We start from the raw sequence: 144179 nt of genomic DNA on the forward strand, positions 1-144179 counted from the left end.
CTACTTCAAAGGGCACTCACCACATCGTGGGAGCTCCACCCACACGATCCCATCACCTCCCTAAGACTCCCACCTCCAAGTACCATCACACTGGGGTTAGGCTTTCAACGTGAATTTGGGGATATGCAGTCTATAGCGTCCATGCTCATTTTTCTAGACCCTGCCATGCCTTTCTCCGACATGCAGTGGTCCTCGGCCAGCCTGCCTCTCCCTGAGCTTTCCAGGTTGAACCCCACAGGCCACGGCATGGCCCCTCTCCCCCTTCCTGGCATTCTTGTCTTTTTCCTTTGCACATGGACCAGTGTCTCTCTCTACAGCCTTCTTTTCCACATCACACATCTCCTCTCCAGTTGTACGTACTCTGGCTTCTTACACCGGAACAGCCATCTGGATCCGTGAGAGGCACTTGAACTACAGAAAACATGCCACACAACTTCATGAAGAGTTGATCTGACTTTAATTTGGGGGACGTACAATGACATTATTTGAAGTTAAGATACATACACACACACACATGTACTCATATAACCACATATAGAATATATTAGGCAAAATTTTAAAATAAAAGAATGCTTGAGGGCACGTCGTGTGCGCTGTGGTCCCAGAATCTTGTGGCTGGATGTATATTCTGCTGAGTCATTGGACATACTTTGTGGGGAAAGGTCCCAAAGAATGAGGTACAGAGCACTTCGTCTTGAAAATTCATCTCAGAAACCAAAGAAAGGATTTTCCTGCCTGAGAGAGTTCCTCCCTGCCATGGGCCCCCTGTGCCCCCACTTTGGCCCTGGCACACTCTTCCTCTTTTCTGCTCCCAGCCTGTGACAAACACAGTCCCGCTGCTTCTGTCCTCTCCAGGGTCCGCCCGGGTACTGTGCACTCTTGAGCGGGTGCCTGGGTTCAGACGTTCAGAATATCCCCCAGGGATTATTTCTACTTCATAGTTGCCAGTCGCTCTGCCCCTTCACCGTTCATTGTGACATTTTCCTTTTGCTTTGTTTTAGATGGAGACAGACATACGAAGATCTGAAATATGTACTTTTTGATCTCCTGTGGAAAGGGCGGATGTGACATGTTTGGTTCTCAAAGTTATAAAGTCCTACAGGTCAAGCTCAGTTTTTAATAAAAAAGGATGGGAAACTCTGGAAAAGGTTTATTACATTATGGTCTGCCAGTGCCACGGCCTCAGCGGCACAGCCGCCGCAGGGCAGGCTGCGGCCCCAGGGTCTGCCACCGGTCGAGGAAGCAGGGTGGCCGGGCTATGTCCTGTGTTCTGTCTGTGATTGTGACAAGCGGTGCTCCCCGAGAGCTGTTGCTACTGTGTCCAGAACAGTCGAGTCACGAGGCTCAGGCCACGCAGACGGTTACCCTACCTTGGAAACTGTACCCTCCGTTGTGTCTGGCGAGGAGAGTCGTCTCAGCACCCAGCACAGTGCCGATCCCCTGGGGGTAATTTAATTAACATAGAGTCTTACATGCATATGGAAATGCATATTGACATATTTCCGTTTGAAAATTTCTTCTTAACAGAATTAGAAAATATGTGAGTTCAGAACTAGAGTCACTCAAGAAGACCAGCTGTTTTTATTTTTTTATTAATAATGGAAAGTGTTTGAAAATAACAATAAGAACACATTTCCTATATGGAACCACTTATGTTATTCTTGGTTTTGACACTTGCTAAAAACTTAAAAAAATCTGGGATTATGTGTATGGACCATTCCATCCCTATCAATATCTGCTCATCACTTAGGGGATGGAAAATAAAATACAGCCAAAGGAAAGATTCCTGAATAGTTTTTGATAAATCGCTTGTGACTGTCAGAAACACTGATTCCAACAGATCTCAGGCAAGAATCTGAGAATGTTTTTATCTTTGGCAGGTACTGCAAGCGGTTTAAATTATTTTGCTGGGTCACTTACACCCTGTCATTCCACACTTCTATTGGAGTCAAAGTATTTCTAGTTTAGCTGGAGATATTCAGGTTTCCAAAAGTTTGAAAAGTAGAATTATTGCTACAAAAGCTATTTCACTGAATCTGCCATTTTGGAGCTCTTTGGGAGATGAGAAGGTCCTCATGAGGCAATGCCTCACCTGTCCTGACCCACTGATTTCCTAAGGACTCCAGGGGTCTTCCAGTGGGGGTGTGGGGTGAGCGGCTGGAGGCGGCCTGGGTCACACCTGTTTCTAATACTGAGTCCTCTGCTAGACTTGAAACTGGTTCCCACACTTGAAAATCACAGGCAAATTTAGAAGAAATGCAGAAATGTTCCAGCACTAAGGGGAAAAAAAAAGAAAAAAAAAACTTTATCTACTGCAGGTTTCATGGTGCTTGTGTGACTCAGGCACCTCCGTATTCGTTTTTTGCAGAGTGGTGAACTAATAAGGTTGGACTGGTTTTGCTTTAGGCAGTCCTGGTGTCAGGGCCAGGGATTCTGTCCTGAGTCTTTCCAGGGACCCGTGATCTCCAGGAGCACACTTCCGTGTCCCCGGGCCTTGTCTCCTCGTGTCCCCCCCAGCAGAGTCCCAGACTTCTGCTGAGTCCCCGGCATAGTGCCTGAGCCCACTTGCTTGAATTGCGGTGGTTTCTGTACGTGCATTGGAATTCCTCCAAACCGTCTCTGCTGATCTCCCCCATCCCCACCTCTTCTCTCGATCTCTTACCTCACATCTTTACCTTTGCTCTTGTTCCTGGCGGCTGCCTTGTGGAGCACTACTGACCCGGCGAGGAGAACCCCCCACCTGACCCTTCTGGCTGTGTCCCCACCCACAGCAGCCGGAGTGCCACAGGAGCCCGGGCCTGCGTGTTCCCCCGTCTTCCCCCCCACACACCCTGACGGAATAACAAGCCGGGCCCAGCTCCAAAAGGGCAGCAGAAAAATTAAGCTTTTGTGACTCCACGGTCTTCCTTGGGACAGGGAGTTCCCTTTGGGGTCCACGCCAGACTGATTTAAGACTCCTAATCTTAAACACTTTAGTGGGAGAAGTGTCCTTATGACCCCAATTTGCCATTATTACCCCGAACACTGTTTATCACTGAGGAATGTGTACGTACTTTGAGAGAGGGCTCCTTGTTGAGTGTTGACATGATTACACCCCACCAGCAGCCCCCATCACAGCTCTTCCCCCGGGCCCTCTCCTCCCATTTACCACGCGGACCGAACACCGCAGAGCTCTGGAGGGCCCCTGGGGGAGACGTCTCAGAAGGTGGCTGGGCAGGTGAGGGCCGGAGGGGCTCAGACCCTCCTGCCTGGGATAGTACACTGGGGTCTCGGCAGAGGTGGTGAGCGTGCTGGGGACACTCACGCGCATTGTCACACTCACACTGCCCAAGACTCAGGGGACAGTGTCAGTTCTGCCCTCTTGACACTCGAGGCACGGAGGCCGGCAGGTTCACGTGCTTCTCTAGAGCCTCGCTGGGGGAACAGGGGGGATTTGAACTCTGCTTTCCCGGGCCATGTCCCTGTTCTTCCCACTACTTCCAGCATCTTCATACGACATTGTCTTTCTGAGATGCTCCACATCCCAAGAGTCAGGCACTCGGCTCTTTTCTCAGGTCCTTCTGTGGGTCACGCAGGACACTGGGTTGGGTTGTCCCACTTACAGGACAGGAGGTCTGTGGTACGGAGAGGCAGAGCACAGTGATCCAGGGATGGTGCCCACTGTGCCCCCTGTCTCTCCCCACACAATGTTTTGACAAAATGATCACTGATTCTGAGGTTAGAAATACTGATCTTCATTTGGACTTATTCAGCCTATTTGTAGAAACCCAGATTTTGTGGCCTAAAGTGGCAGCGAAATCAAGTTTAACCAAACTTTTACTTGGTTCAATTTATTATGAACCAGAATAGAACCTTGACGTGTCCATAAAGAGTCACGGGTAAGATGTCAATCTTCTCTGTCTGCGTTCTGGATCTTACAGGCCCCCCAGGAGCAAGCACGCTCCATGGATCATCTGACCATGTTTTTAGGAGACAGTGAATGTGTGGCTGTGCCATATCCCCATGGTGAATGCTGTTTGCGTGGCACACTTTTGGGTTACCCAAATGGAACATAATTGCACATCCGCGCTCCCTCCGATGCAGGCTCCACCCGCCCCCAAGACACCCATTCTAAATTGTGTTCCCAGAGCTGTAATCACGTTGTGGGTATCAGGACACATGACGGCTGCCCTGGACTTCCATTTGGTATTTCTCGGAGGGTGGCCATTGTGTGTGAGGAGCCATCGGGGACGCGGTTCCTCTCCCCGACCACGCTGCTCCCAAACCCGGAGGTTTGAACAGCAGGCCTTTAGCCAGCTTTTTGTCCTGCCAGGGAGAGCTTTGCTTTTTCTCCTGTGGCTCTTGTGCGTTCAATAGAGCAGAAGCTCAAATTCCTATCTCTCCACTTTTCAGTTGCCAACTCCCAAGCCAACTCTTACCTCACTGGAGTAATAGAGCCCTCGCAACCTCTACTTACTCTTCAGTCTCCAGCACCCCCTTCCTCGAGCGGCGTCTCAATTGCAGGGCGGCGCTCTGGCCACAGACTCCCGCCTCCTCCGGGTGTGAGCACAAGCTGCACGGATGTCAAAGCATGAGCTCTTACATTGGCTGCGGATTTTCTCCACAATCTAAAGAAACCCTTCCATTTCAACACGTGGTGCAGCTGGGCTCCAGAGGCGACAGGCGGCTCCGAGTTAGCGCTGCATGGTTGGTCCCTGCGTCCAGACGAGCAGAGGTGCCTGGCGTCTCAGCCCGTGGTCCTTCCCGGGCCCTTCCAGGCTCGTTTCTTTCACTGGTGGTTGTTTTTTTATTTTCAAGTCCTGCCAGCCTTCATGGCTGTATTTGTTCCCAAAATTATTTGGTGAGGCTTACAACACTATAATACAATAAAATAGCAACACGTAGACAGATTTTTAAAACTCAGTGCGAAGAGAAAAGAAAGATAAAATGGTACAGTGAAACCGGAGGGAAAGCTCGTCGTGGGCCTTTGTAGTAAAAGTCCTGCTGACTAGTGAAGTCGGACTGCAACTTAAAACATGGGCTCGCCCCGGCAACCACAGCAAAAAAGAGAAAGTGTGCGGTTGGAAGTTCACACTGTCCGTAAAAATATATCAGTTACTCGGAAGTAATCTTTTCCTGGCCATGTTTTGTCCTATATTCTGGATTTGGTTTTTTGTTTGTTTTTGTTTTTGTTTTCGTCTGAGGACGCAAATACCATGCCCTTCATGAACTGTAAGCTTTCTTTCCTATCACACGTTCCCTCCAGCTTGTGCCATTCCCCGGCTTCCTTCCTTCCAGCTAAAGGCTGATCTCCTTATGTGGTCCCTGGCTGGTAACTCTTCTTTGGTAACCAGGCTCCTGGGCGGTCTTCACTGTGCCCTCCTCGCCTCTGCCCAGGGCTGTCACCGTTCCTCAGCGCAGCTGCTGCTTGATGTTTGCTGTGGTTCGTCTGCGTTTGCCCGGTGCCTGAGCAGAGCAGCTGGACACGCGGGCATGGAGCCCCCATCGTCTGTGTGGTTGTGCTGTTCTCCTGCTTGCTGGCAGCAGAAGGGGAAGGCGGGCAGGGAGCTGGGGGCTCGCGTCACACCTGCCTCCTGCCACTGGGACACCTTGTCCCCGGGCCTGTCACCAGGACCCAAGGAATGCTCTAGGGCCCAGGTGGCAGGGGCTGTTCAGGAACCACCAGGCAGAACACATACTGTGCCCGGCAGAAACCAGTGGAGTGCCATTTCTCTAAAATTTTGATATGCCATCTCTTTGTATTGCCTTTCTGTCTCTCTGCTTACTTGTTATCCACGTGTATATCCCTTGCCTGTTTCCATAAATTATGCGAAGGGACGTCGCATTTCAGATAATACAGTAGGATGAAGGGACTATCCAAGGGAGCTGGGCCAAGTGTACTTGCCTGGCAGCAGGGTCCTGGCTGCTGGATGAACGGAGCCCTTGGGGTCGTTGAGTCCCGTCACTCTCTAATGATGACTTGCCGCTGTTCCTCCTCTAGCGACTTCAACTGTGAACTTCTTTTCTCTCGGGCATCTTGCAGAGTGACAGGCAGTCTCTGGACTGTGAGTGTTCCCATTAACATGCTCAGCCGGCGCATGCCAGACGATCACCCACTAATAACACGGCATTTGTGTAATGCTTTACAACATTGACTAATTGATTCTCAGGGGAAAGGATCACTTGCGTGTGCGGGGATTTGTACATTCTGTTTGGTTTCAGACCTCTGCTGCAGTCACTGAAGTCACCGGGCAGAGCCAGAGGAGTTCACATCGTGAACGTCACTGTCATACGCCTCTGCCTTCTTTCCGGTGTTCTCCAGTTTGACCAAGGGTGGCAGAGGGGAAGGTGGTGTTCGGTAAAGAAAGCTGGAGCTGGGGAGACACTTGGTCCCTGCTCAGCTGCTAGCGTGCTGGGGGATCTCCAGCCGGTCCCTTGGCCTCTGTTTCATCGGCTACAAAAGGATGACCTTGAATTCAGGGACCTCTGTGTACCTGTAAGGCTAAGCATTCGGGAGCCCGTGTACTTCCGACCAACACCTTTCCTGCAGGAACATCGTACTTCGGCTGCCTCGCAGATCTCAGGATTCTGCCCCCTGTTTGGTTCTCGGCTCTTCGGCCTCACACTCCTTTACAGCCGGTTACGAAAGCTGAAAGGGCAGAAACAAAGATAATGAAACACAATGCAAAGTGGAGCAGTCACTAAATCCCTCACTCCATACACAGAAAATTATCGCCAGCTGTTGCCCAATTAAACGCAGCCATCTAGCAGAGCCCCAGCAGTTCAAAGGAGAACGCGCACACTGCGGACCCAGCCACACCACTTCCACGGGAAGCCAGGGGATCTGCACACAAAAACACATTGTTTCCACAGGCTACGTTTGTGTTTTCGTTAGAAGCATTCCAGCTCAGAGATGTGGTGAGTAAGCACTGAGCCCCGTTCGCAGGATCTGGGCCGAGCTCGTGCCCACGCTGTGTCTTCAGCATCTCCAAGAAGGGCGTCCAAAAGGGGCCTTTCGTGGCAAGTGCTTGCGGACTCCCTGAGCTCTTACTAGTGCTCCGCACTGTGGGCCGGTGAATGCCGCGTGATCGGTAGCTGTGCTCCTCTGTTCACACTCATTGGCCACACTTTCCCTGTCCATCTTCTGTGTGCGACACTTCGCTGCATTTCTGAGTATAGAAATCAGTAAGACAGGTGTCCTGCCACGAGCAAACCTAAAGTCTGGCTTAACTGGCAGATGTGGAAACCATACTACAACATTACACCATTATAAGGGCTTCTCTAGGAGTTTGGACCAAAATAGCAAGCATCAGGATGCTTGGAGGAGCCAGAGAAAGCCTCTAGAAGGAGCTGTGTTAGAGCTGGGACAAAGGCATCCATGGCTAGTTCTTGAAAAAAATCTGTTTTTTTCCTCCATGATTTGGGTTTTTTTAATTTGCTTGTTACTTGTCTAAGAAATCTTTTCGTACCCTAAAGCCATGAAGATATTTTCAAGGGATGAAGGTCCTGTTTTCTATTATCTTCTAAAACCTTTATAATTTTGCCTTCCTCATTTAGATTTATAATACACATAGACTTGATTTTTGCACAGGGCGTAAAGTAGAGATCCAATGCAATTTTTTTTTCCCCCATATGGATACTCTGCTTCTAAGAAGCGCAGGTGCTATGTTGAAAGCAGATCGTGAGAATGGGAATTTCGTTCATTCCATCCTGTTGACAACTTCAAAGGAAAAACTTTTCATTGTTTTACTACAGGTATTAGGATTTTTATAGTGTTTTGGCTGATGCCTTATTATTAGATTAAGGTGTTCCTTTCAAATTCCCCTTTGTTTAGAGTGATTTTTTTTATCATGAATTACTGTTGAGTTTCATGAAATTGTTTTTATCCGTTCATTAAGATCATATGGAGTTTCTCCATTAATCTGTTGAAGTGGTGAATTTAATGGAATTTCTAACGTTAGGCCAGTCTTGAATTCCAGGTATTAAGCCATATACTTCTCATAATGTAAGAATTCCTTTATATACCACTAGACTTGGAATGTCAACATTTTCTTTTTTTCAGGATGATTGCAGTTTTGTTTAAATGTCAATTGTTCTATAATTTCCCATTGTTTTTTGGACCTAGTCAAGTTTTGCTATTAAGGTGCTTCTAGCTTCTCATTTGTGGAGAATACTTCCCCCCCCCCCGCCCCCCCCCGCCCCCCGCCCATTCTCTGGAAGACTTTGGGAGAGTTTGATTGAATTTGTTATTGAAGCCATCTGGGCCTAGAATACTCTTTATGAGGAAAAAGTTTTGTTATTGATTCATTTACATTAATTGAGTTACTTCTAGTAAGTTACGTTTTTCCTAGGAGTTCACTCATTTTGTTTAAATTTTTTATAGTGGCATAAAGTGGTAAAATCACCCAGATTTTCACTTTGGATCGTGCTTTCTTTTCCTCTCTTTTCTCCTTCTTTCTTGAGCAATGTTGCCACAAGTTTATCAATTCTCTTCATTTCTTCCAAGAATTAAGTTTGCTTCTTGATCTTCTTTATTGTGTGTCTTAAAAGAAAAAAAAAAGACTTCGTTGATTCTTACATTTACAAAAAGTCTTTACTTTCAGTTTTGTATGGATATCGTTCTAGATTATTGACATGGATGCTTAGCTCATTAGTCTTCAGGTTTTTCTGTATTTCTTTTCTAATATATATAAAACCATTTCCTGCATTTTGATATGAAGTATTTCTGCATTACTTTATTTAAACATATTTTCTGATTTTCCCTTAGGTTCTTGATTATCTAGACTTGTAATTCTTAATTTCCATACATGTATGTATTGTCATATTATCTTTTGTCTATTTTTACTTCTAGTATAATTGCATGGCCATCAGAGGATATACTCTCCATAAATTCATTTCTTTAAAAAGTGAGTCATTGGGGTGCCTGAGTGGCTCAGTCATTAAGCGTCTGCCTTTGGTTCAGGTAATGATCCTGGGGTCCTGGGATGGAGCCCTGCATTGGGCCTCCTGCTTAGTGAGAAGCCTGCTTCTCCCTCTCGCACTTCCCCTGCTTGTGTTCCCTCTCTTTTTCTCTATCAAATAAATAAATAAATAAAATCTTAAAAAAAAAAAAGTGAGTCATTGTTTTGTGACCCAATATGTGGTTTATTTTTGTAGCTGTCTCTGGTATGCTTTAAAGGATAATGAACTGTGTAGTTTGGGGGATAACAGTCTATGTCTTTACCAGTCAGGTGTGTTATCAAGTTGTGCGCATCTCTGTATCTCCACTGTTTCTTGTTTTCGTTTTTTCTCTTTGAACCACTAATTAGTGAGAGTTGTGTCAAAATTTCTGAAACAGTGGTAGGTTTTTCTGTGTATCCTTATAGTTCTAGCAATTTTCATTTTATGTATTTTGAGTCTATTATTAATTGCATACAGATTTATAACTTTTTGTCTCCCAGATGGTTAGAATATTATGTTATTATGAATTGATACTCTATTAATGAGTTTTGCCTTAAAATGTATTATGTATAATGTAGTTACATCAGATTTCTTTTGGTTAGTGTTTAAGTAGTATATGGTGTTCTTTCTTTTTACTTTTGACCATTTTCCTTTATATACTTTTTAAGAAGGCTCTGCACCCAATGTGGGGCTTGAACTCGCGACCCTGAGATTAAGAGTCACATGTTCTACTAACTGAGCTGGACAGGTGCCCTAACTTTTGACAGTTTTATCTGTTTGTTTTAGATACTTTTTATATAAACTGAGTATATTTGGATTTTGTTTTCCTACTCAGACTGTGGCTGAGTAGCTCGTCCACTTTTAGCTCGTCCACTTAGTTCATTTAATTAAAGAAATTACTGATACATTTGAGGTTTAGTCCTTTATGTCGTTCTGTGATTTCTGTTTATCTATGTTTCTTTTCCCTTTTTTTGGCATTCTTTTAGTGGCAATGTAGTAATTATAACTGTATTTAATTTATCTGTGCTAACAAATGCTTTTGTCCTCCTTTTGGACAAGATAGTACCATGGATAACTAACTCTGTTTGTCCCCCTCCTGACTCATTGGCTGCCATCTCTCTTGCCCTTGGAGATGACATGTTCTCTTAGTCTTCTCTGTAGCTCTTGGCGGATCAGGGTCCCTGACTGCCATTCTGACTTTGCCATCCATTGCAATAATTATACTTACCTTTTTTTCCTAACGATTAAGCCTCGCCACCTAGCTTTTGGTATTCTGGGATCCTGTCATCATACTGATATCGGGGAATACCATTTTGCATGAGCATTTCTTAGCTTGTCATGACCTGTGGAATGCACAAAACCTGATGTCGTCCATTCACCAGGGCATACCTTCTTACTTTGGCAAACAGAGGGTCTCTAAGTCCTCCTGCTGTACTAACTGGGTGGTGTTCCACCATTCCCTGTTAAAACCAAGTGGCTTCTATAGTATATCAACTCTAGCAATCCCAGTTCTCTGAGAATTTGATCCCTTCTTCCATGCTGTTAGAGAAGTTCTGAGATTTCTAGTTTACTTAACACAGGCCATTGATTTCTCCAGCTCTCAAGTGCCGTCATCGTGTGTTATAATGTGTTAGCACCATCTTCCACGGTCCTTGCCACGGTGTTAAATCCTTGATCACGGGAGAATCCTCCCTCCTCGTCCTTTATGTTTCACCCTGACCTTGATCCCACACCTCCAGGATCGATTCCCATGCATGTTATCCTAACTCTTATAATTTTTTTAAAAGATTTTATTTATTTGTTTGACAGAGAGAGAGATCCTAAGTCGGCAGAGAGGCAGGCAGAGAGAGAGGAAGAGAGGAAGGGAAGCAGGCTCCCTGCTGAGCAGAGAGCCTGATGCGGGGCTCGATCCCAGGACCCTGAGACCATGACCTGAGCTGAAGGCAGAAGCTTAACCCACTGAGCCACCCAGGTGCCCTTTTTTTTTTTTATAATTTTTAAAAAAGATTTTATTTATCTATTTGACAGAGAGAGAGATCACAAGTCGGCAGAGAGGTAGGCAGAGAGAGAGGAGGAAGCAGGCTCCCCACTGAGCAGAGAGCCCGATATCCTAACTCTTGCTGATATATCTTGGTGAGATCTTGTAGCTCTTTTGGGGTGTAGTCCCTCTCCTATGTCTGTATGCCAGCACTTCCCTAGCCATGTGTGCCGGGACTTAACCCTAATTATTGATCTGGTGGCTAGGAGGGTTAGTGGGCTAGATCTTAAGCACTGGGCAGGGGTGGGATTGAAGTGGGATTAGACACCTATGGTCTTGTGTGTTAGAAGCCACTTGATTTTATCAGGAAGGAATGAGTCACTTCTGCGAAGGACTTGGAATTCTCAAGTGAATTTGTGTAGATGTCAGTACCCCACAGCTCAGGTTTTGCCTTCCCAAGTAGGGGTGTGGCCTCGGCATACTAGCCTTGCTGAAGTTGGGAATTCAACCTCCTTTTGAGCCTGCTACACCAAATACTAACTTCTGGACCCAGTTCTCCAATTTTCTACCCCAAATATCAGTAACATCCAACAATTGCCAGCAAAGTGCATTGTCCTTATAATTAATTACTGTAGCCATACTTGAATTTCTCAAGTGCATGTGATACTGCACTCTCAGAGCGTGCCCTTCAATATATCCCTTCCTGGGTCATAGCTGTGAACGTTTCACAGTTGTGCGTTAGCGTGCCCTGGGCTTTTCACACGTCTTCTCCTGGTCCTCAGTGATGGGGTCTTCACTGACAGTTGGCCAGGAGGTCATCCAGTTCCAGAATCCTCCTTAGAGTCAGCCTCCTCAGGTCAGTCCTGGCACCGGGTACCCTAAATCAGATTCCTGGGAAAGGAAATACATTTGAGGGCAGGAAGTTGATTGAGGGTGTATCCTTGCGATCAATATCTGTGGAGATTAAAACAAGTAAAATTGAACAACTGAACAGTCAACACAGAGGCCTCAGCTGATTCCACAGGGAGCTCTGGATGCTATTGTCCCACCTAAAGGCAAGGAGGCTGCGTTTTCCCACGCCTCCAGTCGCCAGCTGCACGTGTCCACAGGGGAGGGGAAAGCACCTTGTGGAGATGGCTGTCTTGAATTGCAGGCAGTTGGGGCATTTCCTAGAGGGCGACTTAGCTGTGAACTGTCAGCAGCTGGTGGAATGGCTCCAGGGAGGGTAGTGGGGCAATTGCCTGGAAAGGTGGTGTGACTGGCCTTTGTCTTTTGAGGAGCTTGGACCATTAACATCAGGTTCAGAAAATAAATGTGGACTAATTTGGGAGAAAGATTGGTTAGGCTGGCTTTTCTAACTGGGAGAAGCATTGGACCCACAGGGATTGGGAAGTTTTGTGTTTCAGAGATTCTGCTAGAGAGATATACACCAAATAGACTGAGACTTTAAATTAGAAAAGCGCCTGTGTTTTCTCCCTAAAGTCACTCTATCCCTGTGAATGATTACAAGAAAAGGAATGGGCATGGAGTTCTCGTGGGGAGAAACCAAGCTCAGACCCCAAAATATTGTCCAATTATAAGGTCCTAATGTGCAGTTTGAGAAATAGGAGAAGCTCCTCAAGGAAATTCTGAGTCTTGAGTTTTTAAAGAAATTGCCAAGAATGAGCAGTAGAGAATGGGTGAGTGTTCTAAGTAAGTAGAAATCACACAGTCTCCAGGGGAGTGATTACTGTCTGGTTTATGTTGTTTGTTTACACGTCAATAAGATTGTAGAGGGCAGAGATGATTGATCACCTGGCATTATGGACTGAATTGTGACCTCCCCCAAGTCCATGTGTTGAATCCCTAAATCCCGTGGGACAGCATTTGGAGATAGGTTCTTTAAGAAAGTAGTTATGATGAAATTGGGTCATAGGGGGACCCTAATTGTAGGACTAGAGTCCTTATAAGAACAGGAAGAGATATCAAGGATGTGTGCACCCACAAGAAAGACCATATGAGGACATAAGGAAGACCACTATTTGCAAACCAAGGAGAAAGGCCTTACCAGAGCTCAATCCTGTTGTCACCTTGATCTTGAACTTCTGGACTCCAGTACTACAAGAAAAAAACAAAAAATAAAACAACAAAACAAAACCTCTGTTGTTTAAGCCACCTACTTACGATGTTTTGTTATGGTGCCCTGAGCAGACTTAGACACTTGGTGATTTCTGAACCATTTTGTGCACATCAGTGTGCCCCAGGACAGTGGTTAGAAACCTCTCCAATGTGGAAATATTACTTAAGAATATACGTATTTGAAGGAAAAGTGAAGCAATGCAAAGCACTGAAATGATTAAAATTCAATTTAATATAATGGTTACCTCTGGGTGATTACCTCTGGAGAAGGTAGAAAGGGAGACAGGGGAAGAATTGATACAAGGTGGGCTTTATCTCGATTTGCAGTATTTTGTTCCTGCAGCTGATTAGTGGGGGCACTGTCATGGATAATTTCTTTCTTTCTTTCTTTTTTTTTTTAAAGATTTTATTTATTTATTTGACAGAGAGAGAGATCACAAGTAGGCAGAGAGGCAGGCAGAGAGGGGGTGGGGAGCAGGCTCCCTGCTGAACAGAGAGCCCGATGTGGGGCTTGATACCAGGACCCCAAGATCATGACCTGAACCGAAGGCAGAGGCTTTAACCCACTGAGTTACCCAGGTGCCCCTCATGGATAATTTCTTTTATGTCTTTATATCATTTTATATACATGGAATATTTCATAAAATATTTGGAAAAGGATAGTAAAATATTTTTTTTTTTTTTTTTTTTAAAGATTTATTTATTTATTTATTTGTCAGAGAGAGAGAGAGAGGAGCGAGAGTGAGCACAAGCAGACAGAGTGGCAGGCAGAGGGAGAAGCAGGCTCCCTGCCGAGCAAGGAGCCCGATGTGGGACTCGATCCCAGGACGCTGGGATCATGACCTGAGCCGAAGGCAGCTGCTTAACCAACTGAGCCACCCAGGCATCCCAAGGATAGTAAAATATTTTGAATAGTCACTGATTAAGTCAGTATTTATTGGATCCTTTTTTAAAAAAATAACAACATTTTATTTATTTATTTGAGAGAGGGAGCACAGAAGAGAATGAGAAGGAGAAGCAGACTCCTGCTGAGCAGGAAGCCCCACCGTGGGGCTCGATTTCAGGACGCTGAGATCATGACCTGAGCTGAAGGCAGACGCTTAGGTGACGGAGCCACCCAGGCTCCCCTGAATCCCTTTTTTGTAATATTAGTAGAATAGAAGGGAAGAAGTAATCAAGCATGTACTTGATTTTCTTTTTCTTTTCTTCTTTTCTTTCTAACTTTATTGGTATATTACTGACATGTAACATTTGTAAATTTAAGGAATACAGTGTGACAATTTGAAACACATATATATAGTGAAGCGATTCAACAGGAAGGCTAGTTAATACCTCCATCCCCTCACAAGATTGTCATTTTTTCTACTCTCATAATAGCTTTCCAGTATACAATATAGTATTGCTAATTATAGTCACCGTGCTGCACATTAAATCCCAGAACTTACTCATCTTACAGCTGGAAGTATGTACTCTTTGACCATCATCTCCCCATCCCTTCCACCCCAACCCCTAGAAACTACCATTCTACTCTCTGTTTCTATGAGTTTGGCATTTTTAGATTCCACATGTGAGTGAGAACATAAAGCATTTGTCTTTTTCTGTCTAATTTATTTCACGTAGTATGATGCCCTCAAGGTCCATCTATGTTGCCCAAAGGCAGGATTTCCCTAGATAATATTAGATATATATATATAATATTAAATATACATATGTATATGTATTATATAAATATTAAATATACATATACGTTAATTTTCTTCATCTGTGGATGGACATTTAGGTCGCCTCCATGTCTTGGCTATTATAAATAATGTTGCAGTGAAGATGAGTGTGCAGAGATCTCTTTTAATGATTTCATTTCCTTCAGATGTATCCTCAGAAATGTAATTACTGGATCATAGGGTAGTTCTAGTTTTATTATTTTGAGGAACATCTATACTGTTTTCCCCAGGGCCTGGGCCAATTTGCATTCCCACCAACAGTGCACAAGGGTTCTCTTTCTCACATCCTGCCCAACACTTGTCTTTTGTCTTTTTGATGACAGCCATTTTAACAGGTGTGAGATGGTATGTCATTGTGGTTTCAATTTGCATTTTCCTGCTGATTACTGATGTTGATCACCCTTTCATTACCTTTATACCTTTCACGGCCATTTGTATATCTTTGGAAAACTGTCTATTCCAATCCTTTGCCCATCTTTTGATCCATTTTTTTTATTCTTTTTTTTTTATTTTTGCTGTAGAGCTGAATGAGTTCCGTATATATTTTGCATAGTAAGCCCTTGTTAGGTAGATGGCTTGCAAATATTTTCTCCCCTTCTGTATGTTGCCTTTTCATCATGCTGATCATTTCTTTAGCTGTGCAGAAGCTTTTTAGTTTGATGTTGGCTTTGTTTTCAATGCAGTTGTGTTGCCATTAACCCAACTGTGCTCATGGCCTAGACCCTCTTACAGTTAGACTTTTGCTTTTTCAAGTCACTATTTTCAGGGCTATAGGGCTGGCTTAATTAAAGAACATACCTGCAAAGTCCAGTGTCTTTAGGCAAAAGATGCACATTTATTTTTTTTTTAAGATTTATTTATTTATTTGGGGCAGGAGAGAGAGAAAATGCACATATGTGGGGGTAGGAGAGGGCAGTGAGATAGAGAGGGAGAGAAGATCTCAACCAGATTCCCACTGAGTGGGGACCCTGATGTGGGTCATGATCTCTGAGATCATGACCTGAGCTGAAATCAAGAGTCAGATGCTTGACTGAGCCACCCAGGTGCCCCAGAAGATACACATTTATGGTAAATTAGGTTTTATTTCTGCCTCGAGGCAGAACCATCAAGATTTTCTGCTGATTCCATTCAGTTGTCCTTGTAAAAGTTTTCATGCACCATGATGCTTAAAATAATGCTAATTATACCTGACATTTATTAATGGCTTTATAATTATCAAAGTGCTTCCAGAGGCCTTGATAATTTATTAGATCCGACCATCCTAAGAAAGAGCGTATCTCACTTGAGCTGCCTGCTGTCTCAGTGAGGAGCCCCGGCTGAGGAATGGGAGACCCTCTGTGGGAGATTCTCTGGCAGAAAGGCTAGGAGGAACAGGGTACAGTTAACCAAATGGCAGAGTATGCAGTATGTGATACCTCCAGATGGCCCCCAGATCTTCCATAAATTGATAAACTAAATGGCCAGGGTGATTGGATTGAATGTGGAAGGCTAAGTAGAATGTCTGAGCACAGGGAACCGTGTGCAGAGGAACTGAGCTGTCAGCCCTTGCAGAAATCAGGGCTTTGAGCTCACTCCAGATCCAGAGTTTAGGCTGATTTTGACCAGATTTCAAATGCAGAAAAAGCCCCATCTAACACCTGGTTACATGAACAGCAGTGATAGGAGGCATGTACAATACAAATTGGACTGCCCCTAATGAAGGTGCATTAACAAAAGCCCTAGGAAGAAAGGGTACGAATCCCAGTCAGTAGTGATGACGCTAGAAGTCAGAGCTAAGGCTCCTGCCGCCATATCATTTCTTCCTTCTAAGCCCAGACTAGCACCGTGGAGCAGGCAGGGATCCTGAGAACTCATGTCCAGAATTCAACCCTAGTTCAGTCACCAGCGAGGAAGACTGATGGAGGAGGAGAGAGAAGCCCAGGTGGGGGTAGGGGTTTCAGTGGGATCACAGAGTATATGTGAATGGTGCTGCAAGGCAATTTTCCTCTCACATTCTCCAGGCCTCTGGTGACATTTCCCAAGGCTTTGTATTATCTCCAACAATCAGTCTTAATCACAGCCTTTCCTGTGGCCTGTGTCCTGACTCGGCTGGGTGGTGTGCTGAGTCAGCAGGAAGTGATCTCATCAGCTCGGCGGGAAGTTCCTGCATTGTAATGGAGAAAACAGAATCCAAATAAATTAGATTGAAAAGAAAGTCCTCATCAGCAAGAAAGGGAGTTTGAAATATCAGAAATAACTGTGCTGGGATGTTGGCATTTTAAGTGGGAAATGTGATTAACTTTTATTTTGGAGGACTTAAACTTAGTGTACAAACAAGATAGAAGCAGACAGGCAGATCAAAGTCCCTTTTTTTGTCATTACACCTGCAGTGTGTGTTACTCAGAACTTACAAAATTATGTAATTCTCTCTCAAGTAAGGCTTGGAACTCTTTTATTAAGGAAAGTAGGAACTTTCCTTAATAAAATTGGTAACGGCCAAGCCTGAATTTGATTTGTATGTTAAAACGAAAAAAAAAAAAAAAGTGATCCCCTTAGCTTCTTGTTTCCAAGGGAATTTTTTTTCCAGAAATATATTGCTTATTGGATGGTGAATCTCTAATTTTGGAGACCATATGTTCTAGGTATTCTGGGAAAGATCTGGGTTTCAAATACCATGGCCATTGTTCCCAGAAGCGCAGCATAACATACATGAGAATCCCAGGACTGATAGTTAAGGACTGATAGTTATCTCTCCGTGAGCACTTTCTGTGCCCTAGAGACTTACGTGCAGTAAGTCATTTCATTTTCGTGGCAGCTCTTGAAGTGGCTATCGCTGTTGTTTCAGTCTTATCTACTTGGAAACCAAGACTTGCTCAGGATCTCAGCAGACACAGGGAAGAGCTCTGTGGGTCCAGAGTCTGATACTGTGGCCAGCATCCTGTCTGGGGGAGTGATCGTGCTTTTCCACCTAGTTGTCAGTGGAGTTTCAGGATGACCCCAGGACCTCTGCATGTCCATACAATGCCTCCCCCTCCCCCCCACTGCTGTGTAGGTGATTACTAATCACTCCCATGATAGATTCCTGACCAGTAGACTTGGAGTTCAAAATGGAGCTTATCTATGTAGGCTGGCTTGATTAGGTCATCTCTTTAAAGGCCTTAATATGGTCCTCCCTGAAGTCAGAGAGGTGGGAAGACTGTGAGAGCCCATAGGTGGGGTCGCCTGGCAGGGCTGTCACTCAACCTTTGTGCCCAGGCTGATAGCTAGCAGGAAAGCAAGCTTTCCTTCATCAGCTTCCACATGAGGAGGTTAAAGCCGGCTGACCCCATGGCTTCAGTCCTGTGACACTCTGAGCAGGGGACCAGTTAAAGCGCACCAGACTCACAAGGAAACCATTGTGAATGAGTCTGTGCAGTTCGAGGTCACCGTGTCTCTGGGAATCTGTTATGCACAGTAGAAAGCAATACTCCTCCCTCCTCTTCCTCTCCTGCCTTTGAGCCTTCCTTCTACTAATATTTACCAGCATTTATTATGTGTTAGAATATGTTCTAGGAGTCATGGCTGCAATGGTCGACATAATCAACCTGCCTTGTGAAGTTTATGATATGGCCAGGGAGGCAGATAAGAATCAAATAACAAAAGGATACTAGTAAAACTGTGCCCAGGGTAGCTGAGAAGACCTTCTGTACAAAGGGAGAATATAACTGTAATCTTCCATCTAGCAGAAAGCACAAAAAAAATGTTCTCCAAGGCATGAACAGTTAGGCAGAAGTTGAAGTGTGAGTAGTAATTACCTTGGCAAAGGGCAGGGAAGGGCACTGCGGGTATAAGAAACAGCAATAACCAAGTCTCTGTGCAGGCAAAACCACACATACAAGGCAGCACAGAGGGCCTGAGGTTGTGCCTGGACATGGGGACAGGAGATCTAGGGGACTAGATATAGGAAAAAACCTGTTTATTCTAGGAGGTTTCCTTTGTAAGAACAGGGGAAAGCCCATTCTAGAAGCCTATGAAGTGAAGAGGATGTCGGGAGGCAGGGAAAGAGCAGGTTAGGTGGGAAGCAATTAGGGTAGCCCTCAGAAGAATAACCAGAGTGTGAGCCAGAGCCATGGCCTGGGGAGAAAAGGTGGAGACAGGCCGGTGACAGATGGGAAGCAGTGTGTGGGGTAGAAGAGTAGTAAGTCAGTGAGAGCTCCAGCATTTCAGGTCTTGGTGACCTAGAGGAGAGGCTGTGGCATCAAGCAGGGAGGAGGAGCAGAGACTTTAAGAAGGAAGGTCAGGGTCTAGCCGACCCTCTTCGGGTGGAGCGTCTGGGACACAGCCAGGAGGAGCTCTGCATTCCCGGAGCCAGAGGCACAATCACAGACGTTCGATCCATAGCTGAGGGGCCTAACTTCATGAGAGAGCACGGGACCACTAATGATGAGAAAGCAGAGAGAAAAAGGCCAGGGACAGAGCCACCCGGAGACCGCCTAATTCTTTCTCACCTGTCTGGGTGACTCGCATGTTTTCCTTTGCAAATAAAGAAGTGGGGAGCATGTGCTCCATTTCTGCAAGGATCCAAATAATGGGAAATTTAAACAATAATAAGTAATTCACTGTGAATTGTGGTATAATTTATATCTATGTAATATAAATTAATAAAATTTAAATAATTGACTTTGACTATAGTATGATATAATAGTAACCGAGGCTCTGTTTTAATGGCCCCAAGATAATATAAAGACTCAGACATATTATTAATACATATTTAAGATAGGTACTGTTACTAACTTTAAGCCATGATTTAACTGGCCATGATCAAAGGACGATCTACAACCATAGGACCATACTGAATCTACTAGATACTACTTGGTTCTCTTGTTTGTTGTTAGCTGAATCCTAGGTATTGCAGATTTTTTATTCAAGCAAATCTGGGAGGCAAATTTCAATTTTGATCTGAAAATGAATGAAGAGGAATACTTCACATTTAGTCATGAATTCACTGAATCATATGAGAGAGTTTATGTTTTAGAAATAAAACAATATGCCATTTTTGGCCAGGAGATGGACTGGTCAGCATCACTGGACCCTCCCCCCCCATTCCACTCTGGTCCTTTTCCCAGCATATATTCCATTTCCATCTGGAATCGGGTAGGATGGGTTCCAATCCCAGCTCTGTCACAGACCAACTCTGTGCGTCTATGCAAATTATTTATTCTATAAAATATTTCTTGGGGATGCCATGAAGATTATAGGGTATCTGGAACATAATAATTGATAACTGGAAATAAAGGGTCTGACTTAAACTCTGGTTTGCTCTTCCCACCCCAAATAAAATCCTATCCTCTTCTTGAGGAACAAAAAAGTGAGAGTGACGCTAACATTACCTGAATGCCTCCTGGGATACTGTGGATTGAGTGGGGGAGTTCATAAAAAACTCTAGCATTTCATTCACTTTCAGCTGCTGTGTCTGACATATGGGAAGGCTGTAATTTCACAAGGAAGTGAAACCTTACCTCCTACCAGGTGCCAGTATATTTTAAGCAAAGAGATATTACAACTCTGGAATTATTGAAAGCCTATGTTCTTTCTCTCCCAATTGCTCAAAGCAGACGTAAAAAGTCACATTTTTGAAATTAGCATATGACGTCATTGGGACTGGCTGTAATGGAGCTGACACGGTGGATGTGGGAGACAGAGGAACACTTGGGCTGAGCAAATCTGGAGGGCAGACCTATTTTTAGAGTTTTGTGATGCAGGGCTATTCTGATGCTCTAAAGAAACTGTGAAACTGCCATCTCTCAAAGTAAATGGATACTTCATTGCCCTGGATTCTAAAAACTTTTTTTTTTTAAAACTAGCTTTCTGTCTTTTTCTCTTCTCTCCATCTCTCCAAAGGTTAAAAACCAGAAGGTGAATTGTGTGTGTCCTTGCTATGCAGCCAATTTCAACTTATTTTAAGTGTCTAATTGACTTAAATAGTCCTCAGTTCATCATGGAACCATTTCCACATAGCAAGAAAGTATGAGGACGCATATGATCTACTGACATAATAGCATTCTGGAGAAGTGTGTGGAGACTGTGTGTGCGTGCATGATGTGTGCACGCATGCGAGTGTATGGGAGTATGTGAGCATACAAGTGAGTATGGACATGCATGTGAGTGTGTGGGGTTGTGTGTGCATGCATGTTTGTGTGTGTGCCTGCATGTGAGTGTGTGGGAGTGTGTGGACATACGAGTGAGTGTGTGTGTGCATGCATGCGAGTGTGTACGAGAATGGACATACAAGTGAGTGTGTGTGTGTGTGCATGCATGCAAGTGTGTGGGGCTACATGGGTGTGCATGTGAGTGTGTGTGTATGCGAGTATGTGGGAGTGCATGTGAATGCATGTGAGTGTGTATAGTCATGCATATATGTGTGGGAGTGTGTGTGTGTGTGTGTGTGTGTGTGTGTGCGCGCATGTAGGGGGGTGTGAGTATATCTGTGCTTGTGTGTGGGCATGCTTGTGGGTGTGCTTGTATGTGTTTACCTCCCCCAAGGAACAGCAGTGCCCAGTATTTACTCTGTTCCTATTTTTGTCCTTTGTCATCACTGCTGTAAAGGAGCCCGCTGTCATCTGGTAGGAATATTTACCCGCCCAATGGATCTGACTTGGCCTGGTAATCGTGAGTGCACATCTGGAGTCTAGACTTGGCGGCTCTGTGGGCAGGCTCGGATCCCAAGGCTCCCTGGGCCCCAGGGCTTTACCGGCCGGCGCCCTGCTCTGTTGACATAGGTGGTGGGCCGCCTCATCTGTTTCGGTGGCCTTGCCCCCTTGGCTCACCCCCAGCCTCCGCGGCCTTGCCGTGTCCCAGCTCTGCTGTGCACTTTGGAGGGCAGCCACTGGAGGACCTCTCCCTGGCCCCCTTCCGTGACCCCCCTCATGCTCAGGGCGCTTTGCCAAAGGGAGTGGGAAGGAGGGAAATTCTGACGATTTGTGGTTCTGCCTGTTGGAGGTGGTGGGCTGTGTTGAGCTGGAGAGAGGAGCTGTGAGAAGCGTACGAAGTGAAGGAGAGGAGAGGACCTGGCGTGGGGAAAGGGAGGCAGATGCTGGAGCATGTGCTTCAGGTTCCGATCTCTGCTTGGCCATCACAGCAGACGTGTGACCTTCAGGGTCTCTGAGAGTCATACTCATGATCTATAAATTTGGGGGAAGAGAGACCACCTTCCTTATATGGTTGTTGGGAGAGATACATAGTAGATCAATACAGTTAAAATGCCTTAAAGTGGGAAGTACAAACTGGTCCCCTTTTCTAGCTGGTGATTTTCAGATGAGAAAGTGATTTTTGACGCAAGGCAAGAAAAACAGCAACAGTTGCTGAAAATACAGGTAGTTGTTTGTCAGGGGCATAGGTCTGAGCAGGGGTGCTCAGGTCTTCACGGGCATTGAGACGTTTTTGAAGCAGGTCCAACAGAAATACCTACTTTTAGATACAAGGTAACCGAGAAAAAGGCAACCGCATTCTTGTGGCTGCAACATTTCCCACTTGGGATCTTTTTTCCCTCTTGTTTCTTTTTATAAACTGAAAGTGTTGTGAGGCTCTGATAATGGACTGGTGACTTCCAGAACTGGGGTGGAGTCCCTCCGGAGAGACTCTTAATTCATGGGCATTGCTCTATTTTTTTTTTTTTTTTTTCTGAAAGCAGTGGGTTATTTTTTGGTGTATCACCTGCACCAGCATGCTATGATAAACCGCAACAAAGACTTTATCCATATGTACTAATTAATCATATTTGTAATAAAGTGACATCTAAATAAATTTCCCATAAAGAATAATTATTTGGATGTCTACCCAGCAAACAAAAGCAAGTCTTTGAGAAATTATAGGTTTCTTTCAGAAAATTTACTCTATTATATTGAGGTCGGCAAACCGCAGCCTGCAGCCCGCAAGACAGTAACTGTCTATCTAGTAACTTGTCTGCCAAGCCTAAAATATTTACTCTGTGGCTCTTTACAGAAAACATGTATTGATGCCTACAATTACATAAATGAGTGGGATTAAGAAGTATGGTTTTCTGTTTTAAAATTAGGAGTATCTGTCAGTATGATCTTACCATGATACTACCTGCCTTGAAATCCATGAGAAGCTCTCACTGACTACTGTTTTCATCGGCTTGGGCTGCTATAGTAAAATACCACAGACCAGGGGCTTAGTCAGCAGACAGTTATCTCTCACACATCTGGAGGCTGGAAGTCCAGGATCCAGGTGTCACCAGATTTGGTTCTCGGTGAAAGCCCCCCTCCTGGCTTGTAGACAGTTGCCTCCTTGCTGGGTCCTCACATGGCAGAGAGAGAGAAACTCTAGTTTCTTTTTCTCATCTTATAAGGGCACTAATCCCATCATGAGGGCTCTAACCTCCTGACTTTATTTAGACACAATTACCTCCCAAGGGCCCCATCCCCAAATACTGTCATATCAGTATATGAATTTCAGGGGTGTACAACATTCGGTCCATAGCACCTACACAAGAATTTGCTTTCCGCGGTGTAGCAAGCCCTCTGTCCCTTGATGTTAGCATCGTATTCTGACTGCACTCCACGACACTCAATTCTGTCGGCCCTATGGGCCAAACGATCAAGTTCCTACAAGACTGCCTGGGAACAGAAATGAGGAGGCAGATCATCTTGCCTGAGGTCGTCGGAAACATCTGGGGAGGGTGTATCTGGTCTGGGCTTGGGAGGCTAGTGAGCAGAGGGCCGTGGTGCTGTGGTCCGTGAAAGCAGCACGGACCGCAAGCTGGCTGAAGGCATGCAGCTCTGCTGTGGGGCTCGCAGGCATCCAGGAGCAGGGCGTTCGGGGTGAGGGCAGCCTGGAGTCACGGTCTGCCCTGCTGTTTACACCTGTCTTTGGGAAAGTGCTTATGTTCATGTAGGCTTCAAGATTCTCATTCCAAATGGGAACGCCAACAATGCCTATTTTCTAAGCTGCTGGGACAATGAAATGAGAGGAATGGTGGGCTCACAGCCAGCGGTCACCACTGACCTTGCCATGACCTTGCCGTCCTCATGTCCCTATCCCCTTCCTCACACACCTGACCCAGCCCCACCCAGACTTGCCACTCTCTGCACGCTCTGCCTGGTGGCCAGGTGGCCAGGGCCCCTCTCACTCTCTTCCTGCTCTGAGAATCATGATTACTAGTGAGCATTTTCTCCTAAAAGAATCATTCAACCTGAGCCATCTAAAACCACAACCAGCAAGTTGTCTGTGTGCCATTTCAGTACAAATATAGGCTTGTGACCTTCAAGAGACAGTTGGAGCTGGTCACAGAGACCATTAGCCAAAGATTTTTGTTTGGTTGGGGTTTGGTTTATATACCCATCATTTTATAATTTATATTATATATATATGTGTGTGTGTGTGTGTGTGTGTGTGTGTGCATACACACACATATATTTTATAAATAGATTTTAAAAGTCAAGTGCTTTTCAATACAGGTCCATCAACGTTTAGGACTCTTGACTGATAGATATAGGATTTTTTAACTCGGGGATATTTTTTAGCAGTTACAGTGAAAATCCCTCATATCCAAGCTAACTGGTTTTTTTTTTTTTTTTTTTTTTTTTTTTTTTTTTTTTGTTTTTTTTTTTTGAATTACTTCAGGTTTATTCTGGGTTCTGGCAAAACGAAGTGGCTAAAGTCCATTAGATTTAGTGTAAGTTTCTCATACATTTGAGCAGAAGTGACATCTTTATTTACAGTGTATCATATTCCTTTATGTATTACTTTCTTCCCCATAGTGCCTTTGCTAGGAATTGTTTCCTTTTCAGTAAAAAAATATGCCAAACTTTTTGTTATCTTTTGGTTAACGGAGGAGGTACTCTTTTCAGGGAAAACACTTAAAAGTAATATAAAACTCTACAGTGTCAGAGTAAGATGATCTTTTTATGCAGATACTACCTTAAAGGTTTTAACCATCTGTTCTTTTTTTTTTTGTTTGTTTGTTGTTTTTTTTTTAAATTTTTTATTTATTTTCAGCGTAACAGTATTCATTGTTTTTTCACCACACCCAGTGCTCCATGCAATCTGTGCCCTCCCTAATACCCACCACCTGGTTCCCCCACCCTCCCACCCCCGCCCCTTCAAAACCCTCAGGTTGTTTTTCAGAGTCCATAGTCTCTCATGGTTCACCTCCCCTTCCAATTTCCCTCAACTCCCTTCTCCTCTCCATCTACCCTTGTCCTCTATATTATTTGTTATGCTCCACCAATAAGTGAAACCATATGATACTTGACTTTCTCTGTTTGACTTATTTCACTCAGCATAATCTCTTCCAGTCCTGTCCATGTTGCTACAAAAGTTGGGTATTCGTCCTTTCTGATGGAGGCATAATACTCCATAGTGTATATGGACCACATCTTCCTTATCCATTCATCCGTTGAAGGGCATCTTGGTTCTTTCCACAGTTTGGCGACCGTGGCCATTGCTGCTATAAACATTGGGGTACAGATGGCCCTTCTTTTCACTACATCTGTATCTTTGGGGTAAATACCCAGCAGTGCAATTGCAGGGTCATAGGGAAGATCTATTTTTAATTTCCTGAGGAATCTCCACACTGTTCTCCAAAGTGGCTGCACCAGTTTGCATTCCCACCAACAGTGTAAGAGGGTTCCCCTTTCTCCACATCCTCTCCAACACACGTTGTTTCCTGTCTTGCTAATTTTGGCCATTCTAACTGGTGTAAGGTGGTATCTCAATGTGGTTTTGATTTGAATCTCCCTGATGGCTAGTGATGATGAACATTTTTTCATGTGTCTGGTAGCCATTTGTATGTCTTCATTGGAGAAGTGTCTGTTCATATCTTCTGCCCATTTTTTAATATGATTATCTGTTTTGTGTGTGTTGAGTTTGAGGAGTTCTTTATAGATCCTGGATATCAACCTTTTATCTGTACTGTCATTTGCAAATATCTTCTCCCATTCCGTGGGTTGCCTCTTTGTTTTGATGACTGTTTCTTTTGCTGTGCAGAAGCTTTTGATCTTGATGAAGTCCCAGAAGTTCATCTTTGCCTTTGTTTCCTTCGCCTTTGGAGACATATCTTGAAAGAAGTTGCTGTGGCTGATATCAAAGAGGTTACTCCCTATGTTCTCCTCGAGGATTCTGATGGATTCCTGTCTCACGTTGAGGTCTTTTATCCATTTCGAGTTTATCTTTGTGTACGGTGTAAGAGAATGGTCAAGTTTCATTCTTCTACATATAGCTGTCCAGTTTTCCCAGCACCATTTATTGAAGAGACTGTCTTTTTTCCACTGGATATTTTTTCCTGTTTTGTCAAAGATTATTTGACCATAGAGTTGAGGGTCCATATCTGGGCTCTCTACTCTGTTCCACTGGTCCATGTGTCTGTTTTTATGCCAGTACCATGCTGTCTTGGTGATCACAGCTTTGTAGTAAAGCTTGAAATCAGGTAACGTGATGCCACCAGTTTTATTTTTGTTTTTCAACATTTCCTTAGCAATTCGGGGTCTCTTCTGATTCCATACAAATTTTAGTATTATTTGCTCCAGCTCTTTGAAAAATACTGGTGGAATTTTGATTGGAATGGCATTAAAAGTATAGATTGCTCTGGGCAGTATAGACATTTTAACGATGTTTATTCTTCCCATCCAAGAGCATGGAATGGTCTTCCATCTTTTTGTGTCTTCTTCAATTTCTTTTAGGAGTGTTCTGTAGTTCCTCGAGTACAGATCTTTAACCTCTTTGGTTAGGTTTATTCCGAGGTATCTTATGGTTTTTGGTGCTATAGTAAATGGAATCGATTCTCTAATTTGCCTTTCTGTATTTTCATTGTTAGTGTATAAGAAAGCCACTGATTTCTGGACATTGACTTTGTATCCTGCTACATTACTGAATTGCTGTATGAGTTCTAGTAGTTTGGAGGTGGAGTCTTTCGGGTTTTCCATATAAAGAATCATGTCATCTGCGAAGAGAGAGAGTTTGACTTCTTCCTTGCCAATTTGGATACCTTTTATTTCTCTTTGTTGTCTGATTGCTGTTGCTAGGACTTCTAATACTATGTTGAACAAGAGTGGTGAGAGTGGGCATCCTTGTCGTGTTCCTGATCTCAATGGGAAGGCTGCAAGCTTTTTCCCATTGAGGATGATATTTGCTGTGGGTTTTTCATAGATAGATTTGCAGAAAAAGCTTTTGACAAAATCCAGCATCCGTTCCTGATTAAAACGCTTCAAAGTATAGGGATAGAGGGAACATTCCTGAACTTCATCAAATCTATCTAACTGTTTGTTTTTATTTGTTTCTTTTGCCTGTAAGTGAAAAATTGAGCCCAAGGAAAGAGAGAGGTCTTTTTTTCTTAGTCACCAGAATTGTAGCAGCTGATGTTGTTCAATAATTAGGTTTGTGTGTGCACCTGTGTGAGTATGTTACGCCACGTGCATATGTGGGTGTGTGCATGCTTGAGTATGTGTGCATGCATGCGTTTGTGTGTGCGCAAGAGGATGTGTGCCTGCGTGCATGTGTGTGCATACATGAATCTGTGTGTGCGTGTGTGAGTGTGCGTGTGTGTGCCTGCGTGCACGCACGTGGCAGTGGGTCTGAGTGTGACACACGCTGATGCTTGCAGATGAGCAAACACTTAAATACTAGGCAGCATTGACTCCATGGAAGGTTTGCTGACTCAAGGGCTGGAAAGAAAGTGGAAATCTTGTCCCCATTGATTATGACAAGGCCCAGCATCCCCTGATTGCACTCTTGCCTTTGGATGGAGGCCTTGCCGGGTTAGCAGCAGGATCTGATTTTGAGTCATGAGTTGTTCTCCCCAGTCGCCGAGTTCCTTCTGAGCCTGATGGACAGGAGCCAGAAGTCTGCGGAGATGCTGGCTCACACTACGCGTATCTGTGACAAGCCTGTTTGGCACACGAAGTGGGAATATCTTCATTGTCACCAGCAGCAGCAGCAGCAGCTTCTGCTTTCCTGCGGCACACCCAGCCCCTGCAGTAGGATTGCTTTTGTGGAGCCCCAACCAGACCTCTTTTCAGGGGCTCATCCCAGAGAAGGTCAGTCTTGGGAGCGCAGAGAAGAGTTCAAGTGCCGTTATTTTAAAGATGCAGGCCTGGAGGCTCAGGGAAGGGCTTTGACTGCGAGAGGCCACACCGCTGTTGGCAGAGCCAGAAATAGAAACAGCACCTCCAGATTTTTGTCTAGAGCTCTTTCTACCATAACATGCTTCCTAATCTTCTGACGAGACTGGTAAGAAGGTCTCCCCTTTTAGCTTCCTCTTTAGCTTTGGGGGCATCGCACACGGTATCCGACACATAATACACCTTCGAAACTAGTTGTTTGAATGAAGTACTGAATGAATGACTATAATTCTCTTCCCATGGTCCAGGGAGATGTCAAGGGGCAGGGAACTGTCCATGTTGTCCCTTGTGAGAAGAAGTCATTCAGGTATTGCATGAGCCCAGTGCTGGCACATGGTTCTCCGGTAATTCTGGCTACGGTTAGCATCACGGTCGAGACTGGGCACATACAGTCTTTTTCTGTTGCATGCTTTCTTGCTTCTAGCTAACTTTGCTGTTGCTATTAGAATAAGACTCTACATGAAGTTGGTAGGATGATGCACTTGAAAGCGGGCCCTACATTTGTTCCCAAGGGAAACTTCCATGGAAGGGGCAGCAGGCCTTCCTAGATAGGCTTCTAGAGCACTTCCCAGATTCTACTACACCATCACTGATGTGGGCATGATGACGTCTGCTGTCCTGAGCCCCGTGCGCACTGAAGGCCCTAGTATCGGCCTTGACTTTTCTTTATCACCTCTGTCATGGGTGAAGGGCTGCCACCCAGAGCATTTGACTGTGTTTCAGTGCATTTCGATTAGTGAAATCCAACTAGCTGTCTGCTGATTGAGAACGTGCTTACCGTTTTCCAAAGCCTAGATCTGTGTGAGAATAAGATAAAGAAGAACAAAAGTGAATTTGTGACTTACTCTATAATTAAACAAGATGCTTGCACACAAATAATCTCATTTATTTGCAGTTCTTATAGGCTCTCTTCTTCTCATCTTATACCTCAGAAACAGGGCTTCAGAGAGGCTGTGATGAGCACAGAGCAGACCTGGTGCTGTCTTTAGTCAGTGTGTCGGGTTTGGGGCTTGGCTTTGCTGCTGCAGTGAGCGTGGGTCCTGTGTGCTGGCCCTTCGCAGGCCGGGCCTGAGCTCATGGCCCCAGGGGATCCCCAGCGTCTTCATCCCTGGGTACCCACTGTAGAAGATAGCCCTGCACCTGCTGTCATGCATGGTGTATCATCCACTCAGATCATAGCAGGGTTGCAGGGAGAATAGAAGCTTCAGGGCAGTCAGAGAAAGGGAAGTATATTAGTGAAATATATTTAGCTTAATTACTTAGTGGATGGAAACGTGGGTTCTCATCTTACCTTGGTCAGTTTATGGGTTGTGTGTAATTTACTTCTGTGTCTCGGAAAGTTTTCTGCTGTATACAACACGGGGTTTGTATGATCACTCAGCCAAGTCAGCTCTAAAAGCTCATCTTTCTGTTAATTGAAGTAGTCACTGGGGCCTTCTAAGGTACTTGCAATCTCAAATTCTGCCTTGGATCACCTCTGAGAAGCCACGCCGTAAGGAAGAACATTTTTTAGGAAAGCTCAGGGTGCAGAGGCCAGACACACAGCAGTCAGGGGCAGACTGTGCGAGCTCAGCAGCGGGACCTTAGGCCTGAGCTCTAACCTGTCCGTGCCTGCTTCCCAGTCCCTGAATTGGGGTTCACAATCTCAGGGAGTTGTTAAAAGAATTAAATGAATGGATGGATGCAAATGTTTATAATTCTAGCCCCCAAATGCCTGCTACATTTTTTTAAAGTTTTTTTTATTTATTTGACACAGAGAAATCACAAGTAGGCAGAGAGGCAGGCAGAGAGAGAGGAGAAAGCAGGCTCCCCGCTGAGCAGAAAGCCATGTGGGGCTCAATCCCAGGACCCTGAGATCATGACCTGAGCCGAAGTGCCTGCTACATTTTAATGATATGTATTCTCTCTCTTACCTTCTTATCCTGTAGGTAGGAGATTTCTCAGTCCAGGGGCTCAGTTGTGATTGGAATAACAGAGTCCTCTCTCCCTCTCTGTTTTTCAGTGATTCCCCTCATGTGTCCTAATTTTGGCCCATGGAACACAAGAAGCACTCTGTCTGTTGACTTTGGGGAAAGGCTCTGCCCCCTGGCAGCAGGGTGAGGTGACAAGGGGCAGGGTCTGTGGCCCCGGCGTCCTCCATCCCTCCCAGATGCTGCCTTGTGTGGCTGTAACGTGAGAAGCTACTGCAGCTATGACCTCAAGAGGGGACATCCTGGGCCCCATGAGGACTGAAGAGCAGGAAGGAGGAAGGACCTGGGTTCCAGGTAAATTCGGCGAGCCCAGAACCAAACCTGGTAGCAGCTCTGTCCAGTCTGCTTTCCCGTGAAATAATCAAGAGTCTTTGTTGGTCCGTTATTTTGTTATATGATCCCCAGAGCACTTACAATACTGTTTTGTTTTTTTTTTAAGATTTTATTTCTTTGTATTTGAGAGAGAGAGCATGAGCAGGGGTGAGGGTAGGGGAGGGTCAGAAGGAGAGGGAGAAGCAGGCTCCCTGTTGAGCAGGGAGCCCATCATGGGTCTTGATCCCAGGACCCTGAGATCATAACCTGAGCCAAACACATAAGCCTCTCTGACTAAGCCACCCACACGCCCCGTAATACTATTGCTGCAAGCAATAAACTTGTCCTTTCATCGAGTCAGACATAGCAAAGAGGAGAGGGGTACTGAGTGCTCAGTGCTGCTGGTATAGTTGCTCCAAAAAAGCTTTGGCATTAGTTCTGTACTTCTTCGTAGCCAGCTTAGAAAAAGAAAGCAGAACACCTAATTGCACATGGTATACAACACCAGAAGAAAGGAAACAGCCAATCTGAGTAGACAGAATTGTTTCACTGAGTAGGCAATAAATTCAAAAAGCCATTTTTCACTTTCAGCGTCATAGAGGTGACACTGAATGGCATAATGGGCTCCTGTCTGACAGTTTTTACCAATTAAGGTTGGTTTTTAAAATGACTGCTTGTTACAAGCAACCTTCGACTTAAGACAAAGCAGGGCCGTAATGTTAAAGTGAAACCATTTTGCTGTTTCCTATGTGTTTTCCTTCTTCTCTCATTTCTGATTTTTTACGTCCATTTTATTAACTTTATCCTCATTTGACCATGTCTTTTAGATAAATTTGCTTTATAACTTTTCAGGATCAGAGGGGAAAAAAAGTGATTTAGTGGCATAAAGGCATCCTGAGTAGAGCTGTGTGGATTCATGTCAGCAAGTGTAGACAAGAATGTGGTCTAGTATCTGGACCAAAGTAAAGTGATTACAGCTGTGAGCCCGGGGCCCTCTCTGTTGACCGCAGGTGTGGGGGCTGGGCTCCGGCAGCACCTGCAGGGTGGTCGGGGCAGAGGGAGCCGCGGAGGGCACCAAACTAGGCTGGGTTGGTTGTCAACATGGATGGTCATGTGTTCTAGGAATCACGTACTGTCCGGAGACTGGAGCATTAGCAAGAAACTCCAGTGGAGTTTGGAGTCATGCCCCAGTTGCTTGGGCCATGACTCCCTGGCATATTTATGCTTACACTTCCTTTTCAAGTCGTCATGCCCACTTCTAGTTCAGACCGGTGTTTGCTCTTGACCTACGGGATTTCAGGGTTTGTGACTTCTAGCTCTTTTAGGACATTCTAAAAAAAATTTCACTCTTATCCCAGAACTTCTGTCTTAACAGAACTTCGGAGACAGGGAGAAGCTCCTATTTATAGAACAGGTCCAGAACATGGTGTGAGAAGACAAACTGAGGAAAGGGGCCTTTGGTAACGTGGCCTCTGCCTGGTGGGGTTTGGGTCAGTGCAGGGCGGGAGTCCTGTCAGTGTTCAGGGAAGACATTTAGAAAGCGGTAAGAGGCCTCTGTTGCATTTTGAGTGAGGAAACGCTTCAGAAAACTCAACCAGATGAAAGAGCCGATGACTTGGATATTTGCAGGGCCTGGAGCAGACAGGTGGCCAGCAGCTCCAAAGGCTGCGCACGTTACAATATGCATTGACCAGAAAGCCCGAGGTCTTCTGCGACCAGAATCCAGTGCTCCACCAGAATCTGAGCCCTGGGGCTCAGCCCGCACATGGATCGCAGGAAGAGTTGGAGGCATCACACATCTGAGCAACTGTGCGTGTCTGCAGGAGGTCCGCCTGGCCCCGAATCACCTTGTGCCTGATGGGAAGGTAGGCAAAACCAGTTCTTGCTGTTATTTATTTGGTTGTGGTGGATGTAGAGTTTCGGGAGAACGTCTTAATGAGGACAGATTCTGGGAGAGCTGGTGAGAGATCACCTTTGACACAGTTTGCCTGGGAAGCAGTGTGAAGAGGGGTCCCGTTGGAAGATGCGTGACTGTTTCTCAAACGATACTTGCTGAAGTTGATGTTGTATTTCTAAATCGGAAGGTTTGTGAGCGAGTCGCAGGTATGGCGGTAACAGAAAATCTTTGCTGGCAAAGTTTGAACCTCGCTTACTCGCTGAGTGACTTTGATTGTGACCCCTCATGTCTTTGGACTTCTTTTCCTTCACCTCCTAAGTTGAGAGAGCTACAACCACGTGGCTGTATTGTTGAGAGGATTAGAAATGGTTCTTGCATAACAGGGTGGCTTCTGTACATAGGAGGTCCTCGGGGAGGAAGCGCAGGGTCTTTCCAATTATTGTTGAATCCAGCTCCTCATTTGGCACAGGAGGAAACAAGCCTGTGGAGGTAAATACTCTGCCCAACGTGGCTCAGCTCCCCCAGAGCAGAGCCAGAAATGTGCCCTTCCCCACCCTGCCACTCAGGGCACGGTTTTGGGGTTGGGGGACTGCCCCCTAAGAAAAATCACATATTTGGTCTAGAGTTCAAACTTGCAACTTACTCTCTTTTGTATATGAAGGAGATGATTCCTAGGTGGATGATGGAGAGCTAAGTAGCCTGAGAACAGGGGACTGGTCACCGAGATGAGACCTTTCAGCCCCATCCTGGATCTCCACAAGGGTCAGGGTTTGGAGGTTAATTTCCACCACCAATGGCCAATGAATTTAGTCAAATATGCCTCTGCAGCAAAGCCTCACAAAAATCCCTCAATGTTGGATTTGGGGAGTTTCTGGAATGGTGAATACATCCAGGTTCTGGGACGATTATGCACCCAGAGAGGACAGGGAGACCCTGCCTGCGCCCCATACCTTCTCCCATTTGGCTGCCCCAGAGTTGCATTTGTTACGACAGACTGGTTAACCTAAGTAACATGCTTTCCTGAGTTCTGCGACTTGTTCTAGCAAATTACTGAACTTGAGGAGGGGGTCCTGAGCACCACCAGATTTGTAGTTGGCCAGGCAGAAGTGTGAGTGGCCTGAGCCCCTCACTCTCGGCTGATGTCTGAAGTGGCCCCGTCTTGCGGGACAGAGTCCCTAACCTGTGAGGCCTGTGCTGACGCTGGGTTAGTGGCAAAATAGGATTGAAACATCAGACGTCCAGTTGGTGTCAAGACTAGGTTGGTATTGGGAGGAAAAAGCACACAGGTACCCACAATAGAATGGGTCCCACATTGTCCCAGGCAGGAGTCTTGGGAGTGAGATAGAGTCGGGGAAGGAGTGGGTCAAACCCGATGCCCGCCTGAAACGCTCTTGCGGCCCAGTCTTCATGGGGATGGGGTCAGAGTGTCGCCGAGCACTGACATTACATCGTTTAGAGCTTGGGACGACTACTTGCCCTTAAAGTTGGACAAGTTGATATGAAACATTTTAGTTTTAAAAAAATAAATCTAATTATTTATCTTAATAGCGAGGAAAAAAAAAACTCCAGATAATGTTGATTGAACAATTTCTTGCTGTCAAGCACAGTTCTAAGGCTTCCCATGAATGAATTCATGCTGGCCTCTGGCCACTGTGAGGCCAGAACTCTTAGGGGCTCATCTTACAGATGACGGTGCAGAAACTCAAAGAGATTACATGGTATGTGCAAACCACGAGGCCAGTGAAGGGGCAGTTGGCTTTGAGGGGGACAGACGGACTCCTATGCCTCTCTGCTCACCAGCAATGAAAGAACGTGCAAAATGGGGACAAAGGCAACTCTCACCTCTCGGTAAATGACACATGCCTGGACCAGCTGCTTTCACCTGGCTAGCAGGTGAAATGTGTGGTGTTGGAAAACAGACCGTATGCCCCCTGAGGACAATGTTGGCATATCCAGAGTAACCCAAGGGAGCAGTGCAGGGGTGCTAAGGGCCCACCATTGGTTAAGTGCAGTTAGAGGGCAAGGAGCCCGGGACCTAGTGATCTGATCTCAATAGTAATGTACATCGAAGCGCAGACAACTGGAAATGTAGCTGATTAGGTATCTGGGAGGAGCCGGACACAGAACTGTAGCGCCGTCCTCGTGGGAATCTTGTTTCAGGACACCAGATTGCCAGACTGACGGGACTCCAGTCATGGGTGCTTCTGCTGTGAGCTTTGCCCACCTGTACAGCCGGGCTGCTCCGCCTCATGGGAGGGAGGGAGGGAAGAAGGATCTGAGAGGACATAGCTGATGGCTTACGGTGGATGCCCTGGGCCTGCCCGTGAGAGCGGAGTGCATGCCCTGAGCAGAGGGCAACCTCCCTGGAAGGTGGAGTGGAGAGACGATGGGGTGGAAATGTGTGGGGTGACCACACATTTGGGCAGGCCTTCAGTACTGAAGCGGTGACTCTGGATAGGTTTGAATAAAGTAAGGATTTTGTGTGGCTGCAGTGAAGAGGGAGGAACAAAAGGCTGGTAGAACAAGATAGGAAGGAGCAGGGTGGGGGCGTGACATAGGGGAGGGTATAGAAGTCAGACTCTTTGAAATGCAATGGGAGGGGCGCCTGGGTGGCTCAGTGGGTTAAAGCCTTTGGCTCAGGTCATGATCCTAGGGTCCTGGGATTGAGCCCTACATCGGGCTCTCTGCTCAGCGGGGAACCTGCTTCTGCCTGCCTCTCTGCCTACTTGTGATCTCTGTCTGTCAAATAAATAAATAAAATCTTAAGGAAAAAAAAAAAAAGAAATGCAATGGGTGAGTTGAAGGCAAAGTGAGGGAAAACACTTTTGGGCTTTTAGAGGCGGTGGATGGAGAATCCGCTCATATTCAGTCCTGTAAAGACTTGAGATGGAAGGAATGGAGGACATGATCCCCATATCTGAGTGTCTGCACTAGGCTTCCCAAGTGCACGATGGGGGCCGTATCTCTTTCTGCACGTGAAGAAGATGCCGTATCCTTTTCTTTACGTCAGTGCAGTGGAGCGGGGCATGCAGGGGAGAATAAGACCACTGCAGGGCTGAAGTAACATGTCAATGAGAATAGCAGCCGAAGTCTAAAGAACCCCATTTCCACTGAGAAGTTACTAAGGTAAAGAGGAATTATTTTGATTTTGCAAATTCCTGCTCCTAACGATTATGTTACATGCTCTAAAAGACATAAGTTGGATACTTTATATATGTAATATGTTTTGTAAATGTAAGTTGTTATAAGAAATATAAGTTGGATGCAAAGGGACTTGAAGAACAGAGTGGGTCTCCTCCAGTTTTGCCATTAGACTTACAAGAAGATTAAACCAAATGTGCCGCGGAGGACCCATGCTCATGGGCATTTGGCGTGTTGCTGTACTAGCTGAAGGTTTTCCCAGGTTCAGGCTAGGAGAACTGTGTGTCATATGATTTTTACCTTCAGAGTTTTGGTTATTGGGCTGAAAGTTCATTTTGCAAGTAAATAGTATTATCTGTACCATGTCATTCCTGCTCAGGGCTTAAGACCAAATGAGGTTACAGTTACACAAATCGTCTTCGAGAGAGAACAAAAAAGATCTGTTTGCAATTACTTTATTCAGTTAAGGAGAATTTTCCTTAGCAACTAAATACAAAACATCCCAATTTTATGTAATCTGCAGATTTAACTACAGTCCACGAAAACTGCAATCAATTTTTAAAAACCCGATCATTGAGTAGATATGCAGAACAAGGCTGGTAACACAGGACATACGGTTTGGCGGTGTTGACGTCTGAACTCTTTGTAATTTTGCATTTGAAACCCTATCAGGTATTTTTGAGGCAGAAACTGAGTATAATTAACTTGCTATGGCTCTTCGTCGTTGCAATTAGAGTGGAATCAGATAAGCATGTCTGTTGGATGACAAAAAACGGGAGCGTTTACATATTAGAATCTCCTGGTTAAAGCCCCAGGAAGACAACTGTAGAGAAATGCACTGATCACTGAAGAGGCTTCTTTGGAAATAGTGGCCCCTTTTGGAGGATGAGAACACTAGAAATTACCCCGGAAGCTATGTTAGACATCATCAAAGTGACTTTTTTTTTTTTTTTAAGACTTTTTTTTTTCTGAGAGCAGTTTTAGGTTTATAACAAAATCGAGAGGAAGATGGAGATTTCGCATATACTCCCTGCCCCCCGATGCACATGATCTCTCCAGTACCAGCGTCGCCGAGCTGAGTGGGATGTTTATGGCAGTTGCTGATCCTGCACTGGGACATCGTAAGCACCCGGAGTCCATAGTTGACATTAGGGTTCACTCTTGGTGTTGTCTGTTCTGTGGGTTTGGACAAACGAATAATGACATGTATCCGCCATTGGGATGTCACGCGGGTGTTTTCACTGCCCTAAAAGTCCTCTGTGCTCTGTGCTTTGCCTTTACATTCCTTCCACTACCTAACCCCAGGTCACCACTGATCGTGACCTCTCTCTGCAGTTTGGTCTTTTCTAGAATGTCATGTAGTTAGAATCATTCAGGATGAAACCTCAGATTGGCTTCTTGCCCTTAGGACCATGCATTTAGGGTTCCTCCCTGTCTTCTCATGGCTTGTGGCCCGTCACATTTCAGTGCTGAAGACTATTCCATTGTCAATGTTCAAGGTGACTTTTTCATTTAACGTATGGGGAATTGTGCCCTCAAAGTTAGATGATTTCCCCAGATACACAGGAAGTTCGTGGGAGGGCCCGGCTGGGCCCAAGACCTTGCTCTCTCCAGCTTCTCTTTTTTCCTCAATCAAGAGAAAGCCTCTCACCGTTTGTTCTATAACACAGGTGTGTACACCTACAGGTTTTCCCTTTCTTTTCTTCTCAAGAGCTTCATAAGAAGCAAAGAAGTAGAAATGACAAATTTAGGTTCCCCCAGAAAAGCCTGTGTGGCCTGTCTGGGGGACAGGCCGGGCCCTTCTCTCTGGCTTCTCAGACAGCATTCCTGGAGCTTTGCAGACCCTCAAAGGAAGTCTGCGCCTTCCTGAGGAGGAACTGGCTGGTGCAGGCTCACATGCAGGGACACCCTCTCTCTGCGGCCCCTGGCCGAAGGCGGACCCTGCAGTGAGTGAGCTTGGGGTCTTCCCAGAGGTGGCCCCAATTTCAGAGGCAGAGGCTTAGAACTCTGGGAGGAAAAAACCATCTCAGCGCTGCCTGGGCTGGCAGGCTCCCCTGAGTCCTGGGCACCCCGTCAGGCCTGATTACTACAGCACCTGCCCCAGGAGGCTCCCAGTCTGGGGCCCTGCTGAGAGGCGAGACGCACCTGCTGTGCAGAACGTGCTCTGCAGAAACAGGGACTGCGCGCCCTGAGGCCCTCCGCAGTTTCCAGTCCTCCCTCCTCTTGGCTGATGCAGCCCCTGGAAAACAAGCCTTCTGTTCCCCAGCCTGAGACGGCATGTCTCCTGCAGACAGAGCCCAGGGAGGAAGAAGCTTGTCTGTAGGCTCCTGTTGCACGGCTTTTCCTTTCCTACCGCACGCACATCCCTCGTGCTCCCTGGAGCGGAGCTGGGGGGCTAGACAGCACTTGTGATAAAGGCTGGAGAACACATCTGAGCTGGAAGAGAACGGCAGCACGGTAGCTAGATCATCCTTTTTGTTCAAAGGTGATATCAGAGCAAAACAAGCTCCTGGTAAAATACTCAAGCAGCCCAAAGGGTTTAAGATGCAGGGCCCCAGATGCCCTCCAGCCCGTTCCGGGAGTCTGAGAGCACCGGGCTTCTGAGGCTGTGAGCCGTGAGTCGAGCTGAGGCTGGTTCCCAGATGTGCATGCCCAGGAGGAGCTTCCGTGTGCTGTGCTCGCCGGCATCTTGCCTGTTCCCTGAAAGTCTCCCTGCTCTCGGCTGTGTGCCGTTTTGCCTGTAACATGGGACTTAGGGACGTCATCATGGGGTAAGGTTTCCCCCTCAGACTCCCAGCCCAGAACCGTCCTGTTACCCTCATTGCAGTCTATTGAAACCTTACTAAAGGTGCTATCTTTGCTGTCTGCACTATGGGGCTAAGAAAACCAAGGCCTCAAGCGTAAATCGCCCCAGATCATATGGCCGTATTGCGAGGACGAAGTGAAGCTGTGTGTCTCCCCGGCCCCACCCCATGGCGGGTTCCTTTCGAGCGGGAATCATGGCTCCGTTCTTTTTCCCTCAGAGCACATAGTACCCGGCACATGGCAAGTGTTCCTAACCCCCAGGGACTGGAGGGATGCATTTCTAATGAGAAATGATCTATGTTATTCATGTACTTTGTTACACGTTGTTAGAAATGACTCCTTACTTAAATTATCTGAGTGTTCCCCTGCCCTGGTATTCGGCTGCTCCAGGAAGGAAAACAGGCCTTGTAGACTTGTGACCTCTGCATTGGTTCTGTTGTTTGCAGATGAATGGGGGTTGGGATGTGAGAAAGGGGCACCATTTCCCCCCTGGAGGAAATCACTAGGTAATGATTTTCCGAATCCTGTGCCAAAAAAACAGACAACAACAAACTATGGGACTTATAGTCCCAAAGGAGCAGAAGATTCCAGAAGGGGAAAAAATACTTTTCAAATTCTCTGGCATAGGAAAACTGGCTGCATGTTTTGAATTTATGTAGAGGTCAAAAATACCGAAATTCTCTACCTTCCATCCTCCAGCCCCTCAGAGTCCCTCGTCAACCTGTTCATTCCAAATGCACAGCCAGCATGTGCCAAGGCAAATATGAGCTCTGGATCAGCCCTGAACTGGCGGGCCCTCCTTCGGCCAGTGTTGATAAGGTTATACAGCTGTGCTCTCCCAGCGCAGTGGGCACTGTGGTGAGTGAAGCCCGGAGTTGGTATTTAGACAAATTGAGCCATGTTTTCTGCACTTTCTGTGCCATATGCCCCTGTGAGAGTGGGGTAATGAATGCATGTGCAGAGCAGAACTAGGATGGCCACAAAAATATTATTTCCAAACCAGCAAAACCGCAAACACACGAAAGGCAAACATTTCTACAGTAAATGTATGCCCCCCCCAGCTAAACTATAATAAGAATAGCCATCATTCTCAGTATCACAGGGATTCCTCATTTGTTCTGCATTACTAGAAACAAGGAGTTCTTGTGAAGTAATTTTTCACATAAATGTGACTTTCCATTCCAAATATCATGATGATCTTTTAAAGTAACGTATCGTCATCTCTGTCTCGCTCTCAGAAGGGATAAAGCTAATGGGGTTTACTGACTGTACTGAAGTGAGCAGTGCTCCCCTAAATTTGTGTCGGCCCAGAACCCGCAGTGTGAGTCTTTTAGTCCACTTGGGCTGCCATCACAAATTACCACAGACTGAGTGGAGTAAAGTAGAAATTTATTTTCTTTTGGTTCTGGAGGCTGAAGCCCAAGATCAAGGTGCCAGCCTGGTCGGGCTCTGTGGGCGCTCTGCTCCTGGCTTGTGGATATCCCCTTCCTCAATGTGTCTTCATGTGGTGCAAAGAGAGAGCGAGTTCTCGTATCCCATCCTCTTCTCTTAAGGACTTGGGTCCTGTCAGATTAGGACCCTATTCTTAAGACCGAATTTAACTTTAATTACTTTCTAAAGGCCTGATCTCCAAATATAGTCAGTCATGCAGGTGGTTTTGGCTTCAAAATTTGAATTTTGGGAGGACGTATTTTAGTTCATAGCAATGATCTTATTTGGAATTGGTGTCTTTGCACCAATTTTAACTTTTAACTAATTACATCTAGTCAAAATGAGGTCGTCCTGGATTAGAGTGGGCTTTATCTAATGACTGGTATCCTTATAAGAAGTGAAAACATAGAGAGAAGAGAATGTCACATGGAGATGGAGTCAAAGATAGAAAGGATGGCCCTATAAGCTAGGGGACACCAGGATTCTGGCAGCCATCAGATGGTAGAAGAGGCATGGAACACCCTCTCCCTTTGGGTTCCCAAGAAGGAACCAACTCTGCCTACACGCTGATTTCAGACTTCTGGCCACCAGGACTGTGAAAGGATAGATTTCCATTGTTCAAAGCCACCCATTTTGTGGTAACTTATTGTGGTGGCCCTGGGGAACTAGCACGGTGACTACATCACCACTGTGGTGCCCTACTGATCAACATGGCGGCCTGTTCAACATGGCGACCTAGTATAGGGTGTTTGCCGGGCACTTTCTATGCTGTCACATAGTAGACACCCACAAGTAGGTGTTACTGAAGAAGACAGGGTCTTACTCTCAGTTTCCATCGTCCACACTGCTCTACGCATAGAAGGCCACTCACCGAGCATGGAGTGGCTGGTAGAGTAAGTGGGCAGGACGCGGAGCAGCTCCTGCACACGGTACGGATTCGCTTTCATTTCATAGAGTCAAGTTGCTGGTATTCTTTCTCCTCATTCCCTCCCTTCCTTCCCAATGAGACACTGTTTATTTTTTTGAGCCCTTTAGGGATTTATAATGCATTTTTGCATTATCGCATTAGATCTCCATAATGTCCTTGCACAGGAAGACAGGTAGGGCTGTTACCCTCATTTTAGAGATGAGAAAACTGAGCTTCAAGAACGTCATTCTCTGATGAAGGTCACTTGGCTCATTATGACATTGCTGAGAGGGGCCTTAGACACCATGCTCATTTTTTAAAGCTGCCCTCACAGGAGTGTTCTGTGAGGAATCGGAGGAGATGGGCTCTGGTTGTGGCTGCACCAGACTTATCTGGGGAGGCTGGAGCTCCGACTTCATGTTGGATGGCATACCCCACTGGTATTAATGTGTCAGTATATTCAAAACTCATTCGTGCCTCTAAGAAACGGTGAGTGAGTCTACATTGTGTGCTAACTGCCGCCTTAGGCACTGGGACTCTAACTGGGAGAAGGACACAGAGTCTGCTCTCGCGGTGGCACTTCTGGATCATGAGGAGGACGAGCAGTTATTGAGACGTAAGAGGAAGGAACACCGCGCCCGTGGATGCTCCCAGCACAGACTTTGAACCAAGCCTGAAGAGGCGGAGGGAAGGCCTCCCAGAGAAGCCCCTAGTCCAGAGCCGGGAAGACGAAGAGCAGCTGGCTCGGCGGCAGCGGGATGCCGGTGCGGCCGGAGCGGCCGGAGGTGCGTGCTGCTCAAAACGAAGGAAGGAGGGAGAGAAGGAAGGAAGGCTGTGTGGCTAGAAGTTTGACTTTGAACCTGGGCTGGGAGTGTAGTGAGAGGGGACGCCTATTAGGAAGCAGGGGCCAAAGTCAGGAACAGCCTGGGGCCCTCTTCGTGGATCCTCAGGTGCCGTGGCAGGAGGGGAGGCCGTCGAAGGGTTTCCTGCAGGGGCGTCACGGTCAGATGCCTCTGAGAAGCCTCGTTCTAATCCCCGGTGGCATCTGGATTGTGCTGGAATAGAGGCAGAGCCCAGTCGGTTGGCTGCACAGGGATTCCAGCGGCCTGGCCGGGGTAAGACCTGTGCAGGAAGCAGGCAGCGCAGGGCTGCTGTTTGGATAAAGGCTGGGAGGAGGGAGGAGGGAGCGTCAAGGACGATTTCTTTTTCAGGCGGAGGAAGCAACACAGAGACACATTTTTCAATAAATTATGTTTTAGTAACCACAGGAGCAAAGTGAAGAGGAATTAGTGGCGAAGTGAGAATTCGATTCTGCTGGGTTTTCATGAAGCCGAGAGTTTATATTTGAATCCTGTTTCCCCTGTTCATTTCTTTACTTGTCTCGTCCACGCAGCCGCATTTCTGATGGTTCCATGGGGACGTTTCTTTGGGGGATTTTATTTGGAATTACCATTAAAGTAGCTCCCTTACATGTAGTAATTGTTTATATATTTCTATTAAGTGAATTTTCACAGGTGTGTGTGCGTGCCAGCGGCTGATTTGAACACCATCTGAACTGAGGAACGTATTGAAGACAGGCAGGATCGTGGGCAAGAATTTCCTGGGAAAAGGAGAGTCTTCCTGGGGAGGGATCTGAATGTCTTCTGGGACTTCCTGAAAATATTCACTAGAAAACACACTAGGGGGAAAAAAAACCCGACAACAAGAAAGACTTGAGCATCTGTGTGCAAGAGGGGCAGTGCGCTCAGGTCACGGGACAAAGACACGGGGCTTGCAGGGGAAAGGCTTTGGTTTGAGCTTCCTTCCATCATGGTCCCATCTTGTCCAAGCCATGAAATGTCTCTGAACTCTGTTCGTATGGCCGTAAAATAGAGATAATGACATTAGTATTACACTTTTTAAGTTGTGTATAATCTGGTGCCGAGCACATTCAGTGCCACAAAATACTAACTCCTAATATGATGACTTCCCTACATATCTAGATGCCGGTACCATCTTCTCTCTGCGACAGTGGGACCCCTTGTGTAATGACTTACTGCATGCCTCCTAGCATTCACAAAGTAAACAAAGCAGAGCTCTTCCGTAGGGGTGGAAACTTCCCCTACTTAACCCAAGCCAAAAAAATAGATTTATTTTGGAAAGTTCCTTTAAAAATTCATCAGGCTATTGTTTCTGGGGTTGGAGTTTGATTTGGTTTGAATTATGGCAGTACAAAATAAATACTGTAAATAAATAACAGAGATACCCTTTAATTTTGGAGCCGAGGAATCTAAGTACGCTCTGTGCTAGATTTATAAACAGGCAGCCAGTTTCCAGATAGAGTTACTGAAAACCAGGGCTCTTGTAATTGCCCCTGCGTGAAGCCCAGGCTGGGCAGGAGGAGACATGCAGTCAGAACCTGGCTGATCCGTGGTCAAAGCTCGAGCCATTCCAAGTCTTCAAGTCCAAGTGTCACGGCGCCTTTTCAGGAATCTTAAAAATCCCCCATCAACCTCATCGGTCAGGGCCTTAGCAATTGTCAGATATGGACCCCTTGGAGATACGGTTAAGCTTCCACTGTGAATTACTGGCAGAGCCTGGAGTGCTGACGTTTGCTCATATAGCACTCTGCATTTACGCACAGTTCTCATTTACAAGATCTCCCGTGAACTTCAGGGAGGTGGAATTACCTGCCCGTATGATTATAGGCTCTCACTGCAGAAGACATGTGGGAAGCACCCTCATATATTCCCTTGGTTCATCTGCTTGAAATTGTTCCCATTCTATGGACAAGAGAATAGAGGAACACAATGTGGAAGTGATTTGCCTGCATCGCATGCTGGGCTGTGACACCAGGATGAGATTTGAAAATGTCTCTCTAATTGCAAACCAGTCATTATTTCATTATAACATTATAGTAAATTGCAAATAGAATAAGTTGTCGTTTGTTTACTTATTTCCATTTTCCCTCGTCTTTGGGGAAAAAGAAAAGAAGAACGAAGGAGAAGAAAGAGGAGAACAAAACATGGAAACATGGAAAAACGTGGAAAATCTATGATAATTCATTGAGGAAGAAAATCGCCATATGGCCAAGAGGAGAGGGTAAATCTAACATCCCAGTGGTGGCTTTTTCTACTCTGTTTCTGGAAGACAATTTGCTTTCATTTCTGAACTGGCTACTTTGAGGATTTGCAACCCCCTCTCTTGGAATGACCCATTTACCCCCTCGGGAAGGGAAAGAGTAGGGACTAGAGGTAGTGCTGGGCGTCCGAGCTGGGATGAAGACCAGCATCCAGTGTCCTTTGATTTCTTCCACCAGCGTACAGGTAGGTGGTGGGGACAGTGGGTGATGAAGTGACTCCCGGCCCTGGGAGTGAGACACTTGAGATGATTGCTCAGTCCAAAGCTCCTGGGGCTGCCTGGCACCAGGCCCAGCTTAACAACACATGGCGTTGTGCAAAGCTGATGGGTCCCTTGCACGAGACTGAGGCTGAAGGTGGGAGGTCCCAGCTGTGCTTCAGGAGAGCCCAAGGGCAAGGCTGGCTCTGGGTAGCACAGAATCCAGCTGATAGGTGTCTGGACAAGATCCAGACCAAGGTAGCAAGGGAGGGTGATTTCCTTTGCCCGGAGGGTCTGCAATCACCAGACTCTTGTGTGTGAAGCTGGTTCTTTAAAGTGATGTGCACGTATGAAAGCACAGTGAGCTGTAGTATGGAAGGAAACATCTTGTTTACAAATGTCAGGCCGTAATTAGCATATTTTAAAGAGAGGGACCACAACTGCTGGCTTTTGTTAGTTGAAAACCTCAGCGCTTTCTTGTGGTTCTGCTTGAAGAGGCCGGGTAGACATGGAGGCTCGGAACCCAGTTCATAAATAGTTGATTTCATATTTTAAAATCTTGCACTAAAACTGTCACCCCCTCTCATGGATCACAGATGGTGAAGAACTAATTTGTTACTGTTTGATAACTGCTTTTATGTATCAAAGCTCTTATTTACTGCTCTGTGGGGGAAATGACAGACTAGGAGCGATTGTGTGTTTCTCTCCCGTTTCTCTTCAACCGCACAGCTTCTTGGTTTCTCCTTAGCGTGTTTCTTATTTGAAATACAAAATTGTGAATCTTTTGCATATGCTGGCTTGATCGAACCCACTTTTGGAGGGGATTTGAAGATGCCTTTCTGAGCACAGACCCGAGGCCTCCTTTCTTGATCATTTTTTGTGTCCCAGTGCTGCATAATAACGTGCAGACCGGCAGAGCGGTCTCCACTCCCCTCTCAAGTCACATAATGTTTCTAATTAGAGATGCAAATTGGGGCTTTGCTTTTGAAAACTGTCAGGGAAATGTATGAAAGTACAAGAACAGTTATGAGGTGGATCCTGATCAGATGCTCCTAGTACCCAAGCAAGCCCTTTTTTTCATAACTACTTGTTTCGTCCATTTGTTCGTTCAGTCATTCATTTCATATTTAATTCACTTTTTCATTCAGCCAGTTGAATTATTTCTGTTGTGGTCCGACCTTCTGGCTAGGGCCGAGTTCAGCTGTAGGTGGGCACAGCGGGGGCTGATGGTGTGTGCTCGGCACCACCCTAACCCCTGCCTGACCCAGGAGTGCCCTGAGCGTAACACAGATTGTCTAGAAGAAAAGTCCGCAATTGATTAGTTCAGGTTGGCAAACTGTAGCACATGAGCAAAGAATGATTCGTATATTTTCAAAATGTTGGCGAAAAAACAAAAGATTTTCTTGTGCAAATTGTATGAAATTCAGTTCTCAGTTTTGGTGGAAGTTTGTGACGTCTACTTGCTGACAGACCAGTCTGGGCCACTTTCTCACCACAGTGGCACAGCTGAGTTGTGATAGCCTCTGTGACCCACAAAGCTTGAAATGTGTATTACCTGGCTTTTTCAGAGGAAGTATACCAACGCCTGAGCTAGTTCATTCCCTGATTTCTTTGACCCCATAGGAAAGAGCTCAAATCACACCCATGGTTGTGATTCAGACACGTGTAAGCCGTTCTGATGAAATGTGTGTGTGTATGCGTGCATGTGTACACCTGGGTTGGGGGCAGGGGGTGTGGAATGCCAGAAGTAGTGTTGGTATGATAGGTTTTAATCAATAGTAGAGCCTTTGTAAGGGGAAAAAAATGAAAGAAGAGGGAAAAAGCAGAGATTTATGAGTCTGAGGTAATCCTTGAACTCAAATTAACCCATCCTCCCCACCCTACTTCTCCCAAATACGGGAAGAAGTGCAAGCATTAGAACTGAAGTAATCGTATCCTGGAATTTGCAGCTCTTCCACTATAAGACCCAGACGCTCAACCTCCATCCATTAAAAGAAGGTCTTTCCTAATGACAGATAGAGAGCCGAGTCTCTGGGCCCAGGGGGCATAGAGAGGAGGGGAACCGTGAGCCGCGTAGGAGCCTGGTGGGGGACAGGTGGCCGCAGCGTGGATAAAAGTGACCGCCAGCGTCTATTAATCAGAAAAGTTAGGGGCCACATCTTGAAGTTGCGTTACCTACACCAAGGACGGCAGGCTGATCGATTCAGGGCAGAGTCGAGCTTTATGTTCATTCTTCAGACAGTTGCTGTTTCCAAGGCTACAGGTGTCAGGGATAATAGGAGGTGGCTGTTCCAAGGAGGCACCCATGGCATATTCCTTACTCTAAATGCAAAAGAAAAAAAAAGAAGAAGAAAAATACAACCCAATAAATAAGCACAGAGAAAGGGCCCTGCGTGCCGTTTAGCCTCATCCTTTGTCGCTCTCCTTCCATTCACTGAGCACCATCGTCCTGCCCAAAGTTGCCTCCGGCCTCAGGACCTTTGCAGATTCTGCTCTCTTTTTGTACACAGATATTCTTTCTCTACACCAATTACATCTGTTCTTTTTCTTCTGATTTTATATTAAACGTAACTTCATCTGAGAAGACTTCACAACTCTTCAGACTAAAGTCTTTGTCTTTTGTGTTTTCATTAACTTCATTTTTTCTTCTTTTCTCTGATAATAGCACTTATTGAAGTTTGCAGTTATATTTGTATTAATGTTATGATTTATTTAATATTCTCATACTAGCTCTAAGCTCCCTGAAAGCAAAAACAATGACTGTTGTTTCTGTCATCATATCCCAGGTGCTCGGGAGAGGGCTCATGTGCAGTAGTGAATTCCATTTTCTGAATGAATGAAACCTGCCTACCCTCTGAGCCTTTCTGTGTTTTAGGCACCGTGCTAAATGCTGTCCACATCATACTACATGCAGTGCTCCCCTGTAAAGAATTAATCTCATTTTATAGATGGAGAAGACAAGGATGCTTTTGAGGATTTGGCAGAGTTCTGACAGATAGACCCCATTTCTATCTGACTCCAAATCTCCCACGACTATTTCACAGATAAGGGAATTGTGTGTAACGCATCATGATTCAAATCAATTCCCATGAGGAAGGAAAAGTGCCATGGAAAATATTTTATTCTATACACAAAAAAGGTTTCCTCAGCATGTTTTATCAACATAATCATTGTCACATTATCATCATTAAGACATGAAAGAGAGACAGACAATTGAGCAGCTCTCCTTCCCTTTTCCCATCGTGCAGGGAGCAGACAGGACAGGGAATTGTAAGCTGTGTTTTGCTCTACTTTTAATCATGTTTCCTTTCTCGAATAATCACAAGGTGCTAGAGTGTTAGGCAGAGTTAGGGAAGAGGCAGCGGCCCTGCTGATGTGTTCTACAGAAATGGGAGGGGACTTCTCAGGCCTCCAGCCCCCCGGTTGACTGAGAGGCACAGAATAAATGTCCTCCTACAGTGTTTGTTCCCAGGACCCTTCCCATCTCCCTTATTTTAGGAAAATCTTTGATTTTCTTCTTTGAGAATGAATTTCTCACTTTTAGCTTCATTGTGCTGTAGATTGAAGTTTGAGATTTTAAATACATTTTCATAGAAGTAATTTAAGCTCCACCCCCACTGCCCCCGCCCCCAGCACACACATGCTTATTACGTTGCCCAAGGTTAGATTTTGGAGCACTGAACATATGAAATCAAGAAAGTGGATTTTCCGTGCTGCTCTTTGGAAAACACTCATACCTCATAAATATTGGGATGTGGGCTTCTCGCACAGGCCGTGCATGCCTGGGGATCACATATCTCTTAGCCTGCATTTCTGCATTACTCTGGCATGGTGAAATTTTGGGGGGTGAAATAGCCATGTGAAAGTGTTGGCAAAAGATGCATGTGAAGAAGATTGAAACTTCAGATTGTTCTTAACCTTCCTTAGAAGAGAAAGTCAAGGAGCTGATGATGCCAGTGACGATGATTAACACAACAGGCCTTTAGGATGCATCTTAAATTTGGCAAAGACCCCTTCACAGTTACTTTTGTCCTGAAATTGTCATACTCTTCTTCTTAGTATTCGCACCTCACCGCGCCAGTGAAGAAGGGGCGTTCCAGAGGGCTTATGGGAAATCGCACACATGGTATAAGAAATGAATGACAGCCAGAGAGACTGTTTTACTGTCTTCTAAGGAATACAGGGACATGCTACCTGAACTCTCTCTACCTATGTCCTCTAATTCCTAAAGAATACAGTAATATAGGAGAAAAATCTACAGAAGAAATGTCTTAGTGAAAGATTAAAATCTTGACTTAAACTCACATTGATGTAAAAATAAGATGACTACGTACTCGCCTGGGAGAGTCCCGGTGTCCACAGGTGGCCCTGCATAATTGTTCGTTCCTCCCACCTTAACACTCCCAGTGTCCCGGTGTGAGTAATAGGCCATGGGGCTTGTGGACAGTAAACCACGTGGATCTCCCCCACCCCGCCCAGGTAGAAGGGACTGAGCAGGCTTGGTTGAGGAGGGGAGGAAAGAAAAGGAGAGGTGCTCAGGCGCACCTGAGTAGGAGGGGGAGGGGCTGGTCGCCTTCTCCTTAGTCTTTCTTAGGCCTGGTTCTGAGCTTGTATAAGAACAAGACACATTCTTGATGAAATCCCAAAAGTTCTTTGTCGCTTTTGTTTCCTTTGCCTTTGGAGACGTGTCTTGAAAGAAGTTGCTGTGGCCGATGTCGAAGAGGTTACTGCTTATGTTCTCTAGGATTCTGATGGATTCCTGTCTCACATTGAAGTCTTTCATCCATTTTGAGCTTATCTTTGTGTATGATGTAAGGGAATGGTCCAGTTTCATTCCTCTATTAGCAGCTGTCTAATTTTTTCAGCACTACTTATGAAAAGCTTCCGCACAGCAAAGGAAACAGTCAACAAAACTAAGAGGCAGCCCATTCCGTATGGGAGAAGATATTCACAAATGACACCAAAGATAAAGGGCTGATATCCGTGATCTATAAAGAACTTCTCAAACTCAACACTCGAAATACAAATAACCCCATCAAAAAATGTACAGGAGACATGAACAGACTCTTCTCCAAAGAAGACATACAAATGGCTAACAGACACATGAATAAATGCTCAACAGCACTAGCCATCAGGGAAATACAAATCAGAAACACACTGAGATACCACCTTACACCAGTTAGAATGGCAAACAGGAAACAACAAATGATGGCAAAGATGTGGAGAAAGAGGAACCCTCTTACACTGTTGATGGGAATGCAAGCTGGTACAGCCACTCCAGAAAACAGTGTGGAGTTTCCTCAAGATGTTAAATATAGAGTTACCCCATGACCCAGCAATTATACTACTGGGCATTTATCCCAAAGATACAGATGTCATGAAAAGAAGGGGCACTTGCACCCCAATGTTCATAGCAGCAGTGTCCACGATAGTGAAACTGTGGAAGGAGTTGAGATGCCCTTCAACAGATGAATGGATAAAGAAATGTGGTCCATATGTACAATGGAATATTACTCACCCATCAGAAAGGATGAATACCCACTATTTGCATCGACACGGATGGAACTGGAGGGGATCATTCTAAGTGAAATAAGTCAGGTAGAAAAAGACAATTATCATATGGTCGCACTCATATGTGGAACATAAGGAATAGTGCTGAGGACCACAGGGGAAGGGAGGGAAAACTGAATGGGAAGAAATCAGACGAAGACAAATCATGAGGGACTCTGGACTCTGGGAGACACACTGAGGTTACAGAAGGGTTCGGGGGGATGGGATAGCTGGGTGGCAGGTAGTAAGGAGGGCATGTGATATGATGAGCATTGGGTGTTATATGCAACTAATGAATCATTGAACACTAACTACATTAAAAAAAAAAAAAGAACAAGACACATTTCATAGCAGTCACTGAAATCATGAGGATGTCTCCTCCTCCCACCTGCCTGTCTTCCTCCCTTCCTTCCTTCCTGAATAGTATCATTACTATTTCTCAGTCTCCTGGACGTATGATTGACAATTAGAACCCTAAGATATTTAAAGTGCATGTTGCGGTGAGGTCCAGACACGCTGTGAGAGGGCCCTCCTATGTAGTTAGTGGACACATCTGTCATCTCACATACTTATCTTTTTGGTTTTTTGGGGAGAATATTTAAGTCCTACTTTCTCAGCAAATTTCTTATCATTAGCTATAGGCACCTTGTTATATAATACATTCGGTCCTTAGATCCTACTCACCTTATAGCTGAAACTTTGTACCCTTTTATGAACCTCTCTCTGCCCCTGTCCACCCCCCTCCCCCGACATGCCTGGAAACCACTTTTCTACTCTGTTCCTCTGCGGTGTTTTGGGGGTTTTTTTGTCTCCTTTTTTAGATTCCACGTGTAAGTTAAACCATGCAGTCTTTGTCTTTCTGTGGCTTATTTCACTTAGTTTAATACCCCCAAGTTCTATCCATTTTGTTGCTGGCCTTTCCTTCCTTCTCAAGAAATTCCATGGTCTATGCAATAGGAGAGGTCTTTCTTTCTTTTTTTTTTTTTTTGAACTTTTATTTATTTATTTTTTTAATAATTTTTTTTTATTTGAGAGAGAGAGCATGAAAGAAAGAGAGAGAGAGCAAAAGCAGGGGGCTGGGATAGAGGGAGAAGCAGGCTCCCTGCTCAGCATGCAGGACTTGATCCTTAGGACCCTGGGATCATGACCTGAGCCCAAGGCTTAACTCTGAGCCACCCAGGCCCCCCTTTTTTAAACTTTTAATTCCAGTGTAGTTAACATACAGTGTTATATTAGTTTCGGGTGTATAATGTAGTGATTCAGCGATTCTATACATTGCTTAGTGCTCATCATGGTAAGTGTGCTCCCAATCCCCTTCATCCATGCACCCCCCTGCACCCCTCCTCTGGTAACTACCAGTTTGTTCTCTGTATTTAAAAGTCTGTTTTTTGTTTCTTTTTTTCTTTGTTTGTTTTACTTCTTAAGTTCCACATATGAGTGAAATTATATGGTATTTGTCTTTCTCTGACTAACTTATTTCATATCTTCCAGACTCATCCATGTTGTGGCACATGGCAAGGCTTCCTTCTTTTTTATGCCTGAGTAATATTCCAGATATGAATAATATGCCAGAACAACATTCCACCGTGTGTAGGTATGATATATAGTTAGATGGATAGATATCTATCTATCTATCTCACAGCTAATGATGCTGCTTCCAAAATTGGACTATTGTAAATAATGGTACAGTAAACATAGGGGTGCCTGCGTCTTTTCGAATTAGTGTTTTTGTATTCTTTGGGTAAATACCCATTTGTGGAGTTACTCGATCATGTGGCAATTCCATTTTCAAATTTTTGAGGACCTTCCATACTGTTTTCCACAGTGGCTGTACCAGTTTGCATTCCCACCAGCCGTGCATGAAGTTTCTTATTTCTCCACATCCTTGCCAACACTAATTGTTTCTTTTATTTTGCATTTTAGCTATTCTGACACATGTAAGGTGGTGTTTCATTATGATTTGAGTTGCCTGATGATTAGGGATGTCAATCATGTGTTCGTTGGCCATCTCTGTGTCTTCTTTGGAGAACCGTCTTTTCATGTCTTGTGCCTCTTTTTTAATTGGATTGTTTGGATTGTTTGTTTGTTTTTGTTTTTGGTTGAGTTGTAAAAGTTCTTTATATATTTTGGATACTAACCCTTTATTGGATATGTCATTGGCAAGTGTCTTCTCACATTCCATTGGTTGTCTTTTAGTTTTGTTAGTTGTATCCTTTGCTGTGCATAAGGTTTTTATTTTTTATTTTTATTTTTTTTTAGATTTTATTTATTTATTTGTCAGAGAGAGAGAAAGAGAGAGCGAGCACAGGCAGACAGAGTGGCAGGCAGAGGCAGAGGGAGAAGCAGGCTCCCTGCCGAGCAAGGAGCCCGATGCGGGACTTGATCCCAGGACGCTGGGATCATGACCTGAGCCGAAGGCAGCCGCTTAACCAACTGAGCCACCCAGGCGCGCCAAGGTTTTTATTTTGATGTAGTCCCAGTAGTTTATTTTTGTTTTTGTTTCCTTTGCTTCCGGAGACATCTCTAGAAAAATGTTGCAATGGCCAGTGTCAGAGAAATTACTGCCTGTGCTCTCTTCTAGGATTTTTATGGTTTCAGGTCTCATATTTCAGGTCTTTAGTCCATTTTGAGTTCATTTTTGTGCATGGTGTAGAAAGTGGTCCAGTTTCATTCTTTTGCATGTGACTGTCTGGTTTTCCCAGAACCATTTGTTGAAGAGCAGGAGAGACCTTTCTCCATAGGACTTGAGGTTGCACAAAATGACAAACTCATGACCCCTCACCTTGATCTTCCTCTCACTTTCCCCATGGCTGTGCCCCCCACCTAGTTATGAGGTGTCCTGTTGGGCTTCCACACTTCTTGTCCACCTGCAGCCATGGCTGATCACACGTGTAAGGAAGCACATCTGAGCCGTGGTCTCTTCCCTAATTCATGCTCATGCCGTCCCTGAGGTCCCGGAGACACTCTCCCTTCAGCATCACTTCTTGTCGAGGCACCCCAGTCAGCACCCAGTGAAGTGTCCATCCCTGGCTGCCTCCAGGCAAGGCTGGACTCCTCATCCTCTCCTGAGAAGGGCCCCACATGCAGCTCTTCCCCTTCTGGAATCCCCTACCCCCTTTTCATGCCTTCCCGAGACTCAGCACCCTGATCTCAAGGACCCTATCAAGCTCTGTTCCACATCTTTGCAGCTTTGCATGTGTAGCTCACACACATGTGCGTGTGCCGGTGTGTGTGTGGAGGGGATGGGGCAGAGAATGGAAACCTCAGATAAAGGATCCTTTCTAAAGTCATGCTCTTACCCTCATATGTTTCTGTTTTGGGGATAAAAGTGACAGCATGTTTAACATAAGACGGCAAGAGAAAGACTCATTTTATACATTCTTCCTCACACATTCCTCTTAGGAGGTATTAATGTGGATACTTCTTGCCTAGAAAGAATAAACAGCGCCTTCCTAAAGTACCATTGGTCTGTGCAACTGCGGTGCATGAGGGTCTTAAATATGCAGCGGTATAGAAAGAGATTTCTGTATGTTCCTTGAAGATGTTTATATTCTAACATGGGAAACAGATGTGAGAATAAAAGAGAAGGGATGTGTTTCCACAAGGCTAAAAGTACGTGAGAAGTGTTTAAAATGGCCACAAAACTGCTTTTGTAATCCTTGATAGAGGACTCTGGGCCCATACTTTTCTTTGGTACACTTTATATTTTACTCTGGGGACCATATTGATTTGAGTTTCCAAACCTTTGTGCCCTGACCAAGGTCCTGCCTCTGAGTGGGACACCATTACGGCTTCTGGGTTTGCTGGTGCTGTGCTCACTGGCAGGGGTTTTATGACTCTGAAGCTATCAGTTTCCATTTAAGTGGAGGACTTAGAGAATGCCAGCCAAAGCATTATTTACCAGAATTTTAACATTTTATACAAATAAGGTCTGAATTTCTGCTTAGAAACAGGAAAAGGGTCATTTAAACAGTTTAAATATTATTAACTTGCATTGAAAAAGAGAAGGAAAAAAAAAAACCCCTGAAGTTATAATGGCATCCACAGCTAACTGGATAGATTTATTGAAGTTTTTGTTCCATGTTAGAAATATATCTACAGATGCCCCATGGTAAAATTAGGTAGGCTTATGGCACTTAGAAAACTGAAATCTAGAAACACATGGAATGAGTAAGATGATATTTCCAGCAATCAATGCATTCTATAAAATGATTGAAGAGAGCTTCTTCTACATAACAATTTTGGACTTACGGTCCAGTTCTGTGTTTCTTACCCTTATTTAGAGTGAAGGCCAAATCCCATTATGACAAACGGTAATAGATAATCAAAATTCTTGAGTTAGACCTAGAAATCTGTTATGTTAATGTGCCTTGATCTAAATGTGACTAGGACTTGGAAATCTTTTTGTTATACTGAAAATTCTGGCTGTAAAGATATTTGGCTGATGTATTCAGTTCTTCCCATTCCTAGAGCAGGAAAAATCCTAGAATATAAAAATTTCAGATTATTTGGTGAGGCTGGCCAGACCGCAGATTGGTCCCAGGTCCAGGCTGGGGGACTCCTGGCGCAGGGAATGTTGCTTTCATGTCTGTTTGTTGCAGATCTGGTAGCAGAGGTGAAAGAAACTGTGGACCCAGGGGGTGGATGTGGCCCCGGGGCTCCCTCTGCTTCTCACAGAGGGGGGACTCAGGTCTGCTGGTCTTCCACTAAGATTCTGCCAAGTCACCTGACCTGGGGGCTCCTGAACTTCTTCCAGGCTGGACGGGAGCCATTTCAGCTCTCTGGGGGACACCCATGATCATACAGAGTTCTTCCCGACTCATCGTTTCATAAAATCATGCGTGTCTACTCAAGCTTTCAGTGCGGGGACAGCTAAAAACGCAGCTGCTAAGGTAGTCATCTAAAATAAAAGATGATGCTGACACCTGTGACTGAGAACACACTTCTTTTCTGGAGGGTAAGGTGTCAAAGGCATGGAAAAAAGAACAGGCCAGCCTTATGGAGCCCGATAATGTCTTTCTTTTCAATGATGGACGACCCAATTCCTTGGGGCAAGCTCAGAGAAAACAAATAAACAGATATGAATAAGGTAATTTCCCTCAATGTGAGATTTGGCATATGCGCCCTATATGGAAAAAAGATCAACTTGACCCTTCATCTCCTAGAGGACGAAAAAACAATGCATTCCTATGGGACTTTGTGCTCCGAGAAATCTTTCCATGTGTGTCAGAAGGAGAAGAAATCTCCTTCCATACATGTGCAACGGGGCAGTCTGTTCTTTGAACTTGGCCAAGTGTTGTCTAGGTTCTTGGAGCCTCACTCTGGGGGATTTTGTTCCCATATCTCATTTTTGCTTGAAAGTCTTATGGGAAATTACTGGGATCTTTGAACTGTTTGTTTGTTTGTTTGTTTGTTTTTATAGGTCATACTAACAGTTCTGTCTGAGAATCCCGAGAGGAAGTGCATGAGAGCTTTCCAGTGTGAGGAAGATTATCTGCAATTTGGAAATATGCAAATGAGATTATTAGGTGTTTTCTTCATGCGATGCTGGGTTTGCACCTTTGACTGACTTCCTGGAGACTGGGCTGTTTACAGCTCTGTGTGTAGAGAATAATGTGTAGATTTTTATCTGGTAAAGGTGCAAATAATTTCTGTCCAGTGGGGGGGAAATAGCCACAGAGATTTTGGTGTGCGGACCCGTAGTTTGTTAACCAGTTATGTATGTCACCAAGCAGTCGTCTTCTAACGTTCCTTTATTAAATCACACATAAACGTACAGCTCCTCAAATTCCCATTGGAACCAGCATTAACATCTTAGTGGCTTCCTCACTAATTAATGAGCTGAATAAATCTTTGGCATGTGTTTTCATTTGTATGAGAGTTATGTTTTCTTCAACCTTTTGAAAATTAGAATATAGCCAAGAAATAGTAGGAGGTAGGGGCCTGGGAACTTCTCTGAAAACGTGGCACAGTTCCTCGAAGAGCATGCTGTTTCTGTCCCTACTCTGCACTCCCTTGGAGCTTTTCTGAGAAGGATTCTGTTACTTCCACTCTACCCCAGAAAATGTCCAAAAAATGTCTGAATAAAGCTCAGACTCTAAAGAACAGTGAGACAAAGCAAACAGGAGTTCGGTGACTACTTCCTGACATTGAAACTCTGATGACAGGGTATGAGAGCCCTGATCAGAAGCAGGTGCTGCTCATAACCTTGACAAACTGTGACTAGAAGCCTGTCACCCCACCCTGAGGTCCTCCCTGTACCCTCTCTCCACATCCATCCCATCAGCCCTCTGCCTGGAATGACTGGCGTTTGCCACATTCACCTAATGTTGCTCTTACAGCTGGGGCAGCTTGTCCCTGGGAGCTGTGGTCTCACTGCCTGGGGACCGTCTTTCTGCCTTCCTTGTGCCTCGGCGCAGAAGACAGTGCTTTGTCTCGGAGTGGTACAGGGCTGGCGAACACACCTTTTTCTGATGGCTGTTTGTGATCATTTGCTCTTCTCACTTCACCGTTATCTACCAGACGTGCTCCATGGCTCGTTACGTGTCCGTGTCCTGCTTTTTCTTCTGCGGCGAGGCACGAGGTGGGAAGCCCAGCTGTGGATGGTGCCAGGTGCGGCTCCTCTGAGACATCAGAATACCACGTGATGGCTTCCAAGACTGGGGGAGTTACTTCAGTGCTGAAACGTTCTGCTCTTCCTCTCGTTCAGGCTTCAAGTCCTTGAAACCATTTGCTTCTTTCTTGCTACGCCCCCTCGGCTTTGGCTCTGCTTTACAAAGAGGCTGAGTGAGGGTCTCATGAAATAACCAGGAGTTCTGGACTCCTGAGTCCGACCTGCCACCAGACCCCTGACTGTGCCCACAGCAGCCTGCCCCCCATTTTGCACACATGCTCGCCCCATTCCATGTGGTCTTGGCTTCAGTGGCTGGACATAAAGCTTCAGCTGCCGCCTCACAGCTTGGACTTTAAAGAGCCCATAAGGAGAGATTGAAACCCGACTGTCTGATGCTGCCTTCGGATATACCATCCATCACCCAAACAGTCTGCGTAGAGCATTAGTTGCTAGAAACCTGTCCCAAACATGCTTTTTATATCTCACCCTCAACCGGAATGACCCACTCAGATGTACTAATCACCCAATCAGAGCGTGCAGATTTATACTGTTGGGCCAGAGCAAATCGCAATAGTTTAAGTTCGAAACCTGCATTATGGGCAGTGAAATTACCCAAAACTGTGTGTCTGGGCTTGTAAAAATGATGGCCTGGAGGATCTGGGACATTTCCTGGGAAATATTTAATTACATATTTTTGAGTCTGGTAGGGCAATGGAGTTATTATGGACCAGACCCACTTGATAAAATTTTGACCTGCCATAGACCAACCTGCACAGAAAACTGTATGGTGCCAAATCTTTTCAGAGGTAATTCAGAGAGCAAACATTTTCAAAAAAGTAATTAGTAGAAAGATAACTGGGTAGAGGGCTGGGGATTTCCTTCTAGTTTGAGCTTGACTTCCAACCAGCTGCATGCCCTGTGAGGGTGTTGGGCTTTCAAGGTCCTTGTTTAATATGTAAGGGTAAGGCAGTGAGACCAGTTCCCGATGCTAGACCATAGGGGCCCCATGAACTTATCCCCCCAGTGCAGAAGCTGCACATGTCAGGCCCTTGCTCTTATGACCTCCTTGAAGCTTGGGCGCAGACTTAGGGTCTGCCAGGAGACAAACCTTCTAGTTTGAGCTTGACTTCCAACCAGCTGCATGCCCTGTGAGGCTGTTGGGCTTTCAAGGTCCTTGTTTAATATGTAAGGGTAAGGCAGTGAGACCAGTTCCTGATGCTAGACCATAGGGGCCCCATGAACTTATCCCCCCAGTGCAGAAGCTGCACATGTCAGGCCCTTGCTCTTATGACCTCCTTGAAGCTTGGGCGCAGACTTAGGGTCTGCCAGGAGACAAACCTGCCACGGGTGTGAACATTCAGCGATATAGAGACCACAGAAAATCCATGGTGTGGCAGTGGTGGCTGAGCCCCTGCTGCTTCCTGGGAAGTGGCACTACTAGCAGTTGGGGTGCATCTGGGTGCGAGACGTTGAAGTCACTGCCAGGCGGCAGCCAAGGGCTGACTCTGGCAGATCAGCTCTGTGGTGTGATTTGGGGGCACCACTCCTGGTGACCTGCCCGGAAGTCTGCTGTCCATGTCCTCACAGTGATTTTTGCAAGTTCATCTGCAGCATTAGTCCCTTTATGCCTAACATGGCTAGACTCAGTCTTTGGGCTTGCAGTTAAGTACTCTTGATTGCCATGGTTATAATTGGACAAAACACGCGGTTGCCTTATTATGACCTTTCCCAGTTACCAACACTATTTTAAATTATAGCATTGCTCTGTGTTTAAATTCCTGTCTCCTCCACTGACCGTTGCTTCTTCAAGAGGAGAAATGATACCTCATCTCCACAGCCCTAGAACTTAGTGTTCTGTGTTACCTGGGATTAAACTGAGTTCCACCACAGGAATATGAGCCAAGGGTAAGATGTTCAAAGGAGCTGCCTATGGATCCAGGAAAAGCCTATGAGAAGAGTGTCATGTAGGTGGAGCCCTAAAATAATAAATATACGTCAAGCAGGCGAATCCGGGAGGGGCATTCCAATACAGAGAAGAAGGAGTATAAAGACGCAGAATGGGATATTTAGGGGTTAATCTGATGCCTGTGGCCTATGTCGGAGTGTTTTTCCCCCACAAACCCAGCACCAGCATTGTAGTGCCCCGGGGAAACCAGCATAGGTCAGGAGAAGCGAATCGGCAAGACCACGTCCATACCTCAGAGCAGCTTCCCGGCTTGCAAACCGTAGCTTTAATGAACTGAATGCACTAATTGACCACGTTGATATCTAAAGGCAGAATTGGCACATAAAAGTGGGTGGGGTCAGTGACAAACTGGTGTCTGGTTTGTAAACCAGTCTGGCTAGCTTGGTTAATGGGAGACTGCGGAAAAAGATAAAACCTCTCTCTTTTGATGACGATACATTAAGGCTTCTAAACAGGGAGTCTCAGGAGCAGACCCCAGGACAGAGGAGAACTTACTAATAAGGAAATGCCGTCGTGTGGGAAATGACCACCAGCTAAGTATTCCATTATGCATTGTTCCACTATTTGCCCAATATGCCTTCATTTTGAGCTTTTATATTTGGCATGGCTACAGAGTAGGGTCTCTCGAAGGGGGTGGCATATGTGGATAGCAGGGCCAGAAGGGAACTTGGAGGCTTTCAGGGGAAAGCTGCCCTGAGGATGCCCACATCCTGTGCTGGGCGAGAGAGAAGTTTCCAGGCTCTGGAGTAGAAAGAAAGCAAATTCGAAAAAGTACTTTTCATTCCACAAATACCATGGACTGTTTGCCGTCATGGATGCATGGGAGCGAGATGACAAAGGCCTGGCCCCTGGATTTCAGGGGCCTTTCTGTAGAATGAGAGACGTATTTCAGAACCGCCTGACAAGTTCAACAGTAGATGCATCCCTGAGACACAGAAATCAAACTCATCATCTGTGGGAGGAAGGACTGTGAGGCCGAGGAAACCCAAACCGACAGCTTCTCCACGGGAAGGGTCAAGGTGGGGTGGCTGCTGAGTGGGGCAGTGGCCACTGGTTAATGCCCAGGCTTCCACCTCTGTTTCTCACCCACCTCCTGGTCCTGAAGAGTCAGCCCAGAATCTCCCGGGGGGGTGATCCCTCCCCACTCCCAGTCCCTTCCCGGAATCCTCTGGACTCTGTCTTCCACTGCTGGGTCAGTTGCCAACAGGTTGCCAGCCGTTGTCCATCTTTCAGAAAGAAGCTGGTTGAGACTGTACTGACTGACAGCCAACCTCTGCCCCTTCCCCATGTTGGAGATCATTTGGGCTTTATGAATATTTCTTCACTGTTGGATCAGTGGTCCTTTAGAGGGGGGAGAGAGAAAGGGCTTGCTCAGCGTGTCCTCTCCTGGCATCTGTCACTTAGCCTGCTCCTCAGACTCAGGAGGCGGGTGCCGTTACGAACTATTAGAAGCTCCACGCCAGGGCGGCGGAGCTCTAGAGACAGCGCTGGATTAGAGCCTGTGGTCTCCCCCACCGTGCGAGGCGGGCCGAGGCAAGGGGCTGTGGGCTGGGTGCTCCGATGGGAATGCGTAGCAGCACTTCTCAAATGTTGATGTTCGGTACCTCCAGAGTGGGGTCTGAGAGTCTGACTTCCTAACAAGCTCCCCAGCAGTGCTGACGCGTCTGTCTCCCACATGACATGTCGGGTAGCAAGACCCGAGAGAGGCGCCAGGCCCTTTGCTCCAGAATTAACTTTGGGGAAGCTGACCTGGTTCCCTTGGAGGACTCCGTGTCTGGCCCGATCCTGGCCTCGGTGACGCTGCCTCCGCATCCCAGGTTCCTGGGTCTCAGAGCTGCTCTGCTGACTCGGTGGGTGTTTGGAGATTTCACTTTTTCCCACATATCCTGCCAGGTCTAGCTCAAAGCTTCCCCTGCGTTTGGGGGTAGTGTCAGACACGTGCAAGCTGAGAAGTCATTTCGTGGGAAAGCCCTTTTAGCTGCAAGTTAACAGACTCAAATTAGAAGAGGAACATTTCAGTTGGAAACCAGAGAAGGTTGTTTTCCTCGGACCACTGAGTGATTTTCCTGGGCAGCAATAGCTACTTGTTCCACTTAAAAAAGAGTCAGCTTAGATGACTGTGGGAGGTGCTGGTGGAGGGATAGATGAGGTGACCCAGTGGTTTCTTACTGCTCCAACTTGTCACCACGTGAAACTCGAACAGCTTTTCCAAGTCTTAAACAGACCCACATAAAGCAAGTAGGAAGATTCCATCTATTATAAAATATGTCCGTTAATAGCGTATTGGAAATATGCAGCTTGGGTCCCACTCTTCTGCGGTGAATGGGATTTGGACCATCCGGTGGGAGAGAACTTGAAACCGCAGGAGCAGATGATGCCGGGGAAGGACGGTGGGTGGAGTGTGGCCCTCCCCCAAGGGGTCACTCCTCTTTCCAGGCCCCTGCTCTCCAGATCCTCCACAGGGCCACAGGGGTGGGTGGGGGAATGGGAGCAGAGAGGGTAATGGTTTCTTCATCTCCTCTTATGCCGCTTTGCGAAATGATGCTACCATATGTGCTGTTATATTTAAATAGCAGATGCAGAAAACTCACGGGGTGGAAAAACGAAGAAGCATGGTACCATTTGCAAACAGGTTTTCCAGGGAAAGCTCACTTCCTTGCAAGGTTTAGAATTTATCGCATCCATTTTTGTCTCTAATTACAGTGGTCTGTACAGCAAGGAACAGTTCGTGGTTCTCTCTCTTTCTCTCCCATTCTGTCCCTGGCTAATGGATGGAGTGTGCAGCTCTGAAATAGGCTTATGTGAAATTGCTTTTCACACCATTAGGGAGCTGGGACGATGTCTTCAGCAGTGCAGCCACAAGCAAACACGGGCTGGAACGCTCTCATTTTAGAGAGGATGGCTGCAAAGATCTCACTTTACATTAGAGAAATGCCTGAGCAGGCAGAAGCCTTCATGTTCTCCTTAACAAGGTGAGGGAAGCACTTGAGGGGTCGGGGGGATGCACAGAACAGATGAAACTTGACAATAAGAGAAACCACTTCCCTGCCCAACTCGGATATATGGATTTAATTGGAGAGACCAGTGAGGTGTAGAAAAAGCAGAGGAATGATAAATCTGGGTTCAAATCATGTTTCTGCAACTTACTGGATGAGGGATTTGGGGCAAATACCTCAAGCTGATGGAGTTTCCATTTCTTGCTAAGTATAGCAGGAAGGAGCGCCTGCCCCCCCAGGTTATGGTCAGACGGCGATGTGACAATATCTGTAATGAATCCGGTTTGCCCTATACAAGCTAGTCGTTATTATAATTAGTTAAGTATGCTTCATTAGCTCAGTTCCTAGGGGGAAAAAGCACCACCAATTAATTATAAAGTCAGTTACAAGTTTTAAATCCATAATATAAAATGCTCATTCTGTAGTATTAATATTAATGCTAATTGTATAGTAGCTAGAGAAATAGTTTAAGATACTAATATATAAAATGCCATCAAATCCGACATTGGTGGGAAAAAGTTTAGGTGGGGAATGAGAAATATTAGTCACACTTATTTAATCATTTATATGTAACATAGGTGTTGAGTTAAAGCAAGGACAGCAGATGTATTTGTGATGATAAAGTTGCTCTGATTCTGTGGGCATTTTAATATTCATACCTAATTCATTAAAATAAAAATGACTTTAAATTATCATTAAGGAAGAGATGTTATGGAGTAATGTAACGGAAACCCTCACTTCCTCCTTGACCTTCAGCTCCTTGCTAATACCAGGGTGTGGGCTGGGCTTCAGGAAGGGGCCAGGAGGACATGGTCATTAAGGACTGGAGTAGTATGCAATTTAAAAAAATAAAATTTACATAGAGTTAATGAGTATACATTTTACCATATTCATTGGACACCTGTTACTATACTTATGGTATGCATTACTGAAAAATTAATTTAAAAAGAAAAACTGAATGGTTTGTTTTTAGATTTAAAATAGATATACTCGTCCCAGTGCCCATAGTGACCAATGTTTCAAAACTCACACGTGCTGGTACGGAACTCAAGTTTGATCTTGTCATTCCATCAGAACCCAGTATTTCAAAGAGATTAGGATATTCTTTGATTTCTCTTTGTGGAGACTGTTGTAATAATAATACATACCCCCCAAAGAATGACAGTACGGTACATGCAAGGACACTGACGGTGGTATTGGAAATTAAAATATGTGACTGTAGATTCCCTTCTTCCCATATTTCCCCCTGCCCCTACCAGCAGGGCCCTTATTAGAGAACGTCAGAGAGAAAGGCATTAGATAACTTAGCTGAGAGTCTCAAACTTCAGTTTTGATTTTTAGGAACCAACATTTGAAGGATTTAGCATCCAGTTTCTCTCCAAATGCCTGGCTTTCATAGAACATGTACATAGCTGGCTGCTTTTTTCTTCTGTAGCTCACCTGCATCTTAGGGGCAGTCGGAAATCTTTGTGGATTCGTTGTACAAGCAGGACTTGTTTCTTAGAGTTGCATACAGGCAGGAGTCAGAGTGAGTGTGGGTTTCCTGCTCCCCATGCTCGCGTCACATTCTATCCTAGGAAGGGGGCAGTTGGGTGGTTAGTCGTAGAACCTCCCTCAATGTGGGAGAATGCAAAAGCAAGGGAACCTGAAGCTTGCTTCTACAGAACTCAGCCTTAGGACTCAGGGGCGTCTCCACCCAGCCTGGTAGTGGAGCAGAACTCACAGAGACGCCCACTGGGCAGGGGAGAGCACCGCTGATTTTCCAGCATGTCCTAAGCCCTTATTCCTCGCCAGCGGAGATAAGAGCCAATGGAATGGTCTTACTAGTTGTGACACAGACTACACGTGTTCCAAAGCAGAGCTTATGGCTGGACAATGGACTTAGTTGGGGCTGCAGGGGGTCTAAAGGTCAATGAGCAAAGACTAACGGGGACTAGGCTCTGATCAGAGGGACACCCAGTGGAGGGCACAGTCTGACCTGAACAAGACTGTCTTCTTCCAGATGTCATGTGAGGAGTGCCACCAGCCTAGGTTAAAGGCAGAAGCAAGGAAAGGGTGGAGAAATCTGGATTTACTGACAGACTGAAAAAAAGAGACCAGAAGTGGTGAATTATCCTTGAATTGGTAAGGTTTACTTTCCCTAATATAGTTGAAATTGGAGCCCAAGATGGATATTAAGTTACATTGTAAAAGAATAAAGTCCTATGTTTCCTACCCAGCTCTGTGATTTAGAAATATATATAGCCATAAAAAATGCCAGAAGAATTGTTGCAGATAATTTGTGCTGGAAGGAAAGATGTGCTGGATGGAAAAGAAAAATCTGAGCTCATTCCAGGTCAGGAGTGCTTTTAGGAGGAGGTTGAGTTGAACCTTGGAAATGGGCAGTATCCGGATGGGGGCCCAGAAGTGCAGGAGTAAAGGGAGAGAAGAAGGAGACACCTGTGGGGGAGCGAAGAGATGGGCAGCTTGGATTAGAACATTCACTGAGAAGTGGTCTGGAGAGGTGGCTGGACAAGCAAAGTGAGCAGGCAATGGTGTAGTCTTGGGGGCTGAACAGCTATCCTTGAGATGCATGCAAGTGCTGAGTAGTCAGTAACAGAACAGTTTTTAAAAATACTGAGCCTTGCTCAAAAGGAAGAAGAGAATATATTTTGACACCAAAACCTAAGAGAGAATGTGGAGCCTAAGCAGAGGACTTCCTCTGGCCCTGTGACTGTCCCTGGAGCTACTGATCAGGCCTAGGCCCTGGATGTTGACGGTTCCCACAGAGGCTATAGATCTTGATTTGGGCCAACTGCAGATGAGAAGCTAGAGTCCCTGTAAAAAGATAGGATCCAGAAATGATCAGCGCTTCCGTGGAACATACTAGAAAAGGCACATGTGTGAGCCTGGGGAAGCCAAAAGGGGCTTACCACTTGCCTAGGACTCTGGATGGTAGTAAAATAGCTCTGCTAAGGAATCAGGCTTGTGCTGTAAGCAGCGTGGCACCTAACACGGTTTGATAAAGGTATAGGGAAGTTACCGTAGAATCCAGGACAGGAGACTTCCAAGCCCTAGGTCAACAGCAAACCAACAGAAACCTGCTCCATAGGAATACTGTAACTACCTATGGTTTCTGGGATACCCACAGAAACCCCAAACTCTGCTGAAGAGAGCTTAAATGACAATATCACACACCATTTGCGAAAATGAGCAACTGCGACAGCCAGCCAAAACAACAAACAAGAAATTTGTGCCCTGAGACAGAAAACAGGATAATCTGAAAGAAACCATTAAATAAAATGTTGAAAGTGATTAAAATTATAAGAAATAGAAATCATAGTGAAAGTATATGGATGCCACTATAAGAAGTGAATTCTAAAAACAAATGGAATTTTTTGGATTAAAAAGAAAAGGTATGAAATAGAAAATACAATGGCAAGGCAAAAAGTGAACAACATAAAAACACAATGGCACAGTACATACACGTATAGAGTGAGTTCTCAAAGATGGCCTCATAAAGGCCCAGCCTGCTACACAGTGTAACTTCTTGTTACTTTGCCAACACATGTCATTGCTCTGGCTGTGATCAATAAAGACCATCTCTCATGCATCTTCTCATATTTATGCACTACTTGAGGTCGTTGTAGATTAATGTCTGCCTCCCCCTTCTCTTGGTGCTTGGAGGGATGTATTGAATTCGTACAGTCAGCCTCTCCATGGACCCCATGCGAAGTAGGAGGATAGAGCTGGGAATTTGAGGAAGTTCTTCACAAAGTTTTGTTGTTGGTCAGATACATTTCATGCAAAGGAAGAAAGAAAATTTGGATGTGTATAAAGAACATCACCCTAGCCCCCCCCGGGGGATTAGGCTTCTCAGACACACCTTTCACTTCTCTGGGTCTCAGGTGGTTAATCTGTTGGATGTGGGCTGGCTGTGAGGAGACAGGGTGTGGGCCCAGTTGTTCCCTGAAGTCACTTCCTTGTCTGCGATCCCTCAGGAAGGGCCCAGAAGAACTGTGTCTGAGGGTGGATTTAGGGACCCTTCTCTTAATGTTTTGCTCTTCAAATCCTGTGGAAAGGAAAACTGGACTATAGTAAGATCAAGCAAGGGAGACAGGGATTACTTCTGGGCAGTTCCTTGGAAAGCTGCAGGTCCTCCAGTAGCTTCCTGGAGCCTGGGCAGCGGGCTCTAAGAATGTACCTTAACAGAGTCACCTCCAATCTCAGGCTTGCCTTCTCAAGTCCTGTGTCTGCCCGGCTCTCGGCTGCCTTCACATTCATCTGATTTCTGTCCCTCTGGTTGCTCTTTCCGCCTTCCCCCTTGAGCCCGATGGGGAGCTGGAAGCTCACTTCCAAGGATTTCCACAAGTCTCTGCCCTGGCCTCCTCCAGCATTTCACAGTGAGCCCCAGGGAGAGGTTCTGGAGCGGAACCCCGGGTTCCCACTTCCTCGTCCAAAATAGCTCCAAGGGTTGGAGACAGAACTTAGAATTCTGTAGTCCAGACAGTCAGAACGATCCTGTGACTATTCCAGGAAAACGGCTGGACATGCCTGGAAACAATGACATTTCTAGCCTCATCATGAGCTGCTCACCTCACTGGATCCTCCTCACAGTGAATTTTCCTCTGGTTGTGAAAGCACTCCTGGTGTTCTGATCCACACTACACACTCCAACTCTAGGCTCTCCGACGGCCACTCCCAACCCTGCCTGCACTGAGGGTTCTGCTTGACCTGCTTCTTGTGAAAGTCATCCTCATCACTGCAGCCTGCAAAGGCCACCGTCTCTCTTTGAACTTCTTGCTTCTTACGATGCAGTCACTGAACACCTGGCTCAGGCAATTCCACCTGGGGAGACTGTCCAGTGAGGCATATGCTTTCTTCTATGAGAGAAATGATTGATGGGTGGAACTGGGCAGTTATCGATGCGGGAAGGGAAGGAAGTGGGAGAGCAAATTTGTATAACGGAACTCAAGGATCCTTTGAGAAGACAGAAACCTGCATCCCAACCCCTTCATCCTAAGATTCAGCCATCAAAACATGGCCGATTGACTTCGCATGTAGTTTGATCCAGGGAGGCTCTAGGTCAGGCTTCCTGGAAGAGAGCTTGATGGGATTCCTGAAATAGAAGCACTGTGGGCCATCAAGAGACACACCGGTGGCCTAACTCCTGAGAGAAACTTCCATTGAAAGGAAAACATGGGTGATTGTCTAAGAGTAGGTAGAAGCTCAGACCTAGCCAGAAGCAGCTCTCCGGGGAGCCCAGGCTGACACTGGTATGGTATGTGCATGCAGAAGCAGTTTACCTGGGAAAGATTGTTCTAGTCTTCTGGTCTAATGAACCAAATCAATTATTTGAGCATGGCCTAGACAAGAGCCTTGGGTCCTGATGTATCAGCTGGGTGCTTTGGACACACTGGCTTGGGAGGTGGTGCAGATCCCTTCGATCTCAAGGGGCATTTCTGATTTCTAGCCCAACAATGAGTTGAAAGCCTCCAGGGTGACCATTGAGCACAAAAACAAAACAAAACAAAACAAAAAAACAAACCTGGGAGATTCTGGGGATTTTCCTAAGAAAGGAGTACTTCAAGGCCTGAAGTCTCATGACATTTGATAGGGACAATTAAAATTGCTGTGACCCATTTTATGCCCTGGTTTCAAGGCCGTAGGATGCATAGTTTAGACTTACATTGTTATCGAACGTTTAAAGCATCTGTGGGCACAGCCTGATTGCCCACCCATGGAAGGCAGGAGCTTAAAGAAATTAAGCCACTGTTTCCTAACTTTATTAAAGAGTTTCTGTGATTGTACAAATTCAAATTTTATTTTGGTTTCCCTGTAAACTTCTGCCTGTTGTATCTCTCCTGTATCATTTGGACAAAGTCCATCTTGTACAGTCTGTACCTCGATGCTCTGTGGCAGAGGCTTTCAGAACCCGTCTGGATTCTAAGTACATCATATAGCTACTCGTACAATTATCTGGTACATCTAAGAAAATCTGCCCTTAGTTTAATTTAAAAAAAAGTCAGCTTTCTGTACACAACCTATCATCAGCACAGCATTTCCACAAAACCTTTATGGTAAAATATACTTTGATTTGTTAGTTGATCAAGAGGTTATATACATTAATGTATATATTTTATTACATATGTTCACATATATATGACATATTTTCTTTTTATCTTTAGGCTTTTCAACATGCCTATTAACCACAGTCATCATAGAGCCTCATTTCAGAAATAGCATCTCTGGCCTAAAAGTAAAAATTTCAGGTGTACTTTTCTTACAGTACCTAGTTCATTGTACTTACTGTGCCTTTGAACCCACAACAGTTATTAAGATGGTGATAAAGACGAAATTTCTTGAATACGGACACTGAAACCTATAGCAACTAAGTGACTTGGCCAAGGCCCCATGACCAGCAAGGCATAAAGTCTGAATTTGAGCCCAGGTCCCATTCTGTAAACTCAAAGCTTTTTTCTTTCCTTTTTTTTTTTTTCATTAGATCATTTTCGAGAAACAGTACTTCTGCACTATTAATTGAATATTTAATTGGTGTGCAGCACTTCCCAGTTCACTTAGTATTTCTCATATCCTCAGTCTTGCTTCACTGTAAGGTCTTGGAGTGCTTTCTACATTTTGTTGAGGATGGATTGTGTGCTGGGGGCCACATGGGGGTGATTGGGGCAGCCGGGACCGGGATGCGTTGTTCTGACTCAAAAACACTTGGGTTTTGCTTTTGTTCCTTTACTCTTTTCTCCTCACTTTATTCCTTTCTTACTTACCTTACCACAACCTCCTCCAAAAAGAAAGGCAAGGAGATATGTTCCGTAACTCATGTTGATGTGTGGATTTTATAGCATAATATAGTTGTGATGCTCTAATTTTTTTTCTGACTGTAAAGGTAATGTGTGCTCATTTTGTAGGAAATTTGAAAAATACCCAAGTCTAAAGACTGGAACACATATCCCACTATTCCATCACCCCCAAAATAACTACCAGTAATGTCTAGCTGCCGCCTTATTTATGTTTGTCTCTCGTCTTTCTTCCGTCCTTTCAGCTCTCCTGTTACCTATTTACATCTATCTTTTATTTGCGTTTCTAGAGCTCTACAACTAGAGCCCTAAAAATTTCAGATCATAATGAAAATGCTTTCTCATTTATAAATGTACTTTTAATAATTGCCTATGTAAGAATTTTCAGAAATATGATTTTAATTGCTGTACAGTGTGATTTGTTTAATCAGTTCCCTATTGTTGGCCATATCTGGTGTTTCTGGTTTTTTTCTTTAGTGAATAACATTGTAGTGAACAACCTTCCCAGATATGCTTCAACTTCCTCCAAGAATTGGGCATTTTTATAGGTTGCTTGTAAGTTAGCTTTTCTTCCTAACACAGGGAAAGTGTGTGTATGCAGCCGGACCCCAAAGCAAACAACTAGGGGTTTGGTGACTGCTTTAAATACAGAGTTGGCTACAGACAGACCATTGGATACTCTGCAGCCTACAGGTTTGGTTTTGTTGAGCTCTTGGCTCCATCAGCTTCATAAAAGCAGGCATCAGAGTCTCTGTTAGAGTATCAAATGGACAAGGATTATTGTTTAGAAAATGAGTTCCTTCTGACCTTAGATTCCAGTTAGATAAAAAGGGTGGTTTCTTATCCTCCAGGGGAATAACATTACCCGAAAGCTCTTATCCACAATTCAGAGCCTTTTGGATAGTACACATAGTCACTGTTGGGAGGTTTCCTTGTTGTGCATTAGAATTGCATTAGCTTGGTGGGGTGAGTCTGATGATCTCATTCAACAAATATTTTTAAAGTACCTACCATGTGCAAGGCATTTATAGGTTCCCAGGAATTGTTGTAAGCCCTTGACTTTGATTATACCTTCTATCTTTCACAATGATTCTAATGAGGGAGTTTCACTAACACTCCTCAAGTTAGGCATAAGAAAACTGAGACTGAGTAAGATTAAGGAATGTTCCCCCAAATCATGTATTTCATAAGTGGTCAGGCTGGCATATAAACCAGGTTTGTCTCATTCAGGGCTTTTCTGCTTAGCACCATGGGTATTTTGGGCTGGATCGTTCTCTGTGGGGGTGGCAGTTGTCCTGTATGTTTGGGATGTTTAACAGGGTGCTTGATCTCTACTCACTGGATGTCAGTGGGACCTTGCCACCCTCTCCGTTGTGATAAGCAGAAGCATCTCTAGACGTTGCTGAATGTCAATGCCCAGCTTGAGGCCCACCGGTTCAGCTCCGTCATTAACCATTGTGCAGTGTTTTATCTCATGGGAAAAAAAAATTTGCCTAATGAATTCAGTTTGTTAGAAAATTCAGTTCTCCCAGCATGGGTCTCAGATCGATTAGTGACTTCTCACAAAATAGGTCTCGGGGAGCGGGGAGAACAGCAGAAGTTGCGTCGTGTTTACTGGCCTTCTAGGTCTCCAACTATAAGGCAGGTTTTCCTTCTTAATGTGGATAATTCCATTCCAGTCCTCAGAGAATGCACCTTTTTTTTTTTTTTTTCCTTTCTCCCATTAAATAACATGCTGGTCAAAATAGGAATCTTTTTATTAACATTCTGAACGTCTGGTAATTTTATTCGTTTCTGTCTTCATTCTCCAGATTTTGCCTTTTCCTTTTTACAAGCTACCTCGATGTTTCCCAGTCATTTCATACCTGGCACTAGGGGGAAATGGCAGCTTGCAAAAATGCCTGCTTTTGCTTCCAAGTTAGCATGGAGGAGGACAGAAGTTTACTTGAGTTGAAAAAGTCATTCCCTGAAATTACATGGCAATTGCTTCTCCTTAGTTGTCCAGGGAGGAGCCAGAAGTTGCCAATGATCTCTGTCCAAATTGGTCATTAAGGGGGTCTGATGGCAAAGTGAATATTACCACCAGAAACTGCAAATTTTATTGCTACGTGGGCCTGAAAGCTCGTGTTCTGCATTCAAATATAGCTGCAAAACAGCTGTGATAGAAAATTGGTCATTTACCAGTGCTTAATGACTAATGCCCTACCCAATCTGAATTAGCAAGATTTATGACAGAATTGCTTTGTTCAGCTGAACTCTGCTGTTTGCAAAGAAACCAGAAAAGCCCTACGTGAGTGAGCGATAGCGTTGCTTGGGCCTGCTGATCGGTGACAGGTTTGTCCCACTCCTTAGAGGAAAGGGGACTGGATAACCCACCAGGGCCTGTGTTAATACTGAGCCACATGTCTCAAAACTGATTCAGTCACGGACTCTGAGGGGCATCTTACAGCGCCCTAGCTGAGACCTATCTCTAGTCAACTGCCAAGTTTGGAACTGTCGTCAAGGTGAAGGGATTAACTCATCTACTCGGTCCAGATTCTAGCTCATCTATTCTTACCCATAGGGGCTGTATGGAGAAGGAAAATATGAATCGAGAGGCACTATAATCTAGTAGTAAGAGCTTGGAGATTGAAGACAGACTGCCTGGCTGTGTCACCAGAGAAACCTTGAACAATACACCTAATCTTTCTGCCTCCCCCGTTTCCTCATTTGTAAAATAAAGACAATTAGAATACTTTCTTAGTAGAAGGGTGGGTAGGATTGAATGACTTAAGCCTTGGAAAGCTCTTAGAACATTTCTTGGCTTCTGATATGTGTTCAATAATTGTTAGCAGCTATCATCATTGTGAGCATCATCATAAATTTGTTATTTATTTTAAAAACTGGCGATCTCCAATAATGTCAAGAATTCATCTCCCATAAATAGAAAACATGCTTTTAAGGGCAGTGCTATTTAAATATATAGACTGAATATTTTTTATCGATTCACATGTTTATTTATTTTCTCATTCTTTTAATCATTCGTTGACCTGTTCACATAATCTTCATTCCTTATTTGTCAATAAATATGTACCCAATGCTAAGTTCTGGATACAGAAGAAAGAAGGAGCTCCTTCCTTTCTACCTTTGTAGAATTCAGAAATTATTGGAAAGATCAGCATGAATAAGATTGGATGCAATTTTTTCAGGAGCTGAAATGGAGGTATGCATGCCATCGTGGAGACACAGAGGGGCAATGGTGCTTTGGGGAAACCTTGACTGGGACACTCTTTGGTGCCAGAGGGTAGAGCAATATTATTTCACCCATTATAACAAATCTCTGAAGGGCATTTTGTTACCTCCGTCTTACAGAAGAGGGAGGTGAAGCTAGCTGTAAGTCTACCCATTACCTACTACTGGTAGAGCTGAAGTCACCCAGATCTGGGCTCCAAGAACACTCTTTCGTACTGAACCTCCAAACTGATGAGAAGGGCTAGATATTTAACACAGAGTTGCCACAGATTAATGATAATTTTTATCTCATAAACTCATTTGTAATGAGCCAAGAATCCATGAAATCACCTATTCAGTCATTTTTCAATACACAGTATTGAGGAAAGAGAACCACCATCACCAACTTTCTCCTTGTCTCCCTAGGGTTGACCTCTGTGAACAGTACATGATACATTCTTTCAGGTCTTTTCAGGTCTTTTGTGCTTTTGTAAAACATGTGTGAATCTGCCCATACATACAGACATCCCCCATATCATTTTAAATCACACAACATACCTTGTAAGGTCTTATGGGTTGATAGACAAGGTGGTGATGTCTGCCCCCATCCCCATTTCTTTTACCAACTTAACTTCTCCCCATGACCAACAATCATTACTGTATTTTACCTGCTTTGCCGTAGGTGTTCTCAAGCAGAAGAGCAGGAGAGCATCACAACCTGAGAGCTCGGCCGTGTTTTAGCTGTTTGTGAGGGTAAGAGTGCATTGTTGCTCGGTGCCACGAGTTCAGTAATCCTGAGCAAACATCCCCCGGGAGCAAAGGGTACCCACTGTGCAGAAGTCTGCTCTAGTGGAATTAATAAATAACACAGTCGTTTCCTTTTGATGGCACACACCCCTGAGCCAGGTGGCAAGTTCGTGACAAGCAGCCTTTTCTCCTGCAACGCTTTGGTCTCCAGCCATAGGAGGTGATCCACTGGGGGACCTGCACCTGTCAGGCTGTGGTGGTTGTCATTGATGAGACCATCCCTCCAGGCTGGCTGGAGCCATACGTACATCTCGGAGAGGAATGGACAAGGGCTTCCCAGAACAGATGTTGCTGCTGGAAGCAAGGAGACCTCACTCTCTGCCGAGCGTGTTGGAGCCCAGCTGGGCACGAGAGCCAGGCTCCAGCCACACACACGCCTTGGGCTCCAGCCCCTTGCAGGTAGCCAGACGTGCAGAGGCCAGCAGATGAAAGGCTGTTCTCCAGATGTCCCCTGCTGAGGGTGAGACAGCCTGTCCAGAAATGTCATGTTTGGCAGCTGCTGAAAATCCCCTCCTACTGCTACTGGCTCGCGGCTCCTACAGGGCAGGAAAGATGCTTGCAATAAAGTCTCCTAAAGAGACAACATTAAAGGGAATTTTTGGCTTCACTCATATTGATACTCAGCTGACAATGTGATATGCTTTTTTGGTATCTGATTAATGGCACTTTATAATATAATGAGAACCACAACAATTCTGCTAAGATGTGTATCTGATTACGTTATCCATCCATGGCTTCCCAATTGGTGGGTGTCAGGAAAGAACTCAACTTGTAACATGGATTCAGCTTGAGGATTGAAAATCTCATCTTTTCTAGAGTCACACTGGTGAATAAAATACAGCTATTTGGTTTTCTGAAGTTCACACAAGCTTTCTCATGAGCCCTCGCCCTGCTGGGTGGTAGGAATACTTAAAGCCTTGCCTAGTCCAGACACATAACCTTCAGTTAAAATGTTGGCTATTAACAAAACTCAGTTCTTTCTCATTGCTCCTTTCAGGGCTACTTTTAGATACTGTAGAGTCCTGTAAATGCTCAAATTTTCCAAGATGCCCCTTCTGTCCCCTCTCCCCGAGATGGCACTTAGGCTGAGTGAGGGCACCGACTGGTTTTCATGGGGGCTGCGAAGAAGAGAGCTTTGCCTCCACGGAGCTTTATCCGGATCTTCACTGGTCCCTCCCTACTCAGGGCTCTTTGGCTTTGCTCTCTGGACTGATGATCACCAGCACTATTTGGGGTTTTAAGTAATTTTCTAGCACTTACTACAGATCCAGTTTTAGTCTGGCTCCACACCTCTGCCTATTTTCCACTCCAGCCCTGACTTTCAGAACCCTCTTATGTCCTACCAGCTTTTTAGCACTGTTGTGCTTCTCTGTTGGGCACACTGAGACTTCGGAGTGCTGTCCATGCTATGTTTGGTCACAGGAGGCAGGAACTCCATGTCAGGCTCATCCGTTTGTCCCTTGCAGCCAGGCAAGCATTTCTTCTGTTGGGGTTGGTGCCCAGTCAAAGGCAGGGGTTCCCCTGAAGGCCTGAAGTATGCCCCACCATGCTCTCCGTCTGAGAAGCAGACCACTGCCCTGGGCGACTTTATGCTACTCTCTGCTTATTTAGATGTTCCTAGAGCCAACCTTACCTCCCAGGGTGCAACTCTGCCTGGGCTGCTGGAGGAAGAACTTAAAGTCTGACCTTGCTGAATTAGTGTCCTTCTGTCTTCCCACAGACTTCTTCAAACAGTGGGTTATATCATGTCTTCCTTACTCTAAGGCAAGCCTGATGGACACTGAGGACTGCTGCAGGAGAATCTGACTCACAGAAAACATTTAAAAAACAATGTATACATATATATGTACGCATACATATACATATCCCTTGGCTGGCATATGTATCTCCCTTCACAAATACACACACACGCCCGTCTGCTTCTCGTAATTTCTTAGCCACTACCTATTTCTCTCTCTCTATCTTTCCCCTCTCCCTCATCGTAACTTGTGGCTTAGCCACACATACTGCTTTTTCTCAAAGCTATTCTGTTGTCTCTGACCTCTAAGACGTGACCAGCACTTCACAAGTGCTGTTTCTTCCTCCTGGTCACCTGGTTGACTCTTACCTATCCTCTGGGACTTCACAGATGCTGTTCCTTCCTCCTGGTCATCTGGCTGACTGCTGTCTACCTCTAGACTGGAAAACAGTGCTTTTGCTAGGTTGCCCTTATCTGGGGAAGCTAAGAATGGGCTATAGCTCTCCATGACTCTGTGTCTTCTAAGATGACCCATCTCACACCTTATTGTCATTATTCAAGTAATATCTCCATTAACTATGGGAGTGAAGAGGCTCTACCTACGTTGTCACCCTCTGAGGTGCCTGTGCTTGGTGTGGAGTGACCTAGGAACAAGTAAGTGAAGAACTGACACAAGGCACAGAGCTACAGGATAAATGAGTCTACGGGGATCTTCCAGGGGTTTGGTTTAGGTGGAGGCTCATTAGGACTCTGAAGAGCCAGAGAGGAAACGAAGATCATGTGACTTCATTGGCATTACAGCCCCATGGACCTTCAGTAACTGGATTCTTGATCTCATTTTTCTGTTTTGGTTTCCTTTTGTTTCTGCTTTGTCCCTATTAATATGGCTGGAAAACTTGCTCAATTTATCAGACATTGCCCTTGGCTCCGAGTCTCGTGCAGTGCTCAGCTATGATGGTGGCGGGTTTCTCTGTGGAGTCTGTGTCCAGCTGGAATCCGATGGTGGGCAAGGGGTCATGGGAACGTGTAGGGCCTGTCATCTCATGCAGTGGACAGTGTTGGAGAGTGGCTTCATCTCACACTGTGTGATATCTGCACAGCCAGCTCTCAAAGTTCACCTGGACAATTGTTTCTTTAAAACGCCAACTTGTAAGAGCACAACTGGTTTCTACTGTTTTCATGGTACTAGGGAAAATTAAAGAATTTGGGTTGCCTTCTCCTTAAACTTCTTATTTTTTTTCTGACAGCATTATCCCATGTCATTACAATTTTCTTCTTAATAATTTTCTTAACAAAAATATTTATATCAACTGTATAAGAAACAAATGTTGCAATCTATTTCTGTTTGACTCTGAGGTTTTCCCTGAAGTAGCTTTTTGAAACTACATTAATAGTTAATATTTAATTGATCTTTGTCACTGTTCTAAGTAGCGTCTATTCATGAACTTACTTGATTCTCACAACAATCGTGTGAGGTAGGTTCTCTTATTAATCTCATTTACAGAGGAGGTTAAGAAATTTCCCTGAGGTCACACAGTAAGTGGTGAAATCATGCTTCAGACCCGGTGGTCTGGCTCAGAGTCTGTGTTCCTAACAGCCTTCCTATGTTGTATCACAGGAGAAAACTCTGTCCTATGTCATTAACAGGAGAATGGCCTTGACTGCAAGTTAGTTTGCTCTCTGTGGGCTCAGAGAAGGAGCCAGGTAGCGTTCTTCCTCTGCTCTTTGGAAGAGAGTAGTTAGATCCCTCAGGATATTCAAGAGACCCGGTGGCTCCCTGAGGCAGCCCCTAGCACAGGCTTAATAAACCAAATTTCCCACATCCTACCAAAGGTCTTGGGTACCTAAGCACAGCTCAAGAGAAGGCCTTCCTTGGGGCACCTGGGTGGCTCAGTGGGTTAAAGCCTCTGACTTCAGCTCAGGTCATGATCCTGGGGTCCTGGGATCGAGCCCCGCATCAGGCTCTCTGCTTAGCAGGGAGCCTGCTTCCTCTTCTCTCTCTCTGCCTGCCTGTCTACTTGTGATCTCTGTCTGTCAAATAAATAAATGAAATCCTTAAAAAAGAAAAAAAAAAAAAAAGAGAGAGAGAAGGCCTTCCTTTATCTTTGTTGGCAGCAGACCCTATCTGTGAACTGGAAGGATGCTTTGGGCAGGATAAAGGCCAAGTCCCTCAAGATTAACCCAGTAAGAGTCATTTTCAAAGTGGGGAATGACTGTGTGCCCAGCACAAACAAAATGGCGGAAGCAAGGCCAGCTGGGAAAGCTGGGCAGGGATTCCCTGTGATGTGCTCTCTCCACAGTAGCTTACTCCCAAGGGCCACTGTGGCTTCCTGAGATGATCCCACGCCCTCTCAGCTGAAGCATAAAAGGTCTGAATAGAGAATGATCAGCATCTTGACTAAAGGCAAACATGTATACCAAGGTATGCCTGCACGTTCTACTACTCCTCACACACGGGAAGTATTGTCATGATCATCGTGGAGAAAGGAATAAGGAGCTGCTGTTTGTTTTGCCCTGCACATACCAGGTGTCACGTGGCACCACAGACTGGCTCTCAGGAAGATGGCTGCATTCATTTGCATCACAAACCTCCGAGGTTGCATCATTGGCTTCCTTGGCTCCTATAAAGAAACAATCTTAGAGACCTAGAGATCACATCTGAGTAACCCACCGAGTCCGTGTCCCAGCCAGGGTAGGATTTCAGGTCACATAGACCCCAGGCCCTTGCTTCCCTCCCTTACTGCTCTTGATCCTAAGTAACGGCATGTGACAACCCACATGGAGAGCCAGGGTAGTGACGGAGTATAGAGGGGCTGCTTGTCTGTTTCAGTAGGAACCCGAGCCTTCAAACCAGGCAGTGAAGTTGCTAAGCTCTCCCATTTCTGTGGAGAAATGAAACTTGATTTTCCCCGGGCCTGTTAGCTCTCTACCTCTGCTTTATAGAGAAAGATGACACCACAGAGGAAAAACTAAAAAGTCAGTAAATGCTCACACCCTCCGTGGCTGACTCAAACATTTCTACAAGTGCCCTGCATTTATAGCTGGAGAGAGGGAGACAGAGAGAAGCAGCTGCTTGCTGTTATTTCGAAGAACTTCAGGCTTCCAACCAAATTAGTCTTTGAACTTTTGAAACTCCCGTTCTAATAGTCTCGAGGAAGAGTGAACCCATATCCTAGAATTTGAGATGATATTTTTAGTCTTGAAATCAATTGTGCACTTTGCTCCCTCCTTCCATCACAGTTCACTCATGCTGTGTGACGAGCATGTTGTTTTACTCACGGGAGCGTCTCGTGTGGGGCCGGTGCCGAGCGAAACTTGGATTAGGGCTCAATTAAAAAAAAAAAAAAAGGAAGAAAAGAAGACCTCAAAATATTTATAAGTAAAAAAATGCTCCATGGAATCAAGAAATAATTTAAAATATGTTCATCAAATTAAAAAAATAGGAAAGCTTATTTTGAAGCTTAATAAAAGTGCTTATTAAAATAGATTTGCAGATGCTGTGGCCCATATGCATATTGCATATCTGTGTTCCCTATATGAATATATTAAGCTCAAAATGTTATATGCCATATGCACATATTCTTTCCTTTATTAACAAAAAGTACTAGCGATAGAATTAAGACAAATCACAGACAACTGAGTCCATTGATTACCATCTTCAACCAGAAACACTGACATCGGACTTTATTCTTACCCCTTTTCAACCTCCACGTGCAGGACATGGGTCAGACCTACCGGTTCTACTTCTAAACTGTGTTTCAAATCTGCTCTCATGTTTTTACATCCGCTGCCATCCTTTAGTTCAGGCCACCTTTAGTTTCTGCCTGGGTCTCTGAAGCTGTCTTCCAGCAGATCACTCTCTTTCCACGGCCGATTCCTTTCCCCGCATGCCCCCCAAACCAATAAACGTGATGGCCATCAGTGCTGTTTCTGCCCTCCAGGAATCAAAATCCCTGACTTGGGCAATGACACCTTAGCCATCCCTCGAGAACTCTCTCTCCTCCACTGCATCAGCCTCAAGGGAGCTGTTGATGGGGGAGCTGTCCCTCTCCCCCTACCACGAGTTGAGCAGGTGATCTAAGCTGGAGCATCAGATGCTGACTTGGGAGCTGGAATCTAGAGCAAGGACAGCAAGAGCTGGGAATGTTCGAAGCTGATGATGGATTTCATCCTGCTGTTTAGATGTCCGGAGTGCTCGGTACCTAGTCTTTCTAAGAGTTGCTTGTTCAGAGATTTTATCATTTCAAATTCCTTCACTTCGTTTTGCCGGAATTGTTTTGTTTGTAGCTGAAAAGCCCTAACTGACCCTAGCTGGCTTTGCGAATATAGTGAGGAGACATTACCCCTCTGCTTAAAATTTTAGTGGTTTCCCAATGTGTTTAGAATACAGTGTAAGCATTATCATGGTGCGGGGTGATCTGGCCCTGCCTGTGCCCCCGGCAGATTTGATGAGCACCTATGGGGCTCATTTGCAGACCAGGGAGGTGACGTCCAGATAGTTCTGTGACTTGCACTACATCACACAACTGTAAGCAATAGAGCCAAGGTTTAAAATCATTCAGAATTACTCCGGAATTATTTTAGTCAGTGTTCTTCAGAGACTCAGAATCAATTGGAGATGGATAGATTAGATAGATAGATAGATATAAAAGTTGATTTATTGTGGGAATTGACTCATGCTGTTATAGAGCCTGTGAAGTCCCGTGATCTGCCATCTGCAAGCTGGAAAACCAGGAAAGCCAGTGGTGTAATTCAGTCTCAGTCCGAAGGCATGGGAATCTAGGGACCAATTGTGTATGTCTTGGTCTGAGTCCAAAATGCTGAGAATCAGGAGCATCATTGTTTGAGGGCAGAAGACGGATGTCCCAGGTCAAGCAGAAAACAAATTCTCTTTTCCTCTGCCCGCCTCCCACCTTTTTTCCCACTCAGGCCCTCAAAAGATTAGATGATGCACGTTGGTGAGGGTGATTACTTACTTATTTATTTATTTATTTATACTGGATTCAGTGATTCAAATGCTAATTTCTTCTGGAGACACCTTCACAGACACACCCAGAAAGAATGTTCCACCAGCTGTGTATCCATCCCTTTGCCTAGTCAAGTTCACACACAACATTATCAAAAAAATGCTGTCTCTTTCCTTCATTTCATAGGATATTTGACTTCTTTCTCTCACTGACTTATTCCCTGGGACCAGGACACAGCAAGCCCTAACCCTAATTTTGCACATGGCAGGATGTATTTTCAGAGGCTCTGGAAGAGCTTATGTATCTTTCTCCACCAGACTCAATTGGTGTCAAATGACCCAAACTCCAGATTCCTTGAAAGTTTATCCTAATATCAAATTACTTGTTTAGTTTGTGTAACATATTTGAAGATGTTGCATAAATCTTTTTAATTACATGGAAAATTATGTTTGTGACAGAGCGATTATGGAGGAATTAGTTCAATATGGCACCCTTTGGGGGTATGAAATAGGCATGGCAGAGATCTCATTGCAGACCATTAAATATTTGTCCCTGTGAGTGGAAGGGCATTGTGAAGCGCTCCCACACTTATAATCCCTAGTTTTCCTTTCTCGGATACATTATTTGCATAAAATTGAAAGAAGACTTTACAGGAACCAGGGCTGGGAACAAAATGGGCCATGTCTCTCTCATTTTGCTTCTGCCAAATAATCTGTAAATTATAGTCCATTGCCGTTTTTTCATTAATTGCACATATTCTTTTTCACTTGGCTGCAAATTCCATCACTTTGGCCAGAAATGTGTACTTCTGCGACAGCACAAAGTAAGCACTTTGAAAGGACAAGCAGTTCAGAGAGAGTAGGTAATTATACCAAGAAAACCAAATGCAAGAGGAGAATAAAGCCCCCAAGACTGCAATGAGAAAAAAAACGATTAAATAAAATGAGGTCACCTTATAAGGTTTTAAGTAACCGGATACATGGTGCAGGAGTTAAGGGCCAGAGGGAGGGCCAATCCTTCTTAGTGTTTCCAGGTCTGTGCGATGGGACTCTTTCCTGTAGCCTTCCTCTTCCCCCCACCCCCCCGCTGTTTGCCCTGGGTCATTTACTGAGCACCTCTGGTGTGAGAGACTTCCTCCTTTGCTGCACGCCATGCTGCCTTTCCCTGCTCTTGGTTGCACAGCGGGTTAGCCACGATGGTGCCCATCTTTTTTTCAGAAGAGAAAACAGAGTTAGAAACACTAGTGGATTTCACTGACTATTCCAGCAGAATCAGGCTTTCAGCCTAGACTGTCTGACTCCAGGGCTGGGCAGACTCACAGCTTGAATTCTGAATGCCATTCTCTTCCTTCATCAGAAACCTCCAGAGACGGTGCTGGATGACATGCGGAAAGTGCCTGAGCACATTCTTCCAGAGAAGTCTTTGCATTTGTATGTTTCAGATCAGCTAATTAAACTCTCTTGGGTTCTGGGGGGAGAATTGGGAGGTGGCGTAGGATATGACTACTCCCTGTCTTGATTTTGCCGAATTGTCCAAACTTACAAACTCTATATTGAAGGGTAAATTTTGCTATATGTAAGTTATACCTTAATTATAAAAATACAAATAAATATCGTATGATTATTCCTTTTGGAGATATAAAACCAGAGCAGGCCATCCCTGGCGCCACTATTGAGGAAAGTCTAAGTCGAGTTCCCATGAGAGATGAAATCAGCAGTGCTCTGTCTCATCCCCATAAGTCCGCCACCTTTGCAAACTCTGTCTTACAGAAGAAGAGTAAAATTTATAGTTGGTTAGAACCAAATGCAGATCCTCTAATGCATAGTCCTAGACCATCCTAGGGAGGAGAACCACTTCATTGTTCAAATTCTTTGAGTTGCTTGGTATTAGTAGACTGGAAATGTTTTGCAGGACATTACTTCCCCATATTTAATCACATAATTATATGTATTTTAATAGAAAGCTAATTTGTAATTTCCAAACAATCAAAATCCTGCTGGGTAAGGGCTTTTAGGAATGGCAGAACAGTTTTCTTTGACATAGTACCCTTCTTTCCATGGGTCTCAGACTCATTCCAGAGCCATTGTAGTACCAATAGAGGAGTGAAATTTCATGTTTATATGTAACTTCTCACATGCTTTGGAAAGACCAGAGAAAGACCAACAATGTCTGAACTTTTTAGTCATGTTGGATCTTCATGCTCCCTAAAAGTTAAAGGTTCTGGAAAAAGAAAATGTGTGCACACAACTTCCAAATATTTCAGCGCTAGAAGATCTGATAGAATATGGAATTTTCTCAGAGTGATATTCTATGGCAATAGTGTTTTGCTTTTTATTGGCATTCATTTCATGACTGTGCTGAGGACTTTCCTTCCTTAAGACCTTCTTATGTCATGGGCACCTGGGTGGGTCAGTCAGTTAAGCATTTGACTCTTGATTTCCCTTTGGGTTATGATCCAGGGTCATGAGATTGACACCCCCCCACCCCCGCATCGGGTTCCACACTGGCTGTGGGGCCTGCTTGAGGTTCTCCCTCTCCCTCTCTCTCTGCTCCTCTACCTACTCTCCCTCTCTCTCTCTTAATAAAAAATAAAAAGACCTTCTCATGTCGTATCAGTGTATCATATCAGGAACACAGAGTCATTGTAATTATTCTGAGAATAAAGGGGCTAAATATGGACTTTAGGGCTTATGTGAATATAGGGAGAACTCTCGGAGAAAAGATCAAGAGAGCTCCAACTGGAAGATGAGGACAGACATGGGAGCTTCAGCCTGAAACCTTAGAGGTGGTAGTTCCAAAGGTTCATTGGAAAGTGCTGTGGTTCCCCCAAAGACCCTGAGAAAGCGCCTGTCAACTGCCTTGGTCTGTAACAGAGAGGCAGGTGTGTCCCAAACCCCTGCGGAGAAGCTCTGTGCATCCCACCTTTGTTTGCAGGTCTGGTACAGCTGCCTCTGGAGAACTGAGGAGTCCCTCCCTTCTGCCACCAGAGGCACGTGGGTTTCTTTCACTGGCAAACTCTGTCCTGGACCAGACAGGGAAAGGGAGGCTGGGGGATACCCTTGTCCCCAGCTTCCCCCCGCATTGCAGAGGGATGGCATGGCTGATGCCTTGCAATAGATCATCCTCACACATGTGCCATTCCATCCTCCAGAACACTGTTCCTCTCCCTCGTGTCCTTCAGGTCTCACTCTTAAGTGTCACACGCTTAGTGCAGTCTTCTGGGGTGACCCCATCCAAAGCCTGGGCTTCCTAAGTAATTTCTTCTTAAACCCTACTCTTTCCCTTGTAGAGCTTATTACAATTTGTAAGTATGTAGTTGTTGGCTGTCTGGCTGTCGTTTATGTCCTCACTGGAATGTGAGTTTCTAGAGCAGTTTCCAGACTTGCTCTGTTTGCTACTGTATGTTGACTTCCCAGCACGGCACTTATAAACAAATGTACATGTTGATGAACGTTCTGAATTTAAAATTTCTTTCTGAGATATTCTGGGACCACTCCTTACCATTTACAAGGTACATGTACCCGTTTAAAAAATAAAGTAAGAACTACTAAGCATCAGTTATTTGCAAGGCAGTCCTCTAGATACTGTGGGAAGGGCATGTGAATGTTATGTAGAATTCAGTCATGTCTGACCTTTAAATAATTTAGTCCTGGATACATGGCTTCCAGAAAACTCACACCAAGAAAACCTTTTCCTAGTTTCCTACTTAAGTTTGATATGGCCTCTGTGTCTCACAGAAAATTTGATCCTTTTTATTTATGTAATTTATGTAGTGGTCCAGAGTTAGAAGAGCTTGTATTAGCTTCCAAGGTTGGGAAAGGGATATATGAGCTGAGAAATTTGGAACTGGTCTGTGTAGCCTGGGTTTCCAACCAACACAAATACTATTGCCCAGGAAAAAAGAAAAAACAAAACAAAACAAAAAACAAACAAAAAACCCCCAAACTTATAAAAAGGAGAGCTATGGCTCCAGCTTGCTGGATCTGGAAGCTGCATGTTAAGATTTCAGACTTAGTTTCAGTCAGGCTTAGTTAGTTCTCGACTTGGGGAGAAAATAAAAGTATGTGAATCTCTTCTTTGGTTTTGGATAACAGAGTCGTACTATAACTTTGAGATTGTTTTTTTCCTCTGGAGGGGGAGGAATAAAAGAACGTCTCCGTTCGGATGTAGTATTGCAGCATCTACCCACCAGGTTAGACGTCTATCTAGTTAAGAGGGGGATTTTAATTAAAGAACATAAAATTTAAATGGTTTGGAAAATGTCAACATGGTTTCCTATTTTGAGCCCAACACAGATGATAGAACAAGAGGGTATAAATGAAAATTAAAGAAAAACAAATTCAGAACAGATGTCAGGAAGTGTTTCTTCGTCTTCTTCTTCTTCTTCTTCTTTTTTTTTTTTTTTCCATGCAGAGAATCATAAATGTGTGGAACAGCTTACCAGGCAAGATAGTTAAGGCAAAAAGAGGGAGGTCATTAAATAAACAATTAGACTGCAAATAGATTGCAAAAACAATAAGTGGTGAACCAAATGGTGCGTCTCTTCCCCAGTGTTTGGATGTCGCGGATAAAAGGAATCGGAGACATCCTTCAAACCCTAAATGTCTAGACCATGCGAAGGGAGCTTCCAGATACTCCCATGTCTGTGTTTCTGAGCTTCCAACGAGAGCTCGTTGAGTGTCGTCTTGGAGATTTTCATGTTGGAATTCTGCCACTCCAACACATGTGCTTCAGGAGAAACAAGAAGTTTGAAAACATGACGTTCCAAGGAACAAGAGGTATGGCGACTAATGATTAGACTCTGAAATGATGACCAGCTATGACCAAGAGCTACATCTGCCGCCTGTGTTCAGTAGTAAGACTGAATACGGACATTTTAGCGAACTATACCTGGGATTGTTTACGTTGGCATAAGTGTGATGTTGACAAAACGCGCGCTCTAGTAGATGCCTTCTTGCAAGCTTGACAGGCATCTCCCTCTACAGGGCGGGTTCTGTTTTTAATGTTTTTTTTTCCCCCTCTGTCTTATATTGACTTTGTCAAGAAGTCCTAATTGTCCCACATTCAGCTTTTATCCATAAATTATGGAAGTCAGCAGAGTCATTTCCCACTCTAGTAACTGGGGTGCGTAAGTGGCAACACCAGCTGACAATCATACGTTTACATTCAAAGTTCTGGACGGAGTCTGTGGTCTAGCCCACAAGTTTGCCTGATGGAAAACAAAAGAATGAACTGAGAAGAATTAAAAGTACTTTATTTTTTTCATATTCAGGGAAAGATTATTATTTGGCTTAAGTCCCAAGTTGTGAACCAGTAAACCATTGTTAACTAGAGATAACCCCACACTGCTGCCCATGCTCTGAAAATCAACCAGTCTGTAAAATCAACCAGTCCCTCCGGTGGTTGGTCATGCTTCAGAAAATCAGCAAACCAATGGCAGCCCCAAGCCTCAGAAGCTCAACAAAGTAAAAACAGCCTTAGAACTGTACACAACAGCCAGTCAGCAGAGGCTTTACCCCAGTGACCTTGCTTCTGAAAGTCAGCCTTACTTCAGTGACCACAGTGGCACAGCTGAAAGTTATTGCCTGAACACGTGCACCTCTCAAAGTCTGCAAATCCTTACGGGCGAGATTCCCAAACCTCCTATACGACCAGCTCTGACTTTGGGAGACTGCACACAATTGTCCCTTGCAAGCAAACTGGGAAGTTCACTGCTTTCACATCAGACGTAGAGCTGAATTTTTGGTTAATTCACAGATTTTCAGGCCTCTTAATGATTCATTGAATCCGTTTACAGTTAGGGGTTCAAACCTGTGAGTGAGCAGTACACTAGTGTGGCACCGATGTGCTCACGTTCAGTCTCTCAGTTCTTGTGGTGGCTGCTGTTATCCCTCTTTATTTGTTCCTCCATTAAGACTTAATTTTTTAGAGAAGTTTCAGGTTCACAGCAAAATTGAGAGGAAGATACAGAGATTTCCCCTATATCTAACACACACACGTGCGCGCGCACATGTGTGCGCGCGCACACACACACACCCTCTTCCATTTTCAACATCCCTCAGCTCTTGGTGATACATGCTATGGGTTTGGAAAAATGTATAAGGGTATGTATCCATCATTGTAGTCTCACTCAGAGTATTTTCACTTCCCTGTAGATCTGCTGCATCCTGCCCATTCATCCTTACCCCACCCCTTGACTCCTAGCAACCACTGATATTTTTACTGGCTTCATAGATTTGCATTTTCCACAGGGTCATATAGTTGAAATCATTCAGTGTGTAGCCTTTTTAGATTGGCTTCCTTCATTTAGTGATATGCATTTAAGTTTCCTCCATGCCTTTTCATGGCTTGATAGCTCATTTCTTTTTAGTGCTGAATAGTATTTCGTTTTCTGGCTGTATCACAGTAGATTTATCCATTCACCCGCTGAAGGACATTTTGGCTGCTTCCAAGTTTTGGCAATTATGAATAAAGCTGCTAAACACATCTGCATGTGAGTTTTTGTGTGGACGTAAGTTTTCAGCTGCTTTGCGTAAAACTCTGGCTTGTATGATAAGAGTGTTAAGCTTTGTAAGAAACTGCCACCATCTCCCAAAGTGGCTATGCCATTTTTGCATTCTCACCAACATTGAATAAGAATTACTATTGTTCCAGATCTTCACCAGCATTTGGTCTTATCAGTGTTCCAGAGTTTGACTCCTCTACTAGATGTGTAGCAACATCTTATTGTGGCTTAATTTCTATTTCCCTGATGACTTATGATGTGGAGCATCTTTTCATATGCTCATTTGTCATCTGTATGTTTTTTTTTTTTTGGTAAGATGTCTCTTCAGGTCTTTGGCATATTTTTTAATTAGGTTGTTTTCTTATTTGTGAGTTTTGAGAGTTCTTTGTGTATCTTGGACAGCAGTCCTTTATCAGATATGTCTTTTGCAAATATATTCTTCCAATCTGTGCTTGTCTTCTCATTCTCTTGATATTGTCTTTTACAGAGCAAAAATTTTTAATTTTAATGAAATCTGGCTTCCCAATAACTTCTTTCATATATCATAACTTGTATATAATGAGGCCTCACCATACCCAAGAGTATCTAGGGTAACTCTTTTGTTATCTTCTAGGAGTTTTATGGTTTTGCATTTTACCTTTGAATCTATGATACATTTGGAGTTAGTTTTTGTGAGGGTTAATAGGTCTATGATTAGATTCACTTTTTTTTTTTCTTGCTTGCTTGTGGATATGACGGTGTTGCAGCATCAATTGTTGAAAAAAGCTATTTTTGTTCCATTGTATTACCTTTGTTCCTTTGTCAAAAATCAGCTGACTATATTTATGTGGACCTATTTCTGGCCTCTCTATTCTGTTCATTGATCTATTTGTCTATTTTCCACCAAAACAACATCCTTTTGGTTATTGTAGTTTTATAATAATCTTGAATTTGAGTAGCACCAGTCCTCCAATTTTGTTCTTCTCCTTCAACACTGCATTGAATACTACATGTCTTTTGCCTTTCCATATAAACTTTAAAATCTGCTTGCTGATATCCACAAAATAACTTGCTGGGATTATGATTCGGATTGCATTGAATTGATACTATATATCAAGTTCTTATCCATGAACATGGAATATCTCTCCATTTTTTTAGATATTCTTTGATTTTCTTTATTGGAGTTTTGCAGTTGGGCTCTTACAGATCTTTTACATATTTCATTAGACTTATGCCCAAATATTTCTTTTTTGGGAATGTTAACATAATTGTGATTGGCTTTTATATAATCTTGCATCCTGATACCTTATTATAATCACCTATTAATTCAGGAATTTCTGTTGGTTTTTTTTTTTTTTTTGGATTTTCTACACAGATGGTCATACAAACAAAGGTAGTTTTATTTCTTCCTAATCTGTAGACATTTTAACTCTTTTTTTCTTGTCTTATTGCATTAGCAAGAATTTCTGGTGCAATGTTGAAATAGGGTGGTGAGGAGACATCCTTGCCTTGTACCTGGTCTTAGTGGGAAAGCTTCAAGTTTCTCACCAGTAAGTATGGTATTAGCTGTAGGCTTTTATAGGTATTCTTTACCAAGTTCAGGAAAGTCCCCTCTATTTCAAGTTTTCTGAGATTTTTAATCATGAATGCATGTTGGATTTTAAACACTTGTCAAATGCTTTTGCTGCATCTGTTGTTATGATCTTGGGATTTTTTTTTCCTTTTTAGTTTGTTGATGTGTAATGGATTCCATTGATTTTGAATGTTGAGCCAGCCTTGAAATATAGCTGGAAGAAATCCCACTTGATTCTTTTCCACATTGTTGGGTTCAATTTGTTATTTTGTTGAGGATTTTTGCATCGAGATATTGGTCTTTAGTTTCTTTTCTTGAGTGTCTTTGTCTGGTTTTGGCATTAGGGTAATACTGGCCTCTTAACATGAGTTAGGAAGTTTATTATCCATTTTGTATTTGTGTATATTTGAACTCTAAAGTGCCAAAATGTACGTGTAATTTTCATGATGAATTTACTGTGCAGTAGACATTATTAAACAAGGAAAACATCCTTCTGAAGCTCTTGATTCAGTTTATAATTGTTCATTCAATATTAAAAATGGTGGAAAGTAATGTATAAGCCAGTAAATATCAGTAGCTAAACATAAGAGATGTGTGCTTTCCTCAAGAAGTATCAAAAAAGAAGATGATTTTGTTTTGTTTTGTTTAAGAGAGATTTAGGTGAAAAGATGACAGAATGGCAGTAGAACTTTAAGTGCTTCCATGTGGTATGCCATCGTCTGTCTCTCAGGTTCAGTGACTATTTGAGTATATTCCTACTAGAAGTACTTCCTGATCCCAAAACTGCAATAAAAATGTTATGTGTCAGGACAGAATCTACTTCAATAATAAAACATGTGATAGTTCCACTTACCATTACAGAGATTATCGAAGATCTAAGTGCCACACCTCTTTATGGCAAACCACAGGTGCAAGTAATCACAATGCAGAAATATTTTCCCTTTAACGTGTAATATTTTTTCTCATGTAAAGTTAGCCTTATGAGGCTATTGAGAGTAAAAACACTTCCAAATAAAACTTCAGAAACAGTAGTAAAATTCTGCAGAGATTTATGCATTGTGTTGAAGAAGAGAGGAATAAAAATCGGTGATTTTTGTTTGTTTTGGGCAGTGAACAATATTTTTATAAGTTGATTAAGAGATTAAATATAGGGCACCTGGGTGGATCAGTGGGTCAAAGCCTCTGCCTTCAGCTCAGGTCATGATCTCAGGATCCTGGGATTGAGCCCCGCGTTGGGCTCTCTGCTCAGCAGGGAGCCTGCTTTCCCCATGCCCCACCTGCCTCTCTGCCTACTTGTGATCTCTGTCTGTCAAATAAAGAAATAAAATCTTTTTTTAAAAAAAGAGATTAAATACAATCCCGAAGAATGAAAAAAAGAATTATGCCATGAGGTATTATGTCAAATTTGTTGGTGTATGTTCAGTATACAGGTTCATGATGCTAATCTTGCATGTGATTTTCAGTGGACAAAAATGAAATAAGTAGATACAATCTTTGTAGGAACTGTGTGGATGGACAGAGACTCTACCTGAAAGGAACTGTGTGTGGAAGTTCTTAAGAGAAAATCATTGGTACATGTTTGCATAGGTGAGAGTCGATCTGGTAGGGAATCCTTTCATGGTTTACAGATGAAGTGGGTGTCACTGACTGAGCAGTGGATTCTGAAATGGACAGTCTCAGCATTCTAGATTGGAACCCTAACTCCAGAATTTTGAGAGCTCTATTTGGAATTTGTATCTAAGCTGTCTGAGAGTGAGCAGGCTGGAGCTGGAGGTATGTAGTTGGCAGGTCGAGTTGTTGATGGAGGGAACATTGAGTGCTAAGCACTCTGAGAAACAGTTGGAAGAGCGGGAATGGGAGAATCTCTATGGAGTCCAGTTGTGGAGAGTGTGAGACGTTCTCCTAGTGCCATCCTGAGTGTCACGGTATTTTCTTCTGTACCAAAATCAGCATGCCCACAGCCCCCTGAACTGAGGCCAGGTGCGGTGTGTAGGGAAGCAGAAGGGATGCCTTTGCACCAGTGTCGATGCAGAAAGCAGAGACAGAATACCTTCATCTTTAGGAAGCTGGCCTTGGATTTCTCTTGCACCACATCAAGCATGGATTCAGCACCTCTGTTTGCGGCAGCTCCTGGTTTCAGGATCCATATCGTAGAATTACAGGCTCTCCAGGAAAATAAAACATATAAAAGAAAGTGGTAAAACATAAAGCCTGCCACTCTGGTATTTAAACGTGATTAACTTTGTCTAGAGATCTTTATAAGCCCGTCCAGGAACAATTAAAGAATGAAAGATCTAAGGAAGAGGAGGGTCATTGTTTATTCCTGCTCATACCTTCCTGTTCTGCCAGGCATTTCACAGAGACTGCATTTTGTTAATTTTGAGAGTTGGTTTGGAGGGGAATGTTTTAAACATTGATTCTCGTGTTATCATTCTCCTAATGCAGCCTGCCAGGATGTTGCACTCTGCTGCTACAATCTGCTCAGTCCTGTTTTATAAAGGGAAACTCATCTCAGATGAAACTCTCTTTCTCTTTCTCTCTGTTTTTGCAACAATATAATTCACAAAGGAATGAAGGTGTCAAATTCCATGTTTTTTAAGTGAAAAAACATAGGCATTTGCTAAAACCTATTTTTAGATAATCAAACTCAAGGCATTTATGTATTTTCTCCTCTTCCTCAAGTATCATTTGGCTTCATCACATGTTATTCATTGATTTATCTAAGTATAGAGGGCACTTATCATGTGCAGGACGATAGTCACTGTGTCAGACACTGGGACCAGAGATCGAAAGATGATGTATTCCCTGTTTTCACGGAGTTTGTGTTCAAGGGGAGAAGTACTTGTTTTCCTTGTGAATGCCTTGTAAACTTGTAAATTCCTCTAGGAAAACTAGTTCGGTGAGAGAGAAATCCACAAGAGCAAATTAACCCAAGTGCAAGCAAAAGTGTGCTTGGAACTTCTGTCACCTGAGTTCCTCAAGACTGAGTGAGCGAAGAGAGGCTCTTGAAACAGATCTGAACTTGAACCCCATCTGCCACTTATTATAGCTGTGCTCATAGTCACGTACTTAATTTCTCACAGCCTGGATTTTCACAATTACAGCTTAGCTACCTCTCCATATTGTCATAGAAGTTAAGATGTCAAGATGTTACCGACCATGGTAGGTGGTTGATATTAGTGATCTTTGCTCCTCCCCCTTTCTTCAAGAATTCCAAGTATATCTTTATACCCTGCTTTATTCCGTTCGTATGACTGATTTGTCCTGTGGATACAATTCTTTTATTATGCTACTCAGTGGATAAATGCCTTCAAAATACAGATAATTACTGAATCAAAATGGAAAGTCAAGGACTATTATCATTGGAATACTTGAGCAATCCAAAAGGGTGTGTATGAATCTGCCAGTGGGAGTTTGTACGATTAGAAGAAACGTATGATGCAGTGCTTTTTTGGCTATTGGCAAGCTTTTGATCTAGTACGTAACTGTGTATATGCACAAGAAGATTTTCCGCTTGTGAAGGTTTCTTCATTTATCCACTCAGCACATTCACAGAAAGACTCTGTTTGCTTATGTAACAACTGTGTGTCACTGGTTATTGAATAGGACTTTGCTGGTCTGTGTATCTTGAGTGGTGCTCGGAGAGGAGAAGTAAGTTATTCCCCAGTGTTCCGGGGATTTCTAGATTTCTTCTCCCTGGGTTGAGTGACACCGAACTCTAGTGTTGGGGCAGCCTCACCCTTCTACTCTAAGTGGCCTGAGGAATGAGCAGCAGGAGGAGGAAGAGAGGGCAGCATGAGGTCACCTGTTCCCCGAAGATGTGGCAGTGTTGTGCTTGGCAGGTGCTGAAAAGAGTAGCCAAGCTGGAGCTGCTTGGGAGAAACTTAAGACTGAGAGAGTGCCCCGTGCTGTGGGACTTCGGGGTAGGGACCCTGTGGGTGGGAGCTGGTGATGGTGACAGGAGGGAGGGAGGGCACGGATACGAGTTGAGGAGCTCTCCATGTGTCTCTGGGAAGCGTGCACTGTCCATGGTCCACGAGGCTCCCGAGGAACCCAGGTATCTGCATCCAGGGAAAAGCCCAGCATTTGGACACCGGTCCCTCAAAGGGCCCTGGTAATTGATTATAACAGAAGCAGTCAGGTCAGACGTGCTCATGTTCTCAAGTCTTCCGTCACCCTGGCCAGCCTCAGCAGAAGGACCAGATAACTAAATATGGCAGGAGCAGAATGTCTTCTCTTCACATAGAAGGCACTGGAGTGGGAGGTCAGGCCCGAGCCTGGGAATGGGGAGAACCTTTGAGTCAGGCTTAAGGGAATTTTACATCCCTCACAGTAAGTCTTACTCTCCTCAAGTAGCTCATAATAGAAACTAGCCAGAAATCAGTGGAGATTAGGGTAAAAGGCGATGCCCTAGAGCACGCTGGGTAGGAAGTGGTAATCGGAGGAAAGTCAAGCTCTCTGCCTCTTGCACTCATCCGTTGAAGCCCTCAATATGGTGCTGAGACCCTCACTGACCTCTGGTTATGGACCATGAGGGGCCCAGTGTGCAGATGCCGCTGGCACTGAGGAAATGGGCCTTACTCAGAGAAGAAACTCATGCTCCAAACCCCATTCCTGTGCTCACTGCCAGTATGGTTCAACAGCTTCAAATCCCTCATTCTAATATAGCTTTCTGCAAAGAGATTAGACTTTGTATTATCTTCCTTATGCTTGACATCAGCCCGGAATTAATCTTGTAAGACTAGAGTAATCAGAGCTATGTAATTAGAGACACGTAATACTCGAGGGATGAAGGGAAAACCCCAGCTATGTCACACCATTTCCTCCATCTGCATTACACACGGAGCCGTGGATGCCCACTGAAGGTGCCCAGGGCCTGCCTGCTGAGATCTGTAGTTCAGGAGACTCCTCCCCTCCAGCACAGTGACTGTATGTGCATAGACGCATTATACACATTGATTTCCAAGTAAAGGACATGTCAGGGATCAACCTCAGAGGCAGTAGAAACCAGACAGAAAGACTGAAAAAAATGCTCTTTCTATAACTTTATTGCATGTGTCTTCATTCAGCTCTGAGTTCTTTTGAGTGAGGGGCTCAGGGACAGCGATTGCATACTTACAGCTTTAGGCTCTAGAAACAAAATAGCAAGGTTAATGGTCATGTAATTTTTTAGTAAGTCACCAGTATACTTGATGAAGGAAGGGAGGATCAAAATATACCTGATAATAAAGTAAAAGAAAAAAAATAACTTTCCATTCTGTTAACCATCAGCGTAGTAGTGAGTATGTACAAACTAAATAAATATCTACCTTGTACTTCGCATGCTTGATTTCATTTAGTCTTCATTACAGGTATTACCCCCAGCATGAGGCTGAAATTTAGTGTTGTTGGTAACTTTCCCAAGATCACCCAGCTATTTGGTGGCAAAGACTAGATTCTCTTCCAACCGTAGCTGATTCCAGAGTGGACGCTCTTAGCCACCGAGCTACACTGCCATTCACGTCTGGGTAGACTTTGGGGGGTAAGACCCCTTCAATCAAACCTCAGGGTGATGCCTTGTCATTATTTCTTAAAAGAGTTTGCACCCAATCACAACCATTTGTGAAATGCTTACTATTGTAGTAATCCACCATCCCCTACAATCCATTTCCTTATTAAGAAAAGCAATCTGAATTCTCCTTGGTCAGCAGAGAATTTGGCCTCTAGGTGTTAGAGCTGCCAGTTCTCTCTGTTGGGGACAGCTGCAAGAAAAGAGGGGAGTGGCATCATCCGTTGAAAAGAGAAATAGGGTGGATGGCAAGGGAAGAACATAATTTTTACAGTGAAGCCCTGAGACCGCAGAGGGAAGGCATGTGGAAGCAGCAGCGGCCCTCTCCGCCCTGCACTGGCTGAGGCCTGGGAGGAAGGGAGGGGCTGCCACCGCCACAGGGACCTGACAGCAGATGCCCACACAGAGCTCATGGGGAGAAAGTTAGAAAAGCCCTAGAAGAGGCTGAAAAATATCTACAAACCTTTTCCTATCTCAGACATTCACAAAACTTAGCTTATTGGAAATCATGGCATAACTCAGAAAGCAAAAGGGAAAAGAAAGTCTTAGATATGAGATCAGAAATGTATTGAGCATCTGAATGGAGGACCAGATACAGACAAAATAAAGCACCCTTAATCTGTTACAATCTACAGCTAAGCCAGGTGTGTAACAAGCATTTCATTGACACTACAAAAGAAAAAAAAAATTCTTTAAAATTGGTTGGGGAGGAAGGAAAAGGAAAGGGAACGAAGAAAAAGAAATTAATTTACAAATACAAGTGTCTTGTATTCTTCACTATCTTGATGATATTCATATTCATACTGAATATCTTGTATTTTCATCAGGTTTTTGTTCTTCTTCGAGGTGCATCTGGGTTGTAACAGACGTCAGAATTTCATTTCTTCATCGGGCTGAATAATACTGCGTTGTGTGTATACACCACACTTTGTTTTTTAGCTCCTTCGTCGACGGATATTGGGCTTGCTTTCACCTTTTGGCTATTGTAAATCGTGCTTCTGTGAACACGGGTGTACAAATATGAGTCCTTACTTCTAATTGTTTTAAGTATATACCCAGAAGATTTGCTGGATCATGCAATATTTACATTTTTAAGAAATAGCCATACTGCTTTCCTCAGTGGCTGAAACATTTTACATTCCTATCAGCAGTGTACCATATTTTGGTGTATTGGTTACAAAAACATTTATTTTCTAAGGATTTGCAAAATTTTGCACGCATCCCCCTCCCTTACTGCATTTTCCCCACACATATTCAGTGCTAGTCCTTAAATCCTGGATTCTTCTTGGCTGGGGGCTATTCTAGAGTAAAATTCCTACTGTAGGCCAGAAAACACTCTCCTAGCAGAGTACTTAACACTTTTTTTCAAATGTTTTCAACAGATATTATTTCATATGTTTTCAACAAATATTATTTCATATGATCTTCACAACCCTGTGAAACAGGCATCATTGTTTCTGCAATTTCTCGTAGGTGAGTTATTTGTGCTGACTTGCTTGTGTGACCTACCATGTGTTGCAGAAAGAGTGTGGGGTGTGACAGTGGACACATCTACCTCTTCTGCCACTCTGACCCTCAGGAAATACTGTGACATTTTGCTTTGTCCTGAGCACCTGTCTGTGCCCTGTGGCCAGGTCTGGGCTTGAGCCGGCCTGATACAAATGCCCACAGGCTTGCTTCTGCCTGGATGGAGTCATCTGTTCTTGCTGTTATGTTCCTTTATATTCAGTTATTAAGAATTTAGTTTCTTTGTGAAATAATGTGTAACCCCCCCACCCCAACAAAAGCCAACTGCTGGAACGATGAGGAAAATGAAGAAAAAGTGAGGCAAGCTACAGCACTGAGGATTCTCGGCCAGAATGTAAAAATGAGTCAATTAAAGAGAGAAATGAATTCAGCAGTGGCTCAGATCTGAGGAATGAACAAGTTCACCAATTTCTCCCTACAGAAATGAGAAAAAGACATTTGTGAAACTGTGGTAAATGATCCAGCCAGTGAAAAAATTGCTCATCAAGTGAGAGATAAGACTTAAGTGAAAGCTGAAAAGGGGGTTAATGTGTAGAGTGAGAATATGCACAGGAAACACAAGACTTCTGATGGAAACGGGACTCGGCAGAAAGCCCAGATCCTGTACAAACATTTCCACGAAGCAACAGATGGGGAAGACTCCAGTGTGGTTCCTCAACCAACCTTTGCTGTGAGTAAAGTTGATTAGAAAGCTTGAAGAAGCATTTTCTTCCCCCTTGGATTATACAAAGTAAGTAGGAGAAATGGCACCAATAAACCTCTTGGTCAATGATCAGTTTTCTTCTACACCCGGAAGGATCCTAAAAATGAAGTATGGTAGACCAGAACAAGACTGCAGCGCTGGTCTGAAAACCTCAATTTGACTAGAAGTGTCTTCACGAACCTAGGACTCCACGGGGAGAGTGAATCCGCAGAGTAAGGGTACCGCAGACAGTGTTCCGGGCTTCGGGGTGTGTTAAGGTTTGTGGGTGAGTCCAGTTCGTTCCACACTTCCTCAGACCCCAGGGCACTTAGAGTCAAGGGTGAGACCTTCATGTCCATATGATATCTGTGCTGAGACAGCTGTTGGGGATGTGGCCTGTTTCCTTTTGTGCAGGACAACTGTTCTGTCCAAGTGGAATTTGGACTTCTGAGGGTCTCAGGACCTTTGCCTCAGGGTATGGATGGGGATGTGGAGACAAAAATCACCCTGGGAAAAGACGACTGAGCCTCCATCCAAATACGGATCAGATTGACTCCAAAGTCTATGCTCTTCCCACTCTTCCCTACCAACTTTCATTAGTTGGGTCAGGCAAACTTACTTCCCCAAAACTTGCAGTCGGGGCTGAGAAGTGGACAGGTACGGAGCCCTTCTCTGGTTCCCTTCGGTCCACCCCCTTCGCCAGTCCCTCTGGGGAGCTGAAGGGAGGTGGCGGAATCACACATCCACCTAGGCAGACGCATCATATATAATGGAGCAGACTCCCATGATATGATAAGCTCCATTTTGATTGTATATATTTTAAAGATTTTTTTTCTATCAATACTGTTCACAATTTAATTACAATAATTAACATAGTTTTCCAATATTATTTTTGCATTTGATTATATGCCTAAAAATGTTGCAGCTGTGTTTACCTATATGCCTTTTGTCTTGGGCTTCATTTAAAATGAGAAGTAAATATCATTTTTATATATAGCTTTCCACTTGCTTTGTGAACTATTTTCATAATACCCCAATTTAGCCACATACATCCTCTGCTGTGCTCAGAGCTCTCCAATTAGGGTAAGAGCAGGACAGAAATCAGGGGACAGCATTGGTTCCCTGGCCCCAGCAGGCGATGTTTCCAAGTGCTAGCAAAATAAATATATTTTTCTTCATAAAAACAATGTAGATAATTTGTAGTCATATTTGGCTACCCATAGCTTTGCAGGCAAAATGGAACAAAACAAAATCCCCCCCCCCTTTTTTTTGGCTACTCTACCTCAGAGGAGGGAAAAAGAAAACGAGTTGCTGACCAGAAGCCAATTTCATCTTGACTGTTCAGAAAAAAAAGAAGAAGAAAGAAAGAAAAAGCCTTTTAAAGACCACATGGCACAATTAAACAGCAGAACCGAGCATCAAGCTGCTTCTCAATTTAGAGTGTGGGTTTGGGCTGAAACACATTGGTGGTCGATAAACAGCAGGGAAGAAGCACGGATTACACTTGTCAACTCAACTTACTTCTTCAGCCTAGACTAGAGGTGTCAGCGCCTGAAACTATTGATGGAATCTAGAGTCCTGAATGCAGAGAAATAACAGTGACTAAGTCCAACGCACGCAGGGTACTTTGAACACATTAATTGCTCATTGTGATTATTTCAGTGAAGGTTGAAGAGACTATTACAATATAAATGCCTAAAAGCCAATCATATAGTTGTGAAACATACTTAAATAATACATCAGCTTCAAGGGCATCAGCGTATTTTTCTTCTTGAGCTAGTTTAGTATTTCAAAAAGTGTAACTTGTTTACCATGGCAGTGCAGGGTGATTTTGGATGGAAGTGCTGGGAGAGGGGACAGAAGCCAGGGCTGGAGGGGGCTGGAGAAGGCCAGCAGGTTGAGAGGAAGGGAGAAAGGACAGAGGGGGAAACCAGGAAGGTGGGAGGAGCATGCATGCGCGTGCACACACACACACACACCCCGGCTCACAGCCACGCTTGCCAGCCAACAGCCCCCTCCAGGTGTGACCGTGGCACCTTGAACCATCAGTGCCAGGGATTCCCTCATCTGCACATTCTAGGGGTTCTGCTGCCTGAATAGGGACCCTCTCCTCAAGTTAAGGCTCAGTGAAGGAGGGGGCATGACACTAGTAGTTACATAGGGATTGGGTCGTAACTGCAGCCTCTGATTCCAGTTTATAAGATAAGAGATAGCTGTGTAATTCATCATTCCAAGGTTCTGTTTTTGATGCTGATGCTTAGCTGTAACTTCTCAGCTATGTGACCCTAGGCAGGTCCTGCACCTTCTTGAACCTCAGATTCTTAACTGTATAAGGGGGGCCCGAGGATAGGATATGGTGGGGATTAAATGATTGTGTGTGTGTGTGTGTGTGTAGACTGCTTAGTACAGAGTCTCAGTCAGTAAATGGTGTCTGTTTTAATTATAATTGTTGTTAGACAAATACGCCCACACCCTCGGAGTGACTCCTCTGAGAAATTCACCCATTCAATGAGATATCTAGAACATTATTGTTGATCAATGTGGCTCTAAATTCATGCCATGTAGTCTATGAGAACTACCTTGAACATCATGAAAAGAGAGTTGAAAAACTTACTACATGGTGTTCGTGGGTTTTTACTCAAGTCAGATGACAACAATGAGTATGGGATTAGACATTGATATTTGCACTCTTTTTAGATATTGCCATGCAAATGGACATATTCGGGAGAAGACCCATTTTGTAGAGAGTGCAGATCTTCCAGGAGGAAAAGTTTATTGGACGACTCACTTCTTTTGGAGAAACAGTGAACGCTCTGTATTTAACAGTTTCTGAAAAGATGTTTTATCCTTCCCAGTTCTGTGTGAGTGGGGTAACTTGGTTAGCTAGAGCTGGAGAAATTAAACTGCCATATTGACCTGACTCCATGCATGTCCTACTGTGTAGACCCTTCCTCTGACTGCTTGAAAACATCTTCCCCTCGGACATTGAATAACTTACTTCCAGGCATTCATTTGAAGGAAACGTTTACATCTATTGCATTCGCATTATGTAATTGATTAATTAGTTATGCAGTTTTCTTTTAAATTGAATAACTTTTTGCATTTGTTATATTTCATTTGTGCAGTGGCTTAAGCAAAAATAAACTTCTCAGATAATTAAAGTGAGTTGATTTAAAGAAAACGGGTATGTAAATATAAGTATGTAGGCATTCTACGAAATTGAGGAGTTTATTATAAAGCCAACTGGATTTTGGAAGACCATAATCGAGGATATATACATGTACTATTGATTTCATAGGAGTTTGTATTCAGTTGACTTCTCTCTTTTATTTTTTATTTTTTTTTTTAGAGAGAAAGAGCGTGTGGGTGTGCACGTGTGAGAAAGGCAGAGGGAGAAGGAGGGAATCTTAAGCAGTCTCCATGCCCAGTGAGGAGCCCGATGTGGGGCTCAATCTCATGACCCTGAGATGGTGACCTGAGCCAATGTCAAGAGTCAGATGCTCAACCCACTGAGCCACCCAAGTGCCACTATTCAGTTCATTTCCTAAAAAATGCATTCTCATTTTAATAAATTCAAGAATCAGTATTACATAAAGCTTAAATAGGGTCTTCACATCCCTCACAGAGGACAAATAATGCATACTTGTGCTTCCGGTCACTTTTTTTTAATATAAAAGAGGTTGAACTATGGTCATTACATGCAACTTGCATTTTTCGTTTATACTCAGTCTGAGACATTCTTCCCTGTCAGGAAAGCTGTCTTATTTATTTAATTTTTAAGTGCCTGCATAGTATTCTTTAACGTAGAGGAAATACGATTTACTTCATTACTCCTTTTTGCTATGCATTATATTTCCAACTTGGAAATATGACAAATAATGTCGCAGTGAATATTACTATAAATACTGGTGCCTTTGGTTAGATGTTTCTTTGTGAGGGGTTCTTGGAAGTGGAATTGCCATATCAAAGTTGTGTGTTTTTTTATTTTTTATTTTATTTATTTATTTATTTATTTTTTAAAGATTATTTATTTATGTATTTGACACAAAGAGAGAAAGCCCAAGCAAGGGGAGCAGCAGGCGCAGGGAGAGGGAGAAGCAGGCTCCCCAAGAATCAGGGAGCCTGACACGGGGCTCGATCCCAGGACCCCAGGATCATGACCTGAGCTGAAGGCAGTTGCTTAACCAACTGAGCCACGCAGGCACCCCAGTTGTGTGGTTTTTAAATTGACACAACAAAATTGTCCTTAAAAAGGTTCTTCTATTTACAGCATCCAATGCTGCATGACATGGTCTGGTTTTTAGTCACTTATTTATTATTATTCTTTGAACATTTTGTCAGTGTAAAGAATGAAAATAGTATGTTCTTAATTTTCATTTTCCTCATTGTAAGAAAGATGGACCTCTATCCTTATTTTCCATTTGGGTTTCTTCATCTGTAATGTGTCCATCCTTTCATCCATTCATATCCTTTATCCGTTATTACTTTACATTTACTAGGTGTTTCTCTCTTCTTACTTGGTGCATGGGATTTCCCTTCATTCAGGTATTCTGGATATACTTCAGGGGTGTGTGTGTGTGTGTGTGTGTATCAGTGTATAACAAAAATGTTTCTGCAACTGAAAATTGTACTTTTAATTGTAATTTTAATATCTTCATAAGAAGACATTGTAATTTTAATGTCTTCATTAAATTGTCTTCATAAGAAAAAACTACATTTTTTGTAGTTGTTTGTCATTCCTTTTCTTTAAATCTGAATTTGGCACTCTGTATAAAAATGCTTGCCCTACCAAAGTATTATTAAAAAATAGGATCATATATTTTCTTTTAATGTTTTCCCTTACGGTTCCCTCAGGACTTTATTTTTGGATTGTATAGAAGAAGACTATTGTTCTGTAAATTTTTAACTCTTCCTTTTCCTTACCTAGTTTATTCTGTAGCACTGAAGTGAGGTCTAATAAATAATTATTGTATTAGTCAGGGTAGGTGAGGCCACGACAGTAGTACGTGAACCCCAGAGCCCACAGTGGTGACACGTGGCAACATTCTCTTTGTTCTCTCACTCGCACCAGGGTCCTTCGAAGGCAGCTTGGGCTCAGCTCCATGTAGCTGCCGGGAGCACAGCTGATGCAGGGTCTGACATCCCATAGCTACACAAAGGGGACATGTGACCATCAGGGCCACTTTGCAGGTGACACAGGAGGATCTGGGGCGTTCTCATTGCTTAGCCTGGGGGTGATTGTCCTGGGTCCCTTCTGTTCACATACATTGGCCAGAATTTGCCTGAGGGCCTTGCCTCATGAAGAGAAGACAAGGAGGGCAAAATGGAGCTCACATTTTCCTCCAGATCCAGTCTATTCTGTTCATGAAGCTGGAGAGTGAGAATTCCGAGAGCAAATTCAAATAGGGAGGTAAAATCTTTTCTCCCAGCCTCTTTGGTCCTTGAGTTAAAAAAAAAAAAAAAAAAAAAAGAGAAGATTCTGATAGCATTGAGTCATCAAAAAATTGATTTGAATCTATTCAGATTCTGAATTTAGAAACCAAAGGCTGTAAGAGCAGGGGATACCTGTGTTTGGCAAGTGCTGCTTTTTCTGCCATAGTTATATACAAAAATAAGTGAATGTATGCAATGGAAACTAAGTGGAATGACTTATGAATATATCATTAGCTGTGTCCGTGCTTTGGTAAACTTCTTAATTATATTTAAATTTTTTTAATTATTGCATTTTAAATTTCTAATAGCTTATTGTTCCTTATTTGCAAACTCTTAAATTATTTGAAATTTATTCACATCTGGCTACATGTAGTAAAGTTCTTTAGCTATAAGAAATAATCAGCAAAGCTATTAAGCTTCTCTGTGTCCGGGTTTCCTCGATGTGTCTATACAATAATAACACATCTGTATCAGAAGAATATTGTGTACATTAAATGCACTCACATATAGAAGGAACTTGACATTTAGTGTCACATAAGTACAGAATATATATATATTCTATATATGTAGTATAGTATATATATATATATTCTATACTTATGTGACACTAAATGTCAAGTTCCTCTATATATATTCTATATAGAGACAATTATCACAATAGTTTTAAGGTTGACTATTTTGACAATTCTAGGTAGAACAGTGTTCTTCAAAACCTATGCCTCAGATCTGTGCCCAAGACAGGATCTTCTGCCAGTGGTTTTTAGAGAAAGTGTGTTGTCTTGTGAAGGCTGTAGGAGAGTGAAGGAAGCAGGCCAGGGCGGGGGAAGGGGCTTGGCAAAGATGTGGGCTCAGCTGTGGTCCAGCCTCCAGCCTCTCCCAGGACCTTCTGGACCAGAACAGCGTCTTAGAGCAGTGGCCCTGGAAGCAACAGGGCCTGTCTTTTATCTTCCCCAAACCCTCGGCCATTGGCTGCTGCTTCTCCAAACGGAAAGCACTTCTTTTCAGGCACCTCTAGGCATGTTGATTTCCTTCCCTTAGGGAAGCTCTCAGGAGGTGTGGCAGTGGCAGACTTTTGGAAGCCAGCACTCACAGCGCGCTGGGGCTCTGGATGATGTGGCTGGACTGGAGACCTGGGTGGGACTCCAACAGCCAACACCATTGTTTGCAGGGAGATTCTGAAACTTCAGCAAGTGCCCAAATCCTGGGGGCTTGTTGAAAGAAGGATTGGCGTTTCCCACTCTGAGGTTCCCAGCAGGAGGCCTGAGATGGGGCCTGATGGTTTGCATTCTGGTACAGGGGCCACACTGAGAAACACCGCTCTGTGCTTTTCCATGCTTTTGTTTTTCTTATCTCATTTATAGTTTATAACTTCTGGTTTCTGTGATAATGAGTACTGTGTTCTTGTTTCTGTCCTTGGTGGGAATGTCTCTAATGATTCATCCTTCGTACCATTTTGGTTGTGGTTAACTGGGAGATTCCTTTCAGCAGGTTTAGAAAATGCCCTTCTGTTTCCAGAGAAAGCTGCTTACCAGGAAGAAATGCTGAATATTACCAAGTGTTTTCCAGGAACCATCATGATAATCATGTTTCCTTCTTCTATTGATTCACATTACCAAATAGTGAAACTTCTTTGAAGTCCTGGTTTAAACTTTGCTTGTTTTATATGGCGTCTTATCCTTTAGATATACTTACTAATCTGATTTTGTTAAATTAACACATATTTTTAAGGATGTTGTGTACAAGTGCAGAAGTGACATCGACTCATTATTCTTGTTCGAGTTGTTTTCTCTTCATTCCTTCCTGCTGTTCTTCCTTCCTTCCCTTATCTTGCTATCCTTTTTTCTTCCTACTTCTAGAATCATGTTCGTTTCATAGAAGGAATTGAGAATTAGCCCCCCCCATTCTCTATGCCATGGGATATTTTCCATAATATAAAAATGATGTGTTTCTTGAATTCTTGATATAATATACCATAAAATAACTGTAGGTTTGGGGTCTCTTTGAAATACGGACAGTATGTGGTACTTAGGATTCCTTCTATATGCTTTTTAGATGATAACTATAATTTAGAGAATATTTACAAAGACATTAAGTTCGGCCTTCACCTAGCTTCCTCTAATGTTAGCCTGACCATTGCATTCTGGTCAAAACTAAGAGATTAACTTTGGTTCAATACTATTAACTATATCACAGGCTTCCTTAGAACTCTACCAGTTTTTCCATTAATATTCTATTTCTGTGTTGGGTTTCAGTGTAAGTACCATGTTATGTGTAGACCCTGTCTCCTAGTCCTTTCTGGTCTGTGACACTTTGTCATTCTTTCTTTATATTTCATGACCTTGAAGTATCTGAGGAATGCTGCTCAGGTATTTTGTAGAATGTCACTGAATTTGGGTTTGTCTGATGTTCTTTCATGATTAGATTGAGTTGCTAGGTTTTGAGGAAGAAGTCTGCAAACATGAAGGCTCTTTTCCATTTCTTCTTGTCAAGGGATACATGATATCATCATGATATTACTGGTGATATTAGAGTTGATTATGTGGTTAAAGTAGTGTTTGCTAGGTGTCTGGCATAAAATTTCTATTTTTTACTTTTTTTTTAACTCAGTTCTTTGAAAACCAGTTAGTAAGCCTACCCCACACTCAAAGAGAGATAAATTAAACTTAATCTCTTTGAGAATGGATGTCAATATTTAAGAAAATCTTCTGTAAATAAAAGTTTTTCTCTTGTGTCTCATTTTTAATTTATTCATTTATTTGTGTATATTTCTATGAACTCATCAATGCTTACTTTATTGAAATAATCCAATATTATTATTATTTATTTTGTTATTCAGATTGTTCCAGCTTTGGCAATTGGAGGGCTCCTTCAGCAGGTTAACTGCTTTGTTCTTTTGGATCCTTTTAGTGGAGAATAGTGTTTAGAAACCAAGGTTGTGAGACTAGGGGTGCCCATTTCTTCTGGGATGGCACTGCTTCTAGGCTCTCTCAGTGGAGAGAACCAGGAAATATATACATACAAAGTAACTTATGTATACAAACATATTTATAATTAGTTCTGCACTTTTTACTATTTAATTTTGGAAACTCTTCTTTGGCAGATAGTTGTAATCCATATTTTACTAAGTGATTATGCATTTAATCAGATTTAAAATTTTTGGAGATAATTCAAAAAATGTTGAAACTTTTCATTGAAATAATTTATAAAGGGCATCTTGTATTCTGCTACCTTGTTAGAACTCACCACCAGTTCTAGCAGTTTTTGAGTTCCTTCAGATTTTCTACATGTATAATTGTGCCATGTAGAAAAATCCAAAGAGGATTTTTACTTCTTTTTTTCCAATTATTCTGATTTTTGTTTTTTTAAATTATTGCACTGGCCAAGGCCTCTAGTATAATATTGAAAAGAAGTTATTAAAGTAAGCATCCTTGTCTTGATCCCAAAATATTGAATAATTTTTGAATATCATATCAACTTTTCACTACGGTAATATATCCTGGTTGGTCATGATGAACTCTCCTCTATATCTCTATATTGCTTGATTTTTAATTTGTTGATATTTTGTTTAGGATAGTTGAGTAAATGTTTATGAGGGATATTTGTCTATAATTTTCTTTTCTTATTATGTTATCATCAGATTTTGTTATCATATTTACATGTCTCTTTAATTTGGTATTTTCTTAGCCTAGATTCTAAAATGCTAATTGACATGACTTGGGGACTGAACATACTTTTTTTACCTAAATGCAGACTTACAACCAAATGTGGCCCTAGGGTTCAGGTTCATCAATATCTATGGAGTTCCTACTGTGCGCCAGACACTGTGCTTGGCACTTGCCAGGAAGAGCAGGAGAGCTTATCAAAATGAAGATCAGAACAAACCAGTGCTCAAGAAGTTTATATCTCAATGATGTTTTAAATAGCTCTTTGCCAGAACACTTGGTGGTGCCCTAACTTGGATTTTATGTTTTATGTTTTTGGTTTTTTTTTAAAGATTTTATTTATTTATTTGACAGACAGAGATCACAAGCAGGCAGAGGCAGGCAGAGAGAGAGGGGGAAGCAGGCTCCCTGCTGAGCAGAGAGCCCGATGCGGGACTCCATCCCAGGACCCTGAGATCACGACCCGCGCCGAAGGCAGAGGCTTTAACCCACTGAGCCACCCAGGCGCCTGGATTTTATGTTTTATTGAACACAGATAATCCTAATTTCTAAAGTCTTTTCCATTCCATATCCCCAGTTCCAGTTGAACTGGTAGTTTTGAAGCAAGGACTACTTCCTGCTCATTTACCATTGCTTGTATTTGTCCCTATGGCTTCACTCTGCCTCCCTAGTCCTCTCATCTGAGGTTATAGTGCTAAAAAGTTACCCAGTGTTGTAGCTAGGAAAAAAACACAGTATAAGCACTCAAATAAGTTAAGAAAGGATTTTCCCCAACCCTGGCAGCTAGACTGTTCATGATGATTTATGTATTTATCCAACAAATATTTATTGAATGTCAACTGTATGATACATATCATACTAGCATATATTGTACTGGATCCTGGGAAATTGATTATAAATAAGAGAGGACATATTCATGCTTTCCTAGAGTTTATATTCCACCGGGAAAAGATGATAATCAAGAAACATACAGCTTCTAGTACTGCCAAGTGACATGAGGAAAATGACAGACTAATTTTGATGGAGAGTGCTAGGAACCAGGACCAACATTCCAAGGTTCTCTTGGAAAGCCTCTAGGAGGTGACATTTTATTTGAGACCTGAGTAATCTAAAGAATAAGGTTAGTCAAGTACCTGGGGGAGGAGATTCCAGAGGGAGCAAGTGGAAAGCCTTGATGTGGGAACAGACATGGCAGGGGCAGGAGGAAGACCAGCGTTACAGTGAGCCAGGTGGGGAGTGTGCAACATAAGGACATAGCATAGCCAGAGGTTTGCAGTCACAGTGACGAGTCCGGGATTTATTCTAAGTATAAATGGAAACCGTCAGAAGGCTTTAAGCAAGGACATGAGCTAAGCTCCTCCTTAGACATTTTACAGGATTGCTCTGACTGCCCTGGGGAGAATGAAAAAAAGGGCAGTTGCAGAAGTGGAGGCAGAGAAACTAGTTAGTGGCAGCAGTAGCACTCCAGGTGAGAGAGAGCATCATGGCGTGGTCTCTGGTCATTTCAGTGAATGCAGAGATGGACAGACTTGTAATGCATATTTGCAAGTCGAACCAATAGAATCAGATGATGATAGTACATGGGGTGTGGTGAATAGTAAAGAATTCACAGGGAGTCCTAGGCTATTAGTTTGAGCAACTGCATCAGTGGTGACACCCTTTACTATCATGCAGGAAGGAACAGATTTGGTGGTGGTATGAGGGAGAAATTAGGAGCTCTATTTGAAAATGTTAAGTTTTGAGACCTATTAGGTACTCAAGTGTGTAGTGTATGTCAAGTATGCAATTATATTCACAAATCTGGAATACAGCGGACAACTCAGAGCTGGAATGTAATTTGGAACTCTTAAGGAAGATGATATTAATTACTAGACTTGCACTACACTCCTTAAGTATAATCAAAATTGCTCTTGAAGTTTTCTGTGGAAGATGCCTTGCTGCAGACTGACATATCACCTCTTAGTCCAGCACAGCCAGATTTTTCCTTCTATTTTGAAACATTTGGCTGTTTTTAGCTTTTTTGGGGGTGGGGTTGAGTTCAGGGTCACTGACTTGTGCTTCGCAGCCATAGTAAAGAAAAAAGACTTATCTTAAGATATTACAAGCTTATTCAGCATGACAGCCTCATAGACACCTCAAACTAAATATTCTCAAAACAGGATTCATTATTTCATTCCAGAAACTCCATCAAATTTGTTTTTACCCAAGGACTGCATTTTAGTAAATACTACCTCTAGCCAACTTGTGGCTTGAACAACCAATCTAAGAATAATTGACTCTATGAGAGGTTCACAGATACAGGTACCTTGAAGGAGTGGGAGATTTTACTTCCTCTTCCATCTTCCATTTATTTTGGGCATAAACAGACAAGTGTGACAGCCAGCCTCCAACCTAACTCCCCATGACCTCCATCTCCAGGTGCTCACACTCTTGTGCAGTCCCTTCCTACACTGTACCATGGTTGGTTTGTGTTGATCAAATAGAATATGGTAGAACTGATGGTATGTCACTCTCAAGATTAGGTTATGAAAGCTCTCAACTTCCATCTAGAGCTCTCTCTCTCTCGGATAAGTTGACTTTATCAACCAACCTTGGATCTCATCTTGCTCTAGGGGAAGCTATTTGCTTTGTCTTGGGGATACTCAGGTGGCTGCCCTATGGAAGGACCTGTGTGAAGAGGAACTGAGACTTCCAGCCAGTAGCCAACGAGAACCTGAGGACTCCAGCCAACAGCCATGTGAGGGAGCTCTCTTGGAAGTGGTTCCTCTAGCCCTTTGAAGGCTTTGGTGATATAGATCTGGCCAACAGCTTGACCGCAACCTTATGAGAGACCTTAGCCAGAGCTACCCAGCTTCTGACCTGGATTTCTGACCCTTAGAAACTGTGAGATGATAAATGTCTGTTGTCTTAAAAAAAAACTAAAGTTTGGGGTGATTTGTTTTGCACAATACATAACCACTACAGCAAGGAAGTGTGCCTTTTTCCATAAGTTATTTCTGGCTCTGCCCTTGATTTGGTCTCTCTCAATCCAATTTGCCATATTTCCACTTGTCCCACTCCCCTGCTAGAGCACTACCTCTCTCTGCAGTCATCCTTTTAAATAGGAAACAAGGTGAGCGTTTCACTTAGCTTTGGCTGAAGGACATCACACAGTGTGTTAGAAAGCAAATTGCTAACCGTCTTCCCTCACTTGCCTCAATGCCTCAGTTGCTTTTGTATCCTATCGATGAGAGAGAGAGAGAACGATAAATGCATTCTCTGTACTCATACAATTAAAGACCTTATGGGTTCCTCAAATTTGGGCATTATTTTTGAAAATTAGCCCTTCACTTCCAAAAGAAAGCATCCAATATGCCACTTGGCAAGGAAATTGGAGACCGTTCAGTCCACTTTGCTCATTTTTTCACTGGGAGCCACTGACATCTAGAGTAAGGGAATAAATGACCAGTAGTTCTCAACCACCTAGTAAGAACTGGGGTGAGAAGTCAGGTGTTCTCGTTCCTGCTTCAACCACACCATCCTGAATCCTGACCTCGAAGGCACTGAGTCCTTAGCATTGATCAGAGCAGGCACGAAGAGCTCACCCGGAGCTGAGACCTTTCTAAGTTTGCCGACTTCATGAATTCACTCACTGGTCCTGCAGCCCTGTTTGGTATTGCTGTTCCCATTTTGTAAATGAGAAAAGGAGACATGGTGAGAGTAGGGGACTTGCCAGTTTGCATTCTTAGCGAGTGGTGAAACTGAGATTTGAATACGGGGTGTTCGATTCAGAGCTTTGTCTTTCTGCATTTGTATTATTATCCACGTACTTTCAGAAAACGGTGCTTTTTCTTCTCCACCTGCACATGCAGCAACAACATTACCTACTCCATCCTGAACCGTTCACCAGTGGGCGAGTTCTGTTGAGTGTGAGGTCAATCTCTCTCCCATCATTAATGCTGCTCTATGACTTGAAATTACAAACTGCCACATTTTGCCTCGACCCTTTTTTCCCCAGCTAGAACAAGACATTTATAAATTTCTATATTGCAGGAAAAATAGTAAATGGTGTAGAAATGCTATTAAAATATCCTGTGAGAATTATTTTTAACTTCTTTCACGTAGATGGCAATAGCTTCTGTATTTCTCTTCCCCTTCATGAGTATATCTTGGAATGCAAAGAAATGCTTGTGAAGTCAGCTTAAAGCCAATTATAAATCACCTCTCAGGGCTGGTTCCCAAGCCAAATTCTAGACGTGATTTCATTAATACACCTTTATCTCCGCTCAGAACTCTGTGCTGGGCCCTTAGAATACATTTTGCAGAGCTGGTGCTAATTATAATCTGGAGCTAATGGCCTTAAAAGAGGCTGAAATAACATAAGTAAACTTCTTTTACTTTAAATTCAGGTCCAGAGGGCTCGAAGACTAGTCTGCAAATTCACCAGCCATCTGTCCAGAGTGATCATTGTGTTTTTAGCTCCGGCTCCTTCGTTTCTCATTTGGTAATGAGCTCGGAGATTAGTTTTTAATATTGGCTGAAGAACCGTCTCGTATGTGGTATGAGGAGAATGTGGATGATTTCAGATTTGCCTGACAGTGAGTGAGAAGAGAGGCGACTCTGTTTTATTTCCCAGCACCCCGAAAGCATGAAGCCCTGTCGTGTTCAGGCGGGCTCGCCGTGCCGTCATTCTGTGATGCTGGTCTGCTGAGCTGGGCTCCCGGGGACTCAAGATTCTGCGGCTCTGGATTTGCCTTTGAAAGCCGCGGTGGAGCTTTTCGTAGTGAACAGTGTTGTAGCGGTCGTCGTCGTTGAGAACGCGCTCTGGGTAGGCACTGTGCCGGGTGCCAGGGAATAGCGTCGGATGTGACCTGGTTCCCACCCACATGCCTGAAGAGCTCACAGGCTCCTGCTCAGAAACTGCCTGGCGTCCCAGGTGTATGCGGGGCACTTTGCAGAGGCATGTGGCCCAGATCCATGTAATACGCATGTAACGCGCCGGCCCCGAAACCGCGGCAATTCACGCAGCCATAAAACCAAGTCAGACCCGACACGAACTTGATTGTCTACACAGCATGGGGTGGTAGGAAGGGTCTGAACCCCCCCTCCCTGCGTGTGGGTGCATGGGGCCTGCAAGGTGGCCCTGGTGCAGGCATCGCCAGGAATGGGAGAGATGACAGGGTGATACGTGGAGAAATCGTGTTCACAGAGGACAAGTGGGTACCGCAGCGGTTGTCTGCTGTGGGACGGCAAGGAGGGACAATGACCTCTCTCTGAAAAACTGCAGGAGGAACCACACCAGACTCAGCAGTTCCTGCGAAGAGCACTCGCAGATGGTCAGGATTTCAGGAAAGAACCAGTCAATAGTTTGGGAAGCTTTTTTTTAAAAAAATATTGTCTCTGTTCCTTTGATATGAAGGCAAGATATTGTCTCTCAAATCTGTTTCTTTAAAATTTCATGTTTACTTATGGAATCAAAAACGTCTGCTCTTCTGACCGTGATGGTCTTATATTTAAGGTTTTTATCTTGTGGCATTCTTCAATGTTCATATTCTTGTGAATGTATCTGTGTGAACTGTAGTGAAAAATATTATACTAGCTTCTACTTTGCTTAGTACATTAAGTCCTAACTCCCTTGAAGTCAGAGATCATACCTTACACATTATTTTCACTAAACACTCAGTAGATTTTAACCTACTCAAAAGTTTGACAGCACGGTATGAATGAGATGCAACTCCGGGAGAAATTTTCTAGAAGTACTGTTCTTGAAAATATTATGTGTTTGCACCAAGGTGATACTCCTGAATGGAAACAGGGGGGAGGCAAGTAGGGGGAGGACAGGGGTGTGCCCTGTGGAAGGCCTGACCAGGCCCCCAGTAAATGCATGGGCCCCAGGAGCCCTGAGCTAATGAGACAAGACAAGATTAGTTATCCCTGAGCAGAGTTCGAGTGCGCTGCTGACAGGTTCTGTCAGGAAAGCCGAGGTGGGCCGGGGCTGGGAGCATGAACATTCCAGCCCTGTGGTGGCTCCAAAGGAAGCCCGCGTGCAGGTGCAGCCCTGTGGGGTCTGCTGCCTACAACACAGATCACAGACCTGGACAAGCATTCAGCAGTTGGGAAAAGAAGAGGAAACACCAGGTAAGATTCAAAGGGGGCAGAAGAAAGTTTAACTGCAAAAATAAACCACATTCTTTCTTTGAGATGCCTTTGGCAAGAACTAGGTCACCATACCATTAATGACGGGGAAGGATATCAAGTTTTTAAACTATTGCTATTTTGTAGTTCACGCCCTTCCCCTTTCCCTACTGTTTATGACTCTGCAACCAGGGTGGAATTTTCTCCTCTGAGTTGAAGGAACTGCTGCCGGTCCAAGCAGACTGGCCGGAGGGTTGGTGTGAGGTCGTCGGCATCTTTTTAGTGAATCCACAGTAAGCACAGCTTTGTCACTCTGATGGCTGTCACCGCTCGTGTTCTAACTACATGCTTTTGTAAGTTATTCAAAACTCGTGCTTGTTGCAAAGCACTTTGCGATTTTGGGGGTCATCTCCTCTATTACTGTATTTTAGTGGAATCCTTGCACTAATACTTCCTTTCTCCCATGCTCTTGCCCGTGTACCAGTTTCTTTATGAACTGTCCAAGGGGAAGGTGCAGCCTGATCGTTTTCATCAGCCTAGGTGGACTGAGGAGATACAAGATGTGTGGTTCTTGGTCTCCAGGTGCAGGTGTTCAGGTTATCATGTGCTATTTTCTAACAATTTAGTCTTTGAATTGATGCCTAGCTTTCAATAAACATATCTTTACCATCTCAGGACATTCCTCTTTTCCTGATATTCCTATTTTCCCGGTGCAGTCCCAATTCCGGGATCCTAGGAGGTGATGAAAAGCAGGCTGGCACTTCCGGTCAATGCAGTGCTGGTACTACGGAAACCACCATGGGCCCTGGCGCAGCACCCTGTGAAGCTTGGTGGGGAGGATTGGCTACGTAATTTGCAGCGCCCAGTGCAGGATGAAAATGTGGGGCCCTTGTTCTCTGCTCATTTTCCTATTGGGCTATTTTTCATTTTTAAAAGTTTACTTTAGGATGTCTTTATAGTTTAGGAAAGTTAGTACTTTGTCTAAATTTCCAAGGGGACTTTTTATCTTTAGCTTTATCTAGAGTGGTTTTGTCATCAGAAATATTTTATTTTTTATACCATCTACTTTATCAATACATTCTTTATGGTTTCTACTTTTGCTCCAGATTTATAAAGGTCTTTTCCATTATTTTTAGTGGAGATCAAAATCATCAGATTTGAGTCTTGAAAAGATCAAGCTACCATTGAGAAAATAGGTGGGGGGAGCAATGCCAAGATTGAGGGTGACCACGAGAAAACGATGGCAGAAGTCCACGTGAGTGATATTAAGCTGAGCTTATGATGGTGGCCATGGGAGTGGAAACATGGATGAGGAAACATGTCTGGGCTCAAGATCTGTCTAGAAGGCCAAATAGATAGACAACAGATTGGCTTGGGGGAGGAGAAAGGTGTTTGGTTTGAACAAATTGATAAAGGATGTCATTCACTGAGTTAAGGAAGCCTGGCAAAAGGACCAGTTTGGGTTTTTTTCTGTTTCTTTTTTCATTAATGAATTAATTACTTTGGTGCAGGCAGTGGGAGATGGACATTATGAGTGTGGTCTGATACTTAGCTTTGGGTGGTTTTAAGATCCCTAAGGGAGTTGCTGAGTCCAAATCTCAGATTCCTAGACGAAGGGATCTGGCTGGAGGTGAAAACTGAGGAGTCATGAACTAGTCCATGGTAATCAAAGTTTTGGGTGTGGATGAGGTCGCTTATGAAGACGGCATGGAGTACAGCGATGGGAACCCAGAAGATCTTGGAGAACTGCAGCATTCCATGGCTGGGTGCGAGAGGATGACCCTGTTCCCGATGGCTCTGAATGCTAGCCGCCTTTGGTGCTGAGTGCTTACCAAGCGTTAAGAGAAGGACACATCTCAAGCAGTGAGAGGGGTGCCCTGCAGTTGGGCCAGACAGCCGGTGGGCATCTGCAAGGCTGGGGCTGGAGAACCCATTGGGTTGGGCGGCTTTGTCTACCAGGACACTCTGGGACATCTCGGATTTTGCACATTTTTCTTTCTGCCTTCCCACATTATGAGAGGAGATTCAAAAAGCAGATTCCTCTCACTCTTCCCCAACACTGACATCAAGTGTTTTCTTGCCACCTTAACTCGTTAGTGATGCAAAAAGACTTATTCAAGAGAAATATGCTTTGTTCTTTCCAGGCAAGATGGTAGAATACATTAAAGGCACAGCATTTATACTTCCAAATTGGGGTGTGAATAACATGGGGAAAAGGGTTTTTCAGCGTTTCTACCTAAACACCTGTTACCGTTTTTCTTGCTGTTAGTGTAGTGTCATGGAAACAGCCTGGATGTTAAAAATATCTAGACCTTGGTTCAAACCCCAGCACTATCTCGTGCTACAGCTGTGACTTAAGACAAGTCGCTTAACATTTAAACTGAAGTTCTCTCATCTATAAGGTGAGGATCGTGGTAATTATTTCCCCAGGTGAATGTGAGAGCTGCAAAAGGGACCCTGAAAGAGCCTAGCAGAGGGCTCTTCCCTGATGGGGCGTCATGGCCTCCAGTGTCTCTCCCTCCCTCTCCGTCATCGATGCTCTGGATCTTGTCAGCCTGCTCAGTCTCATGCACATATGCTTCTCCTTTCCTTCCATCACGAAACCACTGAAATCCTCTGTATTTCCCTTTGAGCAAGAGAGGATTTCTCAGGTGAAACGATGCATTCATGTTGTAATTAACTTTGCCCCCGGTTTCTGCGTAACCGTAGTTGATGAGTAAATATTCAGAGCTGGAAGGGATCAGCCTTCACGGCCTGGAGCAGCCGTGCATTCTGAGAAAGAAGACAGGCAGCACAAAGCGTGTTAGGAAAGGGACAGGGAAGTTAGGGACATGTCCTCCTGTGTGGTGTGGCCGGAGGCTGGAGCGAGGCCTCCCACGGCACTCCGGTCAGCGCCCCGTGTTCAGAGGGGAACACTTGCTTCCTTGTTGACGTCACCTACACTTTGAGGAAAGCCTGTGTGACGTTTCTTCCCTAAGGTCAGGTTCATAGACATCTTGTTTCAAAACATTTGAGCATGAGGCCACATCTGATTCAAACATTCGCTTTGTCATGTTTTGGGAGAGAAGAGCATCCCGTGTGTGGGGAAGAGGTCCCGGAATAGGGTCCAGAGATTTATACTGTGTCCCCAGTTCCGGCAGTCGCTTGCTGATGGAGGGGGTTCTGCCAGACATCTGCCCTCTCTGGGCCATAGAGTCCTCACCTTTCGTATGATAAAAGCGTGTGCTTGCCCTGTGACCTCTAGGGTCCCTTCTGCTTCTGAGGAGCAATGATACTAAAGGCCGAGAGGTCGCTGAGACTTCACTGGCCCTGGTGCTGGTGCTGCAATCCCGGTGTGGATCCAGCTCTCATAGTAGCAAATCTCACATTTTTATTATTTGCATCTCATTGTGCAGCAAAGCATGTATTATTGGTTAATTGATGCTGCCGGCACAGCACTCTGCTAAATGATTGTTTAGCCTAGAGTGGAATAAAATGCTACAATGACTAGTACAGTATCATTATGTAACAGAAAATTAAAAATCTGATAATTTGATTGGAAGTCTCAGGTGAGTTTTTTGTATAAAAATATTAACCTCAAGTAGCTATAAGCAGGTAAATGTTTTATTCATCCCACTGATACAAAATAAGTGCTTATGATATAAATTATGTATAATTAATACCCCTGGGGTAAAAAAAAATGTATGCTAATAGGTTGTCAGTTAATTAAGGAAGGAAAAGGAGGTAAACAAAGGTGATTATAATTTGTCCTGGGACCATAAACAGAAATCGTGCCTTAAATAATCTCTGTAAAAAAATACATGATCCAGCAAATCCTTGGTTTCCATCCGGAGCAGCCGCCTAATGGTTTACAGGCTCCGTTCAGCGGAGGTGTGGAACCGAGATGCAGCTCGTGAGAGCAGGCTGGGCCTGCCCCTCCAGCCCCCGGAGCTTGGGCCTTTTATGAGCAGCTCCAGTCTCTTCGGTAACATTCTCCGAAACATAGCTGTTAGGGAAGCCAGAGGCTACACTAAAAGAAAAAAAAAAAAGAAGAAGAAGAAGAGGAAGAAGAAGACATCCAACTAATGAAAATTTGAAAAAAGTGTGCACATGCTAAAGGTGGTCTTGTGCCTTCTGACTAATTTAATCCTCTTCTTTGAGATTGGGAAGCAGATACATGACACTTGCCCCAACGTGTGGCCGGGTAGAGTCACAGTGATGACTGGCATGAGCCAGAAAGAAGTATCATCTGAGTATCTTCTTTACTAACTCATTCATGCATTCATTTGTTCATTCAACAAACGTTTATTGACCACATACTCTGTGCTAGGCACCAGGATACACACGCCCTCTGGGTGCTATCAGTCTTCTCTCTTTCCCTCTCTCTTCACTGACCTATGCGGTCTGGATCTTCGAATGAAAATTTATCACAAAGAGCAGGATCTGAAAATTCGAAGCTCTGAGGAAAAGTCTGGCATCAAGGTAAAGGTTTAGGTTATCGGAGTGGCAAGAGCAGGGGGCGAAGGGGACCATCGAGGGGTCGTCAACACTCAGCTGCTGGAAGAAGCAGAGCCCAGCTGGGAAGGAGGACCGGCCAACAAGTCAGAACAGTGCTTGGAGGCTGGGTGTCCCCGAAACTAATGGACAGGGTGACCCAGGAAGGGACAAAGCCATCCATGGTGTCGGCGGAATGGAAGGCCTCAGCCCATAAACTCAGGTGTGTTGTCAGTGGATTCACTGGCAACACACAAGCTCACATAGTAGCAAAGCTACTATCCCCCGAGCTCACAAGGGGATAGCAGGGGCCCCTACAGCGAAGTGGAGGGTGCAGGCTTGGCTGCTCTGGGTGAGACGGGTATCCAGCTTGTGAAAATGATCATCGGAGAAGTTTGGATGCAAAATGGGTGAGAGGGTTTGGAGATGAAATCAATTTGGTCAGGTCAGTTGAGAGGGCAGTTCAGTTTAAGAGTGAGGCATGAGGGGGCGGCCTACATTTTGGGATTGAAGAAACATGCGTTTTTAAAAGCTGTTAGAAAGAAGCCTAGAAAGAGTTTGGGAAGCTATTGCAGGCACACGGGGAGGGCTCGTCCTCCTGGAGCACAGGCCGTCTTCCTCTGATGAGGCAGGAAGAAAAGCGAAGGACACTGCAGACGCGTGGGACTCTCTGTAGGCGTGTGAGCAGAGGCCTGGGGAGGCGAGATTGGCTTCCAGGCCCCTGGGACAGCAGCTCGCGATTCCATGCTAGACTGGAGCAAAGGAGGGTGAGCAGGAAAGTAGGATCATGGTGAGTATTCAGATTGTCCTACGAGGAACGGGGGACTCCCCCAGGGACAGGGAGAGTTCGCCAGGGACAGGGGGAAGCCTGAGTGCATCTCGTTTCCCTGCCGCTCTTTCCAGCCCCACGAGGTGCCCGGTCTTCGCTTCCATGATCTGGAGGAGATGGAAGGTTTTGAAGGGGAGTTTCTTCCTCATGTATTGCACCGGCCCCTTTTACTGGGTGTTTAGAATGCTCATTCTACCAGGCTTTCCTGCAGCCCTGGAGTGTGAGTTCTGTTCTTTCTTTTTTCTTTTCTTTTCTTTCCTCTCCTCTCCTCTCCTCTCCTCTCCTCTCCTCTCCTCTCCTCTCCTCTCTTTTCTTCTCTTTTCTTTTTCCCTCCCCTCCCCTCCCCTCCCCTCCGCTTCCCTCCTCTCCCCTTCCCTTCCCTTCCCAAGGGAAAACCAGTATTTTACCTGATTCAGGTAAAAAAAGATTCACAATTTCCAATTTTGTTGAATGATCAGAAGGTATTTCTGTGGAATAAGACCCAAAGGCAGCTATCAGTCCCAAAGGTGGTTCTTGTTTTTGTCTAGTACCAAAAATGTTTTTAAGTTCTTCCTGAGAAAAAAGGTTGATGAGTTGCACAGGATGGGTGTATGTTGTATCTCTTGGGTTACACACTTTGACAGAGATTGTTACAAGGAGCCACAGAAAAATAGTTGATGGAGGCTACAGCTGGGGACAGGAATCCTGTCACCATCGATCCTTGTCACCTTTAGAGATGAAGACTTTCTAGCACTTGCATGTCACCATCAATACTAGGAAAAGCTTGAGTGAGTTAGTATTTCCAAACTCAGGAGAGCTTCTGAAATACAGGTGGAGAAAAATAACGTAATTTTATTAAGCTAACTGTGCTGTGAGGTGGGAAGTTCCCGGTACATGGATCAGACAGACTCATCATCAGACAGATGGGCAGTTCTGGCTCTGATACTGGTGGGTGGCTCTGAACAAGTTAGCTAACTTGGACTTTCCATCTGAAATGAGGATAATGATCCCTACTTCCTAGGATAGTGTAAGGTTAAAATAAGAAGAGGGAAATAGCCAGGTGGCAGGTCTAAAATGAGGTCAGTAAAATCTCCAACCTACTTTTATGACCTAATGCAGAGTAGACGCTGCTTTCATTGTATTTCAGAATATCCACTGTCGTCTTCATCACCATCTTCATAATCATGGCCCTGAAACTTATTATCTGTGGACTTGAACTCATTTACTCTATTAGGAAATTAGATGTCACTCTATGAACCCCAGTCAGAGGGTTTGTTAATGTACACATTTACCTAAAGCTTAATGTGCATAGAGAGGAATACACAAATATTAAGAGTGAAACTAAATGAAATTTCATGAACTAAACATGTCATGAAACAGGAATCCAGATTCAGAATTTGGACACTCACAAAATGGACCGCCTCTAGCCCTGTGTCCCTTGAAGTCATTAGCTCCTCATGAGCAAGCATTCACCACCCTAACTTCCGAAATTACAGATTATGTTTTCTGATCTTTAATTTTATACGAATCAAAGTATCTAGTAGGTCTTCTTCTACATCTGAGTTCTTTTGATAGTGATTCGCCCATCTGCTGGAGGAAATTACAATGGTTTCCTTCTTACCACTTTATAGTTTTTCATGTGCTGCAGTTTATTCTGCTACTGACTGGTCTGGGTTTTTTCCTCATATGAGCCTATTCACACATTTCTCTGTGAATATGAGTGAGTATGTGTTTTGGAGAATATATGTGCACTTGTCTATTGATATATATTAGGGTGGTATCGCTGGAATATAGGATATATGCATGTTCTGTTTTAGTAGATAATACCAGTTCTCCAGTGTTTTCCAGGCGTGTGGAAGTGTGATTATACCAATTTAATCTTCTATAAACATATGAATTCTAGTTGCTCTAAACACAACTCTTCATTTTATCTATTTCTTAAGTTATGGGCTTTCTCTCCTGTGATTTTTAAAAAGATTTATTTGCTTATCTTAGAGAGAGGCGGGGAGCGAGTTGACTGCACACATGTGTGAGTGGGGGAGGGTAGGAGGGAGAGAATCTTCACGCAGACTCCGCACTGAGCACGAGTCCCATGTGGGGCTCAGTGTCACAACCCCTGAGATTATGAACTGATCTAAAACCAAGACTCGGATGCTTAACGATTGAGCCAACCAGGCGCCCTTCTCTCCTGTGATTTGCATTTATCTGATGATCAGTGACGTTGAAGCACCTTTTAACATCTTTGTTTTGTGGTTTTTGAGATTCAGATCTTGTTTTCTCATGTGCTTATTCGAGTCTTTCTATTATTTGACATGTCTGGCTTTTCCTTACTGATTTTTAAAAGTTCTTTATATGTTCCAGATAACCTTTCGTCAGATATATGTCTTATAAATGTATTTTCCTATTCCGTGCCATGCCTTTCCCTTCTGTCAATGGTGTCTTTTGATATTCAGAAGATCTTAATGTTAATGGAGTTCTGTTTATCAATTTTGTCTTTTGTGGTTAGCATTCTTGTGTGTGTATCTTGTTTCAGGTTTTGTTACCCCAAGGTTACAAAAGTTCTTGTGTGTTTTCTTTTAGACCTTTACTCTTACATGCTTCCCATATAGATCCCCAATCATCTGAATTTGAATTTTTAGAATGGTGTGAGGTATGGGGTCAAGATTCTCTTCCCTCCAGCATGGGCATCGAAATGACCCAGCACCGTTTATTGAAAAGATGACTCTTTTTTCATAGGAATATTTTAATACAAGGGATTAAAACCTAACCATTTGGGAGGGCTAGGGAGAGCAGAGGAAGCGAAACCGTTGCCAGAGTTCTTGGCTTATAACACTAAAGCAGGAAATGCACAGGAGTTTGAAAATTGCTGGGAGGTCCCACCCACTTTCTACCCATACTCTTCTCAGTGAGTCCAGTTGTACCTCTGGCTCTGACTGCTGCTGGAGAAGACTGACTTCTGCTTCCCTTCTGAGGTCAGAGGCACCTGCAGACTTACAGGGCATGGGATCCTGGGAAATGTAGTTCTGGGATTCTCCCTTGGGATGTAGCAAGGACTAGAGAAAGGGACAGTGATGATGCCAAATTGAAAACACACTTCAGACTAGACACCTACTGCTTTGGTGCCTCGGATGAGGGAATTAAATTGAAGGTTGGATCAGAGGCTCTCTAAGGACTTCCTGGTTCTAACAGTTATTAAAAGCATATTAGAAAAACTCTCTCAGTAGCTTTAATTCATTCATCCAGGTATTGTAGCCTAGGCCAAGAATAGGAAGATAAGAAGGGCAGCTGCTTTCCCCGAGAGGTGCTTTGAACCCCACTGAGATGGGGCACACAGACAGATGATGCGGCCCGGGGGAGTTGTGGTTGTGGCGGGAACCATACCAAGGGCTGCAGAGCACCAGTGGAACAGCCTGTGGGGTGGCCCCTGCGGGACCCTGGAAGGCTGCGTGTGGTCCTGTCCAGAGGAGCAGTGTGGGGATTGCGAGCCCCAAAGAGAGAACAGCAGGTGCTTCCGGGAATGCCTATATTACCTGGGAAAAATGTAAACTCAAGCTTTGTTTCCTTTTATCTTGAGTTTTTTGAGGAAAACTACAGGTGCCTTCAAGGAAACAGATGGAAGTTGTAATCTGTTTTGTGTAACAAAAGCATTAGGCAGCAGTTGGCGTGGCTTTGGGCAAGTTCCTTCCTCTTTGTGCAATGATCTCCTCTCAATAAAATACCCACGTTTCTTCATTCCTTCTGGGTCAGGATTTCTAGGGCTCTTCAGTTTTCTCTTCCCCTGCTCTCATTCGTGATTGCAAAACCCAAGGCACCTCGGCTTAATAGGTAGATTTTAGTGGTGTCTAGATTGGCTCTATCCTCCTTATAGGTTTCTCTCCAGAACCCTTGGGAAATGGGGTGGAGTGGAGGCAGAAAGGGGAAGAGGGAACTCGGGGTGGGTGTCAGTCAATCACAGCATATTTCAATGATTTCACATGGATTGCGAAGTGTTGAATCAGGAGGAGGCTGGCAAAAGGGCCTGCTCCTCATGAGGTCTGGTTAATATTAGGAATTATTGCCTCCAACACTGCAGGTGTGGATCGATCTCTTTCAGTCCCAGTAAATGGGGCTGCAACTGCCTTTGACAGCCTCAAAGCCCACAGCGCTCATGCCCCAGGGCAGACAATGATGTGGGGGAGTTGCTGATTTTAGGATAGAAAATTGCAATGCTTTATAGTAAACAGCACCTGGAAGTTTACTAATGATTTTTACAATTAACAGCAGCAGTGTGGTCTGATTATTCATGCACGCTTTCTATGAAAGAAAAGAAAGGAAGCAGATGTTGAAAAAAGTCACGTGGCTTAGATTTTACTGGAGGGGGGAAGTGGTGGTGAAACCAGGATGGAGGGGTAGGGGCAGAAGGAGAAAGGAAAGAGTGTGAGGTGGGGATTGCTTCCTGTTATTTTCTTCAGGCCACCGTATGCAAATCGCCTCCTTCCAAATCAGGAAAATAACCTTCAGATATGTTTAATATCATAATGACTCTTTTCTACATTACACAGATTTAAAATCCTATATATTTTACAGTGTTTGAGCAATTTTATAGACGCATTAAGTATTCACCAGAAACATACCCGATCGGGCATTTCTCTGTTTCCACACGGAGGACTGGGGCGCTCCGCGCACGTGCAGGATGCTGGCTGGGTTCTTCTGGATCCCACCGGGTGGGCTCGTGGTTAATTTCGGAAAACTCCTACTTTCTACCAGGAAACCATCTGTATTTTATTTTAAAGCTTGATGACTGCTTCCACTTCTCTGCACCCATCTCTGATGATTTTTTTTTTTTTAATCATTTGCTCAGCCTATGGTAAATTTCATTTTCTTTATCCTTGTATCTATTTACTTTATATATTGAAAAGGTGATGCAGCAATATTAAATAGTCTTCTGAAGAATTAAATGTACTCTTATCTCAATACACACACACAACAGATAATTTCATTTTTCATATTTTGTCCTGGCCTCTGTCTATGCAAAGTCTTCTTTTATGTAGTTGCAGTCACAGGAAATGTGTCATTTGTATGTTGCCTTTTATTTTTTAAATATTTTATTTATTTATTTGACAGACAGAGATCACAAGCAGGCAGAGAGGCAGGCAGAGAGAGAGAGAGAGAGTACCTTTCATCTAAATACTTTTGATTATTGGCCAAGGACTTTTTTTAACTTTTTATTTATTGAATTATATTCCTTCTGTCAAGGGATCTTTTATATTTTCCCATTTCCCCACTACTGAGATCCTAACATTTCATTTAATAATCGCAATAGATAATAATCAAGAATATATGTATAATATGTATTTTTTTTCCTTTTTTTTCATTTTTGTTCCACTAATGCTTAGAACTATCCCTGCTGCAAAGACAGTACTCTAAGAGTACTTGTTGAATGACCTAGTAGGATACACATATATGAAATTCTTCTCAATTCCTCAATATTTGGGAACAAAATATCACATGGATGTTGAGTTCCCATGGCGGCAGCGGAAGGTGGAAGAGAGGGTAGAACACCTGGAAGAGAGGAGACTCATGGCCGACAAACAAGGGGAGAGATGGACTGAGGAGGCTTTGATGGTGTTTTTTGCTTTCTCTGGTGCTGGTCCGCCCCCTGTCCTTGAGGCCAGAGGCTGGGTGGAGGACCCACAGCAGGCAGTGCAGCGCGGCCTGCCTGGTTGGCGCAGCCCCCAACTTCCACCTCTACCCCGTGGGATGGGCAGAGACAGAGAAGCTCTTAGCTGCAGGGCAGGAGCAGAGCCTGGGGAGTGCGGTTGGAATAAGGGGCAAGAAACATTTAATAATAGCATAGGGAATCTGGAACTGGAGCTTAGGTTGGAAATCAGGAATTTCCTATGTTATGTGAAGCCACCCATGCTTCCCCGGTAAACGTGAGAAAAGCGATACTCGGGGAGGACATGGTGGAGTCCTTCCCAGAGTCACCAAGTGGATCCCTTTTCAATGTGTGTAGCGTGTATCCAGGACCCAAAGCCATCCCAGAAGTTGCTAAGAGGTCTCAGCTGTATAAACCAAAGTTACAAGATTTTAAATTCAGGAAATCTCATTTTACACTAAACAAACAGGGAAAAGCGCCCAAATTAAGTCCTAATGTAATCAGATCCTGTTGCTTTCTTGGGTTCATAAAGCTGTGTTGAGGCCCGGCCCATGGGAGTGCATGCTGCCTTGGGTCCCTCTGCCTATCCCTGAGAGGTTGAGACGGAACAGAGAAGGAGCTGGAGTATGACCTAGGTGGGACGATAAAGCTTGTAGACGTGGCCACTCCACAGGGAACGGGTTTTTAAAAAGGCCACTTTATTAAGGCTGTGGAAAAGAAGGAACTCTTGGAAATGGCAGTTTTCCCATTATATTGAATATTGCTTTGCCTTTGCTTTCATTCCTTAACCGATTTAATTCTTGCCACAACCCTGTGATGTAAGCAGAATTATTACTCCTGCTCTATAAGAAGGAGACCGAGCCTTGTAGCAGAGCTGGCATGGAAACTCTTATCTCTTAAACCTCATGATTCCTGATGTAACTATTATGTCACATTGTTTTATTAGTTAGGATTTGGCAGGAATACAGAAGCAGCTCTGTATTTTAAGGAAGAGAAAAAATAGGTTCAAATCTTTTTTGAAAAAATGAAATAAAATAAAGATGCAGGATTTCCAAACAATTAATGTTAAATAGGGTGTTTGTAAGCATTGTCTATTTTTGCAAAGAGTAGGTCTTTGCTTTTTGGAACAGACTGTGGCCGGGCACACTCGGGCGTCCTGCTTTGTGATGTTCACAGGCATCTCAGGAGAAATGCATTTCAAGTCTCCCCCACATTTAGGACAGGAACTGGTAGGGAAGCGATGGCTCCCAGTTTCAGGCCTGGCCCTTAAAGGTGTCCTGAGCTGCCTCAGGCTCTCGTACCTTTCTTGTGCTAACCCATGCAGATTTGGTCATTGTTCTAGGAGCTAGTTGGTATTAATTTACCATCTTATAGGGACCCCCAAGACATTGGTACATCCCATCTTGCTGAAGAATAATAGAGGATTGTCATTCCATTTCCTCCACTTCCCATAAAGAGAAAAAATTAACTCCATAATATTAAGGGGTCCCTGACTAGTTTGTGAACTCCTTGTGGGCAGGGATTTTGTAATAATCACTTTGGTATTTTGTGATCTCCCTTTCTCCCAGCATGGTGGCTGGCACATAGAGGGTGCTCAGGAAATGTGTCCAGAGGATTTAAGGAAGGACCTGATGAGTCATAATTTTAGCACATTGTTCTTATCAAATGCACTTTTAAATACTTTTTAAAGTACATTAAATATGTTTAAATGCAATTTTAAAATACTTGAATGGTAGCTATGACTTGTTGATTTACTCAAAAATGATAAGCAACTAAAAAGAGGGCTAAAATCTCTCTCACTGGTACAAATAGATTTATTTCACTATTAATTAATATTAAAATTCTATTTTTGAGTAACAAATCATTCTTCATCATTTGCATCAATCCAAATTCCTATGGCCTACAGAGAAACGGAGTTTTGATCACATGACATCCTTCTGATAAATCTGAGATGTTCTGTGCTCGTCCGCCTTACAGGGTTCCCTCAGCCGAATGTCTCATTATCCTGCAGAGCCGGAGGAAGGCTATGATGTTCCTGCTGTCTGTGACTCCTTTCGAAATGGGTTAACTGTAGTTAGTTTCACATGTGTGTTTTTTCTTTTATAATTTGACTAATGTGTGTCTATAAAACCACTAATCTCATTACCTAAACTACCTTCTCCTCTGTGCGTTTTTATCACTCTGATTCTGAACACTCCTGAAAATGGCTAGCATGGAGTACCTAAATGACCTAATGTGAGTCAGAAGGGACACTGCGCAAATGGAACTAGAGTGGCCTAACACCTCCTGGTAGTGACCCTGGGAAGCTATTTCAGGAAGATGAAATGATTTTAATTAACCAAGTAGGTATCGCAAAGCCACATATCCCACTGCCTGCCAGAAACTGTCATAGCTAAACTATCCCAGGGTTTAATGCAAACAAGACTGGTGAAAAGTGACCAACATTACATAATTACCCTTGTCTTATTCAGGACCACTTTGACAGAGACACCACTGAGCCCACTCTGGTTCCATGATTATTAGCTGCTTCCCCACCTCTGGAGCGGTTTGGTCTGGAACTGGCATCTGGAGGGAGTCCTCAGGGAAGTTTTCACTTGCCAGTCCCGTCTGTGCTAGCATCGCATGGATCAGAGTGTTAGTGTGGGATTAGCCTGTGGGGGATTTGAAGGAGGAAGGGCAGGTAGATACATATGTTAACTGCTTCTTTGGAGTAATGGTGAGCTCTAAAAAGAAATTCAGTAGCAGGCACCCCAAAATTTGACTCTTATTTGTATTTCTAATCATTACTGTGAATAACAATAATTTTGAAAATATAACCAGGTTAAGAATATAATTGCTCTAAAGACTGTCCACCAAAAAAAAAAAAAAAAAAAAAAAAGACTGTCCATCAAATCCCATTCTTTTGGCTGTTTGTCACCCCAATGATCTATTTTTGATGGGTAAAGAATCAGAAGTGATTAGAAAATGATTCATTCATTTCATACGTATTTGCTGATCCCCCTCTCGGGGCCAAGGGCTGTGAAAGGCATTGATGACACGAAGCCAAGTGAGGCAGTCTTTGCCCTTAATTGCTTACGGTTAGTGTGAATGCAGTCTCGGGAACTTCCCGCTTCAGCAAGAGCGGTTTTCAGGTTGTACGGTACTGCTCTCCCGAGATACGACTCGGCCCAGAGTAGATACGTGCGCAGCCTGGAAGGATTGCACTCTTGGAAATTCTACTCTTTGTTTTCACTGATGCCTGGATGACCCAAACTGAGTGCAAAAGTTTGACTCGTCCTCTCATTAGATACAGCCTTATTTTTCCCATCTGATGCTACCATTCCCTGTGTTTTAGGGAATTTCCTCCCCGAAGTCGGACTGTGGAGAAAGGAGGCCACAGCCTTTCATTGCTCCGGAGACAGTCACGTGCCGTTTGTGTTTTGTGGGTCTCGGCCCGGGACTCAGGAGCACTCAGTCCGGATGTGCACTGCGGCTCCATCAGCCTAGCTGTGTGGCTGTAGGCGAGAGGGTCCTCTTCCTGTAGACATTCAGCTGTAGCTTTCTCAGTTTGTTTTTATTTATTTACTTATTTATTTGTTTATTTTTAAGATTTTATTTATGTATTTGATAGAAAGAGAGAGAGAGCACAAGCAGGGGGAGCGGCAGGCAGAGAGAGAGGGAGAAGCAGACTCCCCGCTGAGCAGGGAGCCCGAGGCAGGGCTCGATCCCATGACCCTGGGATCAGGACCTGAGCCGAAGGCAGACGCTTAACCGATTGAGTCCCCCAGGCGTTCCTGGCATTCTCATTTTAAAAGCACAGACGTGAGAATGCCTTGGAGAGCATCCCGTGTGGCATTGTCTCAGAGCAAGTGCCCAAAAAGGCGCTGGCCCTCCTCCATCCATCTCCGTGTCCAAGCCGCCTCTTTGGTGACAGTAAGAGGGTACACTGGGGAGAAATGACACTCTGCTCAGTGCACTGGCTGACTTAGCCTTCCCCACAAACTTAGGAGAGAGGTGCTTTTATTACCCAGAAGTCATGGATGGGAGAACGGAAAGCAACATGAGAAGCTTACTCGATTTCCCCCAGCTTGTGAGCACGGTAAAGTCAAGATTTAAATCCAGCATTTCCAACACAGAGCCCTTGCTCTTTTTAATCTTCTGAGATTGTCTTTGACACTCATGTCCCTCTTTTTTCTGATCACAATTATTGGACATTGAAGAGCAGGAGAGAGGAGAGAAAGCATATCCCAACATGGTGCTTGATGGGAGACCGTGATGTTCCCTCTCTTGTGTGTCATGTGGTTTAGCATCAGCACCAAGATGGTGGCACCGATCACAGCTACACGCACAGCTCTGTGTGATACGCACACTCACCGACCTCCTTCCACTGTCCTGCTGCCTCATCCACCTGTTTGGATGGTTGTGGAGGCTTTAGCTCCACCTGGCATCTTGCAAAAACAGAAGGAGATGCATCAGATCACCTCCTAGGAGATCTTTCCATGGTAAAGGCTGCTGTGGACTTGGAAATGGCAATCAGAGGCCAAAAACATTAGGAGGGAACCGGGAAACCCTGATGTGGATGTCCACACCTGGGCCTGTGTGGTGTTTTGTTGCTTGGTTTTATTTTGTCCCTTTTATTATAAAGTATAGCAACTCTACAGCTTCCTCACTGCTGAAATGCTGGTTGACTACCCACGTTGCCTGAGTTTCTCCCTCACAGGGAGGCTCATTGGGAGGCTTACTGGTTGGGTCTCTTCTTTAGACGTCTTGCAAATCCCCCGTAACTGTCATTAGCTGTTGCTCAAGCCTTCCTAATAATGAAGGGACTGTAATGTGCAGGGGACTCTAGAATTGGTTTAACAAAGTTTTAATCTGGATTCTGCCATTGATTGTCTGTGATTCAGCGAGTTACCTAGTCTTTTTGTGGCTCAGTTTACTTACTGTAAAATGGGGCTGATCATCCTGTGTTAGTTTATTAAGGCTGTTGGGGCAAAGTACACCAACTTGGAGGCTTAAATGATGGAAACTTATTGTCTATTGGTTCTGGAGGCTAGAGGTTCTAGGTCAAGACGTTGGCAGGGCTGGTTCCTTCTGGGGGCCTGGAGAAAGAATGTGCTGCGGTTCTCCTTGGCTTATACATGGTTCTCAGTTATCCATCTCTCACCCCAAGTGATTGAGTTGGGGGAGCCCTCTGGGTCAGAGACATCCTAATAATGTCACCTGACCTCTTCCTGTTTCTCCTTTATTCATACAGTGGATATTTTTTGGACACCCGTGGGGTAGTCCCTCCTAGCTGGGTCTAGGCACGCTGGGTCAGGCCTGGTCCTGGCACTCAGGTTGCTCGCAGTCTGGGGGTGGAGAAGCACTGATTTCTGGAGCTGGCCCCAGGCCTGTCCTCCAGCTCCCAGTTTTGGCCTTTTCCTCTGGGAAGTCTTCCCCGAACTGGGAGTTAGGTGGGTTTCTTCCGTCTTCTAAATCTCCTTGTACTTACCTGTCCCATTTGCAGTATTAGCCCTCATCTGCCTTCCCATGTCTAACACAGAAAGTCTCTGAGATCCATTACGCAGGCCGAGCCCCACGCCTGACTTTGCACGTGCCGAGGCTGCTCTCTCGTACGACAGACAGCAGACACGCTGCCATTTCAGGGCTTCCGTTCCCTGACGTGCACGTCTGTCTGAGCCGAGACTGCCACTGGTGGGAGGAAGGGGTCCCGGGCACTGACAGCACTGAATACCCTGTGTGACAGGAGCTCTGCAACCTGGGTCCTAGACGTGGACAGAGAGACCTTCGAGAATAAATGGAGCAGTCCAGCTGTGGCTATTCTGTGGGATGAGCTAGACAGAGCGTTTGAGCTCGGGAGCCAGCCCAGCTTCCCGCTGCCCCTGGGAGCAAGGGAACCTGCATTGCTCAGTCTCCCAGCACCCACAAGCAGCTCAGGCCTTCAGCATCCTCTTGGAAATGCAGCCTGGCCTCTGCCCTGAAGCTCAGCGTATTCTCATATCCACCCTCTAAAGCTCCTGCATCCTTTGGGCTGGATGTGCTATGGGGCACTTTACTCACCCTAGTGAGCTAACAGGAAAGAGAACTTTCGGAGAATACAGCTCATCGGAGACGTGATCCCAGGGCAGAGAGCTCACCAGGAAATCAGAAATTCTGTCTCAGCCTCCCAGTTCTAACTCCATCAATATAGGTCCCCCCTCTCTGGGGTGCTCATGCATCTCCACAGAAAGGGACCCATGCATGGACCTTTTCCACCTCACAACCTCATGAGAGGATAGGTCACACAATACTGGAAAAAGACGGTAGGATCCAGAAATTACTTCTTTCATCATCGAGTCTCTAGCTTGGCGCCGGGAGGTGGATTCTCAGCCACATTCCTGTTGTGTGACCTGTCTAACATAAGCTGGTCCGGGGGCAAGATTTTATCAAGTTTTGTTAGTGTTGTGTGGTCTTTGTATTGGCTTGAATGGAAAAAGGAAAAAGGCCAAGGTGTTCATGCAGACTTTCAGAAGGCAAGGAATGTTTTTGAGCCTGCATTCCATATTTCACCTCATACGGTGACAAACATACTCTTCCTTATCTGCTGTTCAAAGAAGGGAATATTATAGCATAACCAGCCACAAAATGGAATTATATTCTACTTGGGAATGATGCTTTTAGTTCTGTACTTGAGAGGGGTTGTATTGTTATACCATTAACCCACTCATGTAAGTTTTATTTTCTTAACAAAATAATTACTATATTATGGAGACCAAATACTACTCTTAAAGAGAAGTCTGAAGCCTGTTTTATTGATATCTAACAGAATAGCCCTTGATATCAATTATATAACTGTTCTAATGGCCTGCAAGCTCCTTTGAATGTGTTCCTTCCACTTTCTTCCTTCTTCCACCTTCCCCCTTCCTCATGTTGATAAATACATACACACATAAGCACACACCACACACACATACACACACACACACACCACATACCCAAGAAAAGAAAAGAATCTGCCTCTACTTGCCAATTCCCCAAGTATCCATGCCAGTGATTCTTGATTCTTAATTTTCATGTGGATAAAATACCAGGAGCCTTTTAAAATGTAGATTTGGAGCTCTAACCTCGCAGGGACTTTGATGTAGCTGTCCTGTGGGGATGAGCCCTTGAGTCTTCATGTTTGCCCGTGTCCCAGGCTGTTAGAGTACAGACGGCCTGTGGGCCATGCTTTTCACAGACACCACTAGACACCCTCCAATTCGGTGCCAGCCAATTTCGAAGGTCAGCCTGCCCGAAGTAGAGCATTCCACAGGGGCTGCCATGGCACCGGGGGGGGGTACCTTTCATTAGCTGACCTTTGAGGGTCTTAGTCAGATGTGTTCACTCTTTTCTTACCACACACCTTCTCTGGTCTGACTCTGCACCCCACCCCCAGCACTGTCTTGAAATGAAGTCTCCATATCCTGTCTTCTCTTCCTCTGGGCTCTTCACTCAATATTACAGGAGTTCCCACGTAGACCTGACAACTTCGAGTGCAAGGCACAGGGCAGTACTTACCTGGGAAAGACTCAATCAGAGTCCTGTCCTGTCAGAGGAGAGCTGGACAGGATCTGTGGTTTGCCGAATGACATCGGTCAATTATGTAGACTTCTGCATGTCCTTCTCTTGTGGCGCTTGTCACTCTACCTTGCTTTGCGATTTGTTTGGTTTATGCTCCCAAGGTCTCAGTTGCGTTTCGTTGGTGCCTCGCTTAGCATGGCACCTAGAACCAACACTAAAACCAATACATGAATCCATACAGTAATTCAAATTAAAAGCAACCATACTTTCCATCTCTCTGACCTCCAAGACAGATTAATAATTCGTGCCCCCACTCAGCCGAAGCTAAGTCTCCATTTGGGAGGCTTTCCCATTATTAGAGTGTGTGGGTATCCTTCAAGGCCTGTGTGTTAGTCAGTGGGTGATTTGCCTGGAGAGGCAGCAGATTCGGTTCTGTCGTCATGAGCTGAGTGGCCTCCACGACATAAACAAGCCTCCACATAAGGCTTGAACGCTTCCACTGGAGGATCATGGATCCATTTAGTCATATAACAAATGTGTTTTGAGGCAGTAGCCTAAGCATGAGGAAGATGAAGAGGAAAACGCCTCGTCTATGTCCTGAAGGAGAGTACAGTCTTGGGGGACGGAAGGAAGATGGCGTGAAGCGACCACCGGCAGCTCTGTGTCGGCAGCACGTGAGACCATGTCCAGTGAGCTGAGCGACGAGTTGGGAAGACTTGAGGAAAAGCTGGGATAAGCGGGAGAAAGGCGTTCCGGGTAAATGAGATCTACAAACCTAGAATGCGAAAGTGCAAAATGGATCTTTGAAAAGGAGATGTGCACAGAGAACTTTTTTTGCAGATTTGGTATCAGTGAGGGAGAGGAGCTGAGGTATGGAAACTGGTGAGTGCCGAGCACTTTGGCGGGCACAGTAAAGACCTCAGGAACCCTGGTTTCCCGTTCTTGGCATTCAGGGCTTGGTTGGTGTAGAAGTCCAAAGAGATGCACTCTGCCTGGGATGCATTCATCGTCCAGTTGCAATAGAATGAAGAGCATGAAAGTTCCATAAAGGGAGATGTTGTTTCTTTTTTTTTTTTTTTTTTGTCTTGATAGTTCACGTGACAGAAAGACTATTAGATGAGGCTGGTGGCAGTTGTGGAACAAATTGCATATTTTTCAAGATCGCCAACTCAAACTAAGTTAGAATTATTGTAATTAAGATCATGTGAACACATGGAATGCCTATGTGTTTGTGAGGTCTGTATTATTATCTTTGTGGTCTCAGACGAATAGGTTACTCACCTCTGTAGCAGTTCTGTTCAGAGGTGATCTAGTGGAGGAAAAAGCAGCAGAGACATTGAGGAGAGAAGATATGCAATTAATTAAAAAGGTATTAGTTCCTCTCCTAGTTAAAAATCAAGTAAAAATAGAGATTTAGCAGGTATTTGGGCCGAATATCAAACAATTTCTAACCATTAGGGGAAAAGCAGGGTAAACCAATGGAAAGCAATCAGAGAACATTCCGTAAACACCCCTCCTTAACGATGGGATGCCTTCAACACTGTTTAGAGATTCTCTCCCTTTTCTCCACCAGAACCAGTAGTTACCTATCCTACTCTACACAGCGAGGTCAGATCTTCCACAAATCATCTCAAAATATGTGAACAGGAAAGAAATTGGACAAAGCGTGTGAGCTAAAACTCGGTTTCTCATCAACTATCACTTGACTATAAACTGCACGAGGGCAGAGATCTATCTTCCCATCTGCTCACTGATAACGTCCTCAGCGCTTGAACTGTGTTGGTCTAAAAGATGCGTTCAGGAAATATCTGTGAATCAGTGAGTCAAGGGTGAATTAATTTAATTTCTCTTTACAAAAGCCAAGATGACTCGAGTGGTCAGATTTCTGGCGGCAGAGACCCATACTGTTGTCTGTGGCCAGTGTACTTTCCTTCGTGGCACTGGCTGTGGTCTTCCACAGAGACACCCAGGCGTGGGCTCTGCTCTGTTAACTGGGGTCTGAGCATACCAAGGCTGTATTTTATATTTGACAAGTGATGTCTGTATTAGTTTCCTAGAGTTGCTGTAACAAATTACCACAGACTGGGGTGGCTTAACACTACAGAAATTAATTTTCTCACAGCTTTTGAGGCCAGAAGTCTCAACTCAAGGTGCTGGCAAGGCCATGCTGTTTTTTGAAGGCTCTAGGGGAGGATCCTTCCCATCTTGGCCTAGGTTCTGGTGTTCTCCTGCAAATCTTGGCATTCCTTGGTTTGTAGAGGTGTCACTGCCATCTCTGCCTCCAACTTCACATGGCATTCTCCCTGTGTCTTCGGTGTTTCTTCTTTTCTTATGAGGAGATCAGCCATGTTGGATTTGGAGCCCACCTGAACCCAGTATAACCTTGTCTTAACTAATCATGTTTGCAAGGACTTTATTCCCAAGCAAGGGCACATTCACAGGTGTCAGGGATTAGGACTTGAACATACCTTTTCAGAGGACACAATTCATCCCACAAAAATGTTCTTTCAGGAGTGGCTATACTTGGGAATTATACTCTTGGGGTCTGTCTTCAAGGAAACCAATGTCTATTGATTCCTCTAGATATTTCCCTAACTTTCTATTAGGTTTCTCTTTGCCCCTTTCTCAGAGGTCAAATACATGTAAAATATCTCCTTTTTAAAAAAATCTCCATTTTCCTGAGACATGATACATAGCAGGATATATTTTTTTAATTAGTTTAGGCATGGAAGGGGCAAGACAAAAAGTACTGCGACGGTTGATGTACAAGGGATGAGGACACGTTGAAAGAAGTACATTAACAAAGGACAGAAGTGTATAGTGAAAGAAGATTCGGGACAAATTACACTATTTTTTTCTCCAGCCAGCTCTGTTTCTGATGATAACCTGAATTGTCACTTTATTTGAATTTTACTGGGGAAATTATACACACACATACATAGATACATACACACAAACATATGTGTGTGTACACACACACAGACACATAATATCTTCATAGTGTTTTTTTAAATTTTTATTTATTTTATTTTTAAATTTATTTTTGAATAACTTTATTTTATTTTCAGTGTTCCAAGATTCATTGTTTATGCACCACACCCAGTGCTCCATGCAATACATGCCCTCTTTAATAACCCTGCCCCCCACCTCCTCCCCTCTGAAACTCTCAGTTTGTTTCTCAGAGTCCACAGTCTCTCATGGTTCGTCTCCCCTCCAATTTCCCCCATATACTGGGTTATCTTAAATGTCAGTTTTTCCTTTAACAGATCCAGTGAAATATTCTTTGCCATGCACTGTATTAAGTATTGGAAGAACAGAGAATATATCAATAATTAACTTGTACCTAAAAGGAGCTAAAATGTACTCATGATGGAAACTTGAAAGTGTCAAAAAATAGTGTCTCTTTCATGATTATTATTCTGACACTAAGGCATTTATTCAATAATTCTAGTAACTTTGATAAATCAAACACATTTGTGATCTTCTCTCCCTTCATGTCTGGATTAGGCACCTACTTCTCCAGCCCTTCATTTCTCTGTGCATATCCTTGCATAACATTTGGCACCATGCTTTGTAAATATTATACTTATTTGCTTCCTCCACTAGCCTGGAAGTCCCTGGCAGATGATCATCTCTCTGTAATTAGTGGAATGACTAACAGATACATTGGAATTTGCTACAAAGTGGTACCAAGTACAAAATGATAGTTGTAGATCAAGTGCTTTGACCTTTAAAGGGGAGGCTCAACTATCTGTGCCTGTGTTCATTAGGGAGGGATTCTTGAAAAAGGTGGGAACTAAGTAGAGCTCAAGGATGGGGGAAAGTAAGTCAGAGTTTCAAGAAGTCATGCCACTTAAGGGTAACCACAATAGTTGACACATACCTGCCCTTGCCCTTCGTCTGCTAAAAACTCTCTAGTTTATATTCTGCAACAAATAATTGGCCCAAAGAATAAGAATTTGTGTTTAACTTAGTCTCCTTTTACTCAATAAAGGTAACTACAGTCTATGGACCTCAAATTGATTAAAGCTTAAAGTCTTTTAGATTCTATTACTTAGAGGGTATTGGGTTATATACAGATGATGTTGGGTTCTGTTGTCAGGGAAGACACTGATATCACTTTTTAAAGTCTCCAAGTGAATCACGGCTACAGCAGTTTGATTCTCCCTAAGATAGCAGGTGCACTAGGTACACAGGCCACAACCAGCTAGAGAGATGATGCCGCGTAGTTTCATTCCATCAGCTAGCAGCTGGCTGTAGAATACTAATGATATGCCAGGACTGAGCTGAGGGCTATAAAGCCCAGGTTTTAAGGAGCTCATAGTTTAATAAACACAATATATAAATAACTACAATATAATGTAAAAGTGACAAAATACCATGGGTTCTCAGAGGAGTTGCTTCTGGCTTTGTGCATTGAGGAAGTTTTCTTAGAGAAGTCATCTGTATTTGCCCTTAAAGAACAAGTAAGTTCTGGTCCTGGAGAAATATTGATATTAAGATGATGTAGGCCAAGTTCACATTGAGTTCAATTTTACTATAGAGGGCTTGCTTAGGGGTGTGCTTATTCTAAGGCTGGAAACATAAGTTGGGACAGATTATGGCATCCTAGGAATTAAGGCATACTGAGTAGATAAGACGGAATGTCAAAGATTACTGAACTTCACTGGCATGACTAGGACTGCATTGAAAGAATATCTGTAGGGTACTGTCTGAGGAATAGTAGTAGTGGGGGAGACGAGGCAGGTGAGTTGGGTGAGGAGACTGGTTGAGGTGGTCTTGCAGTAGCTCAGGTGAGAGACCATGAGGGGCTGGATAATAGCATAACCACAGAGGCAGGAAGAGGAGCCAGGTGAGGATACTGGCAAGACGAGATGGGCAACATCGAGACACGTTGGTTGTAAGATGCTGAGAACTAAATTTAACTCACACTATCCTTGGGATCTATTTGTTTTACAAGGATATAGACCATCCTGACCATATATTCCCAATTTCAAAACCCAGTTATGTCTGGGGCCCTCCCTGCTACGTTTGTCAGTCATGGATTTTCCTTCCAAATGGCCACCTCTCTCTCTCCTTCCATGCCAACTTCAGATACTTAGGCCTCTGGTCCCCCTGCTAACCTACACACCTTAATTTGCCTCTTGACCGATTCCACCATAAATGCATTCCCAGAACAACCTGTGTCTCTTCACGGATGATTTGTGAGGTCCTAGCAAATGGCTATGTGATCAGAGCCCAAGTCGCTAATCATGCTTTTGTGGGAATGCGCCAGATCTTTCTCTTGACCACCATTCTCAAGCTGTCCACGTCTCACGTATAGTGGGATTCTCCAGACACATGAGCATTTCTTGATTATTTGCAGTTTGACCAGAGAAGCAGAATCATTACCAGTGATGCAGATAAAGGATTTCTTGTATCTCATATATGCCTAGTTACAGGACTTGATATTGAGCTCCTGCAGTTGTTGCTGGTGAAGAAGTCTCCTTAAGACGGTTGTTTCTGTGTCTGGTGTTGGGTTTGAATCCAGCAGAGCTGGCAGTTGAGAAGGAAAGGTAGATGTGAAGTGGGAGAGAGAAGGGCAGATTGGACCCACGTCTGTCCCTCACCACCTCCAGTCTCAGGGGTGGGGTACAGATCTGCTGGTGCCCTTCACCATGATGCCATGCATGTGCCTGGCTCAGGACCCAGAGAAACTGAAGGGCAAGATTTGGCAGGAACTGGAGAAGCTGCAGCCTGGCTGCTGCCCTAGTCCCACAGGTGAATCCACAGATGAGCAACAGTGGGCAGCAGCTATCACAGAAGCTGGCCCCATACCAGCCCCTCAAGCAGAACCAGGGTTGATGCTCCCTTATGGATTCCAAATCATTTGCAGATTCATTTTGTGGTAAGACTTGAATATGCAGAGAAGGCTATTCTGGGACAGAAGCTCCAGCTTAGCTGAATAGATCCAGGGCAAAACCACACACTCTCCTCCCCTCACAGTCTCCAGGCAGTGGGGCTCAGTTCACAGACCCAGTGAACCAGTGCAGGAAGATGGCACAGCCCCGCGATGCCTTTAGGAAAGCAGAAATGATTTCCAGGACTGCCAGACTCTGACAGATGGCTGGTGACAGGAATATGGAGCAAGGGAAGGGGCCCTGGGTTTTAGCTCAGGGATTGTAAGGATTGAGGAGTGCGCCCCTGAGTGTGGGGAGATTGCGTGTAAGAGACACGTGCGTTGGCACTAGGGCATCCCAGTTAGAAATTCCATCAGAGCTGTCTCTTCTTCTCGCTGCTCATTTGTATCTGGAGACCTTATTGCTGAAAAGCATTGCAAATAAAGTTCTTTTTTTTTTTTTTTTTTTGTCTTTTGTGGTTTGGTTTGGTTTTGTTTTCACATTGTCGGTTTAGAGCAGTGATTGGAGAGCACAGGAGGCAGGAATGCCAACTCACCTGAACTTCCCAAGTGTATGTGGTTCAGATGTTTGACTGGATTTAGATATCAAATACCATTAATAAAGAGATGAAGTTTTTATGTCCTTTAAAGAAAACAGGGTTTTAAGAAGTTTCTATATGCAAGTTAAAAAGAAATATGAAAGAAAGGCTAATAAGTTCAGAGAAGGTGAATCTTGATTCGACTCAAAACCTTACAGCTTCCTTGTCAATGTCTGCTCTTGACTGATGGCTCAGGGCTGCATTCCAAATTAACCGGGCAAGGGACACTTTGATTAAAAAAAAACACAATTTATTAAATGTGTGCTTTGTAGGTTTTATTGGAGAATGCTATACACATATGATTTTAGGTCCCACAACAGCACTGTAATGTAGTTTTATGATCTCTCTTATGTAGATGAGAAACTGGTTCTCACCAAGGTTAAGCAACTTGCTCCCAATCACACAGCTTGTAAATGGCTAAACAAGGAGCCACATCAAAGATCTGCCTCTGACACATATTTCAGCAACGGTTCCCTGCTTCTTCACTCACCTAAGCTCCTGGGGCCAACCTGAGGTTCATCTGAGGAACATGTAGGATTTCCCTGAAATTTATTTCTCTGTGTGTGTGTGTGTGTGTGTTTACACACTTCTGTGCATATACACATACACACACATATACGCACACATATGCATACTGAAGATGGGGGCTATCTCTATCAGAGGCATCGATATATTGTAATGCTGATGCAAAAAGTATTTGCTTTTTTGTCCATGTGCTGAGTACCATGTTAGATGCTAGGTAAATGATGGAGGGCCTGGTCAGAGCTCGGCCCTACTATTAGGATCTGGCAATCAAATGGAGGAAGGAAAATGACCAAAGGTTTAACTAATATGTATGTAGCTACCACTTACTGCAATCTCAGTACAAAGAGATCTGTAAGAATTTGTGCCGGCGGCATCCAGCCTGGAGTAGAGGAGCCGTGTAAGTTTTCCTTAAAGAGAGAGAGTGGAGGCCAACTAGAAGAAGAGGCAGGGGAAGACAGGGTGCAGGCGGTGGGATACTTAGGACAAAGGAAACAGCACGTGCGCATGTAGAACCCTTGTGGTGGACAGAATGAATGGGTATTTTCTTAATTGATTAATTTAATATCCAGAAACATGGGTACCAGATTTTTTATTGGCAGCACATGTTAGTACCTACCAGAGCCTGCAGTTTACTGGACAGCCCCCTCCTGGGACTTTTGGATGTGGGAATAAATGACACAAAGGTGCTAATGGATGTGAAATTAAGTTTACTACTCACGTAGTAACAGAAAAAGGTTTCCTGGAAGAGAAGGTCAAGAGTGAAACAGGAGGGAGGGAGCGGGACACGGGGTCTGGATTATTACTGCGGACAGGGGTTGGAGCCAGGTGAGAGAGACCCTCCCAGGCAGGTGTGTGTATTATCTGCAACGTCCATCAGCCACAGGACACCGGGCCCAACCACAGGCTCCCTTCAGGTTGCCCAGCTGGAGAGCAGAGAGCACAGGGAGGGCGAGACTGGAACACTGTCAGCAGTCATCAAAAATAGAGTCTCTTTCTTGATTACATGGGTGGAAGTGACTGCAGAGTGACTTTTCATAATTTCAGTGAAACAATTAAAATGCCAGTAAATTATCAGCAAAGGTAGAATGAATAGGCCTCCAAAAGTTGAAGTCATACAGTCAAACAGAAAAAAAGAAAAAAAAAAAAAAAGGTTTTTCCTGTTATCAAAATTAGTATCTCTTCCTGCTCTTCCTGTGGCACTGATGGGGATTTATATGGCAGATCACAGGTAATCCTGCCTGCCTGAGCACCCCATCCATCTAATTCCCTGAAAAAGCTTATTTGTGAAGAATTTAAGCTACTTTAATAAAGGCACACAAAAAAGTATTTTCTACAAAGAAATGAAAATACCGTGTGTGCATCTGTGTTTCTGTGTCTGTGTAGGTCTTCGGCTGTATGGGAGGGATACAAAAATTAAATCAACTATTAGTGAAAGACTGATGAAAGCATTCTTTGTGATACCCCAAAGCCCCAAAATAATCTGATTAAAAATCAGCAGAGGACCTCAATAGATATGTTTCCAAAGAATACATACAGATGGCCAACAGATAATGAAAGGATGCTCATCACTAATCAATAGGGAAATGCAAATCAAAACCACAATGAGACATCACTTTACACCTGTCAGAATGGCTAAAAGAAAGATAAGAAACAACAAGTGTTGGTGAGGATGTGGAGAAAATAGAACCCTTGTGCCCTATTGGTGGGAATGCAGACTGGTGCAGCCACTGTGGAAAGCAGTATGGAAGTTCCTCAAAAAGTTAAAAATAGAACTACCCTACAATCCAGGAACTCTACTGGGTATTTATTCAAAGAAAACAGAAACACTGATTTGAAAATAAACAAAACACATGTGCGTGTGCACATACACGCACACACACACACCCCCTCCTATGTTTGTTGTAGCATTATTTACAAAAGCCAAGGTATAGAATCAACTTAAGTGTCCACCAACAGACGAATGGATAAAGAAGATGCTGTAAGTATATAATGGAATATTACTCAGCCATAAAAAGGAATGAAGTCTTGCCATTTACAGCATGGGTGGATCTAGAAGGCATAATGCTAAGTGAAAAAAGTCAGAGAAAGACAATACCATATGACCTTACTCATGTGTGGAATTTAAGAAACAGAACAAATGAACAAAGAAAAAAAAAAGATACAAAACCCCCAAGACTCTTAGAGAACAGAAACTCGGTTGCTAGAGGGGAGGTGGGATGAGATATAGGAAATGGAGAAAATGCCAATGCAGATGAGCACGGTGTGACATATGGAAGTGTTGGATCACTGTATTGTACATCTGAAATTAATATAACACTATATGCTAATTATGCTTCTATAACAATTTTTAATTAAAAAATAAAAATAGGTATATCCAGTAAATAGCTTTTAGTCCTATTCCTCTTAATATAGCTCCAGGAAATAATGTGAAATGTGCAAAAAAGTCTGTATTCTTGATGATGTTCACCACAAATTTAAAATAAACAAGCAGAGAGAGTCAGTTATCATCTGGTTTCACTTACTTGTGGAGCATAAGGAATAACACGGAGGACATGGGGAGATGGAGAGGAGGAGTGAGTTGGGGGAAATCGGAGGTGGAGACAAACCATAAGAGACTGTGGACTCTGAGAAACAAATTGAGGGTTTTGGAGGGGAGGGAGGTAAGGGGTCGGGTGAGCCTGGTGGTGGGTATTATGGAGGGCGCGTAGTGCGTGGAGCACTGGGTGCGGTGCATAAACAATGAATCTTGGAACACTGAAAAGAAATAAAATAAAATAAAATGAAAAAAAAGATAAAAAATATAAAAAGCAAACAAAACCTCAGAAAACCAAAAAAACCCCCAAAACTACAAAGTCTAATTACTCAGTAAATGTTGATTGTTAAGGAAACAAAAATACAGTGACTTAAATGAAACCTTAGATTTTCATTAAAAATATGTATTCTTAATAATACAGAAAAATTATATGATGTAATGTTTAGAGAAAAGAGCAGTATGTTAAATTCATACTTTAATTTTCACGGAAAAATCACTTACATACGATCAAGTTTGGAGGCCGTCACAGGGAAGTCATCATAGTTGATGTGTTGGGAGGTTGGGGTTATATGTACATTTTTATATATGCTTGTATTTTTATATTTTCCAGACCGTAATGTTGATTTTTTTAATCTAAAAAAAAAAAAAGAAAAGAGAAAAGGAAACACTCTTATTTGTATAAACACTTCTGATGCCCTCTGAGGTGTGGGATAATAAGTAAAGAACAAATAGGCAAAGAAAAGGAAAATAAAAGAAGTAAAAAAGAGAGAAAGAAGCAGCATTTGAACCCCTACAACATACCACTGTCTTCCAGGTGCTTTCCATGAGTTGACTGCTTAAGTCTTCATGAAGATCTATTTTGTGAATATCCATCTCATTTTACAGATCAGTAACAGGAAATTCAAAGAGTTATGAACAGTCACTCACTTAAGAAGTGATAGAGTTGGGATTGGAATCCATATTTGGATAATTGTGACTAGGTTTTCACTGCAGCCAGCCTGTTGTTTCAAGTGTATCAGGATGAGCTTACCTGGATTATTTTTCTGCAACAATCCATTAAAAGTTTGAGAAATTCCCCCTCAGCTCACTCTTGCTATTGATTAATTGAAAGGCATTTTCTTGCATAAAACTTTATATTTCCCAACTCTTCCATGAACTCAAAGCTATTTTGAAACACAAATCTCCTTAAAACCCAATAAACACTTTTTAATTTATTCCACAAAACCATACAATTTTTCTCACTCTTGGAAATAATCATAAAAATGCTAATTTGGTAAATTTTACTCTATAATTTTGTCAAGGCCCTGTTTGGAAAATGTATTGGCACTACATCTAATTGTACAATATTCCTCTGAGAAGAGCAATAAAAAAAAGTATCACTTAGCCCTGAAGTCTCAACATATTTTTCTTTCCTTTTCTCTTTGAGTTTTATTTTGTTTATAATTCCATTCCAGTCACCCTGCCTCTCCTTCACACCTATATCTTAATATTCCCTGTCTGAACAGATGAAGTTGGGACCTCAGGAAAAATAGAACATTTGTCTGCGTTAGAAATCCCTGGAAAGATTTAAGTCAGAAGATCCTTTTTTCAAAACTTCTTTGCTTGACAATGTGGTTTGATAATTTGGGGGCTTTTAACTTGGTGAGGTTGTGAGCTTCGCTGAGATGAATTATAAGACCCTCCAGTTTTTTGAGAGGTGGAAAACATGAGCAGGCTTCAGGCCACCCACCCTCCCCTCCCTCGCAACCCCGTGAGTATCTGTAATGCCATCCCGCCATCGTGTGTGCGTCTGCTGGTGACCGTGCTACGTTCTCTGCAGCCAGAACGCATGAACAGACCTCCCCTGTAAATCCCATACCAGTCTATAGTGTTGATTCAAAGACTGTGCTCTTGAAGTCATGCCCGTCCTCTGTATCGTCATTATTCCCTTGTCTAGTGGATCATTCCCATCAGTAGAACACATTTTTAATGTTTTTAACCTACAAGAAAAATACTTAGATCCCAATTATCCTGCTGGGCATCACTTAATTTCTCTTCTCAGCTTGATGGCAGAATTTTCTTGAAAACATTGTCTACACTTGCTTCCCTACCACCTCGTTCATGTTCTTCTGAAGCGGCTCACATCACGCACTGGTCACCATCTCTGCGCCGCAAGTACTCTTGTTGAGGAATCGTGATCAGTCCTCAGCCCTCGTCTGTTCAGCCCGACAGGATCTGGTCCTCTGCTCCTGAAGCACGTTCTGCCTTTGCCTTCCAGGGGATGGCCCACCACTTATTTTCCTTTTATCCCATGGACATTTCCTTTCTGGTTTCCTTTATCAGCCACTGCTCCCGGCCTACGTATCTGAAGGACTCATCTCTTCCTCCTTCTCTTATTTAATTATACTACCTTCTCAGGCGACTTCATCCAGTCCCATGTCTTTATAGGCTGGCAATTCCCCAATCTCTGTCCCCCTCTCTGGTTTCAATTTCCTACCTGAAACCTCTATTTGAATACCTAATTGACTTTTTAGATAGAGCATGTCCAAAATAATTTTTGATCTCTTCACTTCCTTCTTATTATAGAAAATGTCACCAACATTCAAGAAGCGAGCCTTCTGATGTCTCTCTTTTTCTCGAACCTCAGATTTGTAACCATTCACAGGCTCTACCTGATGGGCCACTTTCCACCCACCCCTGACCTCTCCTGTCCAGGTGAGTGGCACAGCCTCCATTTTCATCTCCTGCTTTCAGTCCTGGCTCCCCCACAGTCAGTTCTCCAGCCAGCAGAATACTTGCTGGAAAATGTGAACTGAGCCAGCCATCAAACCCTCCCATCTTCTAACTACACATGGGGAGAATGTAATCCCCAATGGTGCCTCCAACCACACAGCCTGCACCACCTGGTCCTTGCCTTTCTTCCTACCCATGGTCTCGTGTTTGCTCCCCAGACTCACTGGCCTTCTTGTTGACCCCAGAACAAACTCCTGCCTCAAGCCACTTGTCCTTGCTGTTTCGGAAGATAGAGCTCATTCTCCAACTCTGAACGTCTTTCTGCGCCTCCACCCCCCACCATCCATCCTCTGCTGCCCCAGCCTGCTAATTCTCTTACAGTGGACATGGGACCACGTGGCTTTAACTTCATGAAATTGTTCACACTTTTACTGACGTGTCAGTTCATTGTTTTTCTCCCCAGCTGGCGTGTAAATACCATGAGTGTAGGAACTTGGTCTTATTTACTGCCCCAAGAATGGCAAATGCTTAATAAATATCTGTCGCATAAGTGATCAAATCAGTCACTTCTTCAACAAAAGGTACTGACCATTGTAACAGTTGGGAAAGTATTGGGCTGTAAATAATTGAGACCTCAACTGCTACCATTCATGCAGATAGCAGAATGTTTCATTAAATAATGAGAAATTTGGAGGGCAGAGTCTAAGCCTCATGTGACTCTTCGAGAGTGGGGTCAGGGGCCCCGCTCCTGTTCTTCCGGCACTGCTTCCGGCTGTGGCTCTCGTCCCGTGGCTGCCGAATGAATGCTGCATTGCCAGGAAGTGTGCCTACATTCCAGACTACAGGACAAAGGGCTTGCTCTTCAGTGGACTTACCCTTTTTATCTTACAAAAGTTTAGGTCTACAGGTCTTTATCCAGAACTCTAGGGGCCACATTTGTTGCTGAGCTCTGCTCCGAACTTCTGCTCTGAGCAAAACTGGGCTCTTCTAGGAGAGAGGAAAGGGAGAATGGAGAGCTGGTGATCAATGAGCTGAGTCTGCGACAAGCACCAAGAGCACCAGCCCCTTTGCTGCAAGACACTGCAGAGACATCTTCTATTGTGGGACATATAGTAATACAGAGAGCATGACAAGTAAAACTAGGCATCGTAGGAAAAACAAAGACTCTTCTGAGAATCCAGCAGACAGAGCCATTGACTTTTTGCTCTGGGGATCAGAAAATACTTTGCAGTGTTTTTGATTGTATCTTGAGGGAGGTTTGCTAATTGGAAAGGTCTGAGAAGGGTATGCTGAGCAGAGGAAGGACTGTTTGCAAAAGTATGCAGTTTGAGTGCGAAGGGCATGTTTGAAGACAAAGTTGGTTGGTATGGCTGAAGCAAAGAAGAGCAGAGCGTGAGGGTGGGCAGGGGAATTGGAACAGTGGGTGGTACAGAACTGTGGAAGAACTTTCAGTAAGGAAGTAATATTAGTAAATATATTTTGAAGGCTTGATCACTTTCTGTGGGAAGGAAGCATTAAATGGAGAAAGACTAGGGACAGGGAGATTAATTTGGAGATTTGTCTTTGCTCCCAAACCCATAGGGGCGGTTTCCTATACTACTCAGGCTAGATGTGAGCACCGTTTAGACTAGTGGTCACAATATCAGATGACCTACAGGAGCCAGCAGATGACATCCCACCGATCTGCAGCCCTGGGGGTGAGGAGCCATTGGCAGAGTGAAGAGTGACCCCCTCACACCCCAAGGACATGCAAATTTAATTTAGAATGAACCAAAAAATGCTGCACTTGCCAGAAATTCCTCTGGACAGATTTTGCCCAGGGATGGCCGGCTTGCAAGCCCTGGTTTATGGTAACCCTGCTCACACAGTGACAGTCACGTATCATGCGGGGACACAGAGCTGCCCACCCCCAGGGGTTGAGCTGAGTCAGACAGAAAGATCACTCTTGGCTCCTGTACAAGCTGTCCTCACTGGCATAAGAATGGTCCCAATGGAGGAAGAAATACTCAGTGAGGGGATTCAGAGTGTGGACACCTGAGTTTCTTCTCTGAGGACGGTTTTCTCGCAGCACGCACACATAACCTCTCTCACAGATAAGGAAGGCGGCAGTGGAAAAGCTGAGTCTCAGTCAATCCAAACCTGACTTTTAAACCACAATAGACACATAGAATTTCAAAAATAGTTGTTGAGAGCTTACGATAGGCTAGACATTCTTCCCCGTATTACTTAATTTTCATAATCTCTCTTCAGACAAGGTGTTCTTGCACCCATTGTATGGATCATGATACTGGGCGCACACGCCTGGGGTCACACAGCTGGTAGAGGCTCAGTGACAGGCTTCAGATGGTGCCACGCCCCACATTGTACCCAGCATATCGGGTTTTTATTTATGTCCCTGGCAATTAGAACAGCGTTCATCTGAGCCCTTTGGAGTTAGGCCTAAATTTTTAATGATTCTGAGTTTGAACTTGGTTCTCCTTTGCAAAATCCTCCTGAGGCCCTCCCAGCTGGCGAAGGACACTGTCCGTTGCTTGCCTGTGTAGTGGATCTGCAGGGCAATGGGAGAAGCAGAGCAGAGCCTCATCCAAGCCTTCATGTGCTGAGGATTGCACCAAGAACCTAGGTCAGACTCAGACTTCATTCATTTATTGAGAACCCACTACTTGCCAGGTGGGACGCCAGCAGAAATCCTCAGGAGCTATTTTTGACTGATGCTTGACATCTCCACCCAAATGCAGATGTTAGGACCAACTAACTCTCTTCTGTGCTTGGAGGGTTAGTGCCACCACTCTGGCATTCGTCTTATTTTGGTGTAGCTCAGGTGTGTAGACGGCCGTGAGCTTCTGCAGAGAAGCTCTAAGGATGCCATCATTTTGAATCCCCTTGCTGCTCAGCATAGCTTCTAGCCCAGAGCAGGGGCTCCATTTTAAAAAATAAAAATAAAACAAAGAAGCTTCCCATTGGATACCAGTCTCCTTCTTTATGCTCTGTCCAAGCCACCTTCTCACAGCAGAATAATTTTATTTTCACACGGAAGGAGCAACCACCCGTGGGGATTTTCTTCTCCTACAAGGGTGGGGGAGAAAGGAAAAATAAATAATATACTCTCTGAGCCTTCTATTATTATTTCTGGGAAAACATAATAAAGCTACAGCTGGCAGGCACTTATTTTTTTCTTAGCATTTAATAATAGAATTAATTGCTAAGTGGAAAGCTTGCAACCCCCTTTCTGTTGTATGTTGCCCTCTGCTATCATTATGAATAGATGTAAAAATCAAAGCTAATTATCATTCAGAATGCTTGAAGAAATAGACTGAGCCACACACACAAAACTCATTTTACCCCTACCCCAGCTCCAGGTTACTAAGTTCACACACACACACACACACACACACACACACACATTTACACTGTAGGTTAGGGGTAGGTTAGGGGCAATTCCCATGGATACCCAGTTGTTCCTTGGATGTGGGCCTTTTGGCCAGAGCCATTACTACAGTGGTGCAATGTCCTAGATCCCTGGTGCTTCTCATTGTTTCTTGGAGTTGGGTCTGTGTCAGTTGGAGGTCCAGGACTTGGGTTATCCAGAGAAGCTCTTTATAAGCCCATTTGTGGCTAACTGGCTTTGACCATGAAATGAGTGACTCTCTGAGCTACCAGTGCCACCATGTAATATCAAAAAGAAAGAGGGAGGTCATGAAAATGAGAGAGGGGAGTGGAAGTACATCCCAGCATAGAGAGGAAAGGCCATAAACAGGATATGAGTGCGGGCAACGAGGGAGTTTAGAAAGGGAAGACCCTTTAATAATGCTACAGGACATGCAAGCATGACAGAGAGCATAGATCGTGATGAGGAGGACACCTGTTGTCCCCTTAGCTATGGAAACCCAAAAGGCCCCCAGGAGAGAGCTGGGATCGACAAGGGCTATTTAAAAAAAATAAACAGTGGTTAGGAATCTGCTTTTTAGGAAGGGAGGTGAAAAAGCTACCTTTCAGGTGTTATCATTGGTTTTGTCTTTTCAAATTTATGTTAAGTAAAGGATAAAAGTTCAAGTCATTGTTGTCCAGGAAATATGAAATAATCACAGGTCAAAGGCTTATTTACCCATTAATTAATAAGCAAGCCAGTAAGATGCTACATCCGATTCCAAGAGCATTTCAGAAGCTAAATGTGGAACCAGACATGGCTAGAGCACAAAACAGGTTAGTGTCCAGCA

The 144179-nt window shown here is 44.0% G+C and overlaps 1 long non-coding RNA gene across 1 annotated transcript; it reads right to left on the reverse strand.

Moving 5' to 3' along the window:
• Nucleotides 1-39337: 39337 nt before the first annotated feature.
• LOC308349933 lies at nucleotides 39338-71507 on the reverse strand. Its single transcript, XR_013967497.1, has 4 exons — nucleotides 71412-71507; nucleotides 62180-62312; nucleotides 45794-45936; nucleotides 39338-42145 (listed from the first exon to the last, which is right to left on the reverse strand). It is a non-coding gene; the product is annotated as an uncharacterized lncRNA (long non-coding RNA).
• Nucleotides 71508-144179: the final 72672 nt, after the last annotated feature.

This window comes from Martes martes (genome assembly GCF_963455335.1).
Source record: "Martes martes genome assembly, chromosome: 9".
Taxonomy (NCBI): domain Eukaryota; kingdom Metazoa; phylum Chordata; class Mammalia; order Carnivora; family Mustelidae; genus Martes; species Martes martes.